Here is a 144,179-nt window from a genome sequence, read left to right as displayed (position 1 = left end):
AATATTTATTATATGGTCTTTTAATTTTTTACCTCTTGTAGCCATGTTAGACTTTCATGGATGTCTCAGAACAGACTACTCACTGAGCAAGGATTGCAGAGGTCATCTCACCTCATGTTTCTAAAAGCTGGTTTTGTAGTCATTCTAGTCCACCTCTGAAGGACTTTCTACAAATAAAATCAAAAATGGCCCACAGTTCTTCAGACAGCTAAAATTTACATGTACATGATTCTTGTCTGTCAAAGAGAAGAGTAGAAAACCTGTCCTGTTTTGTTTGTAGCAGTATCTCACTGCCCAACATTTCACAGAATCATGGAAGGGCTGAGGTTGGAAGGCACCTCTGGAGACCACCTAGTCCAACCCCCCTGCTCAAGTAGGGCCCCCTGGAGCGCATCACTCCAGGTTGTACCCAGATGTTTTTTGAATATCTCCAGGGAAGGAGGCTCCATAACCCCTCTGGGCAAGCATTCCCTCTTCCAGTGCTCAGTTACACCATAATTTGTCTGCTACCATGTGGGGAATACGCAATTCAGAACATTAATCACAATTTATGTATGCTCTGAGGTATATAAACCAGTCTCTATGAAGGATGCACCTAAAGACAAGGATCTGGGCATAACTTGGCCAAAATCATAGCAGACTTCCTAGGCAGTAGTGCAATTCAAGAAAAGCATTTTCAAGCATTGTTCTTAAATAACGCTTACGATAAAGAATCTTTTACCAATGAGATTTTAACTTGATCCTTGATATGACGACCATGTCAACCTTATTTAGTCTCATACTAAGAGGGTGTTATTTCTAACAATAACACTTGGTTAACTACTACATAAATCTTGTGACTGTAATCTCACATATCAGTTTAATATCTAATAGGAACAAACTGTGTTATCATCTAAAATCATTTAATTCAAGTTTGTACATGGACTACATGATTTGGATCTCTGGTTCATGGTGAGCCTACTGAAGCTAATGGGCTCACAGCAATGCAAAAGTAGCACTAAGCACACCCAAGGAGGAAAGCCAAACCAATTATTGCATTATGGAGCCAGGTGGGGAAATATGCTTTATAATGGACTGTAAGGGGGAAGTATAGAGACTTTCACCACTGTACAGCAGTAATGTTACTTAATCTGGGGTACAAGAACATGCTATGTGTTTATGCTGATGACTGAGTTTCTAAGAAATAAAATGCTAAAACGCAATTGCTTCATTTCTCATGGCTGATAGCTACTCACATCTTAGGTATACGTGATTCTCCACTTACAGTGTGTCAGACCCACAGGGGTGCGGAGCCTATGCTGCACAATAACCTACAGTTACAGTTGGATGCTTCAGTGATTTCCTGCCTATTGACCGCAGCACTAAAAATATGAGGAGTGGCTTAGTGCTATGAAGCTTGACTGTAGTTTATTCTATTTTTTTCCACTAGTAATAACACTGTACACAATAATAAAATAAAAGGATAAAATAATAATGGAAGGCTTATACTGAGTCCCACTTTCTGGCAAATGGCAGCAAAATATCCTAACCAAATATACAGTTTCAGTGGAAATACTAATCTTTGCAAACTGTTGCTCAATTCCTCTTAAGGATAGGACAAAGAGAGATGTGAAGACAGAAAGTATGAACAGATGTGCTAGACTGGCAATCAAACAAGAATTAAGCAGAGAGCTAAAGGTCTTCCTCTGTGTCATTCTGAAAACTTATACAAGATGATAGCCTAAAGCCTCTAAGCTTTAACTTTTTCCATGTTATACACAGGCCCTTAAAAACAGCAGGATCAGCTGACAAATAAAAATAGAGATCTGAATATGCTACTTGTACTCTATAGGCCAAAGAATTGTTATCTCTGGAAATGCTTTCCTATTTCTCAATGGCTTGAGAATTAGAAAAGAAAGAGAATGGGAGACAGTCTTCCAAAGTTGCACAGTTACAATGACAAACTCTTCGCAACCATATTTAATGAATACAGATTCACCTCTAGTCCTGTAATCCTCCATGACCTGCTAAATACCAGACTGCAGAAACAAAAACTTGCTAGCAAATATCACTAAGATATTACTGGAAAAGAAACAAAAACACATGCAATGGGGTAAAAGAGCTTCTTCAAGTCAGCATGTGACTGCATATGGTCATGTCTCTTGCATCACTTGGTTTCTTAATTATATTGCATGTGAAGGTCTCAGGAAAGGTAACAGTTGTTTTGAAAGTTCATCTATCCCAGTATATCATATGGGATAGCATAATGGAGTCTATTTTCACCATTCCTGTGTCAATTTAATATCTCACTTTCAAGTAGAACTTGAAGCTAAAAGTATCCCTTGTGTGCAGTTTGGCCTGCATATGTTCTGGGAACAGTCGTCCATAGTAGAAATTCAGTTGAATATGTAAAAGAACATGCCTGGGAAAAAAAATGCTACTTCTAGGTCTTCCTGCTGGCAAAGCATTTCATTTCTTTCTGGAGAGCATCTGATCCACGACACCTGCCTCCATTTTCCATGCTGTACAAGCTAGACAATGCTTCAAATGGTGAATACTGGTCATATGTACACGGTATTTAATATATAAATATATATTTTTTGATATGCAGCACTTCTAGTGCATCCTATGATATTGAACAGCAGAATGAGTGTAGTTCAGTCATTAGAACAATGACAGCAAGAGGTTCCCAGCATCATAAAAAAACACAACAGGTCAATTGATTTAACAGTAAATAATACATTAGAAGTACTAGGAAGGCTCAGAGGAGTACTACTTGGTTACTTCTGACCTTCCTCAGGTGAGAAAAAGATCATTTCCTCCCACTTCCATCCTTCCTGCTATAAATTTATATACTGCAAATTAGTACAGCACAGAGCCATGGCTTTCCAACCACCACGCATAAGACTGACTACCTACAAACTCACTTCACACCTGAATATGACACCTACCACACGGCAACTTTTTAGTTTAAAGTAGTCTAATTCTGAATAGATGAAAAAAAAATCCAATGTTTTCTCTAGGAAGATCACATAAGAATCACAAATTTTCTCCGGTGCTTGAAAGAAATCTGTTCCTATAGCCTAAATGTTCAGAAAAGTGTTGTTACTTTTAATGTTGCCAGATCTGAAGTGATGAGATACTATGGGAAAGGTTATTCTTGCAGTATTTACAGATACAAGCAGAAGCAGAAGTGACAGAAATTTCAAAGTAAGACTGCTTGAAATACTTCCAGCTCAATTTTGCAGAACTTCTCCCCACAGAGATTCAGATATTCATCCAAACTTTCCATGCTTACCTGAAGTCGACATGTGGTGATGGTAATTTTGGAACAGCCCAAACTCTCCAGAGAAGTGGAAGAGTTAGCACCACAAGACAAACTGAGGTATTAGAAAAAAATATTTTTAAAACGCCTGAAAGCCTGCCATGAATAGCCAAAGAAACAAACTTCCTATAAGTTCACAGCTCTGCCAACAGAAATTTCACTTTCAATTTGACGGCGGCTATATAAACAAGCTATCACAAGAACAGCTTGAGCAGGACCTTACAGCACATTTGTGACCTGAGTCACGTTAACATCCATGTGTGTGGCTCCATATCAGATAGGGCTCGTTGGTCCACAGTGTGGTAAGCACCTCATGTTCACCAGGGAGTAAGACTACATGCAGTTTGTCACACTTTAAAGTATTTGGGTGCTACCAAACACTCGGAGAGTTGTAAGTTGTGCCTCAGTTTGCTGCCTGGTCCGTAAGTTCCTGCAGCTGCAGCATCACCTTCACTAGACAAAAAAGTCTCCTTGAGCTCTGGTAAGCCCTCAGTGAAGCAGTGACAGTTGTTTCCAGCTCTACCCCTGTTGCTGAGGGGCATTTAAACTATCCCTCAACTTAATACTTTTAATGAACACTTGCCCTACCTTAATCCATTCTGCAGTTCCATATGCCCATCACTGCAGAAAACGAGTCTGTCAGAGATACAGAGATTATTGAATAGGACAGGCTTTAAAGCTTCTCAGACTTTAAAAACAATTTTAAAAGTAAATTTAAAAAAGTAACTTCTTTCTAGCACAGCCTATCTCAGTAGAGTTTAATACAAGAGGCCTTTCCCTTATTCAGACAGCAAGATCCCTTCCCTCCCACTCCCTGCTATCATGTTCAATCCCTCGTGCTGAGCACATGAAAGTGCCTCCTACCCTCCCTCCAGCCTTCTCCATACATATCTGCAGCAGTTTTTGTGCTGTGATCCTACAGCTGCTCCCTTACTTCTTCTCACTGCTCCCACTTCCCATCTGAGGGGGGAAAAAAAAAGCTCCAGACACTTCTAATCTGTTCCCACACTCCATCTCCACTTTCCTTTACAGAGCTCCTGGTGCTGCTCTTGCAAGAGATGGCTCTGTGAAACACAGCACAACCTGCACTTACAATTTTAGGAGAAAACTTTTAAGCTACAGCAGGAACTAGAAGGGGAAATTCTTTGCGGCTTGCATTGAGTGAGCCCCCTTTCTGCATTTTTGTGAGGCCCACAGTTTGCTTTCTTCACCAGATGCTTCTGACGTGCCCCAGAGTGGAGCAGAAGGCATCAGGCGTGCCTGCCCCACCACACTGCTCCCCTGCACCATGTGGCACAGGGGGGGTAAGACAAAGAGGTTTGTTTGATGTGATAGTATCTCATATCACAATGTATACCTACTAAGATGTCTGCTTTCAGCAAAGGGGAAATACCAAGGGTGTCAAAATATCATTTGATTATGCAAGAAGTTTGAACATAGGCTCCATTAAATGCACCTAAAATTATTATTACAAACTTGTTTTGTTTAGTGTAGGACCAAGCATCAAAGCATTATTTCACAAAGGTGATTCAAGACAATGCCAGATACCTTGAATGCCTGCTCCCTGCAGGACGGGAGCCAGAGCCCACCTGCACCTCCAGTTGCACCCCAGATGTGCTGCACTTGGTAGGAGCAGCCAGTTTGCAGCAGTGACAGCAGGAGTGCAACTGTGCCAGATCTGGCATGCAAACCCCAACAGTCATAGTGAGAAGAGTGGCAGCCATTCACCTGCCCCCGACATCGTTAAGAGCAGAAATTAAAAAGCCATGTATTTAAATAGCAAAATTAAGTAGTGATGTAAATGGAGTTGATGGCCCTGCATTTAATTTGCATGTTCCAACTGATGGCTTTCAAAGTGCTGTTCATTTTAAAATGGGTGGGTGTTTGAAAACTACATTTTTTTTTTTTTTTGAATAATAGACTGACTTCAGTTGAAGGAGACCTTAAAGCCCATCCAGTTCCAACCCCCTGCCATGAGCAGGGGCACCTCTCACCACACCAGGTTGCCCAAAGCCCCATCCAGCCTGGCCTTGAACACTTCCAGGGATGGGGCAGCCACAGCTTCTCTGGGCAGTCTGTTTCAGGGCCTCACCACTGTCACAGTAAATAATTTTGTCCTTATATCTAATCTATATCTACCCTCATTTAGTTTAAAACCACTACCCCTTGCCCTATCACTACACTCCCTGATAAACAGTCTCTCCCCAAGTCTCCTTCCTTCCTTAGTGCATAATGTGGTGTCTGAAGGCCATTTTCCTCATGAGAGATGACTACACCTTGGCCGTAGCAGCAGTGGCTGTGAAGGATCAGGCTGGCATGTCACACTCCTCCATGCACTGAGCAAACTATCTGCACACCTGAGGTCAGGTGGAGACCCCCCAGCTCAGCACCACAGCAAGGCTCTTCTCACCACCCTTTGTAGGATACCATTGGTTTGGTTCTTTTGAGGCACATTACAGCTGTGGCTTATTTTACCAAGGTAACTTGCAGAGCTCATGGAGCTCATGTTCCTTACTGGTTGAATTTGTGTGCAAAGTGAGCCCTTGCAGTCCTACATACCTGAGTTAAAATGTCTACATCGTACATCAGCTTAACTCCCTAAACAGTTGTATCTTGATGCAAGAAACAAGTCTGGTAAGAAATCTCTGCATTGAACATTTTTCATTCTGATAATTTATACATTTTTTGCTCCACATTGAAATAGATTCCCTTTCTTCACTCTCTTGCTTTCTTGAAAAGATATGATAGAAAGCTTCAAACTTTAGATGAAAAGTAAAACTAGAAAAGAAGTTTTATAATTCAAGTCTCTGAAACTCTCAGGTCTATGCAGCTATGCACTACTCAATCCAGAGCCAGTGCTAAATTCTCCAAGGGAAGTTCAAGCATGAATTGAAGGGACCAGTTTCTCTAAGCCTGTGCTGACTGGGGACACTCCTTGCCTCCTTTACCAAGGGCAATTGTTGAAGAGTGGCTAAGATATTTTTACTTAGGCTGGTTCCACTTCTTTTGATTAATGATTACTAATTGTTATTTATATTTATTTATTTATTTATTTATTTATTCCCTCTTGATACCAGAACCAAGCATACAACATTCTGGTGATACTAGAGATCTTTCCAATTTGAGCCTCAGATCTGCTCAGCCCAAAGCAAAAAGGCATCACATGTGAGAGCAGCTTGGACAATTGGAACATACTCCTGGAAAAAGTTGATTCATCTGTAGTAAAGCCATTCACTAGAAAAGCATTTTGAAGGGGAGAACCCCGGCCTGGGAGACTTTTGTCCTTGTTTGCTGTGGATACCCACAATGTTACCATCCGACTGTCCTATGGCATGTGTTGGGGTTTGGCTCTGGCCAGCTTCACCACACGGGCTGGGGATCCCCACATGGATGCCAACGCTGAGTCCATCTCCTTCTGTAGACTGCCTGGTTCCTCCAAATCCACCATCCCAAGCAGACATACAGCCAGCCAAGCAGCAGATGCCTCCCGAGCCACAGCTCCAGAGACACCAGAAATGCCAAGAGCATCCAGAAATCCATCAGGCCATGACCAACCAACCATGAAGGTTACTGTTGGAGCCAGAACTCCAGCACTTCAATGTCTTCACAGACTTTTCATGTCATTTCCCTCCTTGCCCACAAAGGAAGAAAGTTTAGTAACATCCTGAGCAGCAAACAAGTACAGGCTCTAAGCACTATGCCAGGTCTAGGAGGAGCTTCAGTATCTGGTTCATATAGGTACCTTGGTATCTGATTCAGCAACAAATACAGTGGTAGCTTTGCTCAGGGTGGGGCAGGAAAAGAAGAAACAAAAAGCAAACATAGTTAAAGCACATCTCCTCTGCTCTCAGCCTTATTTACTTCTGGTTTTTCTTCTTCCTTTTCTTCCCCTCCCCTCTTATCACACTGCAGTTGTGCTGAAAGTCTGGTGCATGTCTTGGAGATGGAATCAGAAGTTACTTAAAGTTCATTTGTTCAAGGATTGTGCCTGTTCAGTATATCAGACATAGGCTTTGGAAGAAATATTTATGAAAAACCACAGCACAAACCCACAATACCCAGCTTAACTACAAGTGAATGATTTAATACTTGTCAATCTGGAATGGCAGGAAGTGCTATATTGTGTCTTAAACCGCTGTTGCCCACTAACTATGGCAATGTCAAACTTGCTTAGTTAATTTATCAAAGAAATTCTTTGGTAAGGAACCATGCACTGTCTGAATTAGTATTTTACTCTATGATTTGCACATTCCCCCAGAAGTTTAGAAGTTAATTTGGAGAATTCCAATATTTGTTAAGTAACCTTACAATACATTTCTGTTTAATTCCCAAAGTAGTTTTTTCTCATGCTGAGTAGGGTGAACGTATATACAGAAAAATGAACAGAAAAAGGCCAAAATTTTCAAGCATGCATGAATCTTAGGTTCATTGTTTCTGGCAAACAGAACTCACTTTTACATGTGCCAGGCATCAGCACTTCCAGGTTATTTCAGCATGAGCCAAGTAATGCACTGAAAATCTCTTCCAGCATGACCTGACTGGGTCCGTAGACTGAGCTGTAGCAGGGGTTACTGCTGTCAGTTTGCAAAAGCTAAATACCTGTGCCCAGAAAATTAATGCCTGCTTTTCCCATTCTGATTGCTTTCATAAAAAAATAAATAAATAAATAAATAAATGCAATAACATTTTCTCTGCTCCTATTTCAGCCAGCTGGGAAGTTGTAACCTCACTGTCCTTCAATTTGTAATAATGTCCACAGACTCCACAAAAACGGTCTCACTCTAGAAATGAAAATAGATGTGTACTGAGGAAGTACCAGTGCAAACGAGAAGCTAGCTGTGTTTGTTTTGTAGTTGGGCTTCAAAACGTCCTTTTTATAGCATTTCTCAAGGCAGGGAAGCTAACCAAAGATACAGCGAGTGCATGAATGCACAACCTTAACATTCAGAACAGCCAAAGAGCCAACACTTTTGTCTTTCAAATGCTGATAAAGGAGTTATCAGTGAAACTAAGATTCATCGAGACCACCTCCAGAAGCAGATCAACTTTGTGAAACAGTTCCAGAAGGATATAACATCAGCGTGTCCCCACCTAGACCAAGCTCACACATTTCCAAAAACACACCTAGCAGGGGATTGTGGTGTTGTGAATGAGCTGAAGGAAATGGAGGCTGTCACCCTGCTCTGAGACAAAGTCAACAGTACAGAAATTAGTTTCATTGTGACAGAAGCTGCTGGAAACCACCACAGGATGGAAAAAAAGGGGGACAGTTTTGTACAGGGTGTGCAATCAGCCAAAGAAGACTTCAGTTGTGCTATGAATGGCTCTTGAATTATCATGGAAGATACACAAAGGCCAAAATATTATCCCATCTCAATACTTCAGGACTAATGCTGTTAGCAAATGAAACCATGAAAGCTATCAAAGCACCTTCATATAGATGGCATTCCCCAGTGCCAGCTTCTGTTTTTGTAGCACTGAGAACTAGTTTTGTTGCATCCATGTAGAAGTCTTAAGTAGGACAGGAGGGAAACACAGAAACTACCTGGAGCTCCACCGATGCTTTATTTTGTCTGTAAAAGAGATCAGCCCACTTAGACACACAGGATTAGGAAGAATCAGTACAATTGCTGTGTTTCAGGTCTCTGGTTAATAACACACCTAACAGAGAGACTTCTCCAACATCGAGGGACAATCTTTAGGAGTATGCAGGCTTTAACTCATACAATAGTTAGCAACTCAAACTGATTGAGCTGACACTGCACAGCAGTATCTCCAAAAAAGACAAACTGACGAGTATCAGAATTACACATTGTGGTCTTCAAAGAATTTGGAAGACACTGCATATACTCACTGAGCCCTACGTGACTCAATAGAAATAGGCCAGGAGAAAAGAGCAGCTCCCACTGCTAAAAGTCTGCGGGACTCCATAGCACAGAAATGAGCTGAAGTCTCTGGGCAGCATGGCAAAAGCCATCCTCTGCATGAGGCATTGCTGATCACGATGGACCTGAAACTTTAGAACCAGTCCTGAAGCTTGCCTCATTAATATCTGTCACTGCAAAGAAGTAGTAAAGTCATGGACCAGAAACAGATAGAGAAATCCAAATCAGAGCTGTGTACAATGGCTTCAGTTAAGTTAGCCCCCCACCAGAGGTTGTGGTGCTATGCCACCCAAACATCTGGAGAAGAATAAAAAAGAGCCTCTGTCACCATTTTGGTTACTGGCTCCTGCCTCACTCCAGGTGGAGAGGAACATGATCGAGCCCGTGGCCTGAGACACACATCTCCTTTGCTGCCCTGGCAATCCCAGCCCCACAGGACAGGACCCACTGAGGGGGACAGGCATCCACATTTGGTTGGAAGAAGATGATCATCTCTTCTATCAATGTAAAAGGCAATTTATACAACAAATACTGCTACCAAAGGCAAAGGATTTTTTGTTTTGTTTTGTAATTCAATTGTAGTATACAGTAGAAGCTTTAAAATACAGAAAACAATTCAGCTATTCACTCTATTTGGAAAAGAACATGAACAAATATATGTGGCACTTGTAATTGGATTGAGAGGTAAAGTGAACAAGAGGTGCTTCTTTTAAATGAATTTCCTTTGGACACAAAGAGGTAAGTTGCAGGGATGTGAGAAAATATAGAAAAATAACTCTGAGAATCCAAACTACTTTACCAAATCACACAGCTCTTTGGGAAAATGCATTTTAAATGACTCTAAGACATTGCAGCAGTACAGACATAGCCCAGGAAGAGAATGTGTTCTTTTTATACATTTTCCCTGTCTGTGCTGCTTTGTGTATGAAGTCAGGACAGCTTTTTTTCTCCAAAAAAAAAAAAAAAAAAGTACAGAAAATCTGAAATGTAGTCTTACAACACTGCTCTAAAATCTGTCTCCAATTAGTATGCACAATTTCAAAATGAGCTTCAAGCCACGTGTGATTTCTTTCAACTCTGACCTGTATTTCCAAATGAAAAACAAGTTGCTTCTTATGATAAGGCTATCAGTTACAAACATGAGTATGTGTCACAAACTTTGCAGGAAAACAAATCTTTGTCTCTAATTCTGACTCTCCTTTGTGTGACCCATAATCAAAATGTGATATTGTGTTACTTGAACATCTTTGTGGGTTCTTATTTCCTTGTAAGACTATAAAGGCCTGAAAGTAGTGTGCCCACAGACAGAAATGCAAAGCTACCTTTCTGATAAAAAGCTCTGAGTGAAATGTGCCTCAGGACACAAAAAGCATCTTTTGGCTAGCTGCAGAGCAGAGAACTAATTAGGCTTGATCTAAACAGCTTTATGCAGGAAACATGCTATCATGGCATTTCCACTGACCAGCTCCATGAGGAACGTTGAGAGTCCCCTCGGATAAACCAAGGACATCTGTTGTACAATTCCTTTACACCTCACCATGCCCTATTCAGCACTACTATCAGCACTACTGATGAATAATAGAGTGGTACAAAGCTTGTTGATAACAAACAGGGCAAGAGATTCTATCAGTGTCTTCAGCCTCTAGCAATATTGAATACCAACTAGATAGGCTGCATATTAGGAAAAGGTTCTTCACCAAGAGGGTGGTAGGGCACTGGGACAGGCTCCCCAGGGCAATGGTCAGAGCTCCGAGCCTGCTGAAGTTCAAGAAGCATTTGGGCAATGCTCTCAGACACATAGTCTGTTTTTTGGGTGATCCTGTGTGGAGCCAGGAATTGGACTGGATGATCCTTGTGGGTCCCTTCCAACTCAGGATATTCTACAATTCTAGATATCAGCCTTCACCACTCACCAATTCTTACAGTACCTACTGTTACTAATCACCTCCCTCGTGGTCACCAGCAAGGAAGTGAGTTAATCAAACGCTGCTAAATTGCAGCCAGCAAAGGCAAATGCTGGGAAACATGGCCTAACTTGCTTTCCCAGCCAGTGCTGCTGGCCTTCTCCACTTTTGGGAACAATTACTTAGTAAAGGCAGGGATATGAGAAGTGATTAGTAGCTTGGGATATTACAGAGGATCAGATACAGTTGCCTCTTCCGTAGGACATGAGAGATTTTTTAGATTCTGAACACTAATTTTGCCTTTAAAGCATCATTTCACATGTACCCTCTACATTATTATTATTATTTCCAAATTTTCAAACAATAGAAATAAAATAATCATGTAACACAACCTGTATTTAACACATGCACAATATAGATAGATATAGTTATTCTAAAAATCATTAGCAACAAGTTTTCTGAACTTCAAAAAGATGAATTTAAGACTCCTTACCTACAGCCTCACAGAAGTCCTTGTCTCATCTCAAACTGTCATCAACCGGCAGCAGTTTAACTATTTCAAAAAACGGAAAACATCTAGGTCACATGTCTATAGACAGCATTCGGGTTAATCTCCCTCAGCTCATAAAGATAGAAAGAAAGCAGGAAAAAAAAGTAGAGTAAAACCACTTCCTGCAAGAGCAGTAGCTAAACCATTGCACCAGTGAGTAACTTACACCCAAGTCTTGGGCAAAACTCTTCTGGTTTGGATAAAAAGACAAATTTTAAAGTATGCAAATATCTCCGCTGTTGAACTTGCAACAAACAGGGAGCATTAGATTTTGCAGAAGGTAAACATGACGTTTAAAAGGAAATGCTAAAAGGAATTACAATTCTAAGCCTCAAGACAACTTCCCTTTTCTTACCTTCAATGAAACCCTTTGAGTGCTGAAATAGCTTACAACAAATCTGCTTTGCTGATTTGAAACAAAGCTTAAGTAAATGTGATGCTTACTGTACCGTTACTTTAGATTTCTAAAATAGTAAATTCTGGACAATCAGAGTTTGCAACTAAAAAAAAAAAAAGGACTTGAACTATTGCCTCTCTGATTAACACTTCTGCTTCTTTGATTTTCTGTTTTAGCACTTCTTCATTAAGCAGCCTTTGGAGAAGCACAGCCACACACATCTGCTGCCCAGCAGCTCACAACATTGTGGTCCCTCAGTCCCTCCTTGTCAGGCAGGAGGAACCTAGAGGGAGGGACGTCACACGGCTCCTTGTCTTTGGCCCAGCAGAAAAACCCCTTCACACCTTCACTGATGTCTTCCCCCATGACCTTTCAGCAAGGAACGATAACATCTTTCTGATATTTCTAGCTTGACTTTCAGAGCGTGCATTCATCTTTCTGGAGGAGTTGGGGTTCCCTTGTGGGGCACAGTGGTTGTGGTGCACACACAAGGACTGCTGTCGTGTTGATCAGGATGCAGAGCCTTCTGTTCGTGCTTTGGCAGATTAGGGGGATTTTTTCGTTATTTCCCACAATGAAACAAAGAACTGCAATACAGCCTGAGAAAAAAAAGTTCATCCCCAAGTTTAGGATTCATAATTGATGAGTAGTGCCAGTGGAACTCCTCAGGAACATGTGCTCCACCAATGCAGAAATCCAACAATGAATTCAGTGGGCTCCCTGAAGAAGGATCCTGCAGAACATACCAATATTTGGGGAAAGTTATCTGCCAGTTGGATTTGGGTAGAATATTAGCCAGCTTGGTGTCAGTGGGGAGAGAATAAGAAGGTAATCTAGATGGATTAGCAGTACAAGCTTCAGGATGCAGCCCACAAATATCTATTTTCCTTTGAGTTTTACCATTCCCATTACCTCCTCCTCCTACAGGCTTCATCCAGCATCCTTTGTCACCATCACTGTCCCCATTTTCTTCCCTGGTGTCTCTGGTTCTTTGTCTCCTTCTTTCCTCAAGGAAAACTGGGACAATGTCCCTCTTACAGAGAATCAAAACAGAAAAACACAATGCACCCAGGTAACCAAGGACAACTACAAGTTGTCCACCTTCTATCAGCTCACTGGCAAATGTCCTATGTCAAGATGACTTTTCTGAAATGTAAAGAAAACAGCTTAAAGTGAAGAGCTAAGTGCTTTTCAACACTGAAGGAAGTCTTGTTGACGCAAAAATTAGTGTTCAATTGAATTGACAGAAACCGCAGAGATGGTTAGGAAACAGGAGCTAGGACTGAGGCTCAAGTGGAGCTGAGAAAGACCTTGAAGGAGAACATGAGAAATTTTGCAAAGATGCAAAGATAAAAGAAAAAAGAACAGAAGAAAAAAGAAGAAAGAAAAAATAAAATAAAATAAAATAAAATAAAATAAAATAAAATAAAATAAAATTAAATTAAATTAAATTAAATTAAATTAAATTAAATTAAAAAAAAAAAAAAAAAAAAAAGAAAAGATTTGCAGGCAAGTAATTTCCTATTGCAGCAAAACAAGATGCAAGACAGTTTATGTAGCAAACACCTTTATCATCTCCTGAAGCACATAGGAAACAAGAGGTTCAAGGACCCACGAAGAATCTGAAAGAACAAGGGGAAACATAACACTGCTGAAGGAGTAACAGAACTATCAGGCAATAGAACGATGCTTACATCATCATTGCTGACTTTATGCTAACTTCTACAACCTTCATTTCACAGCTAGAGATCCAAAACCAGACTCAAGACCATCCTTGTTCCCAAATGCTCACCACTTCAAGAGGTAACACATGCATGTGGACAGGAGAGGGAGTTGAACAGCATGAGAGCTGGCTGTTACAGCTCTAAACTAAAATATTTTTATTTGTAGGCACTGCTTTTCAGGGATGTGCTTTAAAGACGGACTTTTGGAACAGCAAAGTAGATGCTATGCCTGAAAGGTGATGAGGAGAGAAGGCAACACAGCACTTTCTCCATAAGCTAACAGCCAGTGCTTAAAGAACCTGCATTGGTATTACTTCATTGCTTGCTCTTTTATAAACATTACATGGCTCAATAGATTATGTAGTATGGAACAAATTTTAGAGCACCTCTAATTGAAAAATCTATTGTAGCTAGATATCTCATTTTTTTTTTCCTCAAATAAAAGCAAAGGCATTTTTACCATTACTAAATATTTGTGGGCAGTGCGGACAACAGGACTTAATCTCTAAAATGTGAAGTGACCATCAGTAAATGTAAAAAATACCACAGAAGAACTTGTCTGTTACCTTGTCGAAAGCCTAGATTACCAAGGACATGACATTTTTCATGAAAATGTCTTTCACTGTACACCTAACATTTCAAGTCAAGTTGCATACTCTGTCTGATTTCCTTCACATCCATTTGACAGTATGTCAGTAGTGACAAAATTCTATAAAAAGATGGCAGCTTTGCATACTGCCTAAACTTATGCAGCACAAGCTTCCTGTGTGATCTCTGGAAGACTGAAAATACTTTAGATGTGCAAAAACCCATTTAGCAAAATCTAAGAGCTCATTTAATCCAAGTAAAATTAAACAGGACACGGAAATTACAGAGGCATTACCTGGAGCAGATTGCTGCTTTGTAGGTTGGCCTTTGTGTGTTTACTGTGCAAGTTAGAGACAGAGCATCATTTCTGAAGCTCAGATTTCTTGTCCCTATTTCAGTGACTCATGGCGTCATTGCTTATGAGACATGTCATCAAGCTGGTGAACATCCAGATTTCCATATCTCATAACAGAGAGCACAGAGCACTAAAGCTAAAACAACAGTTTTAATACCCACTGTTGACTGAAGATGCTGGATGCCCAGAAGCTGTTACAAACTCAGGTCTGATAAGTTCAAATGGTATCATAAGTTTAATCGGGTTCTTGAACAGGGCATCCAAGACTTGTTCTGGACCAGCTGCCTACTTGGGAGAAAAGAAAACTTGATTTTTTTTTCTCATTTTGTTCAGTCTTTACTCTGTTGGGATGACTGACAGGCAGCCCATAGTCTGGCTAGTATAGCAGACACCTTCCTCTAGCAACAAATCTAATTTCAGGGAGTAAGTCAAGCCATGATAACACCAAGTGTGGGCAGCAGTCAAGCACAAGCCTGGAAGAACTGTGTGTTGTGTACAATTGCTGGCTCCAGATGAAAATTTTTGTTAATGAAAACGGATGAAGTTCCAAAACTTTGTAATTCATTGGAAAAACAAACCACCACCACTAGCAAACTAGCAGGCTATGTGATAATGAAGAAATAGTGTATTAATTCCATATTCTTCACCAGAAGGATGATATTTTTTGCATTCGTAGTGGATTTTAAAATATTTAAATTAAAAAGGAGAACAAGGAGTTATATCTGCATGGGCCCTAATTCATTTCCTTGTTCACAGCACTTGCTCTCTCAGAGTGCTGATATTCATTCAGTAGACATTATTTTTTGCTGTAAGGGCTCAGAATACTTAAACACCAAAAAAAAGGTTCCTAGGAACTCATGCATCAACAAGGCCATTCAACAATTCCACAAGCTTATAGCCCAAGATAACAACAGTCCCCAATATTACCTGCTTGAGCAATAAATGTTTATAATGTAGGAGCTTATGTGTAAATGTCAGTGTAAACATACATTAATGGTTAAATTCACACAACCCTCTAAACCGTAATATGCATTATAAATATTCTGGTATCATCTTCCAAAATCTTTTACTCTGAGCTGATTTTTCTCCTAAACAATCAATTTTACTTACTGCAGTGTTAAAAGTGCAAAAGATATTTTTAAAAAATTGTCACAGGTGGTAGAAAATAGATCCTAAGAACTGCTCCAACAGTTTAATGCTGGCTATATAGAAGGAACATATGCACTGTGACTTAAGGTCTAAAACCCAAAACACTCAAATTTTAGGAGACAAATAATCTTGCATTAAAACATCTCTTAATAGCAGAGCTGCTAAAGTTTCGATAACACATAATTTACAAAACAGCACAGAAGTTTAGGATAGAATTCGCTGAATCTTTACTTATTTTGCCTTCACTTTGGATTTAGAAAAATTCAAAATTAAGAACATATTTCTTTATTTTCACACTTTAAAAAAAAAAAAAATCAAACACTACACAGCCAAACACTACACAGCCTTACTTTTAACTGTTAAATATATTAAAAAAAAAAAAAAAAAAAAAAAAAAAAAAAAGTTAATGGAAACTACTAGATATGAAATATGAAAGTTCTAAATAAATCCAAGCCCTGTCTTCCAGGTGTTTTATGGCACTGAATATTTATTTTAAAGGCCAGCCTAGCCTAGAGATATTTTAATAACTGAAAAAAGCCACTCCAACCCATTGTATAGCTATACTGTACTAAAAAGAGACCAAAAAAAACAACAAGCATATGTTGATGCATTATGTAAAGACTTTCTTTGACAGGATTTAGTTACATGCAAGTTTTAAATGCAGTGTAAATGCATTTTCAGGAGCGTTAGTCCTCCAAATGCTAGAAGTGCTACAACACCAAACTGCCAAAATGGTACTTTTACATCACACCATAACGGACCTTAAAAGGGCAAATGAGTCATGTACTTTGTATGGCAAAATCTTAATCCATTGACTCGTGATCAAGTCAGAGTTGCAAGCTGGTGCTGGCAAAATCCTCTCTAAAACCTTTCCCTTCTCATTGCTGCTACCAGTGGCTTTAAGTGTGATCCAAACTCTCCACATCAATGACTTTTTGACTGGAGATGTTTCAAAAACTGTCAATGTTTTCACAGCAAAATATGAAGTGCCTTTCATTTCTATGAACCTGATACTCCAGGTACTGTTGTTTCTACCTTCATTATAAAAGCATCAGCTATATGGTGAATAACGCTAGGAAAAATACCAAATCCTGTAAACTCCCATGTTACAGATGAATGCAGAAGAAAGCTGAGACGTTCTGGCATATTCCTTTCTATTTCTTCAGGCTTTGAGGAAGAAGAGGCTTATTTCTACAGTATCAAGTTCCACTTTTGGAAAAAAGATAAAAGTAAGCATACAACAATGCAAGACATTCAGAAAAATAATGCAGTCTCCATCAAATCTAGTGGAAAATAATAAGTGCTCAGCTCTTCCTAATGCATCTTTTATCTGTACTTTAGGTTTGTCTCTCGCTCTGCTCCCTCCCATGCTACTCTTGAGAGTGAGTCAGAAATGCCTAGGCAGTTGTGCAAGAAGAAAAGAAGTCAATAAAAACAAGAGAAAGTCAGACACAGGAAGTAAAAGTCCTCTGCAGACACATGATTGTCTTCTCTCATGTCCAGAGCAGCTTTCAGGGGAGACTATACTGCCTGAAACAAAATAAGAAAAAAAAAAAAAAAAGTTTATTAAAGGCTTGAAGACTAAAACAGGTAGTTGCATTAAACAATTCAGTACGTCAGTTCCAATCCCTTCACATGATTTTATCTGCCCATGTAATTCAAGGATACCTCTAGATTTGTACACAGCTATACTCCATTGTCCTTTTCCCCAGTCCCTCAGGCAGGCAATTACTGTTGCCCATGCTCATAAGATATGGGAGATGTCATAGGAAATCATATTGGCTATTGGTAAACAGAGTTATCCAGATTTAAGGGAGGGAGGAAAAAAAGACAAAAAAAAAAAAAAAAAAAAAAAAAGAATTGTACAACTTCGGGTTGAATATTAGAGATGTTGGCTATTTAAACATTAGGGAAAACTTTTTTAGAGCTGGCACCTACAGAAAATAAGAAGGTGGTCTTTACTTAGACCACTACAACCTGTCCCCACAAATGCATTTAACTTCATCTCACTTTAAGCAGGCAAAAAAAGAAAACACATAGCCCTCATTCTACAGCTTTTTGAGATTGTTCCAGTTTTTCAGTTCCTTCTAATCTCTATAGTCTGTGGTCTTTGAAGACATATACTTCCTTTTCCCTTATTTCTCAAGACCACCCTGTCCTCCTCTTCTGTTTCATGCTTGTAATCTTGAATTTATGAGCCCTTTTTTATGCTATATCTGCCAAATTTAGCAGGGACTGTCCTAAAGCAAGTATGCAGCACTGCTATATTCTGATCCTTTAGATACCCTAGATACAGGTTAGCACAGGAAGATCAGTTTCAAGCAATGACAGCAGGTGCCTGGTATAAAGACTTACATCTCCACTCCTCCCTGATTTTGGGGAGGGATTGGGAAGTATATTAAAATGATGATATATCAGACAGTTTTATACAGTCTGAAGTGTGAAAACCATTCATCGTTCTTCCACTTCAATTATTTCTATTGCTCCAAATACTGCAAAAGGAGGATAAAGTGAACCAGCACTTCAGAGGGCAAGTGGTTTTTAGGGTTAGGAAGCATTTTTTTCAGCTTTTAGGAGTGTTTTGGATTTACGAAAGAGAGAGTTTAAGGCATGAGACATGACACAACAGTCAGCAGTCCCCATTCCTTGGTTGTGGACATGGACACAGCACTTTTGCGCTGCAGCCTCTGTGTGTTTGTGAAGACTTGATTAATTACAGTCCCTTTAGCCTACATCCCCACTCACGTTTCCAATCCACCTTTATTTCAAGATGCAGTTCTCTTGCGTCTTCCATTTTTCTGAGCAAAACAGCGCTGAAAGTTAGGTCTGTTTGGAAAAATATTCCCTGCAAGGCTTTTTAAGCCTGGCTTATTCTTCCCTTGGAGTGAGGTCTCCAAATCCAACTGGCACTTGTTACTCATTTCTCTACAGAGCCAAGAGCTCTCTTAGTTGACCTTCAGCAGCATCTGCATGGTGGAGGCACCAGCCCTTCTTCACTCGTGCACAATCTTGCATATCTAAAAGAGGACCTTAATACAAAAAAAATTAAAGCTCTGCAGTGTATGTCATTATGATATACTAGATGCAAAGCAGCTGTTTTGAACAGATTTGGCATATAACAGGGGTAACGTAATTTTACACAAATCATTATGTTTGTTATATTAAATTAAATAGATTAAAATTAATCAGCAATGTTTCTTAAGATCATCTTACGCATATATCGCTTTATCCTTATATTCTAAAGTGTTATTTTTCTCCTTAACTTTCTGTGCAGTAAGCACATAAATGCCCAGATAATTAGAAGTATAAGCTCCTAAAATTCATGACTGTTGAGTCTTTTCCAATATAAGCAACTGAATAAAAGGTACGTAAGGGAAATAGAAAATTACTTTTTTTATTTTGGTTTGGTTTGTCTTTTTCCTGATCTTTTGAAGAGTGAATGATTTTTTTCCCATCCTACAGGAACAGATTCTGGACTAATTTTTCCAGCTAGAGGCTTTAAAGTCTAAAACTCAAACATCTTGTCCTCAGAGACAATGTCATCCAAGTTCAAAGGATGTATAGCCCTGAAAAACTGATGTCTTATTTCAGAGCTAATGTCTTTGCTTTCATTGGAAGTTTGATTTCATCAAATTAAACTACTCCTCATATACTCCATAAATTGGAAAAAAAATAGAAGACAACACTGAACTTTGTGATTCTCTGAGAAAGAGCACACATACATACACACATATAGATGTATGTGTATACCATATGCATAACTGGCACATTTTTCAGTCATTTTCTAATATTTTGCCATGGTAGATGTTATTGTAGATTACTTTTTTTTTTTTTTTTTTTTTTTTTTTCAGATGTTTTTGAAGAGCCTCTGAACTGCAAACAGTAGCCTTGCAAAGCATTGGTCTTAATGAACATCATTATAATTAAGAGCATGCTTTTCATAACTAAATATAAAAAGATATTTTTTTCAAGTAAGTCTGGGTCTGATTACTGATGGAGGAACTTCAAGATCTGTTTTGCTAGGCATTTCAATATTCATTCAGAAAAATGTCAAGATAACAGACTTTAGAATGTAATTTTGGTGATTCATTCTTTTTTTTTTTTTTTTTTTTTTTTTTTTTTTTTTTCTGGTATTTTATCACTTCAGTTTTAATATCCAGTTAAAGCAAGAAAGTTTGAATAACATAAGAATACTAATGAAAATAAAGCAGTCAAATGCTACTTCCATACTTCTACAGAATTTAAAATCTTCTAAAAATTGACCCTTTGCATTATCCTTCATCCATATCTGATACAAAGTAATAGTCTTTGATGTATTAGTGAAATTTGAGAAGTTTCTTTCCCAAATTTAGTGTGCTTGTCACTACTGCTTTGGTCCAGAAGGAATTTACCCTGTCTAACTCAAGTTCCTTCAACAACAGATGAAACTTAGACAACATAAATAAGTTTATAAAGTCATTAATTTGCCACTGAACTACGTTCAAACTAGGAGTCATAAGTAATGGTAGTGAATGGGATTCTCATATCAATCAGTCAAGTACCAGTGCTTTTTGTATACCCCTATAGGTGACATATACCATCCTCTTAATAAGCCACTTCTGCACAACTGTATGTTAAGCAGGATATGAAGTAAGAAAGCAGAAAGTACAATCAACCATTAGCTCTGAAGTCTCAAACTGATCTTTAACACATCTCCACAATGTGTAGAACTGAAACATCCAACAACAGGATGGTGAAGTGTAGAAATCAAATTGTGAACTGAGGTTCTCCACCGTGTGGAAAGGAAGTGAGGTGCCCTGGAGGCAGGCTGCATCACCAGCTGAGGGAATTGCTTTTCAGCTGGGTTATCTACAACCCCTGCACTGAGCAGAGTTACCCTAAATTTAACAGTGAAAAATAGGTCTAAACTTTTGCTCTGATCTGATCATTATAGTTGAACCAGAAGTTCCCACATGTGCCTCTGCTCACCCTAGCCCTACCAGACTTGTCTCATGTTTAACTAATTGGACAGGGCTCTTTTTTGTTAATAAATGGCTTGTACATCCTGGAAGGTGTCTCACAGCTCAGCAATAGCACTTTTGTTCCATTTTGTCAGTTCCTTCTGGGTTCAATGGTTCTGGCATGTTTGCCCATCTCTCCAGGCTACAGCTCATGGGTTTCCTGCCTGCCCTCACCAACCACAGCTCTACACAATTGAAGCTGTTTGACAACATCTAATTACAAAAATGGAAAGAAAAAAAAAAAGGTGGACAAAGGTGGAACATACAGGGCCCCCTTCCTGGGGTAATGCTCCCACCACTTATCTCTTCTCAGTAAGAGGTGGCTCCACCACACACTTCTCTACTAGAATAACTGTCATCACTCCAGTGGCCACTGATTTTTATTTATTTATTTATTTATTTTCTGACAGGGTGCACTGGCCATGTTTTCTCATTATTTGCCTTCACTGGGCTGCTCTGGAGACATATATACTGCCTTGGTCCTGGATCAGAAGGTTCATCCTTCAATTTTGTCCCATTCTAACAGATAAAACCTCTTTCCAAGCTGATGTACTGAAGAACTTTTATGATAGTCTCTTATAAAGAAATGAATGTTATCAATCATTTACCCTTAATTCATCTGAAACTCAAAGTCAAGAAACAAAGAAGCTTATTGGCACATTTGTACCCTGCAGGAAAAGAAGAAAAAAAAAATAAAAAGTCTGAAAAGGTATTAAAGGTTGTGTTTTTAAAATTATACAACCTAATATTAATGGTATCTATAGCAGAGGCTGGAATACCACTGCTGTTGATGTACCTGACAAATAGCTTATAGAGGCCTTCCATATCTTAAGCTGGAGTTTTCCTTTCTCTTTCTCCACACAAAACCAAACTGCTCTCATAGCTTCTACATCTTATAGCTGCCACATCAAAGTCATTTTTCCAGTCTCAGTGATATAAAAACTCAGCTGTGAAATAGGGAAAAATAACCATTTTAGATGCAACTGAGACAACTCAGAGGTAGCTGAATATAGACTTCCACGCACACCCTATTTTTCTCTAAGGAGACCTTCAACTATTTTTCTCTGTAGAAGACAGAAGTACAAGAAAGTGTAGGAGCATCCTTGCAGTCATTTCTTTTTAAGTTAGATGCAAAAAATTGCTCTAAAAAGATGAACATAGTCAGAATTACTGACCTCTCTTGACCACACTGGTTAAAACCAGGTATTGCACACAACAGCATCTGAGCATTTTGCATAAAATTTCAGGTAAGACATTAAAACTGCTTCTACACCTTACTTGAAAAATGAGTATTTCTTAAAATTTCCTTGCACCTCCCAAGTGGAACTTCAAATAAAACACTCATTAAAAAAGAAGCATGGTGTCAGTGTTCTAAGTGTACCTAGCTACTAAAATAAGTATGTTACAGGCATGTTTCTACTGAGATTCATTAATGACATCTTAATAGGTCCCAATTCTTAACATCTTGTGCTCAAGAAGCAGTGTAAATTTTGCAGATGTCTTCTGCCAGTTCTCCTTACAAGAACCACCACCACATCATGCTTCCTCCTAGATAGTAAACCAAGGCACCAGGCAAATTTGCAAAGCAGCAAAGGTGCAAGTTGGTCTCAGGAAGCCTGATTCATACTCTATTACCACAAATGTACAGGAACACTTGTCCCACTCAAGACAATCTCTTCAGGATCAGGGCACTTACTCTATGTTGCAAAAAGGGAACCCATGAGTTAGGCTGCAGCCTGTACGAATATCTACACAATCTATAATCTACCAGGCAAGTAGAGTCCCAGAAGACATAATTCCTTTCAATCTGCAGTGTCATCTCTAGTGTGTGCTCTGTTACAAAGAAAGAGTTGGAAAAGTTTTCCTATAGATTTTTATATTTGCACCTGATACTGTGATGGTAAGACTGCTATTTGTTTTTATTTCAAATGAAAGGTTTTCAGAGCTGTGTGGCCCCATGCTTATTTCAGAAGTCTATATAAATCTTACCCCACATGGGAGTAATTTTAAACATATTAAAAAAATTTCAAAAAATTTGTGTATGTCTTCCACTTTGATGTAGCCTCCTAGGAGAAATAACTATATTGGATATAAAACTTGGTCATGTTTTAACAACTTGATCATCTCTTTAAAATCTTTCAATAAAAAGTTTTTTTTTTTAAAAAAAGAACTGCACTTAGCTCAGATGATAAGAGGCCCTGTCCCCCACAAATTATAATATAGCAACTTTTTTGAACATATACTTTAAATTCATGATTCGTTTCATATTTTTAAAGCTATTTTTTATCACTTGATTAATTGCTTAAAACTGTACACAAAGATAAAGGGAACTTTGAAATTCATACCTTGGAGTATTAACATGTACGCAGGACTCGATGTAAATGTCAGAGAGAAAAAAGATCTAATGAACTCTTTATTGGTGAAATACAGTATTGCAGCTGCCTAGAATTTTAAATGATTTGTAGCTAGCTCCATAACAAAATGACTACAGAAGTTTACTTATAGTGTGGATTCTCATTCAGCTTTTCTAATGTCATCTTCCAGAGTGGATAGAAACCATTTGTTTTGCTAGAACTTGTGGCCACTTCATTTTGTTGAAGTTTAGTGGATCCTCTTAACAACAGCAAAATGTCCAGATGAAGATGGAGAAAAAGAAAGAAAGAAAGAAAGGATAAAAGAAAAAAAAAAGTGCAACTGCAGAAGCATTTTTCTGTCTAGAAAATTACACCACCATAAGTTTTTCTTTTCCCTGATGTCTTCTCTGACTTAATAATGGCTTCAGGATTTAAATCCTTTGCTGCTATTGTGACTTCAAAGCCTTAAAACGGCAATTGAATGAAGTAGTTCATCTGTCATTATTCAAATATGAAGCAATTATGATGAAATAAAGATAGAATTCCATTGAGAAATGCTCCAATCAATTCTCACTTATATTTAACTAGAAACATAAAATGTTGCTTAGAAGAGTAAGTTTAGGTAATAAAACTTGGAATATAAAAAAGTATAAATTACTGATCTATAACTTACTCATTTCTGAATAAGCTTTCTAAATATATTTCACAAATATTGACAAAAGTTTAGGTTTATGATGCAAAACTATCTCTCAGCTAGTCATAAAGTGTGAGTAGCTTTTCAGAAACATGGTTTCATCGGCTCACATGCTCAGAGGTTCAGATGGGAACCTACTGAGATTTTTAAGGGACTCTGAGCAGGTCAGCTCACCCTTAAACAAGTCAGATCATGACATGTTGATTGGATCTGGAATTAAAAGTGGGGTTTATAAGTGAATATATGTAATAACTTACCTACTTTGGCCATGTCTTCATTATATTGCTGCCATCGCTTTGATGTCTGCAAATCCTGCAGAGTCCCTTTGGGGATTTAGCAATAGATGTCTCTTTTCAGCTTTATGGACACAACCAAGACCTATCCCTACCTCTTATACTAGCATTTCATGGGTAATTCCCACCTATGTCCTGCTGTATTTGGGAACAAAACTGTAACAACATAACATAGCGTAAAAAGTTAATTATTTCTTTCATTATTTTCCTTTTTTTTTTTTTTCCCTCTAGACAACACATTTAGGGCAAAGGTAGTTTATATATATACCTTTCTTTCTCTTTTCATTTTTATTTATCTATCATCTTCTTCTTGCTAATACTGTGCTGATAAAATGAAAGCAGAGTGGATTCTGAAGTAGTCAGACTGACTCCCACTATTTTACATCTTCACTTCTTCAAAGGATCCCATCTCATTCTCTATCATGCAACAAACCTTGAATAAAAATAAATAAATAAATAAATAAATAACTTCTATACCTTTTTCTTCACTCAAAGTATATTGTTCTTTTGGAAAACAAAACCATCATTTTCTCCTTAGGAAAGAGGACTGTCTTTTTTTCTAGTCTTCCTTTGCCAAAACAGAGTAAAAAAATGCAAAAATAGTATTCCTTCCCCCCAACTCCCTTTCCCCTCCTTTTGTTTTTTTTTTAATGGTTACAATGAATTTAAGAGATCTGTACAGTATTGTATTGAGCAGTGTTGAAAAAGATCACATAAAACCAGGGATCTATATAGTCATGTTTATCTGTATTTTTCAGACTTTTTCTCATTCTACCTAGGTATCAATTTTCTGTCATCTACAGACACTCATGTGTTGCAGTTTAATTTGAAAAATGTAATTTCTTCAGACAATCCAAGAACTCAATGTTAGCACAATTAGAAAGCGGTAGTACTTAATGCTGAATTTTAAATCAGAGATGTAACTACCAGGAAACATTTAGGGTATATACAATTAATTATTTCACACATAATTATTCCTGATATTACTCTAACTGTGATAACTTAGAGCATTAGAAAAAGCAGGCTATTTTCTTTTTGTACTGAATCTCTTTCACTTGATATTCTCTCACTAAATAATATGTAAAATACTGACACCTAATGTTAACTTTCAGTATTATTCATTTTGCAAAACTTTACGAGAACTAATGAAAGAACATGTAAAACTAGTGCTTATGCTGTCATTTTGTTTCATTCTCCACACTTCAAGGAAAACATTTTCTGAATTTATGTATAATGCATATAAAAGCAAGGAGTCTTATGTTTATTTTCACAGCTCGTAGGTAAAAGAAAAAGTAACTCAGCAAAGTTGAAATTTGTGAATTTTGACTGACTCGTTTTTATGAAATCCCTCAAACAAAACACTTTTTTATATATATATAAATATATTTAAAGCCTCTCTGCCTGTAACCTAAAGTGTTGCTGAAGGACAAAATAGTAATGATTGTTTATTAATAATATACCTCTCGAGAACCAGACTGTCTAGATTCAGGAAGTATTTTACCTACCCTACATTGTTCACTTTCCACAATCAGAGATACAAGGATTTTTCAGTTAGTGAATTTAATGCAGATACCAAACTGCTTTGCCAGGCTGAAACCTGTAAATTCACCATTTATCTCCCCATGACATCCAATAAAGCTTGTCCAAACTTGATGTCTAGGTGCTATTTAGAAAGGGATTTGGATGTGCTTACTCTTCTTGGGTTTGCTTCACAACAAAAGTGCAGCTGAAATCTAAATAAGGTATTTTATAATATGACTAGTGTAACATCTGGATTTATATAAAGCTTGCTTAATTTTACAGTAAAGACCTATGTGAGTGTTAGCCAGAGCTGAGTAGAAGCACAAGTGCTTGAAAGATACTGGCAGTGAAATAAACTACTTTTCACTACTATGGACTGTCACAGTTTCATATTCGGTGCTTTTCTCAACAAAAGTCACGCTATGGAAAATTGGCCTTTTCTAAAATTGTGTCACTTAGCAGATGAAAGTAGCTGTGCTGCAGATGTACATACAAAAATAAAACCCCAGCTACTGAAACACAGATACCTGGTTTGCAACACAATGGCACAGTCTCAGCTGAATCAAGGACAGATGACGTCAATGCAATCAAAACCTCTTGAGTGAGCCAGAGCTTTCCCAGTGATTAAGACTCCTGTGCTATTCTTTATAACAATATTCTTGTGTAAGAAGCTCTTCTAACTTTTCATAGTTGCTAAAAATACCAACTAATGCTTTATTTGTGGTCCTTTCAGCTTTCCTCTACATGTTACAACTGATGAAATAGGTATTATTGTGGCAGGTCTTTTAAAACTACCCTTCTTTAGGGAATTTTAGAGGGCAGGCAGACACTGCAAATGTTTCCCCCCTGCAGGAGCCCCAACACACACTGGGAGACGCTCAAAAAGTGCAAGAATCTCAAACTGCAAAAATGCCGCTGAGACAAAACATTTTGGAGTAGCCCAAATTTCTTCCTTTTTCCTTAGAGTGGAATAAAAAGTACTACCAACAGTAATTTTCTAAGTGTATCAAACCAATAATCATCATCAGAAAGGCTTACAGATAGCTGATTCTTGAAGAAAAAAGTACATGCTGAATAGCGAGAAATTTAGGTGTTCAGTAGCCAAGTACACTGAGGTTTTATTTATGTCTTAAAACTACTCTGGGTAAAGCGTTGGTTAAATGTAAGCAGTTTTTCTTCACTGCTCCTAGCCGTTTAGTGCAAATCTCTGTAAAAATTTGGGCCACACTAAGTTAACAGTGGGATATTTTGCTGCTGCTGAAACAATCCAGAGTTCATTTTGCCTAATCCGAAATAAGCCTTGTTAAAACCTTGGTAAGTGCTCATGCAGCACACTGGGTCACATGAATTTAAAATCGTTCTCGGCTTTCTCAAGACTATCATCTTCAAAATGACTACCTAGAAATATAAAGAGAAGATGTATTGGTTTAGGCAGCTGTATCACAGGAAAGAAGGTATCTGTAGTGTAAAGTCATTCTTCAATTATATCATTAATTAACCAAATTTGGGGACCCTTTGAAAAAGTCAGTATGCAGCAATTTTTAAACAACTGATTGTTCAACTTCAGTCTTCTAGTAAACCACGTACTTTAAATAGGACTGATAAATTAAAAATGTAAATTGGACTGTATCTTTTAACTGTTAGTGATTTGTCTATTTTCCACTTTTTATTATGCATCATTTTTACAATAAAGAAGGGATTTTTTTTTTTTCATTCTAGTTGATAGCAATTCTTCCACGCTTCTCAAAGCTAATGTAATAAAACTACATAAAATGTTTAAGAAAAACCCCATTAAAATATACAAAGCATACTAATTCATGAAGTCAAAGTCAAAGCAGAGTGGAAATATGAGCTTTAATAAAACTATGTCTGTTGTAAATAACTATTCAAGCACAGTCATTTTTTTGCAAATTGCATGGGATATAGCTTAGTCTACTCGAAGCAAGGAATCGCTCAGCGGGATAAATGCATCTTAGTCAGTAATAGATTAAAAGATACAGCTGAGCCATCAATAAGAACCAGATAGCGCAGTATTGTTTGCTGTTTGTTTTGAAGATGTAATTGCAGATCCCAGGATTTCAATAAATCTGTGCACATCATGGAAAGAATTGTAGAGAGGAACTGGGGCAATGCGAAGGGCATTTGGTTCTCGCATGTCACACTGCAAAATAGAAAGGGAATGATTAGTAAATTCAGGTCACTAATTTACTTGTTAAGCCATATTTTTAAGTGTCATCCTTGTCTTCACAGAGTTACACCAAGGAAGAACAGTATTTATGCAGACGTGAAAACTTTGGGACACCAAAGAAACTACCTTGAGGAGCATTATTGTGAAGAATATAGCAAGGAGAGTGGTGTGCGGTCAATAAAAAAGAATGCAAGGTTTGGGACAGGCAGGACTCTGGTAGCGCCATTCAATGGCTCAGAACTAGCTATCCACCCTTGTAATTTATTTAAGGTGTACCCTGGAACCTACAGCAACCCATGGCTGATGAGGTGTACAGGTGACAGAAACACCATTGCAAAATAGAAACGTCCCTCCCAGTAAGATAGGGTGTCTTATTCTATGGATACAAGTAATGCCACAGGGCTTGCAGTATTTTTCTTTCTCTCCTCTGTGAATTTAAACATTTTGCTGAATAGAATAATGTCTCATATTTGAAGCACACTACTGCATTGTGAAGACAAGCCAACAGCATAAGGCCCTGTGCCCTCTTAAAAGCAGCAGTTCCTGGAATTCCCTGGCAGCACCAAAACAGCAGCATATTTTGCCTATAAGAGCTGCCCTTTGGGAACATGAGTCACCAGCAGAAATAAAACTCATATATCATTTATATGGCATTACGTTATCAGCCTCACCTTCTAAGTCACCAAATGTATAATCTTAAATTTAGCTTTTATAGGTTTTGAGCAGCACTGACACCAGTAACCATGCCGTTATGTGGCACCACCAGTCAGTGGCCTCTTTTACTCAAGCACTAAAACACACCTTTAAGGACATGACACCATTTTAATTCGGCCAGCCTGATGCCTTGTGAAGAGCAGTTCAGGAAAGGGAATGGTGGAGGCTGAGATCTCCTTGCTAGTACTGGGCTGTAGGCATAGGAGCTGTGGGCCCACCTGAGCTCTGCTCACTGCTGGAGGGCAAATAAATGAGGAGCTGCCAAATGGGCCTGGGACCTCACACTTCAGGTGCAAATTTCTGTTTTTCTGACATGCTCATTTTTTGTTTTTCCAGTTTTTCTCCTTTATCCTTCAAACCTGTAATGCTTGCACTATCATGCAACACGAAAGCAGCTTTACCCCTCAGCAGTGACTGCTGGGTGCCACTCACAGAATATCGGAAATTAATCCATAGAGAAAGGACCACCTGAAGACTAACAAATAATTTATAAAATAGCACTACTTGCTTGATCATTTGTGCAGCTAAAGATCGTAGCTGCTACGCAAGCAATTTTCATCATTCCAAGTCTTTTTTGGCCTTATATGAGATTATACATGAATGAAAAGCAAATTATTATTTTGGTATGGCATATGCTCACAAAACAGTGAACAAGATGAAGTTTGATTTACTCACAGCTACTCCTCTCTTCTCCAGCTCTTTAAACACAGACTTGATTGGAAGGGAAAAAGATAATGTGAGTTGGCATCCTCTTTCCTCAACCCGAGGTGGTGTGATTATTTTTACAAAGGGCTTCTCTGGATTTGTTTTATCCTCACTGTAGTAATGTTTTATCAGGTATTCCAAGTACCCAGTAAGCAGAATAGATTTTCTTCTCAATGCTTTCATTGTAGTTTGACCAAAAACCTGTAATGATTTTAAATCGTTATTATGGAATGCATTGCTACAGAAAATATAAAGAGAGCAAAGATGATCAAGGCCATTTCTGACTTTTCAAATAAATTAGATAGTTTTGGTAACTTGGGGGTTGGACTCTGTCATTCCTATTTTGCTAGGTAGCAGATTTCTCCATGCATACTACCTTTGAAACCAAGTGCTAATATCAGATAGATACTGTACATACACATCACAAGATATGGCTTTCGGATACACAGGACAACATTATTACTTTTAGATAATGAAAGACAATTCTGTCTGCTGTTAAGGATTTCTATACACATCTAACATAAATGAATTTGCACAAAAAAAACAGTTTCCTAAGAGAGCATCCATTTGCATATCTGAAGGTGATCCACAAATTTTCTATACATACAATAGGACTGCATCAAACAAAAATCACATACAATTTTTTTGTGACTCAGGTAAAGCCAAAGGCTTTACAAACATGACTAATCTACAAACTTACTTTTGGAGACAGAAAATTTGTTTTTATTTACTGTTTTACCTACTGAACAGGAAGTGTTTTAAATTCTGTCTTTGCTAGTTCATATGAAGAAAAAAATTGATTCAAGCTTAATAGCTCTGTGCTTTTATTTAGCTTCAAGGACTGGTGAGCTCAAAAAAAAAATATGTTAGAACATCATGAAATGTGAAAAAGTGATTGCTTAAGCATGACAGTTGCTTTGTCAGACAAACAAGTACAAACAATGTGGCACAACAGTTTGGGAAGGGGAAAGGGCCAGGAAGCTCCTGCTCCTCTCCTGCCTGTACTTATGGAAAGGTTCAATTACAGAGAAAAATGGAAAATGTGACCCTGGAAACAACTAATCCCTGTCTTCCCCAAGCCCTCCCTTTTCCCTTGCAAGTAGTTGCAGGGAAAAAGCAAGAGAATATAGACATCTAAGTACCTGACCATCTCTACAAATTAGATTGCAGCACGTAGTTGTGATATAGCTTCTAAGACTATTATACCTCTGCTTACTGCAGCTGCAAAATCAAAGGCAAGTCTGAGGTCCTGCACAAAAATTTATGATTGTACCTCTCAGAACATCACTGTTCCTGACCGAAGAAGACACTCTTTTAACATTATTGATATACTCAGAGATAATTATTTCATACACACCTCAAAGAGTGAATAAAGAGGTAACTAAGAAGTTCCACTCCAAATACAACAAAGTTTGGTTTCCAGAAGCATCTGCAATTTATCAAAATCAAAAGCCCCTACATTTCCTTTCTCTATTCTGAGCTAACAAAATATGGCTGCTGTAAGACAGACTTTGCAGCCACAGAAACGAATGTGAAAGGGACCAGAGTTATCACCAGCAGTTATTACTTGCACAGGTCAACAAAAATGCAGAGATGCTTCCCTCACCATGCAGGCTGGCAGAGTGCGCACATGACCATTTAGCTTGTTACCGGAGGTAAAATGGAGACCTGTCTCCTATTCCTCTGGGCTTTGCAGCAGTGTGAGGGATGGAGCTCCTTAGGCTGCACACAAAAATCTGTTTGCTCAGGCTTTGCACAAGGAATATTTGGCCTCCTGGGTGAAATTTGGGAAAAAGATCTTTTAAATGGGGCTGTAGAGCGCTCCCCTTTTTTCCATAAAAGGGAGCAGCTACTGCCATAACAGTCACTTTAAGCATTATTGAGGAATAACATGCATTAACACTTGCAGTTTTCATTGTTTCCATTGGAAACACTGCCTTCTGTTTAATGTGTCCCAGTGAAGGTGGCATGCAATTTCACTAGCCATCTCTTGCCAGACATGAAAACTATTTTGTTTCCCACTGTATTAGAGCAATTAGCACTGGGAAATCCTGGCTGTGCCAAAAGGTAATGCAGGCATGGAAAGGGGAGGCGATGGAAACTGCTCAGCCCTCATTGTTTGAGGCTCCCTGCAGTGGGCTAAATGACATCAACCCGCACAAACTGGAGCACTAACAATCTGGGTCATAGCAGAATAGCTTTCAGCTTATCTCGAAGGTCACATAAAGTTTAAAAATATATTGGATGTTTAAGGACTAACAAAATAAATTGTCAGGCAGAATAAGACACATTGCTGTGCCCTTTGCAGTCCTTCAGCATTGCATGTAAGCTGGTGAGAGCACAATTGGCAATTTTCTAACTTTGTTTGCTTAAAATACTGTTTTTTTCAGTAAATAAAGAAGAGGGATGTACAGTGTACAGACATTGCTCTTTGTACCAGCATCAGCTTTGCTGTTACACTAACATTAATGGAATGCTGGCAGAAATAAATTCCTCTCATTATGCTGCTGCAAAACCACGCTAACCAAGGCTGGCTTGAAAAGCAGCTTAGGAAAAAAATTACTACAGGGAGGTCTGTGTACAACCATCATTTTCATCCCCAAATACCAGAAGTCCAGCATTTCAGGTGTGAACCACCCATAAGAGAAACTCTATGCCTGGATACATGTGAGGCTCTGCGCCTGTGGTCACCAGAAAACTAATGAAGAGATGAAAGGCAAAAGTCCAGATCCACAGCACATTCATGAATTGTCCTTTTAGGAAGCATTAACAGACAGTTTTTTTCTTTTCTGTTTGTGATGGAAGGGACTACAGTGGATGACATTCACATCGGTTCTGTTGGACTCGAGGACACCCAGTAGCCCCATCTGCTTTTTCATAAAAGAGCTCGTCTGTTTGGCACAGGGAAATACAAGTAGAAGCAACTCTCCATGCAGCCTTCCAGAGTTACACAATTCCTTCCTAGGAAAGTCTCTATCAGTGTCCTTCACACAAGTTGCAGAGAGGCAAGCTCTGAATGCCTGTATTGGAAAAGCTGCCCTTTGCATTGAGCCTCTAAAAGCGCAATGCTGAGCTCTGTCCAAAAGCTGAAGATGCACACTTTATGGATCCTAAATATGACAGCAAAATTTGTGAGAACAGTAAAAGAATGAGTTCGATTTTACAAGTCTTGGTTTCTTGTGTTTTTTTTTGTTGTTGTTTTCATTCCTTTGGCTTTTTATCTTTTATGGATTTTATTTATTTTTAAGGGACACAGCAATAAAATCCATAACATTTTTTTTAACTTTTTATACTCTTAAATTCAGGCTCAAAATAAAGCAATTACTTACCTCTAAACTAGCTTGCAGAGCACAGACCAGTAAAATTGGAGGATTTGATAACCGAAATCCATTAATTCCTTCGCTTAGTTGTAATTCTGGAAAATGAATAACTTATATTAGTGTTTTTGATTTCTTCCTTTTAATGGATCAGACCTTATCTTGAAGTCCATCCTCATGCAATAAAATATTTCACTAACATGGCCTGTAGGAATCACTCATTAAAAGGAAATAGTAATCTATTCACAGCTAATACTTTTAACTTTGAGAGAAGCCCAATTTTATCCAGCGAAAGACCTCATTAGTGGCTTCATGGGAACTAGAGAACTGCAATTAATTTGTTTAAATGGTGTGTGTTAAAACCACCTTTACACTTGAATCTCTTTTACCACTGGCATAAACCAGAGAAATTCCAAGTCAGCAGAGGCATGCTCATGAGAAGCCACGGTGCATGATCAGGGAATCACGTTCCTTGACTTTATTAAACTGACGAGACACGTGGGAGACTGCATATGCAGCTAAGTGTAGCTTCAGGCCACGTATCGAAGTTGCATAGACTTTAGGCTGTGAAATTTCACAAAATCCATTTAATAAAGCCATAAAGCTTTGCTGTAAGTTCTGTGTCATCATTTATATTTCATGCTTCAGCACCAGAGCAAGAGGATGCTGTGGAGGAAATGCTCTTCATGCACAGCAGACTGGCTAATTTTATAATGATTATTGCCCAACTTCTGCCTCGCAACTGTCTGTGGAAATGAATAAGCAACATTCTTCTTCTTCAAACAGTATTTCAAGGTAATTTGTGTCCCCTTCTGAGGTTCCATAAAGCCACTCTTACATGTGGTCAGAAAACAAAGACCACACAAACTATTAGAGAGGTGTTCACCAGCCAAAGTCACATCAGTAGGGGCTGCCACAGAAAATTATAAATATACTGAAACCAAAACAACTGATCAAAACAAAAAGATCCTTTCTTCCTCCTGATCCCTCAGGGTTGTCTCTCTGCCATATCTTTAAAAGGAGAGGAAGATTATAGCTGGCAGATTTAGAAAACAGTCCTCATCTCTTATTGTGCTTTGGGACAATAAATACTGAGTTTATTTCAGAGCAGGTTTGGTTTTGTCTTATATTCCCTCCATCATTAGTGCAAAGGATTTAAAGATGCTGAAACACAAGAGCTATTGCACAACTTATGTCAGGCGCTTTTACCATTTCTTATTAATTCCAGTGGAACTAATCCCAAAGTAAGATATCTAAGATTCACGTTTACCCATGTGAATAACAGAATCTCACTCCTCAGAGCTTATGAGTTTAAAAAGATTCAAAACTTCCATCCATAGTCTACAACTGCATCTTGTCAGCAAAATGTCTGGAAACAGACAGTCAGACCCATATGCTCAGAGACCTAATTTATTCAATTTATTTTACTGACGCCACTCTATTACATATTTAGGATGAGTTTAGGTTAATATCTTTAATGTAAGCATGAAAGCACAAAGGTCTATCCTTCCTACTCAAACTTCTGTAAAAACTATGCTGGCTGTATATAAATATGTCAAATCAGGTAAATGAAAGTGTAAAAGTACATACTGTTTTCCATGAGGAATCGTGTTTTGAAGTCATGACCCCACCAGCCAATTAACCTAAAATTTTGCAAAGTAAATGATTAGCAATCTAAGGCTTAAGAAATATATTTCTAATAATACATTATAATTCCAACAACAGCATAAAAACACAATACATTCTATAAATAGGAAAAACTAAAAACATAATTTTATTGTCTAGAAATTTCTCTTTAACAACGAATGATAAAATGTACCACGTCTTTCAAATTAACTATTGATTCCTGACAATACCCTTTTTGTCTGAATTCATTTTACAAAATGAAAAATAGAACAGAAATATTTCCTCTGTTTTGTTCCAAAGCATTAAGCTTAACCTCCTTAAACCTACTTTAATGAACATTGGAACTTAAAAGGTGCTATAAAATCTGACTTCGTCCCACCAAGCGAAGGTGAGTGATGGGCAGCAGACGGCCAACAGGGGCTCAGTAGGAAGTTTGTGCAGGCATTGCTTTTACCTTACAATGTGAGCCCTGGAATAAACTTTTCTTCTCTTGAACTGAGCATATTATTCAAAAAAGATTATTTAAAATGAAAAATGAACCAACTTAATCCAAAAAATAAGACTTTTTAGATCATCTCCAGGAGAGAAAAAAAAAAATTTACTTTGAATATCATTTATCCAAGCTTTTAAATTAAGGTGGCATTAGATTATTAATATTTTAATTTTTTTTTTTTTATTTTTTTTTTTTGAAAAATACATTCAAGGATATCACTACAAATGGTTTTCTGAAGCAGCTGGATGCACTGAAACTCCCGGTGTCCAGGGCACTGAAGCTCCCCATGCTGCAGATTAAGTCAATATTGCAAATCCAAGAATTTTCTCTTCCCATCTCCATTTGATATTGTACTTCTTAGATGGTAATATCAGTGACTAATCACGTCAGTATTACTTGAAATTTCCCATACATCAATACTATTACAATATTAGGAAGCTGCCACCTCTGATGCCTTTCTGACCATCTAAAATTGCCAGGGATGGACATACAGACATTTCTCTCAAAGCTTTTACTCAGTTTTCTCTATGCTGGGTAGCAGAGCTGTTAGGAATGAACCCTGGCAAGTGTTCAAAATTTCTAACAGAAAAAAACTATAAGTAAAACTCATATTAGATCAGCCTTTCTGGAAGTAAACAAGGAAATAGAAAGGCATTGCCTCTCTAAAGCAGTAACATTTCTTTGCAGTGTGCCTAGAAGAGGTTAGCTCTACAGAATGAAGACCACATTTGAGTTAAAGACTTGTTTTATGAATACTGCATAGTGTAAAATAAAGTACTTCATATTTCTGTATTACTTCAGTTTTATGTTTACTTCTATGAACAGCTCTGAGTGCTGCATCCAAACAAAAAAGCATGTTTTTTTTTTTTTATTGTTGTGATGCTTTTACTATTCTAAGACCCATGAAAATCAATAGTGCAATATACATTCATTTCAAATGAGATATTATATTGCCAAAATGAATATGCCCAATATAAAATATATTGCAGCTTCTGCCCAAGTGACTCAGTTACTGATGATGTGAATCATAAAAGATATTCCAGATATTTAATATGCAGTGTATAATATCCATAGGACATTTCACTGTAGACTCTAAATACTATATGTTACTACAACATATTACTAATATCAGTGACACAATACATGAACGCCAAAAGTTTTAAACAGAAGAACATGTGAAATACATTTGGACTATTACTTGGTAACAAGGAGAGAAAAATAATATGTTCTATTTGGACTACATCCTACAGTTAAAGATAAAATTAACATCAACCAGAATATTGCCCCAATAAAACCCAATAAGAAGCACTCTGGTTGTGCTTCTAGAGTTCAAAACATGCTAACTCTGAAGCTGGCTTAAAATCAGACCTCTGCCGCAGCATCATGTTTACAACTTGGAAACTGAAGTTTCAGAACTTTTCCAAACTGACAAAATGAAGGATTTTTTAAAGACAGTTTTAGCTGTCTTGCCCTTTCCTACCATACTTTTTTTTTTTTTTTTTTTTTTTTAAATTTTATTTTAATTTTTGGCTGTTCAAGAACTTCAAAGGTGTCACTACAGGATGTGCACTTTGAGGCAGCTCTGGTCCTACACTATCATTGATCTAATGGTCCATATGGATGTCATATTATTTGACATTTAAGTTGACAGGCTTCAAAGTGTGGAATCTAAAAATCTTTACAAATTAGCAATTTGGTGTTTATAATTTTCTGTGAAAAATTTGAAATGAGGGTTGCCACTGCTATGCCAAATTTCAACCTGTTATGATGGGAAATAGCTAAGGTGTTAAACCCCAAACATAAGGCTTTAAAAATGCTCACTAAAAATAATAGGCAATAAAACTGCACATTAAGATGCTGCAGTAAAATTTCTTATTAAAGAGTTGTTACTCTGCATGCAAAATGAGTTTTTTTGAAATGCAGTCACCATTTTGATTATTCTTGCTTCAAAAAACAAAGACTCCAAGATCTAAATTGATCTGGAATTCCAAACCATAATATTTGCAAAATGGTTTGGAAGGATCTTAAAAGCTTCCTGCAATGCTCTTATATTTAAAACACCTTGGACTTTTTGGTAACTGGACTCCAGAGTTAAAATATTTTCATTGCAAATAAAACCCATTTTGTGAAGTATATTAAAAATTAGTGCATCTGGGGGGAAAAGAGACTCATTTTGCAATCATTCCACTATAATAACGTTTTACCAGCCACTACCCCTTATTTGCAGATGTATCTAAACTTAGCACTTGTCTAGTTTCATCTAGTTTCAATCAAAATGGCTGTCCCAGCAGTGTCTCGCTCACGGTGTGTGCCAGGATGACATCTGGTCACCTGTCCCAGGTACCCAGGTGCTCCTGAAGTGCTTCTGCAGCAAACCTCTCTCCATCTGGCATCAAAAATTGACATGCCACTGTTGGCGTGTCAAAAAGGAGAGTAAGTTAGCACCAGAAGAGCTGAGGGGTTTTTGTGGAGTGAGCATACCTATACAAACCTTATCCTGTAAGAGAGTAACTTTTCAAATAAAGTTAACACATTGCTCTGTTGTATCCCACAAACAAAACCTATGCCTCCATCGTTTGAAAGCACTGAGACTTTCCCAGGGAATTTTGCAGCTTTCCAGTCTATGCACAGAAATAATTTTTGAATGCACAACATACAATTTAAAGAAAGCTGTTACTAGCTAAATTTCATGCAGTAAGTCAGCATAAAACGAAATATTGCTGGAAGATTTTTCAAATTCTTTATTTTACCCCAGAATGTTCTCTTATTTTACAAATCAATGAACAAAGACTTACTGTGTTGGAAAATAACTCCAGAAAGGAGCAGTACCCTCTCATTTAGTCTTACTCCCTTTAAACGCATTTACACCAGGGAACAATCTCTTCAATAAGTATTTTTATTTAGCTCATTTCCCTCCTTCATATCCGTATGCATTAGACTGAAGCACTAGTTGTTCATAACTTGAGCCATCTCGTTTGTAGTTACATTAATGATGCAAGAGTGTGGGATATAATGATCATGATGTATGTGCAGCGTAGACATCAAAGACGATCCAGTTAAAGAACACAGAAAAAATACAAAAAAAAATTCCTTTGACCTTTGTGTCGAAGTTACAGACGATCACGCTACTCATTTATAATTTACTGCCTGAAGCACCATGGGTCTCATTTCCCTTCTCAGCAAGAAGAAATAGAAACTCTTGAGTAGCGACACGGAAAACAGGGAAATACTATTAATGCAGCTCAACTTGCACAATCCAGGGCAATGCACTGGAAGCATCCTGTCATTACATCGTGAGAGAAATCATTTTATGTCCATGAGAAAGCATGCTAAAGTGCTACAACAGGAATACAGTGTGAAATTAGTAGTACTTTGTATCACACTAGCTGGCTTCACTGTGTATGGATCCGTTTGTTTTCTCTCCATAATCAGGTTACAATGCTGTCTAGAAATTGTATTTGCGTTACTTCAATGATGTCTATATTAGGAGCATATACCATCAAACCATTCCATGTTTATGAAACTGTGGATTAAGCTAAATCATAAACAGGCAGTTTGGGGACAGTCTGCAAAGTGTTTGGTGCAGCTGCTGTGCCGCAACTAGGCTCTTCATTCACTCCTCATTTTATTTTGTAAAAGCTTCTGGATACTGGCAAGGATTGTTTGAGCTTTTATGCAACTGTTCTATCTATCAGTAAGAATCAGTGTTAAGGAGTTCATGAGACTTTTCCCTGCTCTCATCGTTAGAAGAAAAGTTCACAAACAACACAGAACTGAGACAGACACACTCTGTCTACAAAGGCAAATTCATGCAGGAAAAGCAATATAAAAGCCAACAATAACTCATTTTCCTGCAGTCCCAAACATCCATGACAACTGGCTGGCTGAAGGGCACATCCCTTCTACATTCACTGCATGTGCTTATGGCTTGTAAGACCATATAAGCACAAGACCAAGAAGCACACTACCGGGATGGATCAAGGCATAGAGAATGGATGGAGGTCACATATCTCCTATACGTTTCCATTAGCAGAAAATGTGCTAAATAAACAACTCATAAAGTCATTAGAATTAGATTGGAAAAGAAAAACAAGAAGTCTGCAGGCTGGGTCTAGCCAGAAGCTGGGAACAAATTACATCTGGCCTTGATCGTGGTGATGACCTAGGAGAAAATTACAATGTACCATGCCACTAGTGCCACATCCAGAGTTTGGCTCTGCCCAGCTTTCATGTTTCAAAAAGCACATGAAAAAAATAAATTCCATGGCCAACTCCCAAAGACCAAAAGTATTCCATAATATGCTATACATCTATATATATGAAACATCTTGAGCTTGACCAAAAATTCAGATCAAGATAGTGAGGTGCATTCCTCCACAGTGCAGTAAGGATAGAAAGAGTAGACAGGCCTCAGGTCCTGAGCAGTAGCATTTCCTACTGCTGCTACGTTCAGACAGAAGTAAATCCCAGAAGCCAAGCTCATATAAACAAACTCTTGTATCACCCTGCAAAGCTACCTCACTCAGATTTACAAAGTGTGAATTCCCAGCATGACTTCCACAACATTTATCATAATTGTTGATTCTGTGTTGATTCTCCTATTGGCTCTTTTCTGTATTTGCAGCTATTAGAGAGCTTTTTCTTTACAAAGGTCTTTTCAAAGGTTACCACTGAAAAGCTTCTTCATTCCCAAAATCTTCCTCCCCTAGGTGGATTGATAAGATCTCTCCTAACTCATCACCAGACTGCTGTTTTTTCTCTGAGTGACAGCATAAAAATCTGATGAGGGTGACATGGGCGAACTGGTGGTAGCTTCCTTTACAAATTTCATGTAGGCTTCCTGGTGGCATCAAGTGAATACCTGTAGATTAACTATGGAAAAAAACACCACCTAATACTTACAACAGGAAGAGAGTAGCAAAATAGGCCACACATTACAGAGTTACAAGTTTTGCCTAATTAGGCCAAATCAGAGCTAGAAAAAAACAGGAGGTTGCAAGTACTATTTGAAAACTAGGAGCAGGCAAGAGAAGCAAAGGCTGCTTTTGCACTCCTACCCTCCCAGACCCACTGCACCTCAATGGGGTACAACCCCACTGCTGTTGCCAGGAGACTGCCTGCCACCTGGATGGGATTCAGGCACTGGATGCCTCGAATGCAAATTTAGCCAGCCTGAAAGTAGCTTGTTTCCTGCAAACTCTGAGCACAGACTTGATCCCCAGGCTCTACAGCTGGGGCACAATCTTTGCATTCTAGTCTGCATTAATTTTATTGCAGTTTTCTAACAGCATTTTTTTTATTATTGTTTTGTTTCAGCTTTATTGCATTAATTTTGTTGGAAGCACACAAGCATCATTGCCCTTCTTTGGATTCAATGCCAAAATTCAGAACAGCAAGAATCCCCCCCCAAAGAAAACAGAAAAAATGCTCATTGCTTCACATAGCATATTCTTGGCTCCCTGACTGGAGTTTGAGAAGGAGTTTCAATTTTCTTTGCTATCACAGACTTGCCTGATCACGGATGAGTCATTTAGTCTTTCCATGCCTCAAGCCCTCATCTCTAGAAATGTTGCTCAGTACTGCCCTAACTCTCTGGTGAGCGGTGAGAATATATTCGTTAACATGTTTTCACATACTTAGTAATGAGGATCGTGTAAGAATGGAGAAATAGATTTCCTTGGAGAATTTTGTACTGGATTTTTTGAAATACAGATGGGAAGAGGGGAGTTGGAGGTAATGGCTGATGCCACCGTTTTCTTTTTCCCCTCCTTCCAGCCTTTCTTCAAATTATCCTCTCAGGCTCAAAAGTTGTTTCCAGTCTTGGGTTTCTGTTGAGTTCAGAATTTAATATTTTTCTTGATCCATGTCATCTAACTGGCACTTATGCCAAGAAAAAAAATAAATCAATATCTCCATTGCTGATTTCTACATGATGTTTTACAAATGTGCTGAAAAACTGAAACTCACGTGGAAGAACAATGTTATTCTACATTTGTACCACCTGAAATGAGGGCTTGCATGCTGTTGAAATGAATTCTTATTAATGAAGCCTGTCCCAAACTGCTTGCTTGCACTCCAATCCCTTAATACTGAGCACCACAGCAAGGTCCTGCTTTGGCCCAGAGCTCTCCTGCTGACAGCTCACTGGAAGGGAGAAAAATACTTATATTTGGTATGGTGTTGAGGGCTATGTTTAATCAAAATGAAGAATAATTGTAAAGTGACTCCCAGTTTCATCACAGAGATGCAGAATTCGGAGGTTTTAACCCTCGTGCGTAGTTGAAATTCTTCATATATTGTGAAACTGTCAGTTAGGGAGAATATTTCACAGTATACACACAGAGGCCAGGATCTGCATGGGGGAATAGGGGAATTAGCAGCTAGCCCCTGTTAGACTGCAGTAATAGTTGGAAACCTAACTCTGTCTCCTTCAGAAAACCTTTCCAGAAGCTATAAAGGTTACCTCCACTCCCCACCCCATTACATCTATTTAGATACTCTATCCCAGCTGATAAGATTGAACTTTTTTCATTATTCTATTCTGCATAATGCTTGTTAATTTTAAGTAGGACTTGTTGTTAGAATTTGAAAAGCTTTTTGAAGCTCAGGTAATTATTAGCCTCAGTCTTCTCTAGTTTCAGACTTTCACATACCCTGATGCTTTCCCTTACCCTTTTCAACTCATTACAAATGTTTCCTAATTATTAAGCATATGTGACTTATGAGCAATGCCATACATTATTAACGGACCAGTCTCTTAGAACTCAGTGGGGAAAAAAAACACTCCTTATGAAAAGTTGTTACTGTGAAAATAGTAACTTCTCATATTTAATATCAATGAGGTTTTTACTTCAACAAAGGACCAAAAATAATGATTGTATTGACCGAAGTAATGATTGTATTAGAGGCTAATAGTGTGACATTTTTCTTCTGTTAAATAGCTTGTATTTTCGGTAACACTGACAGTGGAGACAATTTCTCCTCACTACTTTAAGGCTTGTCTTGTAAAAAACAAGTCTAAGTTCACTTTCTACCTAGCATCTTTTTTTTTTTTTTTTTTTTTTTAAGATCAAAGTCATGGAAAAAAAATCTTAATCTAAACAATCACACTTAAGAGTGCAGGTGCAAAGGCTGAAGTTAAAAATCCTGTAGGTTTTTTGTCATTCTTTTTTTCTGAATTTAACTGGGCAGCACTCAGGGTGGGGAACTCAATGCTACCGTTGCCACAATTAGAGAGACTCTTGGGTGGAAAAACCCAGGCTGTTTGGTCAATCAAACACAAGGTGATTTACAGCTGATAGGTATTTGAAGACAGAAGGTGCACATGCTCTTCTTGAATTGATTTTTTCCTTGTTAGTCGTTTAGACTTGACACAAGTGGGAATACACCAATTTCAACACGTCCCTCTGTATTACCCCTGCAGGTCAAAACAGAAGTAGACAGAGCTCACTTTCACAGCAGAAAACAAGGTGCAGCAACAAGGGTGTGCAGAAGAGAAATGGCTGCACTGCTGTGAATCCGATCAAGGCCCAGCCAGGCCACACGCAGCTCCACACCAAACCTTAGGGCGATCGTGATGAGGGATAGCTTCACTCATCGTGATCAGGCAAAAGGAAGGTATGATCAAGCAGCAGACAAAACTGCAGGCTAAATTAAATCCTGGGAAGAAATCTCACAGAAAAACAACCCCTCTAAGGCTAATGAAGTTGAATTAAGAACTGTTAAATCAGCTTATGAACAACTATTACCACAAAGTGCTCATATATCACTTGCACTAGCGGAATATCAGATATATGAAAAGGGGGAATACAGCCAACAGTGTGTTAGCACATTTAGTAGAGGGAAATCAAATATTCTCCCTAGCACCAGAAATTAAAAATCAAGCAGGGAGCCAATTTACTCATAGAGATTATTAATAAAGTTCTGAGTGATTTTTATAAAGTATTGAATAGTTCCCAATTATATTATGGTGATAAAAAAGCATATTATATTCTTTAAGAATTCAGTAATTTTTTTCTACTCTGTTTCAGATAGATTAAATTAAACAAGAAACAAAAGCAACAGTCCTTCCTAGAAGTACTTTTAAATGTGAATTCTGACTTAAAGGAGACTTTGCTGGTTTTGATTACCATGATGCATTTACTGAGCTATAGTCTCCTCAGTCCCTTGAATGAATCTTTGAGGGGATGGTATCCAGATAGATTTCTGAATAATATATGTGTCTGACTGAACTACAATATAAAAATTTTAAGATTTGAGAAGACATGCTTCCTTGGGTCTTTGTTGCTTTTGAATATAGCAATCGCAATATTAATGCAAGACCTTTGTCATACTAGAATCCACATTAGCTAAAAATGTTAGAATTATCACCTCTGCTCTTTGCCTGAAAGAGAAAAACTGCATTAGATGAGTTTTAATAATAAAAAAAATGTATGTCAGTGGCTGGAACTAATTGAATTCAAAGTTTTAAACATCAGAATTGTCACAGAACCCAGCAGTAGTGTTACTGTGTTACAAAACATTTGCTGACACTAAGCGGTACTGAAGGAGAGAACTCCAACTGATTTTATTGAGCTGAAGCCTAAGACATGAAATTACAGGAGAACAGAAATGGGCAGCTTTCAGAATTTAGAGTCTCCACTCAAAAAGCTGAAATTTCACCCACCAGAAAACATGTGAGAAAAGTGACTTAGGTACTTTTCCTTAAAACTCTGCATTTTCCCTTATTTTAGCAGCACACACAACACTACTATTTCAGGTCCTAAGATACAAGGTCCAACATTGGTCCCAGGAGCCCCAAGCCCTTCCCATGGCAGAGGACAGTGAGATGCCACTGGCATGGTCTTGTTCTCATGTGACAAACCGTATGAAGAACACTGACCACCAACACACACTGACCAAATCTCACAACTGGACTAGGTAAGGGACATATCAAATCTTTGCTCAATAAATTGTACACAAATGAGTAAAAAGTTCTTTGTGTTGAAAAACTTTTTCATGCCATGGGACAGAAAGTAGCTACAAGTTCCTCAAACAGTTGGACCAGTGTGATTAGCTCTCAGGTTTGATGTCACGCAGACTCAAACTACGAGAAAGGGAAGAGGGATGTATATCATCCCTCCCCAGAATCTCACAGGAAACCACCCATCAGGCACCTGAGTGAGTGTAGGTCTCTGTGTGGAGTCTCACAGCCCATACCAAACCTCTGTTGCTGTAGCTGCCCTGGTATTTCCATGCAGACAAGTACTGCCAGCAAGCCCTGCCAACAATTTCAGTGGCAAATGAGGAATAATGAATGTGATAGCCAGAATTTACCAAACGGCTGTGAAAATGTGTTTCACATAAGAGGCATGATGGCTTAAAGCAAGTATGTGTCATGAAGCTCCTTGCTCAGTGGAGGTGTATGGAGATAACAAGAAAAAAAAAAGGACAACAGTCTGTGAACATGCTTTGCTGGACTTAATATGAAAGGTATTGGGGGCGGGTGCAGGCAAAAGAAATGATCTAGCTTGCCTACAGCAATAGTGAAGATAAAATGGAATTGACCAGAAGGAAGGAAAAATGTGAAGACATATGCCCAGGGGAGAACATCATCCTGGGGAGAAGTTTCAGCCAGGAGAAGGAGTATGGGGAGCAGAAGCAGTACAAACAAACAATCACAAATGGTAAAACAAAAACATTTTCACACACAACATCCCCCTCACCCCCAGCAAACACACAGAATACCAACTTCGCAGGAAATAAAGAGGCTGAATTATTTCCTTAACCTCAGCAACGACCTTCCAATTACCTTTAAAAATGCTTATGGTTTGATTCAAGTGCCACCTGTGATATGAATCACAATAGGAGCTGTGCAGATGCACTGAGAGCTGCAGCTAAAGCCAGAGAGGTATTCAGCCAGCAGAGAGACACACGTAGCTCTAGGGGACATGCAGCACAGGAGATCCCATCTGAATCAGTGTCTGAAAACTACAGAAATATATTGCAGGGGACACAAGTGAATAAAAAGGTAACAGTATTAATGGCACAGAAGTGAAGTGCAAGGGCTATTGCTGGTACTTCCAGCTTAGAGCAATTTTGTGGGACACGCCATGATCTTGAAGCATGTTCAGTAAGGAAGATTTAGAAACAAATTCCCTACTGTGGGCTAATGAGATAACACATAGCAAATCTCATGTTTAAGGGCACATCTAGAGTACAGCTTTAAATTAGAATCTTAGGAAGAGAGCTTTATAGCAAGTACCCCAAATGATAATCTGAGGTACAAAAAGTGAAGAACGATCAAATACTGGAAGTGAATCACCATCTAGGGGAATATCCCAAGTGCAAGGTTGCATTAGCAGCACTTTTCTGAACAGAAGAGAGCTTTTACCGGAAGTGACAGAAGATTTACTTGATGTTTTTATTGAAAATAAACTTCTCCTCCCTAAGAGAGAAAGGTTCCATGAGGTGGATATAGAAACGCACAGATTAAGAGTGGCATAAAAGGGGAGATCTAAGGGAAGATCTTTCTGTGATCCAAGGCATGCAAAGGAAGTTTTCTTTCCATTTTGTCAGAGGTGTGTTACACCAACTCAAGCACTGCATCTCTGGAAGCTCATTCAGCAGGAAGGAAGCCAACTCATTGCCTTCCCTTACTGCTAAAATCAAGGCACAGCAGAATGCTTTCAAAACTGCCTGTCTCAAAGTGGAGAACCAAGGCACAAAGAGCAAGCCACTAACAGCACATGTTCTTTGAAGTGGGAGAAAGAAATCACAACAAGCATAGAGACTCCGAGGAGAGCCCCAGGATCCTTTCCTTGCGAGCTAACGGGGATGTAAGAGCTGCCCCTAGGCTACATTCACCTTTCCATCAGCCTAAGCCTGTTGGGTTCCTTTCATGTGTTCAAGCAGTTGTGTCTTACACCATCTGATGAGAAAAGCTTCAGGCTGCAGATGGGAAATAGCATCCATGAGGAACACAGCCACTTCCTGCTCGCTTCCAAGAGCAGGAGTGGGAAGGGGCCATGGCAGAGCAGACTAAGTGGTTTATGTCCTGTCAGCATGGTCCAGAAGGAGAGATGCAAAAGACTGAATTGGCTGAAGTCTACCATATAAAATATTGCTGGAGAATGAATAGCATAAAGACCTGCAAGAATTTGACCAGCCTCAGCCAAAAAAAAGACTGAGAAAAATGCTTGAAAAGACATTTTTTCATATTGTTGTTGGAGTTTTGGACAAACGAAAGAGCAAGTTGTCAGGCAAAGATTTAAATATACATAAAATCCCCAAATCTGCCTGCAAGCTATCTGCAGATGTCTGCAGCCAAAACCACCAATGCTATAAATACTATTTGAGAGAAGATATGACTCACAGAAGCTAAGTGGTTATACATGCCTGTTTGTCTTTGCTTATTTCAGTGTTTGATGTCTGCAGAGTACCAGTCCATCACCATACTTGTTAGAATTACTATAGTTGAGAAATTTAACTGGAACCACATCTGATTTTCCATGTACTCCATTGTAAAGATTAAGTTTTCAAAAACTTATAGTAAATTGTGCAGCATGGGAGGACAAAGGTGATGACAACAGCACATTACTTTCACACACACTCTGGCTGTGCTATAGGAGATGCAGACTTGATATACAGCAAATTTACTTGTACATGGTCCCTTGAATTTACAAGGGGGAGAGCTCCTCTCTCACAGATCTTAAAAACCACCCAAGACAAAGATGACAACATAATGGAACACCTTCAGGGAGGAGAGTGAGAAGATTATGAATAATGAGAAAGGAAGCAAGGCTGCTTGAAGATGCAGCTTAATTACAAGGGAGGATTTGAAGGAAGATAGAGAGAAATGTTTGACAAAGAACAAGGAGACAATCATGAAAACAACATAAAAGGACGTACAGAGCTGGAAAGATGAAAATGGAAATAGATGTGAATGAACATTAACCTCTCTTTTTGTCCCAAAGACTCATTCCAAAGTTAAAAAATGCTCTTGGATATTTGCCATTCAGTTGGTGAATCCAAGAACACACCCCTGCAGGCCCATCATGGGTCTAGATTGGCCTAATAAATCACTTGTCCCAAGACAATGCAATTAAACCTAATTAGCCAATGCCTTTATTCCTAAACAGTCTTTTCCCAAGGGAGATTTTAACTTTTGGTTTCTAAATTAGCTCAAGGAGCTAAATTGCTCTCATCTCCCTGGCAAAGAAACAGTTCATTTCTACCTTAATACGGGATACTTTATGCACTCCAGGGACATGTTACGCTCCACGAATAGCTTGCCTATACATTACTCCACAATTTGAGTGCACTGGGACCAGTGACAAACCTGCACACAGCAGCATATACACTTTCTTCTGTGACCACTGACTTTCCACCTTGCTGCAATCTGTACAGCTTCCTGGAAGTTTCAATATTGCTTCTCCAGATCCTCCTCTTGGCCAGGCCAGGGTGCTCTGTTCAATACTAAAACAGTCAGATCGATAGACTCCAAGGGTCATTGAGAATTGGCCCATCTCAGTCTATTATACCTAGGAACATTTTAACCAAGGGCAGCTTTACTTCTTTTTCCTCACACAAGTGCAAAAGTTCACGTACCAAAGACACATGCAGGTCTCAGTAAAGAAGCCATTTGTGCTCTGGCATTTTCATTGAGACCATGAAGTCCAAAAGAAAAGTGATCTAATAGAAATTGACATCTCACCTCTGTGTATGAAGAATTTGTCTGAAGATACCTTGTCCTCAAAGCCACTATGAAATCGTTACCTTTGTTTCTTCTTTGATAACTTTTTTTTTTTTTTTTTATCCTATAGCAAAAGCTAACATGCTATTTGGACATCAGCTGCTTCCTGCACACGCAGCACTTCTTCACATCAAAACTTCTTATTTTTAAACTCTACCTGCTCTAGTCTGTGTTAAAGTTAAGTCTCGATAAATCCTTTTACTTTAAACACTAGACTGTGTACAACTTTCATTTAATCCTCTGCCAAGGCTTATCTATTATTCTCCTGGCTGCTTTACATACATTTATTTCCCTTTCATCTTTTAAAATTGTGCCTTACTTTTTCTTACAGGGATTCAGCTAGGACTTTTTTCTTCTCCTATCGCAGGACTCAGTGAGTTTGTCCCCTATCATCCCTTATGCCAGCTGACAGCAGGGTTAAACTCACTGTGCATTTACAGCTGCAGATACACTGCTATGAATACCTGACTTCTGCTGTGACATCAATCCCAGATGCTCACAACCTTTCACATTACTGTATACCTTTAATTTTTATTTATTTATTTATTCATAAATGAAGAAATTTAGCAGCAGAAAAAGGGTTGTTCTTGAACCCAAAACTTGAGTCAAGCTGATTTTCACTATTACTCTGTCACCTTAGTGTTGTCTCTTGGAAGTTTCCCCTCTGTAACACAGAGGAATTTACATGGAAATTTGGTGGCACAGGATCAATCTGCAGCCATTGGCCAAAGCATGTCAGTAGTTTTTCACAGCTCTGCTCTGTCCAGGTTTCCACCCTGGGAGAAATTGCTCTAGCACAATTAGCCAAGAATATATTGCACTGTGATATATAGAACAGGTATTAAAAAAAAGCTATTCGAGTATTAAAAGAGACTTCAAAGGAGCTGAGATCATGAGAGAATAGGGATATATGGGACCTCTATATGTCAGATTGATTCAGTTTTACTGCAGTGGAAAGATAGATAGTGGACTAGTGAAGGACTGCTCCACATGTGCAGGTACAGATATTAATTAGGATGGTTACAACATGTAACTTTTAGACCCATGGCCCTTGCAGTGAATTAGAGGACTATACCTAGCTAAGCCAGAGTGGAAGATGATGTTTTCAGTGACACAGAAGAGAGCAGAAGAGCTTGTGCTGTCCATAGCCTCCATCTTCTGGCCATCAGGCCTACGGATCAAAGCTTACTCTTGGGCTCAAATGTTTTTTCCTTACTGGTGATTTTCTGGTTTTAAAAGCTTGTGGGAAGCTTGTGCATAGATAAATTGAAGTGGAATCTGTGCTGATTTTTGTCTGTTGGGAAGTGACACATGGTATGGCTGCATAATGCTGGTTTGGGGTTGCTTGTTTCAGAGCTCCGAAACACAGGGGCTGCCACAATCTCAGTCTATAGAGACTCAGAGCACAGACCAGTTCTGGAATGGCCCTAGTTGCTAGCGATAAGGCTAATAAATTAATATCTCTATGCACAGCTCTAGGTGCATTAGAAAAAAAAGCAGAAAATGAGTGTTTTATAGTCCAAGTAGCCAGCTCTGGATGGAGCAGCACCTGTGGAGAGCAGGTGGAGGGGAACTCTGCTTCTAAAACTGGGCATAGCTACAGCACAAACACCCATTTGCTTACAATATTCACATTAGCAAGACTTGGCATGAGGGAAAAAAGCATATTTATGGACATCAGAGAACTTTAAAAAAAAAAATCCCAAGTGTCTTTGATGAAAGGCAGTAGCTGGGCTTGAGGCTGTTAAATAAAAAATTTGGATTAAGCTGTTTAGTTTTCAATAAGCACCTAAGTCCTTTTTGCCCCAGCAAAGTAATAGGAAAAGGCACTTGGCAGACATTCCAGGTTTGCCTCTCTGAATTATGGTCATAACATACATTTTTATATTAAAATACAATATATTAGTCCAATATAAAAATAACTACCTAGTCAATAACTTGCAGAAAATATGAAGGATGAAACAAATTAAAGAAATCTATACAGGTGGGTAAAGTGACTTGCATAATACTGACCGTGAGTTAAAAACAATATTTCAGGTGGTTTATATGACAAAAGGCTATCAACCAGACTGGAATTTAATTAGCTGCTTATATATGGGCTGGGATGCAAAGACACTGTTTGGTGCTCCTGTTTTTAAATGAAGTTTGGCCACTGGGTGTCATCCTTGATTCAGAAGACAGCCAAAGACGTTTTTTCAGATACAACATAAATGCTGCAACTTCCAGAGCAGTTAAATTCCACTCTATTTGATTGTACAACATATAGCAAATTGTTCTGCATTTAAATCAGCTATAAAATTGAATACTTTGACATAGACAAATTCTCCTTTGTCTCACTGTCTTATCTGGAGACCTGAAATGGCTGGTTGATGTGGAAAAGAAAGAAAAGCCACGCAAACAGGGCATATTAACTATAAACAATTTGATGAGCGATTATCAAACCTCAGGAAATATGAAATAGCTATGATTAAATAATGCAAAGGGTCTATGCAGGAAGTTTGAAAATATATCCTTAATTGGGTCCCTGGCTGAAGAAAAACAAAACTATTTCATAAAGGCATTTGTATTGAAGACATTCAGCATCCAGATTCAATGCACAAGTTAATGACTATGTATGAAGAAGCAAGTTCAGGAAAAACTAATTTAAGCCCTTACCTAAAATACCAAGCTAGTGCCCTCACTGAAGTTTCAAAATTTCATCAAGGGGAAAGAAATACTCAAAGTCCTTGAGTTTCTTTTTCATTCCTCTTATTAATCATTCTGTGATTTCTGGCTGGCCCTCTTTTTTTCCCCACTGCCCAGCATCTTCCCTGTTCCCCACAGCCGTGACCCAGAGGTTTGGCCATAAGACCAACTGCTGCACCTAAGGGGCAAGTGGCAGATACCTTTCCAGAAGAAATATCCTTGTATTTGGAATATTTTGCCAGCATTCACATGTGAGTATTGAATCGGCTCACAGCAGGTCATATGTCATCCTAATGAGTTTTCTGTTATGGGTGACTGAGAAGAACTTATCAGCGTTATTCTGTTATCTCCTGGGAGTCTAGACAGTCTGAAACCAGCAAATAGTGCAGTGAAGCTGCTTATTATAATATTATTTCTCTCTGAAACCTGATTTAGTTTGCCTTCCTCAAGCTAAAATAAAAGCAAGTGCCAGCAATTTCTCCAAAGATTACAGCCAGAATGTGTTTACATTTGTCAATGCATTAAAAGTACTAATCCTACTGTTCTTAATATACATCGAGTACAGACATATAACATTCTAAATAACAGGTAGTTGTTTTTAATGCAGCTAACCTCAGTTCTCAGCACAGCTTTTCATGGATTATGAAGTCTTTGAGAACACAGATCTCCACTTAATGCTTCCTAGCTTTACTGGTAGATATAATTTTAATGAAAACATGCCAGTATTAAAGAGCTATTAGACAGAGTTGAAATTGTCTTTAATTTTGTTCACCAACCAGAGACTTCAATGATTTTAAAAAATCCATTTTTAAAGGAAGTTGTTAAGTATTCTCTTTACATTAAACAGTCTCGCAGACATGATTTGGGTTACTTATTTTTAATATTATAAGCATTCTCTTTTATGATTATACTTAGTTTAGAACAGATAGACTTCAAGGAGGATATTATTTAAGATGAGAGCACATACATTAACAATTTCAAAATATAGCAAAGTTAGCATAAAATAACCCTTCTGAGCTAACAAAAATTAGATAACCAAGTTATTTAAACTTGCACTACTATTTTCACTAAGGCAAACACTCAGCAACAAATATTAGTCTGAGTTTTCTTTGAAGCAAGGAATTTCTTCTGCATCTGTCCATATAAACATATGTATATACATGCATACATATAACTAGTCTGTGACTAGGACTGCTATGTACTTTCACAGCACCTTTTGAATGTGCTTAGAAACAAACTTACACTGGTTTAATACTCTGGGAATGCTTCTCATGAATGTAGGCAGCAGCTAGGCCTCCTGCTCCAGAATTTAAATACTGTAGAGAAAAAAATCATCACATAAGCATTTTTTGTGCTCGTTATCTGTAACAGCTTTTCTTCCCTCACCCTGCTCTATAAAACAGACAAATTTCAATATTTCTCATTGTTTCTAACTGGAGATCTTAGCATCTGTCTCAAAGTGTTAATGTAGGTAGAAGCAGATGGATTTTCACAGAGTAGTTCTGCAAATATTCTTGGTTTACATATGATATTGGAAGTCTAGCAGAAAAAAGGCTAAAGCAATCTTATATCACGATATATATATGCCAAACAATTCACCAAACAGTGCCTATTGTTTCTTAATCTCAAAACAAATTGAAAAAAAAAAAAAAGATATTGTATGATCTAAAATTGTGTTTAGACAAAGATGTTTTCATATTTAGGGGCCATTTATAAAAATGGCATAACTACAAGATTTTCTCCATGTGGTAAGAGGAAAGCCTTTAATGCTGTGACCACAGATCAGTATGATTATCACAGCAGATGTTCAACCACCCACTAATACACACATTACTTTACAGGTCAAACAAAAAATTACCACTATTACCTTTTGTAACTTCTTGTAAGAAAACCACTTCTAAAGCCAGTGCCCATCTCTTTCCTTGAACCAGCAACATTCAGCCCAAGCCTCGATCAACAGCTCAGCTCTTTTCATCTTACCTGTTTGGTGACCCATCACATAAATGAGATCCCAGAGAATCTCAAATAATGAGTTTGTTTTACCTTGTAGGAGCACCAGCAGGCAAAATCTACTCCCCAGTCATGCAAATGAAGATCTACGTTCCCAACAGCATGAGCCAGGTCAAATCCAACAAAGCAACCCTGCAGGAAAGAGATATTTAATATGCTACTTACGAAGATAATCATTACTAAAATTATTTCGAAAAAGTATATTTAGAGCTGTATACATTGTTCTCTAGTCAGGTATGTTATTGACTCCATCTGTTATTAATTATAACTAGAAACAAGGTTTCTAGTCCATAACTAAAGTTTAGAATCATGAATCGTTTCATGGCCTTGTCTTCAAGGACACTTGCATATGATTTAGATTCCCAAGATTTTCTCATGCAGTAAAGTGGAATTACTTGAAATAAGTATTTAGAATGAAGACATTATTTCAATAAATTGTATTACATTATAAGTCCTAGCCAGAAAAAAAAAAAAAAAAAAGTAATATGCATATCAACGCTATTCATATATTAACATTTAATTTTATTCTGTACTTACGCTTAAGGTTCCCCCTGTCCCCAGTTTCCAAACTGTGAGCATCAACATCCTATGCAAAACATGGACTTTTAAAGATTTTTGTATTTGTCCCTAAAATTTTAAGATACATTGCCATTTCTCCATTAAAAGTGATGCATTTTTTAATAGCCACACCTTGTGCAGGGCACTAAAAAAATTAAGCACCACAGAGGCAGAGATCACAAAGTAGCAGTTTTACACACAAGATTGCCACTGGATGGCAGCATTTTTTAAACTAAAAATGTATTCATATCTTTGCTGTTTATTTAAGGCCAGAGAAATGAAACTGCCTTTTGTGCCTGGACTACAAATAAAATGTTATTTTGCATTTTGCTTTAAAAAACACAAACAGTCAGCTTGCAAACAGCATGGTAGGAATAAGAGTGAGAGCCCAGGCTTCAGAAAAAAACAGCATCTGATAATAAAATAATTTTTTTTTGATTTTTTTTTTTTTAAAGAATCTCTTGCTGTTTCTTGCACGAAGGGAGTCTGAGCTAAATTATTTAAACAATACTTCAGTATATTCAATCTTCCATATAAGATAGTTAACGATTTGAATTAAGCAGCATTTTAAGATGTGACACTAATTCTAGTGGAAGCATTAGTGAAGTTTGCTTGAGAATTCACTCCCCAAAGTGATGGGAAGAAAACTCTCTGCTGTAGAAGTTGCACAATATAAACATTTGCTATTAAACAGAACCAAAGTTCAAATAAATATTCCAGCCTTCATACCCTCTATGTTTTTGTCCTCATGGAGACCCTGAGGAACAAGTTAAGACAAATCAACAGAAATGGTGAAGCTGAAGCACAGTGGATGCCCATGGGAATGCTCACATCCAGAGATGAAATGGCTTTGGTTCAGAGAAATAAGCTACTAAAGCCAACCTGGTACTGAATAAAAAGTTTAAGACACTAACTTAGGTTCAACACATCAGTTTTCCAGATTTACCTTCGTACATATGTACCACACAAACTTTTTAGAAAACTGATACAAGAGATTCCCTGGATTCAATGGAAAACAGGAAAACTGTAATGCATTAGGAGTCTTGGAGAACATATGCATCTGGCAGCACATTATCAAAATTAAAACAAACAAAAAACAATGGTTTGTTGTAGCAGTGAAGGACATTGACACTGGCTGGCAAGGGTTGTCTTGCACCAACACCATGCACTTGGAGCCCTCAAACAGGACAGCCACCAACATGCCACCCGGGGGATATATTTGAGACATTTTAGCAGCTCCCCACTGCTTTGAAATTACTTGATAAATCCAACAGAGCACTGTTAAACTTAATGAGCCTGAAAATCTTTGGTGCAGACAGGTTTTCCGCATCACTACAGAAAAGCCCACTCGTGTTTTATTCAAGTCATCATCTGCAAAAGGATGTTAGTGCTTTGCTTTCCCAGGAAGGCGTCTGGCACGAGTTGTCTGAACATCGAATGTTTAGCCACACAGATTGCATGAAAAAAGTAAAACAAACTGAAACGGCTCTCCCTGCACAAGCCACACAGAACAGGGGCTGCGTGGGAACACTGCTTCCCCAAGCTGGGGGAAAACAGAGCTCTCCATCTGCTATGGGCAAAGAAGAGGACATGTGCTCTCTCCTGCCTCTTCTGTTTTATTTTAATATCTAAAAGTCATTTCTGCAAAGAGTCTTGGGTAGCTGCTGATAACCAGCAGGTAACAACTCAGCATGGACAATGACATTTGGAGAGAGGGAGAGAAATGACAGCTTCACACAAGCAAAGCTGGGACATTTAGAGAGAGGCAGGAAAAGAAATGAAGATGAAGGATCTTAAAGCTCTTCCTACTGGGACTCAAGAGATTAAAATACTTTACATACGTACAGAGACAGTGGAAAGTACAATATAACTTATGAAATGAAAATTGTATTTGAGAGTTTGAGTCTCCTAGAAGCCAGCCATTTCTTCACTGACAGAAGAATAAAATGATTCAGCCCCCTCCATCCTCTCCAGCAAGCACAAAAATATGAAACAAGGAAAACTGTTACATCCTCTTGAGCGTGCTGATGAGTCTCTCACACAATACACTGTAATTTTGATTTATCTGAGAGACCTAAGATGGAAAAATAGCCTGAGGTAATTTTTCAAGCTTAATTTAGTTCATTTAATATTTAATGACTTAATGAAGCTGTCTATGTGCAGAGCTTTCACTCTGGAAGGAATCTTAACATACATAGAGAACTTAGGAAATTGGCTTAAAAAATGTAAAAGGAAATCAGTAACTTAATTCATAAATGATTGACCTCAAGAATCCTAGGACATTTTCCAGACCTCCAGAGCTCGCAGCTCGGACTTCTAGCCAAACCCTGACAGGGTACAGCATTGCAGAATTTTATTTCCATTGTAGGTTACAATTAAGACCACCTGTGCAGGACTTTCCTCTCTGCTACACTGGTTGACTAGCAAATTTTTTCCTCCTCAAATGACACTTCTATTTGCACTGTCCCCTTGTCAGCTTCTTGCTTGTCAGCTCTTCCCAGACTAGTTTCTTCTGCTCAGGAGCATGGAGCCATTCACTACCCTTCATCACCAGCCTTGTATTTTTTTTCCTGTGAATATGACTTCTCAGGCATATCCCTCTTGTAATGTAAATTCAAGAACTTCAGCCATTCTGTATTAATAGATTGTGCATAAGAGTCATTTTAACCACTGGTGGTTTCATCACGTCCAGAAGCTCTAGAAGGAGATGTGGTCTTCAAGCTCACACAGTGTCCTGAAAGCTTGTCAGCCTCAAGACAGAAACAGGACTGGATGTCAGACAAATTAAACCCCCATGCAGCTAGCTCTTCTCAGTCTGCTGCATGGCATCTGGATTTCCCCTTCAGCCATCAAGTTAGCTTTTGAAGAGTGAAACATCTGCACAAACTACACTGTCTCCACTGAGGAAGAGCACTGGATCCTAAATGCTCAAAACATTCCCTAATTAGTCCATACTGGGGCAGGGGAGAGGAAAAAAAACAAAGATCTGCTCCAAGCAGACCTTAAAAAATAGCTGCTCACCTGGGATCTGCTCAAGATGTATGAAATCCCAGTATCATTATGCTTACCACCTCACATAGGCAAGATCTGTGCTGATTACCATTGCTAGAAGTAACATAAGTGCCTATATTTACACAGAAGGACTAAGGAACAATCATCAGTAAGGGACCAAGGTACTCCTTGCTTCCAGGACAGCTCACTGACAACTGTAGACTGCGAGGAATTGAGCTGTCCTTGCTCTGGTCTGGTAAGACACAGCTGAAGCGTCAGCATTAAGACAGCCAGAATTTTCCTACCATTGCACTCCAAACACAGGGTTCATTTGGATGTACAGCAAAACTTTTCACAAAATAAAACAAAAAAATCAGGTAATATTTCCTTAGAGATATTAACTATACCTGCTCCCTTTGCACCTCACTTCTCGAAGACTGTACAACAGTTCATCAAAACTTCTCCATAATCAAAAATAGTAATATTTCATAACGGAACAGAAGAGCCAATTGCTTATGAAGACCCAACACTTCGCTCTTTTGTAACCAGAATCCAAGACCAAGAAGCAGCAGGATACAGGAAAACCTCCCACTGCTATTAACACAACAAACTTTTCATGAATTGCTGATTTAATAGCTGCTCAAGTAAATATTTGCAATATGAAGATTGTTTTTAAATGTGATGTAACAGTATGCTATATAGTAGTTCTGTGTAAACAAATATCACTTAACCCAGAAAGCAGAATTCATAAGGATGTCGAGCTAAGTGTATCTGACAGTGGGGTAAAAACAGGGTTGCCTCATGCTTTTAAGGCTCTCTGGGCACTCAAGCACTTCTTCAAAGCTGAATTACTTTTCTTTAAATATACTTCCAACATTTTGGGTCATGAAATTACCTGGATCCTAGTCCTACATGCACTAACCACAAACCAGTTAAATAAAATACTTTATTCCTTTCTCTTCCTTTCTTGAATACTTTCTTAATCTCTGAAAGAGGAGATTTGCTTGCATCCCATGGTGCTTCTAAAAAAGGCACACAGGTGGAGATGGGCATTTGACATCTATCTGGGCCTGCTGGGGGACTGATCTGCTGTCTGAAATGGCTCTCCTCTATGGTATGATACAGTTTCTGTATAGGTGTGCAAAATTTGTGTCTACATCCATGAGAAGGCATTCATGGGGACTCCGCAGCCCACGCTCCCTCCTGCATGAGTTAACATTTTTATTTGCATTGCCCTATGGAAATTTTTAGCTCTAAAACAAGTCTTGGTTATCTTCTCAAATGACAATCAAATACATTTTTGTTCCATATAATGAACTCTTGGTGACTATTTTTTCCCATGGAATACATGATCTTGGCCACTCTGGGTTCATTTATAGACTTCAGTGAAGCTACAGCTCTTGGATCATGTGTCTCACAGTACGGTGAGCGTCTTTAAGAGAGGAGATAAAGTGATAGATTTTTTTCCCAGATTGTTCAAATTTACAGTAGAGGAGAAAGATTTCAGTCACTTTTTAGACCCTTCGCAGTGGGGGGTTGTGGAAGAAGCAGTACACAAACAGATGTTGGTGGATGAACAAAAGTTCTGATGCCACCAGGAGCATGACTGAGCACAGCACTGACTGGCATCATCCTATTAATCACCTATCTTCCTTTTCATCAAATGTACAGCCTAGCATTCTGACTACTTGTTAGCAATAAATGTACTGGAAAGAAAGACACCATGTTGTTGTTTAGAGCTACATGGGGCTAATGAACAGACCCTTTCACCTCTGCAGCAAATTCCTCTCCTTTCTTTCTTCCTTGGCTTTCTTCATCTGTGTCAAGAAGTTGGTATCATTTTGTACTGTTTGGGACCAGTTTTGTCACCTGTGCTGCTCAGTGAGAACTTTTTATATACAGAAAAATTTCCACTACCAAACCTACACCAACAGAAGATGTATACCCTGATATGAGCCAGGAAACTCCCCAAACAGATAAATATCAAATATAAATTGTTAACTGGTTTGCAAAATCCCAGTGATACTATAAGTTTTTCCTTGAGTGGTTTATATTAGATAAGGTACATCCCGTAAGAGGCTGCCCCTACAGAAAGTCTGGTGACCTCCAGTTGATAAGAAGACTTAATTAAAAACTATTTTCTCTTGGATTCCTGAGGCAATTGAGATGGTTAAAGACGTTTTACAGCTATGCCCATAGAGCACACTGTCTGCAAGTTCCTACGGCTGAGTCATCACTTAAACACAGCCATCTTGTGGCATTGACGTGCTTCATGTAGTGCTTGTTTTCTGAAAACTCATCCATTGAATCAGAGCATCACTGGCTGTGTGGGAGCTCACCTCCCTGCTCACTGGGGGCAAACACCACAGGAAAGGAGGAAAACCATGAAAGTTTGCCAAAGAGTGGAAATCTAGCACAAATAAACCTTTAAAGATTGGGTCTCTGATTACCTCCTCCCTCTTCTCCATTGAACTTCTTGAAATTCTATCTTCACATGAAAGCCTGGTAGAAGTCAATAGTCATGAATAATTTCTCCACATACCTTAAGTCCCACCTGTGAGATTGCTCTTGCAGCCCTCTTTCTTCATGCAGTGCACAGTCCCCAGAGGATTTGTGCACAGCATGCTTTTACTTTTTATCACAGCCCCTGAGGTTTCCACCTATGCTGTTTTGTTCCACAAAAAGTGGAAATTTAAAACATTTCACAAGGAAAATTGATCTAATTATTTTTTTTTTTTTTTTTAAAGGATGGGTTTGGAGCAATCCTACCTTTTCTTGGCCAGCCTTTGTAATCCTGGGGATGTCAAACAGCTGGCCCGTGTAGTACTGCACCCCACTGAACAGAACAACAGCAATAGAGTCCCCTTCCTTCTCAATTACAGAAAGGATGTCTTCAATCCTCAAGGTCTCCTCCCCCTAAAACAAAGTTAAAGCTCACATTTTACATCAGCTCTGGCAGTAATGAAACTGTCATTTCTTATTTCATAATCTATATTTTACCATGAGCCATGCTGCTTGCATAAGGAGATCAAAAGCAAATCCTTATCATGGTAATGATATACAAAGGTAGAGCAATGAAGTAGCCTACGAGTAAGTTACTTCAAAAAAAATCATTAGCAAACTTATCTTGAAGGTACCAGTTTTAAAATATCTATTCACTTCATATTCTAGCATGCTTCATACTCTTTAATATTTCAGACAGATTTAATTTACAGTGAAAAACAGCATATATAATGATTTTTATGTGGCATCTGAAATTTGTGACACTCGCGAGGCTTAAAAGTTGTCTATCAGTTTCACTCTGTACTTTTCTGATAAACTTCATATCCCACAGGAAGCTATTATAAACCTGCCATATTTATATTTCAAAAACAATAAGTCTCAAATCATCAAAAGTACAAAAATCCCCAAACCTGGGGTCATTAAATATAGAGGAACTTCAACCAAAAAAAAACTCATTCTTGATTCTTTACAGGAAAGTTACTGCCCCATCCTCCTAGCAAGGGATCATGTAAAACATACCACCACCTAGGGATCAATTAGGCAGTGAAAACCTAGAATTAAATTAGACTTGTTACTGAAAAGTGCTTGGACAAGACTGTTGAATTGCAAGTATTGCAACTGTTATTATCCCAACAATCTTTGCAAATCTATCAAGCATTCAGGAATGGGCTCTTTACTCACAAGATGACTCAGATTTCAGAAGCAAAAGGTCACCATCAGTTTATAGTTAGGTGGCAAAGTTCTTAATACCGCAAAAAGTGAAGCAAGGCAATCTTTCAAATTAATCTGAATTGCATATTACTCAAAGCAGACCTTTTCCTTGTTCTATGCTGATAAAGACACAATGCTGTTCATGTTATGGCAATCTTTTACCTTAGGACACTAAAAGGACATTGGGACTTCTCAATGAACTGCTATACTTTTACAGTTCTCTCAGGATACTGTCAGCTTTTCACAAACAGGAAAAATAGGGAAAGTAACATTTTTTAAGGTAAACATGCTAGTTGAACCAGACAGTTATAAAATGGCCTCTAATGCTAAAAAAACAAACAAACAAACAAACAAACAACAAAAAAAAACAGAAACAGAATATGCTATTCAAATTCTACCTAATTTAAACTTAGGCAAGGCTTGCATAAGTCTGTCTAAATAAGTATTTAAGTGTTGTGAAGAAATAGACTACAGCTTCTGCAATCAGACACTAGAATACTTGGGAATATATGACTACTCTCACATGAAATACACTTCTATTAGTGAGGAGAGCTGACTTATGTCTCACCAACCTCTCGTGGCTGCATCATGAGCATGCATTTCTCCACATCAAGTCCATGAAGTCGAAGCTGGGACTCAACAGCATACTGCAAGAGATTTCCATGCATAGCACGTTAGTGTAATTACATAAGACAACAAAAAGAAAAAACTGCCAAGCACAGCAGAACTTCAGAAAAGGGATTCTGATGCCTGCCTTTCACTAAAATTAATGCTTGAAAGCATAATCTGACTCCTTCAAAAACATTCTAGATTTCCTTTGGTTTGAAAAACATCAGAATGTAATTCACAGCAGACAGCAAGGATAAAGTCAAATCCTAAATCCTATAGGATGAGCTCATGGAGCAGAAAGAGAGTGGAAATGTGGTGGAGGATATGCTTTACCACACACCAGCAAGCAAAGCCTGCACAGATAAAGGCCAAGGTGAGAACACAGCTGTGTTCTTGGTCTGCACATTTCTTGGTAGCACATGCTAAATCCTAGGCTGTTACATATGCACTGCTGTTTGTGCAATTGAGGTTTGGTAGGTACATATATGCTGGCCCACGCTATCCTCACATCTTAGATTTGCTGCAAAGCTGGGAGGAAAGGAGCTCACAACTCTAAGGCTATTTTCAAACTCTTACCCACTGATTTTATCAATAAATAATAGTTTGGGAGATGGCATAAAAATCATTGAGTAATACTATTAGATAGTTCAAAACTACTTGACAGGAACCAAAACATTATTAGTTGCACAGGGTATTACTAAAGTGTCATAGAAATTTTAGATGGAGTCCAAATGTACAAGTGCACCTGGAACAAATGCATGATTAGCATGAGCATTATTTAGAATAAAGGCAATTTTGAGTTCACACATCTGTGCTGCCTCCTTTATTACAAATAAACTTGTTAGTAGTTTGAGTTGTTTCTATTACACCTTAGAGATCAAATTTGTTATCAATTTCTACGAGTTTACGGAGTTGATGATAAAGCAGCAGTGGGCCACAAACCCAAAGATTAATTTGTTCTAAGCTGTGATGCACGGACTATTGTCTCTTATTTTATAGCAGACAAATTATATTTGAACTAGTAATCTAAAGTGCTAAGAACAAACATTTCCATCTCTGTCTGGAGATATATAAGTGTTAATGTTGTGAGTTTGTATTGATTTGGTTTCATAAAGTAAAACAGCAACAAGAATTAATAAAACATTTACAACTTCAGTTGATTTAGGTCAGTAGTTTGCTCAATGTCTTTAAAAAAAGTCTAATAAATCAATGTGCCCATTCAATCTTTTCCTCTTGTAACATTTTTTATTTGAACAAAAGGAGTAAAGCTACGATCTGTAAAATATGCTGAGCTCAAAAGCTTCTGACAGATTTTTTTATTGTAACGTTACTTGGACAAGATGAGCTAATAAATATTCAAATCAAGCTACTGATATTCTTTGGAAAAATATGATTAATAATACAAATATGGTGAAATATTAATTTCTTACATGGTCAGAGGGAAAGGCTCTGGCTTCTAGAAGAATTTTATAGCGTCTTGGAGTAGGTTTAAAGAAAGATAGCTGTTAGAAACAGAAAAAAAGATATGTTGAATGTACGTAAAACAGAGATGAGAGAGATGTTCCCAGTATGTAACTTAATAAAGACTGTTTTACTTTCATGCAGACTACTGAGAGTACCCCAGAAATCACAAATATTTCTTTGTCCATATAACATTCACCAAAGTAGGAAAGTATTATAATACTCTATTTCATAGATTCATAACAAAGGGCTTATAAATCCAACAGTGAAAATTTGCATTTACAAGAATCAGTGTCAAAGCTTCACTGTGGCCATGGAAGTCAGGATTTCACCCTACTCCATCTCTCCCAAGCTGAAGCATGCAAACAGCATGGAAGAACTGAATTTCCACCCCTGCCCTAAAATGTCAGTTATCAAGTCATTCCCTCTGAAATAAGCCAGGCCAAAGGACAAAGCCTTCTGCAAAGACCTTGTTCTCATCCATTTCAACACCTGTAGGTGAATGGCCTTGCCTACTCATCTCCTGGTGTGGAGGCTGTTGGGCTTGTCACCATGCCAAGAAGAGTAGAAGACTATTTAGGAGCCCTCCTATTCACAACATTGGTGTAGAAGAAGTTAGACCAAGCTCAGCATGGGCTGCTGCTCACATGTGGCACAAGTCTGGCTGCATTGCACCTTATTCAGAGCAAAGTAGCCAGGCTAATTAGCTGCATCCTGCCCTGCCTCGTGTCTTAATTTGAGAAAGGTCAGAGACCTGTTACAGAAGACTAGGCCTTCTTAGGATAGGAAATCTATCTTAGGATAGATTTCTTTTTTTTTTTTTTTTTTTTTGCATGAACCATCTCATATTCATTCTGTTGAACCAAGACTTTGGTAGCACTGGAGAACCATGGACAGTTTTATATAACCATCAAGAGACCTGTTCATAGTGAAATCACATCTAAGGCAACTATTTCATAAAACCAAACAGATTTTTGTGACATTTTGTGGTTATATAAACAGAACTCAAATACCTGTTTTAAATTTATAAGAACTAAACTTCTGTTTCTCAAGCTCTGAAATTTGATGTAGAATCCTTAGTTGAGCAACTATTTAGAAAGTAATGTTAAATAAGGTATCCTCTCTGAAGTCTGACACCTTGTATTGTTCAAGATACAAGTCCCAAGGCTTAAGAAAAGATGTGTTTGTTTGTTTTTTAATAGTGCTTTCTTTGTGAAGTCCCTACAAAACATTTTGATTACATTAACAAATAAAGGAAAGGCATATTTGTTAACACCATTCACAAATGAAGGAAAAACTTGTCAACACAGCATCAAATAAACATTGTAAAAGACATACCATCTGGAGGTGCAAATTAACAGTTAGCCCATTCATTAAGGCTACTTCATGTCTTTGGGCTCCTGAAATAAAGAAAAATATATATACTAGCTGGGATTTTCTTTACAATTTCAAATCTAGTAATGCATTTAGAAAACAAAGGTATGTTTTGAGTTGATGTCTCTCTAAAGACTAGAAAGTAAACTTTTGAGGTGTCACAGTGAAGAAAAAAGATTTCTTGTCTGACTCACTACACCACACTGGCGGGAAAATATTTCTCTTCAGGTCAGCCACAGAAAACAAAAAACAATGAAGTATTTTCATTTCCCAGCAAAGCACTAGCAGATTTATTATCATTAATACCACAGACAAAAATCAGGTCATAAGTCTGTACGTAAAGCAAGCCTCGCAGACTTATTTTTGTCATAAGTTTATATGTAAAGCAAGCAAGAAAACATATTGAGACAATCATCTGTTGTAAGCGGTTACAGTGATGTCAAACTTAACCTCTTCCTCAATAAAACAACTAGCAAAAACGTCCTATGAATATATCAGGCCATTATTAATGTGACAGCTTAGCAAGAAGCCATACCCACGTAGCCCCAGGGAGGGTAATAACAGATGCCTTTTGGCTACAGCTAATCACAGGCAGAGCTAATGGAGTAACAACTAATTGTTGTTATTACAAAGCGTTTAGTAACGAATTCTCAAACCCTTATCAACCACTGGTGAAAGGTTTCAGGCAGGATGAGGGACTGCAAGGCAGGGCAGTCTGCACTGAGATATGGAGAAAAATCAATCCTTATTTCTTTCCATTTTGCCTGATGTCTGTTGCTGAAAAGCAGTAATTCACCCCTGACAAATCAGGGCGTTGAGTCCTCTTCAGCTGGAAGATGGGCTTGTGTGCTGTTGCTGCAGTCACCGCCTGTCAGTGGAATCTGCTGTAGGTGGAAAGAGGTTGTAGCCAGGGAGGGATGAAGTGTGTGCAGGCAGGGAGGGCAGCAGCATCCTTGAGATGTGGAAAGAGGAAAAGAAAGCATGCTGTTGGGGCAAAAAGAGGAAGGGGAGGCACACAAAGGGAGAGGTGTATCCCATATTTCTCCTGTCCTGACCTCAGAGGATACACAAGGCCCCATGCCAACACAAGAAACACTTCCACATTATATCCTATGGAGTGTAGCTTCACTGAGTTACAACTTCACCAGAAAGACATAATTATGGGCTGAACACAATACAAGGAAATGTAGCCCAAAAATGTGGCAATCTGTGAACGTGAAGGGTTTCTTCATAAACCCTTGCCAGGCAGGCCTCCGCTTCTGCCACCGCAGGAAAAGCCAAGAACCACTCTGACTGAGGCATCCGGTGGCCCTTCTTTGTATTGCTGAAATCTATTTAGTATTGGACAAAGATTTGTCAATTGCTGTCAGGGACTCTGAAGGACCTGTCCAGGGGATGTGCCACGAGGGATAAAAAGTATCCTGAATAATTTCCCTCCTTCAGACACTCAGAACTTCATCAAGTTTGTGGGAAGAAGTATAAGTGAACTTAGTTCTTCAGCAGGAAAAATAAGCTCTTCTCCTCGCTTAAACTGCTCTCCTTTGCTTTTTCTTCTCTCTGATAGCATTGTATTTGCAGGCTCCATGCTGCTGGAAGGGGTCACCTTGTGGCTGTTCTATTGCAGATACAGAAGACAGCTAGAGAGTGATTGCAGCTCAAAACAGTGTTATTTGCAGTCTTAATATTTCTATGGAACTCTTGAGGCTGAAAAAAAGGATAGCATCAAGAAATGGTATTGTTCTCATTTCTCCCTCTGCTCCTTCCATGAAATCTGTGGCTTTCACAGCAAATTCTGCATGAGCAATCCTTTGCCCACTGTACTGTTACCATATAAAACAAATGGTTAATCTGTAGATCACTTTTGGCTGCATGCTAGCATCCCAAATTAAATATGACACTACATTTGTCATGTAAGTCTTGGTCTTCCGTAAATTATATATTTATTAAAAGCCTTCCATTATTGAATTTCATGCCCACAAAACAAACCTCATCCGTGTCATTGGAAAACTGTTATCCTTTATAACCTGCACTGTGTTTCAGAAAGCAACCTTTCCATGATCCAATTAACCTATTACAATATTCAAAGACCCAGCACACAGGAGACAATTATGTTTGCTTTCTTTATTTCCTAACTTTATACCGTATCTCCAAGACAGGCTAAAACCTGTATGTTCTGCTTGATAAATCTCCTCTTTAATAAAAGGAAGCAGCATTTGCAAAGTACAACTTCAGAGACTATTATGATTGTGTTAGGCAGACACTACCATCCTTCTCCGTTCTGACTGCACTGATCCATACCAGAATAAGTAAAAAGCATTTTGTAAAGTGATTCAAAAGAGGGCTAAGGGTCCCAGTTCAGAAGAGAGTTTGGTTATTTCAAATGATCCTTATCAAAGTCACTGCAAATCTGCTCAGCACTCAGTCTTCCCTCAACAGGGACCTGTGCACACTGTGGAGCAGCACCCATACAGTTAATCTTGTTCCATCAGGAGGTGATCCTGCCAAGGTTGTAATGTTCTAATAAAGTCTGGTAGGAGCAGCTGAGATTACCAGCACCACGTTGTGCTGCTTGGTGTGAGCGTGGAGAAAAGCTTTGGCCTCCACTGACCTTGATTCTGCATTTCACAACATATTTACTACTGTAACTTTCATTGAACAAGAAAATGTGACTGCATTTAATAAGCAAGGTATTATAGCACTATAAATCATTAAATGGACAGAGATATTTTATAGGCTTTAGCAGACTCCCGAATAAATCTCACCAAATAATTTTTGCTTACTGCTACTTTGAGTGAGAAGTGACAATTCTTCTTCTTCCATAACATATTAAATATTGAATAAAAAGAGTGTAAAATTCTGTTTATACTCTTACATTATAATCACCAAAAAGGGCAATTCAGAATTCACTCAAGTCATGCACACTTGGTATCACACCTTGCTGGAAGACAGTACATAATAAATATCATTTTAGCAAAAACATTTTCCTCACATTTATTCTCTTTCTTTTCACTGTTATATAAATATGAATGCCACTTATTATAAGGCATCTATTATTTGGGAAACATTAATTGGTTTCCCTTCTTAAGGATATTGTCTGTAGATCATGAAAAAAGTTATAAGGGTACTATCTAAATAAAAACCTGCTGCTGTGAGTATCTGAAGACCAGATTTCAGCCCAAAACACATTTTATATTTTAACTAGACTAACCTGAGAAAAGCCTGGAGAACAAAACCCAAACTGATAATATTGACATACCCTTTATTGCTGAGGAAAACAGGACCATGAAAAGCTTTCCACTAAAGCATTTTAAAACTAAAATAGGTTAATTGGTAGGGTGACCTCAGTCATCATTTTCATAGAAAACTAAAATACATGTATCACTTTGAAATGAACAGGGTTGTCAGAAGTTCAGAGTAGTCTAACCCATTTGATAAAAAACTGGTGTCATATGGGATTGGGGAAAGAAAAATAGAGAGGCTGACAAGAAATTCAGTGAAATTTAAGCAAAGTTCTCATTTCCCTCTCCTCACATCCAAAATATTTCTGTAAATATAGAAACAAAACACACTGAAATAATACAGCTTCTGCAGGTCAGATGGTAAAGGGGAAAAGCCTGACTCTCTGCTTTCCACAGTGACATTTAACCTAAAATTGTGGCCAAATGGACAGAGACAGTAGGAAGAGGTCAGTGCCCAGCCCACAGCATTACCCTGTGGGGTGGCAGGTATCACAATCAGACCCATGGCAGACATTCGCTGAAATGTTGCAGTGAAAGGTGATAACAAGGGGTTCATAACTGCCCTCCAGTTAATTAAGTTCAAGGTTTCAAATCCAAAAACCCTTACTATTCATCAAGGCAGTTGTGTGACAAGTCACATTTCTCCACCTGTCCGCATCTTCCCAGTTTTACACCACCAGAACAAAAACATCTACTTGCCAGAAAAGACTGACTAGAGGAAAATCAGCTAATCCCTAAATCAGCTGTGCCCACTATTTTGACAGATTACCTTATATTCTTACATTTTTATATTCTGTGATATGTACCAGATACATGCACTGAGTACCCTTGAACAGGGCAAAAAAGAGCAAAAAAAAAAAAAAAAAAAGCACTTTCTTCACCTCCTGAGGAATACGAGGTATTATGGTAACAAGTTTCAAAATTAGAATCCAGGAAGACAGAAGAACAGAGCTGCATTTTAGGCTTTATTTCATACTGCAAATAGGATCGCTCCACCCAACACAGTGATGCTCAGTGTAGCTACGCTATTTATGTTACATTAATATTTATATTTATATCACAGATAGGCCAAGTATATTTTCCTGTATTTGTTCTGGTCCAATAATAATTTTCTATACTCTACTGGTTAGGAAGCTTCATGGAGAAGTCAGAAAGCTTGCACATGTTCCCTTCATTTGCTTTAGTAGTTAAATTTATAAATAAGCCTGCCATTAAACATTCCTTAATGCCTTTCCTGCTGTTCAGAATCTATTAGCTTTTCTTGAAGGAGAAAACACACACCCTTCTCATTGAACACTTGTCTATAGCTGGAGGAAAAATTACACAAGATAATATCTAATATACAATAGGTCAACATAACTAATATTTTTCCTTACAGAAGGCATAAATGAACAAATGATAACATGGTTTATATGGTCAGTATTGACAGTTACCCTCAAGAGATAAATTGAAACATTGGCCATACCGTACTAGAATCTACTAACCTAGCCTTGACAACAGCTGTAATGGTTGGGAAGAAAAAGGGTCTATTGGAGTCTATGCCAGCAACATTTCTCTTCCCCTTTTAATAGGGAGAAGTCTGAAGGAAATCCCAATGAAAGATTATTTTAGCAACTACGTACAGGTCAAAGCAAGAGGTGATGGAGGAAATTTGCATTCAAACTCAAGCAATTGCTTTTGTGGCTGACAAACTCACCAGGAGAAGTCTCCAGGGCTACATTTCAATCTCCAGTATAACCAGCTGCATTTACTGCCCACATCCTGCAGCATGCAGGCTCCTCAAGGAGTACAGGAGGGTAATGGGAACTTACAAATAGCAGGTCCTGCCCCAATTATCTGCTTCATTGACATAAGCAGTTCTCAAATATGAGGCTGGATTTAGTGATGAAGAATGGAAGAAAAGCAGAAAATGTCTAGGTAGAAATCATTTTTCAAAAGGGAAAGTTCATTGGTTCACTTCCAGGAGTGAGGCTGAGAATCTGTAATGCCAAGTGCCCTTTAAAAGGGTTTCACATGTTAGACCAAGTGGTTTACGATGCTCCAAGAAACCCTTTGCTGCAATTAGTTTTTTGATATGCATATGCTCATATATTATTGCCTACATTTATCTCCTAAATCACTTACAGACTTAAAATGTTATGCCACGTACTAGGCAATCAGAAAAATCACCAACACAAAAAAAAAAAAAGGAATTAAGTTCTGCTTGCAAAGTATCAAGACTTTCCATTTTAAAATAAGTTTGTTTCATTTCTAGAGAAAGGTTTTTCTTGTAGTTCACACCTACCAACCAGATCAGCCATCAGGTCCACGATGCACTCATCTGCCAAAGCCCACGGGCGCTGACCATTGAAATGGCCATGAACACCTCTGAAAGAGAAGAGTCAAGAGATGAAAACAGATGTTGCTCGCTTGGGATCAGTCCTAAGAAATGTAAACTGACTTATATAGCCCACATTTGGAGGAGGAAGACTCACCTAAACTGAGCACATGGCTATTATTATAGCAATTAAGGCTTATATCAAATAACAAATTAAAAACATTTATCAATTTCCCACAGGTTTTCAATTACTGGAAAACTTTTTTGACATCAAAATCCCTCTAGAAATCCCTTAAAGCTAGAGGAGATTTTCCCAAGCCCCTGGCAGCGTCTGAATGGTGCAGGAAGCCCTGGGGAAGGGCAAGCAGGGACAAGGCATGGCCTTGCCCCATGCAGGGTAGCACCCATGAACTCAGCTGCAATCACCCTAGAGTTGCACCTCCTGAATTTCTAGTTGAACATCATCACTGCAGAGGATAATAGTCTTCAACACTGCCTTCCTCCCAGACATATGTATTTCTTGTCCAACAGTTTGTCACCCAAATCTCCTGTCTGAGCTCATCCTTCTGCATAAAGCAGCAGGTATTTCATGTGCATTCAGGGAATCACCTGCCCAAGCAGAGGTGTGCACTAATTTTTATTGCTTTCCCTCTTTCCTGCCAAATTATTCTAGATCTAAGTGTTTAAACCTTTTTGTTTTAACAGAGTGCTTCTTAAAACTTTATTTTGCAAACTGTTTCCATCTGTAGTGGATAATATCAACACCTTAGACATGAATGCACCACTACTCTGGAGAGACAAATGTGCACATTCAGTTCTGGATTACTGGATTAAGTGCTCTGATTTATATTTTTGCTTCAAATGTGACAGAAGTAAACTTCTAAAGTAGCCACCACGCATACAAAAATAAGAAGTAGCAAAGTTTCTTAAACATACTGGATGTAGAGTACAGATTTAAATGCAAATGAAGGCAGATTGAGAAAAGTAATAATGGTGCTAATCCAGGGGAACATCGCTCTGGGCTTGCCATCTCACACTGGATGATTTTCATATTTGCTGAGCACCACAGGGTACCTTTAGAGTCAGAAATGCCAGGCTGCATGTGAACCAAATAGAAAGCTGCTTCAAAAAGGGACTAAGCCAGTAGGAAATTGGGCAGAAATTAAAAAGAGCCCTAGAAACTGTGATGAGAGAAAGAAAAAGAACAAGTAATAAGCCTTTTAAAGAGGAACAAGCCCCCATATTCACTCAGAATAAGACTTCTGGCAGATTAAGACAGAAAAAAGGATGGCATACAAGGCTGACATGCTTTAACTCTCCTATGCTTCAGCCTATTTAGAAGATTTTACCTATCCAACTTTCCTGTCTCAGGCAGAATTTTGTTCTATCTCCCACAAATAACCTGGGTGCCTTTATAGTCAGGCTCTGATTAACTTGTGTATAACACACCTCTTAGAGATAACAGAGGAAGAACCACAGCCCTGAAGAAAATACAAACTGCTGCCAAAAGTGCAATTTGTTTTAACCATTTTATGATTAACCTTGTGAAACACTTTGGTTTTGGAATAGCTACTATTTAGTCCAATAGCTGAAGAACACATGTACAGCTGAGCCTCCTATGGATAAAATACTGTCTTGCTATATTCAACAAGTTTAATCCTCCACTGATGAAGAGGACCGCCTCAATCCTTAATTTGGATAAGGTCACAGTACACCAGCTGACTGCTTTTTTTGAGTTTCAGAATTACTCTCCGATGAGATCTTGAGAGCAGAAAGCAGGCAGTATGAAATTGCACTCATTTACAAGAACATTTCATAGATGAGGAGCAAAGGCAGTAGCTGGGTAGGGGGAGAAAATGCTCTTCATAGCTTCTCCAATCAGGACGTGATGCTGCTGCTTTCCCTAAAGACAGTGGTATGTGTTTCACAAACAGCAAGACATTTATTGGTAATTTCCCTTCTTATCCTTAACTGTAACATAGTGATTAGGGGACTTAGGGATAATGCGGACGGTTAAGGAAAAAAAGATTTTTGGTGACTCCCAGCCCAAGGGGATCTGTTTTTTTCTGAAAGAGGATAGTGAACATAATAAGATGGGAAAAAGAAGTCCTAACTACCTATGGAATTCTCTTTCATTAGCTTTCTCTGATTTTATAGCCATTAGTGTCCTCCTAATGGGAATTTACTGATGAAAGCTGTCTCTACCAAAACACAAAACTAACAAAATTTCAGAATAAATTGCCAAGTTCTCATGAAAACAGATATGAGATTTCAGGCATAAGAATATTTTATTTTGAGAAGAAAACATGAAAAATTAAGTATAGTGAAAGAGGGTAGAGACAGCATTAATTATTATTCATATTATTATTATTACGGCACATCTTACAGCTTGCCTCCCTCTTGATGGCCAATATAAATGCCAAGAGACAAAAATTATTGCAGCTAAAATGGTAGTTAAAGGCATATTCTTGGACCCCTTTTTTTATTTTAATCACATGAAACTCTGTAGCCTTTGCTGATGGCACAATACATCCTATTACACTTAGGTTGTAAAATTCTATGCTCTGCCTCAGAGAATTTATATCTCTGTATATTATGCCACCCCTCTCTCAGCTCTGGTAGGCATTAGGGGTAATAATCTTTAAGGACAACTGCAGTGCTTCTGGCATTCCCCTCAGACACAAGGAGCTTACCTTTCATTTTGTTTCCACTGCACCCTAGATATTGAGAGAGATTTAAATCAAGGCCCTCAAATTAATGGATACAAAACATGGCCCATCAAATCATAAAGCATCATACAAACAGAACTATTTCTTGAACTACTGAGAGAATTTCTTATTCTGCAAATTAATTTTTAGTCAGTTACCATTTTATTTTCAATTTGGCAAGGAATCACAATGCCACATTTTATTTGCTGAGGCCTGGTTGATTTAAAGCTCACTAGGGGAGCTAGAAACACATTTTCTGATATGATCCCAGGTTTCAAAGGAGGTAACAAAAGGGATTTAAATTAATTGCCAGCTTCAGGAATCTTCTGTGCTCATCCAAATCTTGTTCAAGTGGAAATTTCCTCCTTGCTCCTTTGCCAAAAGTGATGCAAGATATTTAAGAAGCCAACACAAACCCTTAACCTTCATAATGGTTTTAAGCAAAAAAAAAAAAAAAAGTAAAAGTAAAAGGAAGACACATCCAAGGAACAAGAACTGCATGGAACAGTAGATTCAAGGCAAAAATAAAAAAACAGGGTAAAGCAGACATTTACAGCTATAACATGCAATCTGCTGAAGTATACAAAGCAGAGACAACTGCAGAAAGTCTGCCTGAGCCCCACCAAGATGCATTCCTGTTTGCAGGGCTGTTATGTTACATCCTACAGGATTAGCTGAGCACATAGAACCAAAAGACACCCTTCTGATGCACTGAAAACAGCCTTTTACTACTGCAGGTGCTATATTGCAAAGCTGTCCTTAGAGTTGGATTTTTTTCTACTCATACCAGAAGGTTGCTACCAGATTGCTTCAATGCTTTGAAGTATATATATTTAGGTTCTAGTCTGAATGCCTTAATTCCCAGTTTATATTTACTACACAAGCATATTAAATAACGTGGTTCCTTTTCTCTCTCCTTTGTTTACCTCATGATACATTCACTGAGAGCAGCTATTTTGCTTTTCAGTCTTCATTTTGCTCAACTAAACAAGCCTAATCCTCAGAACTTCCCCATCACAGGTTCTCCCCTCCCCGGTCACCCTTCCAGCCCTTCAGATGCACGTAGCTGTGCTGCAAGCAGACTGCCTTCTGGTTTCTTAGTGCCACTTTAATGAGTTACTGCAGCGGGCAATGTCTCACACTTCCGAGTATGTTTGCATGCAATAATGATTCTATAAAATACATTAATTGTGTAAACAACTCTGACAGAGAAAGGGGAAAACAAGACACTGCAAAGCATCTACTGGCCTTTATCCAACTAGGCAAGTAACCCAAACCTTTGTCTTTTAGATTTAAAAAAAAAAAAAAAGACTGTTACTGACTTTAGGCTAAGCAGAAAGAAGACAAACCATCTTTTTGCCCCTGTTCAAGAAATCTTGGATTTAGCAGAAATCAAAACAGGAAAAAAGGATGAAGCCTCAAAGGCTCTTTTTAAATCTCCGCTAAGAATGCCAGAGGCTTGAATCTGTAGTCTCTATACATTAACATAAAAGAGAAAACCCAAGGAACATGGCAAGAAAGAATCCCAAAACAGAACAGGTACGCGGTAGTCAGATGTATGAGAAGAAAGCTATAACCCTCCATTTGAACTGTGTATGTGAGGAAGACTGTGATGCTGCGAGAGGGAACACAACAAGAGAAAAACACACATGAAAAGGCCTCTTCCCCTGCAGGCCTTGCTCTAATGAGTTACAGCCATCGGCACCCAGAGCTGGAGCTACAAGCTTCCCTGCCCTTGCCGACAGCTCCCAGATAATCTTCCCTTTCACTCCAGCTATCAGCTATAAGTGGTGAAAACAGCTTAAACTGACAATATAGTGGCTGTTTGAGATGAGTCCCATGACACAACAAACAAATTGGTTTATCGCATTTTCTAAGAGACAGAATCTATATCATTGCTGACTTGAAGGATGTGTCTAATTCATATGCCATTTCTTAGATACTTGCTACTTATTTATCCGAGCCACAGCCACTGAATTCCACACTGCCAACATACAAGGCATCGAACAGGCTCCAGCTGGTAACATCTACCTTCTGCCCTTGGCAACCAGAATAAAAGCAATGATTTGTGCTCCAGCTACCTATTCCTCCACAGCCCCTGGTACCTGATCCTCTCTCTCTGCCCCCATCAGCTTCTTTATACATAAATAACTTCTTTAACTTCTTTACTGAAAGGGTTGTGAGGCATTGGAACAGGCTGCCCAGGGAAGTGGTGGAGTCACCATCCCTGGAAGTCTTCAAAAGACGTTTAGATGTAGAGCTTAGGGATATGGTTTAGTGGGGACTGCTAGCGTTAGGTCAGAGGTGGGACTCGATGATCTTGAGGTCTCTTCCAACCTAGAAATTCTGTGTGATCTGTGTGTGAAATAGCTCTGTTCAAGTTTACCTTGACCTTACCCTGACTGTCTTGGTTGCTTTAGGTACACCTGCAGCTAGCAGGATTTTGTAAATTTTATTTTATTTATTTTAAGCTTTGATATATTTTGTGTAATCTGTTGGGATCTGGGCTGTGTTTTTGGCAAACAGCCCTCCTAGGTTCGCTCACTCTCTTCTGATGGCTAGAAATCATGCTCAGCCCTATTTCCCCCTTGGATACAGCTAGTGAAGGCATGTTTGGTCTACTGGAGAAACATGCTGCTTACCCTTTTCTTTCAACCTTTTTTTTTTTTTATTATTATAATCAGGGATTGGGGTTGAATTATGCTTCACTGTAGCAAAGGCAAACATAAGAATGGAAGCAAACCAATAAAAAGGTACAGTGAGGGAGCTGAAATATGTTTGCTCTCCCAGTGCATCACTAACAGATAAGACTTATCTGACTTTTAGCTTTTGAAAGAACTCAGCTGTTTCCCTGATAAAGTACGATAATCATACAGAAGTGGACAGGGTTGCAATTTTTTCAAATGACTAGAGAAACTGCAGTGCCATGCTGAATGAATAACCAGGAGGAAAGTGTACTTCCCAAAGTTCAAATTCACTCCCATTCATTCTCAACCTTCTTCTCACTTATAAGAAAATAAGCAATAAATAAGAAACAGTAAACCACTTTTATTAACACACAGCATCTATATATTAACAAGTAAAACAGCAGCTACAAAATTTTCACATTTACATCAGGCAGCCTCCATCTACAGCATTTCTCCTGGAACACAGCTGCCCAGCGAGCAGGATTAGCTTTTTCCCTTCTGCCTCCCCATATTTCCTCTGCTTTCTCACCATGAAATCACATAGGTTCCACTCACATCCCGTACCCTGTAATGTATTCATCTTTCCCAGCTCACTCACTCATCTGGGTGTTATTTTCCTTTCCTGCCTTCAGCTCCCTGGTTTCTAGTTATCTTTTTTCTTCTCTGTGCTCCAGCTGCTCAGACAGGTGCTGATACCTCAAAGCACAGACTCTCCATTTAAAAAAAAAAAAAAAAAGTAAGAAAATGCAGACATACAGGGGGAAAAAGCTTCTAAAAAGTCTCTCATTTGAAATGACAATGTCCTTTTCCTATAAGGGACACTACTGAAAGGTATCTCATCCTCCTGGCTCTTGTACTTCAGCTCTGCTCAGCAGAGCTTGTTGCAATCCACACTCAGCTCCTTACAGAGATGTTCCTGATGAGACAGGGATGCTTCTTTCTAAATAAAATGAACTTGTCAGGCATAAACTTGGTTGAAGAAGAGCTGGTAATCTGCCAGCAGCACCACTTGTACTCCATGCCATTTCAGGGGAAGCTGGCCCCACCACAACACCCACAAAGCGGTTAAAATATGAATTAGAAAAATCACAGGGCCTGAAGCTGAATCATGTTCAGCAGCAAGCAGCACTAACCAAGTGAGTTTGTGCATCTTGTGTATAAACACACGCAGCAATTGATGGGGATGGTTAAACTGTGCAAGCCCTCCAGAGGAGGGAAAGCAGAGCTGCCTGGTGCAACACAGGTTATCAAAGCTGGAAGTTTCTCTTTGCCTCTTCTACAGCTCATATCTTCAAAGGAGATTTTAATAGTGCTAGGGAAACACTGAACATGTTTTACTCTTGGGTCGGGATGAGTTTTACACTACTTGAACCATTCTGACGCAGACCCCAAAATAAAACCCAGCTCTCCTCTGAAGCATGGGCAGGCATTTCACACACCATAGCACACTCACGTTCGAGCCCACTTGTCCAGCTCCTCATCCAGGTAAGTTTTTACTCGTTTTGGCTGGAGGCCAAGAGAATTGCCAGCGAAGTATATGCAGCTCTCCTCTCCATTCACCAGTGTCAGGTCAGCTGTGGAGGGAAACCACAGAAACATAAGTGGGCATGAGCACAGGAGGGAATGTACCCACCCAGGGCTGCCTGCTCCAGAGCTCCTCAGGGTGCCATGGGCCCCAGAGGTGCCCCATCCTGACCTTCCTCCCAGGACACCACCCAAGTGACCTCATGAAAAGGGTCTAAGAAGGAATACAATTGTGCAAGCATTTATTTCTGCTGCATTTCTGCAATTCTTGGCCAAGTCCATCTATATCTATTTTAGAACTAATGTGAGTTCAGGCAGCATTAAATCCCCAGGTCTCTGGGGCTGCATGGGAAGAAGCCACTGGCACTGATTTTGTCAGGTTCATAACCAGTGGTAAGTGAAGAGAGAGCATTTCCCTGACCAGACCACTTTTCTTCCATCATCAATATATTCCTACTTCAGGTCATGAAACTACTTGAATTGTGCATTTAATAAAAGCTAAGACGAGGTAAATCTGTTTCTTTCATGTAAGATCTACCTGCATGATTAAACTGCTATTTAGAAAAATGTAGTCATTGCACAGAATATTTTAAGACAGTCTCAAAAGTTCTCGTCTCGTCAGCATATATTGTGGGCTGTACTTCATGTCATCATCTGAGGAGGAGGAAATCTATGTTGACAAATCCTTTCAATGATTAGGAGAAAAGCAAGGCACTGGAAATTTATAAATAATAGCTCTAGTGAGGTTCTGAACAATCTAATTACCCCGTGTCATCATCTATCAATCCAAACACTGCCTTTTCCTATTATTTCTCATGTTTGAGAATCTTGGAGGGACAAATGATGGTGACCTTCTAGTCGTAGTAAGTAATTTGCATTCATCTACACATGTACTTACAAAACCCTAAAAGCTAACATTACATGTATTTTTTGTAAACATAACTGATATCTCAGATCAGATGAATGAATATCTTAATATACATGCTAGGATCAAATAAGATTGCATTTCTGTCAGAAAAATGTTATGTTAGAGCTGCAGAAAAATAGATTAGATGCCTGGAAGAGGTGTCTTACTCAAACAATTACCAACATCATTGAACTTCACGAGAAACACATTTTTCAGAAGTATAGACAACTTAGGTAATTTCTTAATTAAAGCTTTAGAAGCTTTTAAAAAGCATAAGTCAGAGAGTAATTTCAGTCTAATCTGTATAACAGATACTATGTCTGTTTTTCATCCAGGTTTTAATATGAATGAAAGCAGAGAGGTATAAATATTATTCATGCTCCTAAATTGGTTCTATTAAGAGTTCTTTCCCTATCAAGAAAGGCAACAATACTGTCTCATTGGGAATACAGAGAAGGATCTTTGCTCAAGAATTCAGAGCTCTAAATCTCACTAACACTCTTTATATTCCAAGCAAGCATTAAATAAAGGTAAGGAATTATAAGTCTTTTCTTGCACCACAGTCCTCTCCAGATAACACCTCTTGGGTCACTGTAGAAGAAGGCCAGCATTATTTAAAAAAAAAAAAAAATGCATTTTCCTACTTTTACATCTGTTAGTTTGGATTTTTATATTTATTTTTTTTTTGACATACTATCAACTCTGTACCAGACTGTACTCTTTTTTTTTTTTCCACAAAAGGATGCTTATTTCCTCCTCTATGACATTCATTAAAAGACTCATTTTGGACCACTGCTGCTTCTCAAGTGCCACACCCCACCCCCTCCAGCACCTTCATAATTTCACTTTCTCTTGACCAGCATTTCAATGGGTTTCAGAACTTCTACTGTCATTATGTTACTTTATTTATTTTTAAGCAATCATGCATTCATATTAAGATTAGTTATCTTCCCTCAATCTACCCTTGTTTCTCAAGAAATTAGCCATTTTTATTTCTGGTGGAGCTATGGTTGACATATGAGATACACAATTTTCAAATAAACACAAGTACGATTGATGAAATAAAGGCTAGCACACAACAAACAGAAGATAATTAGTGAAATGTGTCCTTAAAGTATGTTGTCAGAAATATTCAGTCCAAAAATGGAAAACCATGTTTTCATTAACCAGAAAGTAAGAACTAAATCTGCTTATACATTTTCTGAATCCTATCCTGTAGGGAGGGCTGAAAAATCACCTCTTCCACACCTCCCTATTCCATTCTTACTTCCAAGTCCTCCAAACAAAGAGCCAGATTTACAGGATTTACCCTATCTCTTCAGGGAAGCACAGTTCAACACTTGCACCCTGGGACATCTTTTTAGTCCCAAGAAACCCAAATGATACTCAATTCGTTTACAAGATGACAAAATGCAAGCCACAGCCTTAATGAGATTGGTGATTTGGCACCTGACTGCAATCCAGTCATTCCTACCTCCTTCCCCATGCAAGAAAAAGCATTAAAGAGACTTAGTTATTGGTTCTCTGAGCTGACGTGAATGTTTCCATAGATGTCCTTTTGTCATCTTTCCCTATTTGAGCCTGAGGGACAAGCCAGAGGTGAGCACCCATAAAAACACCAGGATTTGCCAGGGAGTTAGTCTACTGGTTGTTTCTCCCTGATTGATGTAACAAACAGTATGCACAAAGTATGCACAACCTTGACAGTTGATAAAAAATATTTAGAAAGTCATAATAGTTTAATTTTAATGTACATAATCTTGCATGTTCTCCTATGGATGATTCTTGTAAGGCTTCATTTTAAAGACCCATTGTAGCATTCTATGTAAATATATAAAGAATATTTGATGTCTAATCTCTGTAATGACATTTATCTTAAGCATGTTATCTAGGATCTGTTCCTGTGCTAAGATAAATGTGATGAGAGATCTCTCTACTCTATAGACACACAATGTAAATATACATATTTTCACACCCCTGCTGTTTTTCAGCAGGGAAGTTGTTCCTATTGACAACTGAAGTAATGAAAACGGAGACTGGGAAAAAAAAGAAGAAGAAAAACTGTCAATTTGGGAACCCAAGAACGATGGGTTCTCTATGCTGTTCAACTGGAACTACTCAATAGGCTGCTGATCTTCGCTAGAACACATCTGCAGTCTCAGGTCTACGTATTACAGTAACTGGGGTAAGAAATAGTCTTTTGGTCTGAATATTATTGTAATTGAAAAGCAATTATCATGGAGGTTGGAATGGATGCAACAAACACTGTCATAAAGTATCAAAACCTCTATGCACATCTCAGAAGAAAGATCCTTTAATTTGAAGCTGCTGTGACACTACACTGGCGAGTGACTTTCCATAATCTTGAGACTTACAACGTGTTGCAGTCAAGGACATAGCTGCAGTTCAGATGCCTTTGTTGAGCCAGACTGTAACAGAGCAGCCAGAACACGCTTAGTGGCATGAGAACCACTCAAACTGCCTTCTAGCATTTTCCAGGTCAGGAGGGACATAAGATCCTGTGTCTACACTGCACTGGAGATCATGCTCCAGAAGCACAGTGGCAGCTGAAGTGGTATGAGCTTGGGTATGATTATTCTGTACTCATATCAAACTTAGCACAGAGTTTGTGAAACCTTCTTAATCCAGCTGGTAAAAAACCCATCTTGGCAGACAGGCCGAGAGCACCTACTTCATGTAGGGAAAGCATCTAGTTTAAATATTTGTAAAGTGCCCAGCTCTGCTCTGAATAATATAAATAGCAGAACTCAATGATTTAAACATGGAGACAGATAAGCCAATACCACCAGTACATAGAGAGCTATGATTTATCACCCCTCTATCCTAAAGACATGAACAGACTGCATTCCCAGTGTTCATCATTGCCTTCAGCATCTCCATGCAAGACAAAGATACTTTTCTGAAAATGTCCAGGAATTCAGACAATTGACACTGTTTTCTATCACAGATCTTTTTCCAAAATAACTTGGTGAATAGAACTGTAATTTTTCAAGTTCCATAAGTACCATCTTTTTTCAGAAAAAATAAGCTGCTTCTATTAGAAAAAATATTTTGCAAGAAAGTTATATTTTTTCCTTATTTTTGATAGAAGCTTTCTGTCAACATGGAAAAAGAGGAGAGCAATTATGCCTATGGATGTTTACCACATAAGGAAATGTCATTTCTACAGACAGGCATGGTTTTACTCCCCATGCGTTCAACACAGGAGCTAAAAATAAATCCAGATGGTACTTGGGAAGCAGAGCTGAGCCTAGGACCACGTTACCTTTGGAGGTAGATGCTTCCACCAGGTTTCCCTGGTTTGGGCCAGACACAGCAGCAGCGGGTACAAAAGCCAGCAGAAACATCTCCCAGCACAGCACCAGGTCACACAAACGTGGAAATGTTTTGTACTTTCTCTGTGCCAGGACTACTGATGTGAAGCAAAATCTTCCCTCTTGGCTTGCACCTGCTGCTCAGCTCACTGAACACCAGGTCCTCTCAGTTACCTGATCAAAGGTACCCCTGCTCCCACACCCAGGTTCCTCAGAATGACCTACACACCAGGGATGAGTCAAAAAAAACATAGGGGATACTTCACATGGCTACAGTGAAGCAAGTACAGTTATCTTATCTATTTGTAGGCAATTCATGAGGAAAGTCAGAAAGCAATCTTCAAATAAAGGTTTCATTATGAATTATTTACTCAGATCAATTATTTGTTCTAAGGCACAGTCTTCCATTTGGCCTCAGGAAGAAAATCATCTCAACTACCAGCAATAAGGCATAAATGTTAATATAATATATGTACCATCTCTTTCATTAACTAAAATAATTGTAACTAGATAGATAATACCAAACTATATTATAGTTCAGCACAGTTGCTTCCTTGGTATAAGTTGTAAGCGACATTGCCGTTTCAAACCATTAGATAGAAATGCTTCTGCCTATAATTTTCAATCAGTCACTATATTGTTCAAAGCAGCTGACTGACAGCATAAGCACCATGCAAGTACTGTATCCTCACATTTTATTCAGGAAGGGAATGAGAGCATAAAGCTTTTGGTACTAGAATAAGTTGATGGATTGATTTAGTAACACCAGGGACGTACTGTGCTCAGATATGACTGCAATTGCTCAATTATCTCATAAGTGACAATGATTTCCAATGATTTGTGATAAACATATGCAGAAGATGAGAACCTCTCCCCCTCCCCCACACCATTGCACTGTAATTATAATTCTCACTTGGAGGCAGATCCTTGACTTTTGGGATGCAGAAGCATTCACGAAGATGCTTTAACTCATCTTCTTCATCTAAGTGAAAAGCCAGTTTCTTGTCTGCTGGACTGCATCCTAGCTGCGAGGCAGTTTGTTCTAAAATGGTTGCTGGTAGCACAGGGGAAGATGGATCCATTTTCAGGTCATTCAATTTCACCTTAAAATGAGAAGTGCCACAGTTTAACTTCCACAGCATGCATATTCACGAGTGGCTGATAGTCGCTAAAGCTGCTTCACTCAAGACCCCACATTTTCTTCATTTAAAGCTTTTAAGAAGTGAAGTATTTGAACAGAACAGTAAAACTGATCAAGTTAAGTGAATACATAGCAACGTATCACTGTAACCAAAGTGCCCCCCACTCCCCAGTATATTGCTTTTCCCTTTCAGAGCCATATCAGCAGCCTCTCAGTTCTCCCACCAGACCAAACACCAAAGCATCATTCACCATTTCACGTTCTCAAAGGCAGAGGCAGCACTGTTCCTACAGTCTGTGCTCCTGAAGCTAGCAGGTGCACTACTATACTGAAAGTTGCTTCCAACCTCTTGCAGCTTTTCATCCTTACCAAGTAGTACGGGCTATTTGTGCTCACATATGGGGGTAGAGCAGGGAGGATACAGATGGCAAAGGCATCCTTAGAAACGTAGCTTTCAAGAGCAAGATTTTAAAATATTTTAAGTCTAGCCACACCAGGTATCCTGGGCTTTTAGCTCCCTCATTCCCAGAAAGGGGGAAAGCCCAAGTCAAGCTGCAAGCACAAACTATACTTTCTAGAAGAATACCCCCAAAATAACTTCAAAGTTTACAAGCTCATTAATCCTTGTAAAAAAAACTTAGTTCTGTGAGTATAATGCTCAGAGACTGTGTTAAAGATAACATTTGTGCATTGGCTAGACAGATCTATTGGCATAGAAAACAAAGCACGTATCCTGCACTTCAGGGCCTAGCTTTGCCAGCGCTGTCTGCCACATTCTGTTACAGAAGACAGCCAGGAGGCTTGTTGAGGTGCTTGGAGCCTTCCCCAACTTAGAAAACTCTGCATTTAGACCACACAAGAGTCAACAACTTTGCAACATCCCCAAGAGTTTTGGGGGAACAGAAAAACCTTAACGGATAGGCAGAAACAGGGGAGAGAAGTAGACAATATATGACACACGGCCACCAGAAAAACAGAGTGAGGGGGAAAAGCAAAATCCTAAGCAGATCTCTTCTACAAGTACCAGCTCTTTCCTTAAAGCTAATAGTATATTACACAGAGATATCCAGAAACAAGCTGTTGAGAGAACAGATAGTTACATGGGTTGTAGCCAGATGAGTAATTAATTAACACAATTAATTAATTAACACAACATAGCTTTTTTTTTTTGTGAAAAAAAGAGAATGTCATTGGAATGGTACATCCTAAGTTATAGATATCATGAAGAAAACTTATGATCCATTTTTCTATTTTTTTTTCCAGTACAAATACCTAAATGTAAATTAGTTTTTTAATCAAGTTTTTATGCCAGCCCCTGAAGACCATACAGAGGAGCTTCATCGCCACATAGAGGAAGGATAACAGTTGGTATTTCAATATAACCCCCTATATAGAACAGCCTCATTAGTGCCAATTAATCCAAACCTCTTTATACTCTAGCCAAATGGCCAGCATGCTGCTGGTTACCTGGTTTAATTTGCTATCATTTAATTTTTATGCTCAGAACATTTTCCCCCCCTCCTCCAGACTGGGTATCTTAGACAACATCTACTGCACTCCCTCACCCCCAAACCCAGGGAAAAAAAGTGCCAGCAGACCTCTTTCCAGCAGCAGCTTTTATTTTGCTAACATTCAGCTTCTCCTGGGAGGTTTTGTAGATGCATTATTTTTGTACTGTCTCCATGTGGGTTGAAACATTGTATTATCGTGTAAAATTATAAATTTGAAGAAGCTATAGACTGCCAGTAAACTAGGGCTTATTTTCAGGCAATAAAAGAATGAGCACTTGGAAGGTAAAACTCATTTTTGTTTCCAAAAGCTTATTCCTTTTATCTACAACACTATCACAGGTGCCCTAATCCCAGTCATTATCAAAGCCTGTCCAGTACACACTCACATAATCAAGATATAGTTCTCTTTTGTCTAATGAATATTTAATTATGGAGGAAAATCCTTGGAGAAAGGGCTGAAAATCAGGTTTTCCTGACTGTCTCATTCCAGATAAAAGGACCATGCAGTAGGCTGTAGTATTCCCTACAGTCAGGCTCCTTCCCTCTCACATTAGTGCCTGGGTTTAATGTGCCCCAGGGACATAGCTCCTGAACTGAGGGAACAGGTCTTTTAATTTCTCTAAATGGATGACTCAGTTGAGGCTCTCCTCCAAGCACATCAGCATTAGATAACCTCAGCAGGGAGCTGAATATCACCAAGCAGGTCCACATGGCATATCACCATCGCCTATGTCCTCTTGTGGACAAATAAGGCCTAGGAGCTTCCAACAGCGAGACCCTGGGGCCCACACAGGCAATGCCAGCCAATTCCCTCACCATGTATGACCAGCAGATGGATGATAAGGGTGCTTGAAGGACAGTTTGGCTTTACACACCAGTTCCCCCTCATCTGGGCTGCAGGTTCTTTGATTTTACATTATGTTAAGACAGTGCAGCATCCTACCATTTATCTCTCTCATCCCCATTTCTCAGTAAGGACACACAGTTATTACAGTGGATTAATGGCTATCATATTCCAGGTCACCCACTGACCCGAATGGAAAGCATAGATGGGTTGTTTCCATTTGAGGCCTGACCCAAAACTGACTGAAGTCAATAGGCGTCTCTTCATTACAAAGAAATTTCTGCATCAGGCTTCTGGTTGCCTGTCACTGCTGTAGTTCACTGCATCTGATCAATGAGTTTTGTTTATTGTGATTCTTACTTATATTAAATTTTGACAGCAAGTATAATATTAAATACAAAAAACTAGAAACTAAAAATGATTAAGTGCTCAGAGGTACCTGATTTAATACAAACATTATGAAATAAGATAAAACTACTAAAATAAAATCAATCAAAATCCTATTGAGGAATGAAATCCCAGAGATCAAATTCTGAGAACAGAATAAGAAAGCACTTTTGTCCTTCAAATGGGAATTATGCTTCATAGAAAAAAAAACTTTTTTTTTGATAGCTGGCTTTATGACATTTTCTAATTGCCGGAGAATAGAGCCCCATGTAGTTATTTCACAATAATTCTTGAGTTATTTTCTACATTCAGATAACATTTATACAAGTACAATACAGCTTTATTCCATCCAATTATCTTAATTTGACTGAAAACTATATTCTGTATCCTCTTCAAATTAAAATTCAAACCCCTTAATGCAAAGTGATCTTCCTGCTTTGATAAACATGGTTCCGTATGAAGATATTTTCATACAGCTTGCAGTAAAAATAAACAATGCTAGGAGAAACACCTTGCCTCCACCACCTATCTCTAGAGGAAAAAAAAAAAAAAAGCATCTAGGAATTTTCTTCCTTTCCTAGAAATTTCCTGGCACTTTCATCTTAATAGATATAGATGACATGAAGTCAGCTTTTCCCCCCTTTCCATTGACTGTTCTTTTGATATCTCTGTTTTCCCTACCACAGAATTTAAGTCTCCTACAATCTGTTTTTCTTTTTGTTCCCAACAAATTCCTGAAGGTCTCTTCTCTCATTTGTTTCCTATTCCTGCCCCCAAGGGGCTCTATCTTATTCCTTAGCAGTCTCCCCACTTGGTATCTGCAATGATTCAATGTAAAAAGAACTCAGTGACTGTTGGCAATATTTAATTTTCAACAAAGAACATACACAGTGAAAATTAAGAAAACATTATTACATATTGTATCAGCACAGATATCAGCATATTTCATCTATTGTTTAAAGCCACAGAAGGAAACAGATAAACCATAAAAGACAATGGATGGGAAAGTCAGACAAATGAAGTGAATGTCTGGGTGACTACTTCTGTTTTGTCCTTTATGCATAATTTACCAACTAATAGAAAAAAGTGTGAATAGTAACAAGCCATGTTATCAGACTTACACACGAATGTCCATTAGGCTTAAGAATAATCTCTTATTTTTAGATTCATTAAAATATTTTTACTTACTCTCTGCCTATAATTGTATTTTGATGCCTTCACTAAAAGAATATAAAGTCCCCTTGCCCCCTATAAGCTCTTCAAGCATTCCAGGATTTTACTCACAGTCTTCCTACCCAACACAGTGCTGACAGGGGCATACAATGAATCCCTACTTAAAAGCCGTATCAAATTCTCAGAGAAAGTTTATCATGAAAATAGCAGGTCCTGCACTTTCTGTCCTCCAATAGCTGTTCACCAGATTGCTAAACAAGGCTCAGCCCACAGACCTTTGACATTTTCAGGTGACCGTACAGATGAACTCTTTGGAAAATTGGAGTCATGCACATACGTGAGCACACAAGTTTGCAGTATAGGTCCACGTTGTCAAAATACACCCACTGAAAGCACCAATAGCGTTGTGGACAGAAGCTGTTTTAAACACAAAGAAAAATCTACAGCTGTGAGTGGTGCATAAGGGATGATCCTCCCTCTCATCTTCACACAAAGCAAACTGCTTTTGTGAATACAGAATTGCAGAAGGAAGTTCCTGAGAAACACAGCCCAGAGCAACACACATTCTGGATTACTTCAGGTTAAACACACTTCAATAGATTTGTTTAAATTACAGAACTGTAGAGGAAAAAAAAAAAAAAAAAAAACAAAAACAAAAACTAAATGCTCATAGCAACAACAGACACACAGCAGCAAACACAACAGTATAATTAAATAAGTTACACAGAGGAGTGTCACAGCTGCAGCAAGGGAATGCGACAGAGGAATTATAATAAACTCAGTTACTTAGAGCAATTTAGGCACATATTGACCTTAACATCCAGAAGTGATTCAATGTTACAAGCAATTTTACATATAAAACTCATCTTTTCCCCTCCACAGTGAAGTCACATTACCCCGTGTTTGGCAGCCGTTCATGTGAGAGGATGAGGAAACCCTTGCGCAAATGCTGGGCTTTGCATTAAGGAGCAGCCACCATCACGTGCCTGCACTGCCAGACTCTGACCCCAGCATAGACTGAACACATGACCTCAGAGTTAACTGAAAACCAGGTAGGGGTGGGGATTTATAAATTCCCCCCCACCCCCCCTCTTTGTCACCATAGCAAAGTTAAAAAACTGATCTTTATCTTTGTCACATACAGGAACAAGAACGGAGCCACAAACAATTATAGCAAAAGTGGTTTTAAACCAAGCTCTTTTGCTTTATTGAAGGAGCAGATCACAGCATAACAGCCAGAACTCAGCAAAATGAGCAAGCACATGGCAGTGGGAGCAATGGGCATATTTACATGGTGTGGAAAATAGAGGAATTAGAGGTGAAATTATAGATGAGTAGCTTATATCCATCTTTGATCTCCTATAAAAATAATCTCAAACTACCCAGACATTCGTATGTTAGCTCAGCCCCCACTCCTTGCACTTGAGCTATACCCATTCTTACAAATAACAAGAGCATAGTCACCTGGAACTAACAAACTTTCTTCCTTTTTGTCTTATTCAGCCTTTGAAGTTCTCAAAAAAAAAAAAAAAAAAAAAAACAAACAGCAAGGATAGATAAAGGGGGCAAGGAAGTCAGTTGTATCTCAAAATTACATTGTTAATTTCCAACTCCAGTCTCATGTTCTGTGCACATAAGCCTGCACTAACACTGGCTTATTATCTGAATTTCCATTTGCAGTACACACCCCTATATTTGACACCACTGAACAGAAACATATCATCATTTCCAGAAAAAAAAAAAAAGGCACTTTAATATTAGCCCCAGATAAAGCTAGCCTCAATCCATCAGTTCTTACAGTATCATTACTCTGTTTTTCACTGTCACATGAAATTTTGGACTTGCTACTACCTGTAGTGCACCAGAAAGGACTGAAACTGCTGCTCAAGAGGCTTTGTACCACAGGAATTTGGTCGAAGATAGAAATAGGATGTAGGGGCACTTCACCTATTGAGGCAAGAGGAATCCAATATCATACTCACCCGAGAAGCGTATTTGTGTCTTGCTTTGTTGGCCATTTAGGTTAAACCAAGGTAAAACACAACCTAGCTTTTCAGCATGTCCTTGGAAATAGAGTGCAAGCTTTCCCATCGCATTTTCCTTTGAAAAAATATCTTGATTTTTACCCTTGATTGTCAGTAGCAGCAGAAAAACAGCTGTGCTGGCAGAGGCTGACTATGTTTTTGTGGACTTTCATGATGGGAGGAATATTGACCCCTTCTTCCCAGCTGTTCCTCTCTACTCTTCAAACAGGATGAAAGAAAAGCACAGACAAAAACCTTTGCCCTTCAATTCACGACTCAAAAAAAAAAAAAAAAAAAAATCAGTAAATCTGTCACCTTGTGTTTTTTTTGTTTTATGAAGTTTCAGAACTAATGGAATGGTCTGTCCTCCCATACCCCCACTCTCCCAGAGTAGTGACCAGAAGGCAGGCAGAGAAGAAACCACCACAAGCCAGAGCAAGAGCAATGTGCAAAAGAATGAGGCCATGCAAGGTGTCTAAGGTCACAGTGTGCACTAGGAAAGAAGGTGGAAGATGTCAGGGAGAGCAGTCCCACCACCAGCCTCTCAAAGATGCTGTTGGGCAAACAACAGGAAGGCAGTAACATTTGACACCTGCATTAAATTTATCTGTTACCCTGGAAAAACTTAGAGTTTCTTCTCAAAACCATAAATAAGCAAGGGTGCCCTGAAGCTCACCCATCCCACTACAGACTAGCAGCCATTACACTTAGCCCATCAGGTCAGCAAGGCTCATGTTGGTGCTGCTAGGCCACAGCACTCCTGCTGTTAAGAGAATAAAACAACCCAAAAAAGGATCCCTTTTAACAGAAAAAAAGCCGGTCTTACAAGGTTCCTTCAGCAGGAACCACAGTTTCCACAGCGAGAACAGGAACAAGAAGACAAGGAGGTGCCCCAGTAGACCACACTATACTGCTCAGTTTAGCACACAGCTGCTGAGAAAAAACTGTCATCATGAAACCAGCCCCACAACTATTTTTTAAGGCATGCTATCTGCCCCTCTTACTTTAGGTTAGCATGATACATCCCGCCTCAAGTCTAACAGCAACAACCTGTATAACCAACAGCACAAAACCTTCACTCTCCTGCATGCTGAGCTTGGTTCACCAACTCTCTGACCACTTTTGCTTTCTCTCTACCCTCATCAACACTGCTGCTCTGCCTGAAAAGCTGATCTTTTAGGTCAGGCCACATTTATAGCCTGCTTGATCAGGATGGCCTACACCTGCTCTCATTTGCTGTTTTCTCCTCCCTCCTAGGCCCCAAAGTGTTGTGTTTCCCTTCTTTAAGCAATCCACAGTGAATACGTTCATTTGACCTACTGGGAGCAGTTGTGTGACGTTGATTTTGTCTGGTTAAGTCTGAAAAAAGTTCTCCATGTCCATTTAAGTTCAGTTTACAGAGAGCTAACTCTCTGTAACTGTTGTACTGTTTTTTGTTTGTTTGTTTGTTTGTTTTGTTGATGTTGTTGTTTGTTTTTCTTTCTTTTTTTTTTTTCTTTGTGTGTGTTGTTTTTATTTTGTGTTTGTGGTTTTCTTTTATTTCATCTTTTTCAGCATATTTAGTAGTGAAATTCTAAATTGTTTGCTGCGTTTTGGGTGGCCAAAGTGAGCTCCTGAAATCTTCTTGCATGTCTTATGTATATTTCCCATATTTCCTGTCCATTTGGACTGTTAGGCACACCTCCAAAAATACATAAGGATTTTTCCCTGTTAGGTCACCTGCTCCTAATAATGTTTTTCTTCATACTCTGTATCAATTATCATTTTTACTTATTTCTGAGTCTTTGAACATAGTATTTATCATTTAAAATCTATTTTTTAAAGTGGACTCTCTCTGGAGAAAAAAAAAAAAAAAAAAAAAAATTATTTACTTTACTGTGGTAACATCTAGGGAAAAATATTCCACCACTGCACTAGTAATAGTAATACCCAGAGATGGACAATCAGAGTTAAGTGATTTACACATAAAGAAAAACAAGAACAGCAACCCCCCCTGGCTTTGATATCTCCACCGTAGCTGCCACAGTGAGAGAACATACTTTGAATAAATGGAACTTCCACGTATCTTTCTGAGTTAGCCGCTACTAATAAAAGTGTCTGTACTGCTGATGTCTTCACCACATTTCCAAGCAGAACGCACACTCACAGATGTTTTAAAAGCCTGTTGCTGTAAGGAATGGTTTATTACTGTCTATCTTAACGTTTTGTAAGAGATAAGCACTTTTCCCCCCTCTTGTCAAATATTTGGTGTTAATGTTTGCTTTGGGCAGCAGGGGCTGTCCAAGTCATTCCTACCGAAGGCAGGGACAGGAGGGGGGGCTGCTGTCAGCCTTTCCCAAGGGGACAGCAGGTTGGCACCAAAGGGGGCATCTGAGAGACTGAAAGGAGACCAGGGCACCTGGCACCCACTCTTCTCATGGCAGGTGGTTGCTATGTTTTGCATAACCTTCTTAAAAATAAATGTCAGTGCTCCAGGGCTGGATTTATGGTGCTTATCCCAGCCACTCTTTCTCCAAGGCCCTCTCAAAGGCAGGTAAAGGTGTCTGTATCAGATAGGGCCTCTTTCTGCCATTGGCTAACTGCAGCTCCTCGCCCACCAAATGACCAGCTGTGTGTCTGGACACCACAGGACAACTGCCAACTGCATCTACTTGCAGCACATTTCCTGCCTGTGGTCAAAGAGCTTCTCAGAAAAAATCAGGAATCAGTTACAGAGCAGCTGCAAAGGGATAATAACAACAAGAGTTGATTGCGAGGTGGCCCATAATACCAGAGTTTTTATTTTATTTTATTTTATTATTTTTTTTTTCTAATATTTGTGTACCATGTCTTTACGATGCACTTTGTACCACTGCAGGTTGACTAATAGCTGAGGACATTAATTTAACCGAGCTAGACAAACGATACCGGTGCATTTCCCCTCCTCCTCTGCCCCCCCATTTGCAGCTCCATAAAAGCAAATGTACTTCACACTTTCATTTTTATTTTTAAGTTCTTGCAGCAGTTACCATCTGGAATAAGACTTGGGGAGGGGAGCAGGAAGAAAAGACAGGTCAGAAAATAACAAGCAGAGCTGTGCTACACGCATGTTGTCTCAGTTAAAAAACAGAGTGCCACACGCAGTGGGGTGCTGATTAATCAGAAGCACCGAGCAGGCCTGGACCATCCAAGGGCTGAAGCTGCAAAGCTATGCCTGGTATAAATAGAAGGCTGCTCTTCTGAATGGCCATGGAGCAGCAGAGGAAGCAGTAGGACATAAAGGGTTGTGACAGGCAGCAAAGCAGGGTGAGACGCCCTGGGGAGGCCACAATAACGAAGCGGTGGTGGCTTGGGAAGGGGATGTATTCCTGCATATTCTGTAGTAAGGAGCTCATTCTGCAGCTTTCAGTCAAATGGGGTTGAACAGCACACACTGAAACAATACATCATTTCGGCAAAGCTGAAATTCCTGAAAGAGATTTTAATGTCAAATAGTCTGAGAAAAGCAGCAGCTCTGTGGGCTGGTGTCACAACATGCTGCACACCGTCAGAGGGACATGACATTGCTCTGCAAGGGGATGGAGGAGGTAACAAAACTTTGTCCTGTATTAAACAGTCCGGGAGGTGTGATAGGTACAATAAGTGAGTGCCAAAGTCTTGCTAGAAGAATGAACACACATTCTTGTGCCTGTGAGCATCCTTTCCATACCCATACGCTCCTTCTTTCCCTTTCTGTCCCCATATTTGACCTCCTCAGCCCACCCTGACTGAAGATTTAATCTTTCTTTGATTACCTAATAAACTGATTAGGAAGCAAATCAGACCACAGACTGGACAAGGTCTGAATGAATCTGTGCCAATACCTGACTTTCTACCGATATTTATAATCCCCAGATCACCCTTTGCTTGAACTTTAGGATGCAGGCAGTGACTCAGCAGTCGCAGGGCTTGTATTAGTATTCTTAGGGCATTTCCAGAGCATTTTAAACTGACTGCCTCTCCTGTGCTGTGATGAGACCTATCAGCTTGTGGTGAATTGCTCTGAGGAAGGTTACAGGTCTCCGTAGGGACTGCTCATGATCTTTGAAAAGTGCATTTCCCTCTAGCAAGTCATAAATGCTCAGGAGAGTTGCTAAAGATCACTCAAAATATATTATTGAATACTTTGATGCCGTACTATCATTCTGTGTTATCATATACTTAAAGTATATTAAAAGGTTCCCTAAATACCAAGTGCATTTGTGTGGAATAGAATTTATTTTTTCCAAAGCCAGAAGAAAATAGCTTTGGATCATTACAGGATATGTAACACTTTTTCTGCAATTCTGCAGAATGGATTATAAACTTGACAGCATTTTTTTCCCTTCCCCACCTCCAATGACTGTTGTGATAGACTTTAGTTAACTTCTTTGGATTGTTTTTTCCTTGCTAACAGTCCCCAGTCAAAATGAAAAATAAGAACCTTCTGGATCCTGTCTTGATAAGGTCAGATTGTAGAATTTTTCTTTCCAGCAATTTAGCCAAGCTTTCTCCTTCCAGAATACATTTACTCAGTAATAAACATCTCCAGACAGCCGGGCTGTACAGACTGGAAACAATTAAGCCAAAATTGGGGAAAGCAGCACATGAATAAGTATTCTGCTTTAATGAAATTGGACTGAAAAATTCAGGAGCGAAGGAAGTAAAAGCATTCTCAAATTGTATTAATTAGACATATTTGTAAAAATCTGTGCTTATGCAAGTACCATATGCATTTTTTAATATCAAGCTAAGCAGAGAATAGGATGGGTAATTGGAAGCCTTTTGCTGTAATGATGTGGTCAAACACCAGGTACACACCAACATTTGGGGTACATAATTTAGTATCTTGTAGCAGAAAGAAAGAAGTTTAGCCAATTTTCTTTAAGCTATATAACAGGAAACTTGCCAAAAAAGAGGTTAAAAGGCTTTTTCTTTCTTAAGTAGAAATGAGGTTAAAAACCAGCTTATTCCAAAAATAAGGTAACAACTTATGCTATGAAGAAGCCTCATCTCTCAATTAGGCAAGCAATTAAGTAAATATGTTTAGCTCTCCCAGCTTGTTAGTGATCCAAGTAAAATCCCTCTGAAACAAAGCAGGGTTTTTATGTTATCACAAACATTTCAACAGATCCTAAATTCTTTGGGTTTCCAATTTTTGCATAAATGTATCTACCACTTAGGCATAACATACTTAACAGCAAATCCATCATCTGTTTACTTACAGGAAGAGAAAAAAAAATCACCTGCACCATTATTTTTAATTAAGTTATCCTCCTACACTTCCTCTGTCCAACATCCTCAAATAGTTTATACATAATTCTAAAATAATTTAGAATTGAGTAATTTACACATCATGGCTGTGACATCTCTTGGTGTAGTTTTCTCAAGAGACTCACAACTGGTATAAAACTAAACTTGGTTTTATAAAGCACTATTTCAATTTGGAAAGTTCACAGCATTTTCAAGAGGAATTAATGAACGTGGCTAATAGCTGGATTCGAGTTATAAGGCATTAGGAGGACAAAATCATGAGGAAAGGCAATATATAACCTTTACAGGGGACAATTAGAGATCAATTATCAGAGCCAGAGAAGAGCATTCGAAAGCAGCTTCTTCATTAATCAAAGATTATCTCAAATTAGAATGTTTAATTATTTGCCAAGATTCTTTGTATATTCTTCTGCGCACACACAGACACAAACACACACACACAAAAGCCAGGGGCTTTTGGAAAACTGCTAACTTATGGATCGCTTCATCATAACACGCTTTTAAAACTAAAATACCAAATATTTTAAAGAACATGTAACACAGTCAAAGTAGCATAACTCAGAAAATGACATTGAAGGTGCCAGAGCTGCTGGTTTTTAATATACTAAACCTGGTGGGTATTGTTAACTATTTGGATGTACAGCTACACTGAAAAAAAAGTGTTTTAATATCTTTGGCAAGAAAGGAAGAGATGTGGATTTCTGACACACTGTAATGATTTGTGACAGGATGCTAGGATATAATGTAAGATTTAGATCAAACTTGTAGCGCCTGAGTTTTAGGTTCCCTAACAACTGAACATGTCCAAAGCCTAGAGTGGGAGGAGGCATCGGGAATGGGCACAGAAAGGGGGATGAGACCCAGGTGACAGGTTGGAAATGCTGGGCTCCAGTATCTGCTGCCCTGTCACTGCACGGAGAGCATCATCTCCCGTGTCAGAGGCAGTCCTCCAAATGCAAGCTGCAAAACGTGTTCGAGGTTTGTTCTGCCTTACCCTTCCTGGGCGAGTAGCCATCACTGAACAAATGACCATCTATATTGGTATATTCCGACAGTTTAGATGATAGCTGGGAGGAGATGCACCTGGCCTGCACGAAAAGCCTTTGGCAAACAGGAACTTTAGAGAAAAACCAGAGGAGGAGAGCTTTGCTGGGACACCCTTGCAGGTTATGTAGGTACAAAGTATGTGGCTCATGGTCCTTATACTCTCAGGGAAATGCCATCACCCACATAATATAAAGTCAGTTCCACCTGTGCTCGGTACACTCGACATTTATCTCCTACAAGGGAGATAAATACTTTGTGGGCACAGTGCAATCCATCCATGTGTCTGTGGGCACCTTAAGCACCACCAGCTCATGGATCTTCTTAGGAAGTTTGTCCCAGTGCAGTGCCTGGGCTGTTATTCTTTGGTGACAGTCAGAGATGTAGGAGCAGTCTGGGAACCAAGCTGTTCCCATAGTAGGATACTTTTCTCACACCATTATTACTTTTTTTTTTTTTTTTTTTTTTTTTTTTCTCATAGCCAGCCTTATATTCAAGTCACAACAAAACTCTTTTCTCTCTCAGTAAGGGAAATCCTGAAAGCAGATATGAAGACTTTCTCCTTCTCACAGATGGCCTTCTCCCTTGCAAAGCCCTGACCTTTGTGGGCTAGGTCAGGATGACCACAGGAACATTCTGAGTCACTTGACTTCTGCACATATTGCAACCACAGACATTTCAGGTATAACTCCACTTTTAAGAGAAATGACCCCTAAACAAATGCAGTATTCAGTAACCCTGAAATATTCTGATTAAAGCTGTTTGTGAGAAAGTGTATTAGCCACTTGATACAAATGAATGACAATCAGTCTCTGCCTTTCACCAGGTCTTGTCTACCATTTGTTAGCTTGTCTGCTGTTATAATGCAAATTTATCAAACTTGCTCACTTTGACTCAGCAATCTGCTTAGTCACAGCAACAGAGCATGGCAGTGATACCTGTGGCAGACAACAACTCCTGCTGCAGTAGTCTGCCTTGGGGACGTGGAAGATGTCAGGCTAGGCAGAAGGGCTTTCTTCCCACAGAGTGCTGAGCATGAGTTCAGAAAGGAGTTCCTCCACAGATGGCCATAAGAGAAGGCAATATAGAGGATACTGGGGTGATCCTCACTGATAACAGAAGGTGAGATGGTTGCAAAAGAAGATGCAGACAAAGATATTGAAAAACCCATGCAATAGTCTTGGGTGGGTGGTCTAAACTTATCCTCATGGAGACTGGAGTTTAGGGTCCTACAATGTCTGTTGGCAGTGTTACCAGCACAAAGCAAAATGTTTTACCCTTTCCACACCAAACTGTGAAGTGGGTGGGATGCCCTGTTCACCATCACACTTTTATTTAATCATTTCACCTTTTTTATGCTCTGAATTTTTGACATAATGACAAATGTAAGGCATAATGATGGATAGCTCTTTATTCTGTGTGCTGTTTACTGCAATTAAAGTAAATTCTTGAAACAACTTGGTCTGTTGTTTTTTTCTTATACTTGGGGGAAAAATTATTTTCACACTTCCCACGGTTCTGTTAAATGCTTTAATTCTTACTGGTGTAAAAATGTAGCGATATGATGTGCTATTTACAATTACTCAAATGTCCTGCTAATAATAGTGTATGACATAATTATTAAGCAGACCTTATCAAAGACTGTAGTCAAAAGAGCTTTCTATGGCAATATCATGCAAACATATGTGACTATTCAATATCATAAGTAGAATATAATGCAATTGTTCCCACATTGTTAACATTTTATGTAGAAGGAAAAGCATCCAGGTCTGAGGAAACAGAACAGTGGCCATGGCATGTCTCACACCTTATCGATTCCTGGCTACTTCATCTGCCCTTTGAATCGGCCACTAATTGCCTTGGTGAGAGCAGATTTCAGGATGCTCAAGGTCAGTGCCACTCAACCAACCATGCCAAACCCTACTCCATTTGCTAATTATTTATGCCTCTTCGCAGCACAAATCACACATGCTGTGGTGCCCTGCACTTCACTTGCCATTCCATAAAGCTTTATAGGTAAGACGCATCTCTTAGGTTGAAGAAAGGAGCTAAAAGGTTGCAGTTCCCCAATCACTTTAAGTTGGTGCAAGGTTTGGCCGCTACTGACAGGTTTGATCTCTCTCTATCTAAAGTGTGCGTTAATGTTCTCTCCTTTTTTTGCTAGCACTAGCACTTCTATAACCAAATCATGAGCTGGAGCCATATATATTGAATTGCTGGGTTAATTTTCAGCCATATATCTGCAGGGGTGCTAGAACTCACATGGGGAAAATAGTGAGAATAAATAGCTGGTCCAAAGGAGGGTCGTCCAGACTTCAATTTTCTGTGGCACTGCAGCCTAAATCAACCAGTACACCACCTAAGAGGGTGGCTACTGCATTATACATCTCCATTTCTTCAATACACAGAGTTTAACAATGTGCCACCAAGGTGTACATAAATGCCAACAAAGAGCAACAAACCAACAAAGTTAATCATAGTAGGTTGTCTGCACATTTGAAAGCTATTAGACAAACAACTTCATTTTTTCAAGTAGCAAGTTCATGTGTCTGTAGACTAGAAAAGCAAAAACCCAGGCTGCTTCATGGGTCAGCTCAGGGCTGCGGCAACTCACTGCAAGGAGCCACAAGTGAGGAGACAAATTTAAGGTGTTTTCTACTGTCAAGCTCTACGTTGCTTCTTCCTGAGCTTGTGGGGGAGTTTAGATCTTAAACAACCAAAAATAAATAGATAAAAATAAATAAATAAAAACAAAACAAACAAGGAAAATAAATAAATAAATACATACATAAATAAATAATTCTCACATATAACATGAGAAGAGCATGTTAACATTGATTTCTTGGGCAGCTTGGCAAGCTTGACATGTACAAACACCAGGAAATCAACTAAGTATTTACAGATGAAATTCTTGGTGGTTAAATGTGTTTTCTATGGAAAAACAAAACAAAACCAAAAATGTTTGAAAGTCATTATGCACCAGTCTCTCTGAAATCTAAAATACTGTCTGATATTAGATATCACTCAGTCTCCTGATACAGACTTACTAAGTCATGGCAGAAAAGCCACCTCATAGAGATGCCCATTGACTTCAGTGAGAGTTTGAGCAGAGAGTGGGAGATACACTTGCAAGATTTCTGCTATTTTATCAGTGTGGAAAAAAGTGATTTGTCCCACATTTTAAGAAAGTATACAATTTACTTTTAAATTACAAAAAAGTACACCAATTCTACCATCTATTGGCATGAAAATTGCTTATTGATTCAAAGAAAATGCTGGCAATATTTTACATAAATATGCTGTGCTAAAACTAGAGTTTATAGCACTGAGGACTTTTGTGAAGAGCCATTAAAGGGAGGAAATGAGCTTTATGATACAAAAGGATAAAATAGATTTTTAAAATGTTTTGCAAAAGAATTAAATGCAGATGTTGTTGTTGTTTTTTTTTTGTTGTTGTTGTTGTTTTTGTTTGTTTGTTTGTTTTAAAGCTATTCCTCCTTAAGATATACATATATATATTGTTTCTTCTAGCTCATTTTAATTCATTCTAAATCAGTGTTATCTGTGTAGAAATGCAGATTTTTTTTTTTCTTCAGAAAGCAGCACTGTTTATTGCAATGCAATACGTCAAATAAAGTTATTCTAATAAACAATTCAGAGTGAAGTATAAATGCAAGCACCGTGTCTCTGCTGCTGTGCATCAGAGAGAGCTCCAACCCTGTTTAATCGCTTCCCTTCCCTGCACCACAGAAATGTATGAGAGGACAGGAGAACCTGCAGGGAGCTGGTACCCCTGCATGAGCCTCCAGCGCTGCTGAGGACCCTGCCTTAACTTCACAAGTTACTCTTTAGGACTATTCTCACACTTAAAATGAAACACCACTTCAGGTGTGGCTAGATCAAAGCCAGAGGTCCCTCATTATCAGCCTCGCTTCTCCATTCTGCTGGCGGAAAAGTTGTATTTCTGATTCTATGAAACACTTCAGCATGCAGCTTGACTCATGCAAGCCCCAGTAAATCTACATAAATACACATGCTTAGAGTCAAATACATACACAGCTGCTTTGCTGGAACTGGGCACAACATATCAACAAGGGATCTTCTTGCCTCTCTGTTAATCTCAGGTTATCATACAGGAATCCCTCAGTGCCAAAAGTGTGTCCAAGACAGAGTAGAGGTAGGAATTTGCACACATTTGGGCTTCTGAGGCCAACTGGTGTCTTCATGCTGCCTTAGGTCCTTGCGACTTCTCTCCCTGCACATCTAAAGGGGCTGGATCACCTGGATTGTCTTTACTTTTAAAAGGGAATGCAAGAAATAAACATTGTCAAAAGGAATTCTTGTCTCAGGTACCATGCCTAATTAAGACAGGCTCTGCTCTGCATACAGTTCAGTCCTCTTTTGCACAAGAGGTGATGAACAGAGATTGGGGGGTCCTCTGAAAATAAAAAAAAAAAAAAAGGGGGGGGGATTATATGAACCCCTTTCCTTGCTCTGTTTTTTACCTCAGAAAGGCAATCCTGTGATATCATTTCAATGAAGTAAAGGCATAATGTGCTTTCTACCTCCATAAACTGAACGAATTTGCACCAGTCAGAGATTTTGAGAGCTAAATGACAGAGCCCATAAAAATTATGTCAGCTAACAGTAGCACAGGCAGCACGTTTCTGACAGAAAACAAGTTTCACCTGACCTTGGAGGAAAAAGTTCCTGACAACTTTTCAACTGCAGTCTCATCCCTGTGTGTATTTCCCCTGTTTTTTTTGGAATGTTCAGAGTCTAATATAAAAGGATTCCAGTGCCTTCCTGGGTCCACTATGAGACCACTAAACAAAAAAAAAAAAAAAAAAAAATGCAAATTGTGATTGCACTAACACAGGTGCTGAAGCTCTGGTCAGCTTCTCAAATTGCCCCAATCTGTTAGACATATTAACCCACCTTTGAAAATAAAATAACCCCCTGAGACAATTCTCAACTCATTTCCCATTTTGAAAAAAAAATTACAGGTCAGCTACTTGAAAATTGGTTGCACACGTGATGAAGTATTTCTGTAGAATGACAGGCTTAAGCCAAAATGGGCCCCCTTATTCTTCTATGTTTCATTACAAGAACCTGAAACAAGGGTTTATTACAGAAATGCTTGATCACAGCTTTACAAAAGACAACACCATAATTTTGAAGTCTCTGGGGTAGATTGGAAAAGCACCTCACTGCAGGTTATCACAAGTTTTTATTAGTCAATATCTAATTTTGCTCTGCATCCCACATAAAATATTACTATTTTCAAATCTCTCAAAGCAGTGCTAAGATGCAGTGTCTGCTGCTAACAGCCAGTCCTCCCAGCCAAGCTCTCAGATTCACTGCAGGCTTCTTTTACAGTTCCTGTAGTGCAAAATGATGATAAATACCACCAATAAAACCTCTCATATGTTGTCCCACTACAGCGGGAAAACTCTGAGGCATTTTGCTGCTGGAGTAGTACCCTTTCTGCCCCAGAATTTTGTCTTTATGGAAATCTTTACAGAAACAATTAATAAATAAATAAATGTATCACTAAAAGTCCTCGGTGCCATAGCAATCACTACTCATGAAAGCAGTTATTTGAGTCACAGAATCAGAAACTCCTGAGAGCTATGGCACTGCTGTTTGTGGTTGGGTTGGAGTGAGCACACAGCATCACAGAGGTGTGAAGCCAGGTTGACTTTTCCTGCAGAAGATGTTGGCCTCTGGAGGGGTTTCTGTCAGGAACCACCAGTGGCTCCATAAATGAAGCATTGTAACATGGGGTCCATAAAATGAGTCTTGAATAAGAATGCTAGCAATAATTAATGAAATGTAAGAATTCTGGGAGTCATGATGGAAACAGCCACTTGTGTGTGCAGAAAATTAAAAGTTTTTCTTTCAAAATCACTGCTTTATTACCAAGTCTGAGTAAGAAGGGGTGTTCAAATTTAAAAGTCCCTGAAATCAGATGCTGTAGTAATTAACAGTGTGTTGTGAAAAATCGCATCCTCTCCTCCACTTTTTCCTCTGACCTTAGAAGGACAAATGTGATTAGCATAGAACACATCCACCTGCATAAGAACATTTTCTAATTATTCATGTGGCTATAAATGACCCCTGGCAGCTCATAACACAGTAAAAACTGAAGATGAACGGTGCATGCTATTGGGAAAATAGTGCAAATCCTTCCCCATTTCCCTTGAAATGAAGTTTTTGGCCTTGCTGTGAAAAAGAAATAAAATTGAACACACAGTTTTATATCTGGTTTAAGATCCTCTCATGTCTTGGCCACATGCATCCAGCCCCTCTCCTGTGAGCCAGCACTGGTATTCATGTGGTTGAATTTTTGTTTTCTTTTCTCTCTCTCTCTCTTTTTTTTTTTTTTTTTTTTAATCTATTTTCATTTTCAGCCATATCCGCTCCTGCTCCAGCTCACTATAACGTCACTCAAGCAGAACTGTTGGCTTACGTGGGAGAGGAGTAGAGGTTTGACACAGATAGAATTAGGGAAGAAGGGATGATATATGCAATGCTAATTTGTACTTGGACCTGTTCAAACTAGCTGTGAAATTACAGCCTGATTCATCTGCATCTGAAGTAGCATATATGCCCATATTGCATGGACATATGTACAGTGCAATTATTACCTGTGCAATCTTTCATGTGTTTGTAACTATGAACTTCAGCGCAAACAACACACAATATAATTGGTTCTGTCTGAAGACAGGAGAGGCAAACTTGTTAGATAAGATGAAAGTCTCTGCATTTCACTCAGAAACAAGCTTTACAGCTTAGTCATAAATACCTAAAAATCTTGCTTTCTTATAGAAATGTGATACAAGTTAATATATAGCACTTCTGGGTGGTACATACAGCACTAGAAAATCCAATGTGTCCCCATGGCAAACCTGTGACTGGAAGATGCAGTGTTAGTTTTTCGATACAGTTTACCTACAAGATCCAAGTTCAACCTAACCCCAGCCCTGAGTTAACTCAGTCATAGTATTTATTACAGCAGCCCAAAATAAAGTACGACATACGAGTATTGCCATTAAATCATGGTATATGGTTTTGAGGTAACAATGTTAAATATTTATGAATATTCCATTGCTTATTTTGAATATTGGTTATTTTAATTTTCTTTGTTTCTTCATAAGCAGATTAATAGAACATTTATTATTTTTTTCTTTCCTTTATTTTTTTTTTTTTATAGAAGAATATCCATATTTTCCTATTCATTTTCACAGCAATTATGCTACACAGATAGCTTTAACAATTCAGTAACCATTTTGAGAAAGGGGAAGAAAAACACCAAAAATCTATGCAGTTATTAAAGTAACATTAAGTGCTTTAATAATAATTTTTGGTCAGGGCACACATGTTATAAATATAATCAGATGCCAGATTAATTTTAAATTAAAAATAACAAAATTGCAGTCAGCAAGAAAATTAGATGTCTTATCAAACTTTGCTTTGCAACTTTTAAATTCCTCAGGCGGGTTTTACTGGAAGTGATAGTTAACCTTTATATGTCACGTTCTTGGAATGTTGAGGTCTACACTTCGATGGCCAGCCCAATTATCTTCAATTAAGCAATAAATGTTCAAGGCTTGTTTGGCCAGTACAAATTCCTTAGTTTTAACCCTCAGAAATACTCGAAGGGTTAAAAAACAGAATCACCTTCCAGTAACACTGTAATGAAATATACCTTTATGTAACTTCACCATTTAATATCTTTCATTTAGATAAGGTTTTACAGCAGCCTTAAAGAATAAAACTGCCTGGCTACCCTAATTTGAAATAGAAGGCATATTGCCCTGGTGCCGTACAGGGGCGTCTTAACTATCTACCATGTATATTTCTTCTGGACAATGACTGTATAAAAGATTAACATGTTGAGTGTGTTCATTGTAAAACATGAAATTTATTGGTGCAGTTCATTTTTTTAAAATTTACTATAAAAGATTACAATCATCTACCCTACAGGAACAATGGCAATATATCTGAAACATGGCTTGCTCACACGGTTCTTTTGTTTTGCTATCAAAGAGGTGTATTAAATATATCTAACTGGGACACACGCTGAATTTTTTTTAAGGTGCATCAAAAATGTTATTTATTGTTTCTCAGAAGTAACATATTCTACTGAAGTGCTTTTATTAGATAAAAGACCTTGTTCACAAAGGTATAAAATAGAGGCTGTACAAACTATTCTGACATTACCAGGGCACAATAGAAAAGATCCAAGCAGGTAGGAGAAAAGTGAGATACAGTGCTCTCCAGGAGTTTCACCAAGTGTGTGGGGGCCACTTACATCACATTTTGCTTTATAACACAATCCTAACATGTGCAGAAGTTTTAGGATTCACAGAAACACCTTTATGCTTTCCCTGACCCAAAAAACATCAGCAAAATCTTAGTGTATAGGGAGAGAAACCAAGACAGGAAAAAAATATATATATATTTGCAAAATGCAGCATTACATTTATTACTATTTGATGTGCTTTTTAAGCACATTTTTTCACTTATTTATCCAAAATAAAAAGTTGTGTTTCCCAAAGCAAGTCTTGCAAATAATAATGCAGTAAAAGGTCACAGTAACCGTGTCCTTTCCCTACAAACTGGTGAGACCGATCACTTCTATTTCTGCCCTAAGCATATCCACTATTTTACTAATGCATTTATCCACAAAATTCCAGGACCAGATCAGTCCTGCTATATCAACATACATTCACCATGGTTCACCTGGGTGCCCAAAGACACAAAGCAAAATTACAAAGGCTTTGAGGCAGGACAGGGCACAATAGCACGAGAGGACACCAAGGGCTCTTAGAGAAATACAAAGAGGCTATTTGTTAGTAAATGGCTCCAGTTAGAAAAATGAGGATATGCTTGACATAAAAAGAGAAAAAGGAGAAACAAAGCCCTGGGTGACTCCCACCTACAAGAAATATCACCAGCAGTGGACAGGAGGCAGAGAAGAGATGCAAAACCACGATGCAAAGGACAACCCGTGGCTGCAGCTCCCCAGTGGCACTCCCCACAAAGTCATCAGCTTTCTAAATGCATGGGGTCCATGGGTGAGTCTCACCCAAAACATATCAAGTAGTCTAGTGTGCAAAACTGGTGAGAGCCAAGGTTAAAATATCCAAAATATTTAATGATACTTGTGCCTGTAAGTCCTCTGCCATTTCACCCATCATTTTCTGTTTGGCATTTCTAACTGTGCATAAAATAAATATGTGTCGACTGACACCTAGAAATCCAGGTTTAATCACTCAAAACAGACAGAAAGGACTCAAAATTTCCAGACAGCTGGGCAAGGAATAACACAGATTGCTGGTTGAAGCTGCTAGCTACATACCCTGCCCTCCAACTTACTGGCACGAGGGAGCTCACCGGGCTTAGCATTAAACAAAGAAAACACTAGTAACAGCTGCCAGGCCGCCTCTGGGAAAGGACCTACTTGTTATTTACTGCAGAAAAGAAAAAGAAAAAAAAAAGTTTTTCCCCAAATATTTTAAAATATTTTATGTGTCTTTTAAAAATAATTATTAAATAAAGCTACTAGGTTGCAAATCTTCACTATTATGTATTCAAACAATCCCCTTTTGCTGAACTTATGTGTATTTTGTTTCAAGTTTCTGAAGCATGTATACGTGTTTTACATCTAGTATTTTCATACAAACTCATTACAATCATCCCTCAGAAGCATGTTTTAATGTGACTTTAAAAGATCCTATCACTGTTAATTGGAATCTCCAGAGCCTGAAAACTGTAGAAACTCTTGGTTTTCCCCTGAATAAGTCAACAAAGTAATATCCAGAAGATGCTGTTGGATCCCTCCCTTGCAGCACTGTAATTCATACCCAACGAGATGCATGTATTCTGTTGCAGCCTGCACAGCAGACGAGTTTTGTTGTGGCTAATTGAAAAAGGAAGGGCTAACATCCCACCAGGGCTTTCATGCACGTCCTGTAACTCTCCTCCCACCTCCGCTCCTTGCCGGTTCGGATGGTGAACCTGCCAGACTGCTCTCCTTAATGGAAACTTTTCAGAGTTTCAAAAGCAGCTATTGAACACGTCTGATAACCATACTCCTCTCAGTGTCTTTGAATCCTTCTGACAAATTGCTTTGCCTCGCTCTCAATAGAGATAAAAAGGATTCAACTAAAAATCCATGTCTCACGCCTCCTCTTTCCTGTTACCCTCTCTTTCTGTGGACTTAAAAAGTGAAGTAAATGCTGTAGCACAGGTGTGATGCTGTGACAGAAGCGTGGTCTGTACTTCCGAAGGAAGGAACTGGAGGAGCTTCCTTGGCAATGCTTCAGATCAATCACAGTAGCTAAAAAAGGCGTCTGTTTCTCGGATTTGCCCTTTTTTTGTCCCTAGCCCTTGTTAATTAGATCAAATGAGATTCCTGCTGAAACAACAGAATCACCAGTCCAGAGACAGACATTTCTCCTGCCAACACACTCAGTTATTTTGCAAATTTAGTCTTTTTCTCTCATCTTTTGTGGTGAAAAGCGTGTGTAGTGTGTTGTGATCAAAGCCCATCCAGACCCAGCCTGCACTCACCTTGCTTCTTTGTGCAATGTGCACTTAGAGTCAGCTCTTCTGAGAGCTCCAGGGTTCATCTTTGGGACAGCTTTTCCCAATGAATGAATTTGATAGTGATTTTTCTTTATAATGAGACTGAAGAAACAAATACATTTAATCAGAGCCTTATATGTACCTTGACATATCGGTTGGACGTAGGGGATTAGCTATACTTTTAATGCAGCCTTTAATTTGTAGGTGGTATTTCCTGGTCGTGAGTTATTTTATAATGCAGTGCTTTTATTGGTGTGGCACTGGCAATTAGGACAACATTTCTGATTAATTAAAAAAAATAAATAAATCTCTTATTGAAGTCTCTGTTGAAAGATCAGTCAATTTCAGTGAGTCAATCCAGATGGGTTGCTGGCTTCCATAACTCCTCTTTTCTGAAAATGTTTTAGTAGAAAAGTGGGCATTTCTATACAGTATGTGTTAGGTAGAGCACATCTTCCTTTTACCTGTCCAGATATAATACAGTCTACAGCGTATTTGCGTCTACAAGTCACAGCAGCATCAGTGTTCCATCACACCGTCATGATAATTTAAAGTGTTGTAAGCTAACTTCTTACATGCTCATGCTCCCTTCTTAAGGCAGCATTAATGCTCATCTATTGCCAAGATGAGCTGATGTGAGGAGTTATAAAACAACCAAGTGAGAAGAGTGGCTGGCTCAGCTTGTGGCAGTGTGAGGATGAGGGAAAGGCAGCAGCCGCCTGACTGGAGCAAGCAACCTGACTTGAGACTGTACCCTCTTACGTGCCCCTCACACAGACAGCAGCTTTGTTGGGTGCACAACTCTTCAAGAAAACAGTGGTAAAAAAAGATAAAAACCCTGACAATGTTGTCTGACATTGTGTTTCCCAGACCTGAGCCTGAACATTCACTGAAGAGCTACAGATCTCAGCATCACTGCTGGCCAAAGCACAATGCTGTCTTCCTTCCAAGCCTGATACAAAAGCAGGAAGATGAAAAATCAAGCTTAAGAGCGCTTCCAAGGAAATATTATCATCATTGCTTGAGATGTCAGAAATAAAATTAAAAAAAGAAAATAAAAAAATGAGTAAGTTCTGAAACATTAACTGTTTTTCAAATCAGCAGATAAACCTGTGGATGTGCTTCAAAGAATCGTCACAGAAGTGTGAAATCCATTTCTGTGAAGGACGATAAAAAGGGCTGTTGAGAGACTGAGCAGAACCAGTATCAGTGCTCGGTGGTTCCTCATACCAGGAGGAGACCGTCACAAGCCACACAAAGCACCCTGGCCACTTCCACCACCCTCACAGCAGTGCCTAGATGAGATCTGACATACACAGGACAGACATGCGAAAGAAGAGAAATTAAATCGCATCTACAATTACACACTTCCCATTTCTTAATTCTGAAAGGTTTAACTTCACAATTAAAATACTTCTCAGCCAGTAGAGATATTTTGTATGCAATATATGCTTCATGAACATATAGCTGCTGTGTGAAGCCACCCACTGAAATCAATGCAAACACCTCAAAAATCCTTTAACAAGTTTCAGATAAAGTAGAGCCAGTGGATTTGCTAATCTCTATGTGTAAATCTATTCATTTCACTTTAATGTCCCACATTTTATTTCTTTGTCCTGCTTTTCCAGGCTTATGACTGGTTCCAAAATGTGAAAACACTCCTTGTAAAGTGCCTATGATGTGATGTACTGAGCCTATGTGTTTGAGAACATTAACATAAATAAAAACTCAGTTTTCCCACATATCTAAATCAATCAATTTAAGATTATTGTCAGCAATGCAATAACTATTTTTTATTTCTGTGATGAGTATCTATTTCTCTTTCAAGGTGAGATTTCTTATAGAATACCTCCACATGTAACAGGTAGGAATAGGAATTTGCCATTGATAATATTTATAAATTCCAAGGACGTTTTAGAATTGGCAGCATGAGGCCTCCAGTATTATGTCACTCAAACTGAGGTCCTCTTTGACAACACAGCATTTTCCCCCAATATTACTGACAGATGCCTCAAGAGCAAGTCACCTGTTACATTCAGTGGTCTGTAGCTGACAGTCCTCTTATTTTATATGGCAGAACATTAATCCACAATCATTTAAGGCAATTTTTCTCTTCAATGGCTTTGAAGCAGATAAAGCCATTTGTAACACAAGCCAGACAATTTTTACACCGCAGTGACACATCACACATCCCACATTTTTCTCATCTGCAAGGGTTTCACTCACAGTGGGAACAAGACACCTATTTAATATCAGCCAGGGTAAAACTCATGAATTGTTGTGTTCAATTTACAAAGACATGCAATGAGATTCTAAACATTTAAAGTAAAGGCACCCCACGATGATCTGTATCTTAACAGTTTGCCAATTCAAAGGTATGTCAGAAAGAAGCAACATTTAACAGCTGCAATCCGCAATGATTATATGAAAGATTAAATTTTGTGTTAAGAAAAATGCAGGCTTCTGAAATTTGCTTGACATAAGGGAATGAATGGTGGAGGTTCATTAATCAAAGTCTATAAGGACTTTATTAATAACCTTACCTCCTAGTTATAAAAGAAAACAATGATATTTTGCAACATTTAGAACATTTAGGGTACCTGCAGGAATTGTCTTTGTTAGAAACTGTGTTCGTACTTCAGCTCCACTAATAAGATGAAAATTGCTGATATCAGTTTGAGAAAATATAGAACAGTAATTTGGGCGAAGACGTGCTTGCAAGAAAGCATAGCTAATGAAAGCATTTGAGAGTAGTTATCTGAAGCTTTCCCTGAGCTAGATCTATTGACCCAACAGAATCTCAATGTATCAGACCACATTAAAAAGTTGTAAAAGTTACAAAAAGACAAAGAGCTGACGTTCATTTGTTCATTTTCCAACCTTAATGATTCTATGATATTATTTAATGGGTTGATAGGGGGATGGTTGGACCATCTCGGAAGTCTTTTCTTTTTGGAGATCTTGTTTGCTGTCCTCAGTGACTTGACAGACAACTGTTTGGGTTTTAGTCCATGGGGTGCAAACCGGTTCCTTAGATTTTGAATAGCAAACCTGCTAATTTTTGTAATTAGTCAATGAAATGCATAAGCCTGTCTCATCTGAACTAATCTTGACAGTGAATGCAATAGTTTTGGGAGGATGTCAGGTTTTGTGGTTAAAGATTGATTTTACTCTAATTCTTAGTGTACCGAAATATTACTAGAAAAACATTTGTAAAACATCAATCCCACCTATAAAAGGATGCAGGTAGAAGCAAAGACACATTAATAATTAGGTTATCAGAGAGTTGAATTCCACAAAGTTTTTGCAATAGAAACCCTGTCCTGAGCTTTGATGCATACAATCTAACATGATTTTTCATGTTAAATAAGTAAATATATAAACACCTGAGGGACAGACATTTTATGAATGTTCAACAGAATAGAAAATACATGCTTTTCCATTTTACATAATCCTTATTTCTCAGCTGTAGAGTCTACACCCTTTAAAATTTATTTAAAATCTTTCCCTTTCTCTGCCAGATGTTTCTACACAGCATTTGGTGAGGACCTCAACAAAGCATATTATTTAGAAATAAATAATATCCTCTGTTTTGGAGCTTTTGTTCTGGTGAATTTGTGTAGGTGCCATTAACCAAATGATGACTATTTGGAACGAGCTTAATGTACAACCACTAAATGATCTTTACAGTACTGTAACCCATTTCTATAACTATTCAGTAAAAGCAATCAGGCCATATTTTCCACTCATGCTTATGTAAATCAGAAATGAATCATGTGAAGCCAGCATGCATGACCCAGCAAGAACAGGTTCCCAGCTGTTAAGTATGGGTTTAGTCTGAAAAGATTTGTTGGATTCTGTGGTTTACACTAAAAGTAAGTAAAGAGCAGATTTATCTTTTCTCCTGGTTTATATAACATGCCACAGATTTGGTCTTTTGTAACACGCATTATCATTTTGTTCTCCCCTGACTGCATACGTTATGTTAATTCCTGTAAGTAGAAGGAGTCATGATCCCATCCAAACTCTCTGATTCAGACCCTGATACTCACTGGCAGCCTTTACATCCTCCTCTTTACACTTATCACACACAATAGAGGCAATTTACTGACAAACCGCAGAGCCAGGGAGAGGAAATAATGCATTCCCCATCTTTCCATAATTCTGGATTAATTTCTCCACAGATTAAGGTAAAATTCCCAACTCCAAGCAACTACAAATGCCCAATCCTTTTTCCCTCTGCGTGTTTCCTGCCTTCTGTCTCAGAGCTGCCCTTTGCAGGCTGCACCATGAACCAGCAGGAGAGAAGCCACAGGACGTTGTGCCCCAGGGCTGAAGGGCAGCTAGGGAAATGTTTTACATTTCTCAATGGCTTGTTTATCTCTTTGTAAAATGCACTAATCACAGTCTATCTGATATGAACCGGCTCGCCTTGTGGCTACTCTGACCACACCACTTCAATATGTCTGAGAAGAGACAAATCAGACTGTCTGGGCTGGGTAACGGCAGAGTTGGTAAGAGTTTCCCCACAAGAGGACAGATGGATATACGTTCATCCTCGTACAAAGTGCATGCAAACATCCAAATCAAATTGAATTTCTTCTCTATCAAATAAGACAGAGCATAATGTATTCTTCAAGCAATCAGTATTATCTACTGGGGCACAGATATTTCTGATCTCCCAAACTCCGTTAGCTTGGCCTTTCTCTGTGATTAGATAGGGGATGTAATGTGATCAAATGAACGCTTGTATCAGTTTCTGTACAAGACTGCTGATGTCTAGGCATTGATACTAGGAAAAACAGATGCTTTCTGGTCTGCATCCTAAAATTTGGGAAGAGAACAGTGGTTTCTTAGGTCAAGTAATATCAAGGTAGAGAGAGCAGGCATTGTTTTACCAGCTCTAACTTTACTAAAATTACTCAGTACAAAAATACCTGCAATATCAAATCCCACATGTAGAAAATTTTCCCCTGGAATCTGCTGAATCACTGATTAATAAGACTATAGGTTGAAAAAAACTCAGGCTTTTTTTTTTTTTTTTTTTCCTCTAGTATTGAGATTTCTATATCTCCTCAAACTAATATTTCCTTTTAATAAAGCAAATGCATTAAGGAATCTAGGCCTTATTCAATCTAAGCATATAAATTGCTTAATGGAATGTAAAACCAAAGTAAAAAGTTAAAGCAATGGCTGCCAGCAGTGCTGGGCAGCCATGGAATTAATTAGGTACTTTCTCAAGAAGATTCACCAGCCAAGCCCAGCCTCCAGGACTCCACACCTGAAGAGCTGATGGGAAAGTCAATGGCTGGTGCTGTGCTGAGGTTCAGAGCAGCTGACCTAATGGTCCTCAGGCTTGAGAGCCAAGTCCCTTTATATTTAAGCACATTAATAATCTGCCCAGTGCAATTACACCCACCACATCTCTGTCACTGTGCTCCCCATGCTGGATTCTGGCCTCTGAAGATCACTCTTTGGCATTGGGACCCTTTTACCACATCTCATGCAGAGCCAGGGTTCAGCTCATGCTTCCCCTACCCTCCCACCCCTATCTCGTCAGCTTTTTGCAAGCATGCCCTGGTCTAAAAGCCACTTAATTAGGCTCTAATGTCTGCCTTTATGAGCAGATATTAGCATTTGTTTGTTTTGTTTGTTAAAGAGTTATATTTCCCAGTAAAAAAATAACTTTAATAGGTTTCTTTATGTGATTAATTCTATTTTTAAACTGCAATATAAAAACAAGCAATAGTGAGATTTCAGATCTTCCCAAGTCCTGGAATCAGGAATCATTCAAGCAAGTAAACTCAAAACAGCTGCAGTAATTGGCTAAAATTGCCACTTTTAATGACACAAATTATACCAGAGTGATGTTTAATGAAAGCTACAATTCCCAGCTTCTATAAGCAAAATTTAAAACATTCTCCTAAATTGTGTTGACCTCTCTCATTTAATACCCTGCTAATCTTTGAAAATTGGAAACAAATGCTTCAATTAAGAGACAATTAATTGACAATTAATTCAACAATAAGCAGATGGCCAGAAAGAGCATCCTGCTATTAAAAGAATTGAATGTGAGAGGGAGCATTTGACCTTTTGTATGCAAACTGCACCTTCCCTGAGAAAAAAAAAAAAAAAGAAAGAAAGAAAGAAAAAAATAAAAAGAAAAAAACACAACAACACTTCTCTTTTAAAAAGAAAAAAAAGAAAGTTGTGGATTTTTTGTGTCATGCTGTGCAGAGCTATAACTTTGAAAAATGAAAATAAAAAGCTTATTTACATCAGTATTTTGGTCTAGGGGATAGGAAATGTGAATTAGGATAGGAATAAAGAGAAATAGCATGCACAAGCGCAGGAGGATTTACAATAGCTCTTGCACCCCAAGGCCTAATAGAAGAAAATAAAGCCGCCATTATCATCAAAACTGCAGATGATCTCATAAAGGGCTTGTCTACATGGGGAGGTCAGCACAGAACAAGCTATGTTATGAATTTAAAGTGCAATTGCAACTTTGCCTCACTCCCTGTGCAGGCACGGCGACTGCTTTTCCATGGCTACAAAGGGTGAGGTGCGCGAGGGGCTTGGGGTGGAAATGCCCTCTCTGATCCCTCTGCATTAAGCAAAACTGGAGGAAATCACTGTAAGCACAAAGCAAAGGTCAAGAACATACGGGCTGCAGGACGTAGCTGGGGTCGTTGCTGATTTCTGTCATGTCACCAACTTCTCAGGCCTGTTGCTGATAGGAAAGGGCAGTGCTGTACCCCAGGAGGAAACAAACAGCAAAAGCTCTTTACCTTCAGCCTACCACTCAGAAAATCCCCTTGCAGACTAGCCTCAGGGTTTGTTATTCTTATATCACTAAGATCTGATCTGACTCATCTGATCATTTTTGCAGTGAGGAAGAAGAGAATGGCTCAAATCCTGAAATCCAGGAGTCCATGACAAAGCTTCCTCACCTGAGCCAGAATTTTGCTTTACATATCTCAGAAGATCAAAGCAAGATTCTGAGAGAAATTGAAGATATTTTCAGATAACTCCATAAAACGGTCCTTCTTCAGTTCTTTGCTTCTTCGAGAAGATGTTAGGTAAAATTCTAATTTTGCTCAGAGAAACAGCGTATGTATAGACATAAGCTTATGCTGAATTTGTAATGCAGTATATAGAACAGGGAAGACACTCAGCCTGTGCAGAAAAATTATGTTTATGGGACACAAAGAAATTAATTTTATTAACAAAAATAAATTATTTTCTCTCAAATAAATAAGGTACATAAAATAAATCAATGAAGAAAGACAGACTTGGCCAATGTGAGAGTCGCTGGTAAAGAACTTGAACTACAGGTAAAGGTATGTTTCTGTTCTCTGAATTTTGATTTAACCTATATGAAAAAGATTAAGGTAATTAAGGACTGAGATACAAATAAAACATTTCAGTCATCCTGCACATAGCACTGCAGGAGCTTTTACTCCATTTCATTTATTAGTGTATTTTATGCAGTCTAGCTATGACTTCCATGGAAATTTATACTGCATAAACCTTGACATCTTGTGTGGCAGAAGCAGTAAGCCTGGCTTTCTAGGGCTTTGGCGTAGGCAAAGCAGGCAGTGTTGCTTATACCTGGAGCTGTGTGTTTTGTTAATATTTGTTAATATCAGATACTCCTGCCCTTTATTTCAATGTATGTCTCTTAATCCTACCATAAGAACAATCTAATCCAATCGTTTTGGAGCAGCAAGACCATTAAGCAAATTCATGAATACTTTACTCAAATACTCATGTTCCATATGTCAACATAATAGCCATGTGTTTTTTTTTTCCTTTAATATTAATAATATATTTGTACTTAAAAATAAAATAAAATAAAATAAAATAAAATAAAATAAAATAAAATAAAATAAAATAAAAATCTTAGCTATTCTAAAAGTTAAAAAAAAACAGATAGAAGTTGACATGTAAAATCAGATGTTCTGCAATTTATGCTTGGATGCACTGGTGTTTCCAGGAAGTTCACCTACTGAACTTGGCAGACTCTAGAAGAAAAATTTGCATTGTTTAGACAAAAAAAAAAAAAAGGCAAATCATTAAACTGGATTTTCCCAGGTGGTTCTTGAAAGGCTTTGTTGGGAAATATAAGGAAGCAGAAGACATCAGTGGAACTGGAAATAAACAACATCAGAGCGACTATTTCATGTGTGGATCTTTGATTGCTACTCAGTTTTCTCCTCAAGCTTGAGACTGTTAACTGAAACAAATTGTAAATAGACTTCTGATGCACAGTCACAGGGGAAGAGATATTTATAAAGACTTTTTTTTACACCTGAATAGTGAAGATTTGATTATGCACATCATTACCTTAGTTGTTTTAGTTTTCAAGGAGAGAGATCTTGTTACTGATCGATGAAGTCTCTTGCTTTTTGCAAAATCCAGCCAGAAGTGTTCAGTCAAGCTTCCTGTATTAGTTAACTCTACAAGGTTGCTTTAAACTCCGTTAAAATAGCAGTGTTAGTTCCAGTTTCATTCTTGCTTTGACTTTGAGTCCCAACAGTTTTATGTCTGTCTCTTCACTTGGAATATCTTAATCAGTTCCCAGTCAGCATACTTCACAGTGCTGAGTCTGCATACTCATTAGCAGGTAGCAAAAGAAAAAAATATAGAGAACATGGTTCAGGAATATTCATACCCCAAGATGTGCTGAGCTTGTCTTCGCAACTCATTGGAATTTTAAAATATTTTAATTTTTTTCCAGTATGGAAAATATTAAAGGAAAAGTGTTTCTGGAAAGGAATCAATTTTATTTGATTTTTAACATAATTTACTTTTAAACTTGAAGAAAAAAAAATATTTTTAAATTGTTACTTTTTTTTATTATTTTAAAAAGTCTATTCAAACTTTATGTTGGAACGCAGGAGTCTGTAAGTAAACAAACAAACAATCAAGTCTTCAAAAAACACAAATATAAGAAGTCTAGTTTTGTATGAAGCACATGTTCTTGGGAAATTTGTTAATTTTGATTTTCATTCCAATATAAGATTAGAAAAAATGTGTAGATCAAGAAGAAAGCTTCTACGCATAGTCATGCTGCAAAATGTGATTTAGATAAACATTTTTTATTTTCTAAAAAATCATTCCAATTTCTGAAATTCATTAAATGTACATTTTGTTAAGAGTACTATTCTTTTGTCTAATTCTGTTAATATTAAGATATACCTTGATTTTCTGAAAACTAAACATCAGTGGTTTCATTCTTGTAGTAATCAAGATATTTAGAAAAAGAAGGAGTTTTAAACTGTCTGGCAAAGCAGCAATCGGAACCATTAATATAACTTATATGTGTAAATACCCATTATTATAGTGTACTATAGTACACTAATAATAATAATCCAGGGTTATTCCAAATGACAAGAAGATGTATAGGCAAAAACATATTGTCAATATTTTAACAGAATGCACAAGAGCATCTATGTAATTACATTGCTTAGGCTTTGGTTTGAAGCTCAAACTACTTATCTAACAGCACCAAAATTAAGGGTTTACCTAATACAACATCCCATCAGTCTACAGGAACCATCACTGTGAGTAAATTGCTGAATGCTCTTCAACACTACATCAAGATTAGAGAGGTAGATTTTTAAACTGGCAAATTCAAGTTAAGAGTAAGGTTGATTTCATTTGCCAGTGATGGTATTTGAAATAGTAATGTAAATAAATAAGGGCTGTTTACTATTCTATTACTAATAATAGCTAAAGGTGACATCATATTTCACCACAACTAGTTGATCAGGTGTAGGCAGCCATATGAACCCAGTACCATCTAGAGACCCATATCAGGGGTGGGTTGTACTCAGTTTTGCAATAAATAAATAAATATTTATTTATTTATTTAAAGTAGTCTTTTGCCCTCATTTTCATTTTTTGCTGCTGGAGCATAGGTTTAACCATTGTGTGTAGCTTTTCTTCAAGGGCTGGCAGCTTATCTCTGGCTCCAAGGCAGGATACAGGCTAGCAGGGTATTAGCAATGTGTTGTCTTCACTTGAGACCAAAAAAAATAAAATATCCAATCAGCTAATGAAAGATATAGTAGACCTGGCAGTTTATTATAAATCCTGTGCACTCATAAATGGTCCCAACAAGCAGGTACACTCCTGCAGCCTGCTGATCTGCAGTCAGGCATTTAGGGGAGGCACCAAGGATAACATTCCCTTTAGATCCAACTCTGTCCCTTTGCTAATCTCCTGTCAGATGAATTCTCCTCGCTTTTCACTCTTTTGCACCGTGGTTCATTTTAGAAATCCCTAATTAAACACCGAGGCAGGTTACAAAAATTGTGACATCACTGATGAGTCAGCATTTCATCTAACAATTGTCAACTTTTTTTTTTTTTTTTTAGGTAAAAAAAGTCCTAGACCCAAGAAATATGTGGCTCTGAAGATCTCTCAGGGTCTTTGAAATGCAAATACTTAAGTCCAGTAGACTGAAACTCAATCTGAATTACTTAGAAATGTCAGAACAAGCAAAGCTTTGCAAGTGCAATGCCCTATTTAACAAACCTTTTTAAAGGGATCACGGGAAAGCGTGGACTTTGTCACTTGAAAGTCTTTAGAGATTGGTCTGCATAATCACAGTTACCACATGCTTCTGAACAAGATTTTGAACATACAGGTATAAATGTGTCCTTAGCCAAAGTAGAGTCTGCATCCAGTTCACCAAAAACTCTGTTACAGGTTTTACACATAGTGTGGTGGTACAAAGGGTGGTGAACTTGACAGTCGCTCTGGATGCAGTAACCCTGTAGTTGAGTTCACTAAGAGTTTTCCACAAGCGAAGGGTCAAATCATCAAAGACACCTTTATTCATCCATGAGTTCAGCAATGCACACTGAGTTTCACTGGTGCAGATGAAAAGTGAACTTAGTCCCAGTTAAGTCCCACTTCTGTGAGAGAAGGTGAGCAAAAGCATAAGAATCACCTTAACTGGATACTTCTCTGACAGACTGCTTCTTCCCATTGAATAGTTGGTAGGAGTTAATTAAAAATAAGAATTTGCTTCTATAATATTTTTTATCCTTGGCCTTCAGAGCCCACACCAACCAGAAATCCCATGCAACCATTAACTCCATGATTTACCAGATTTAAATACAGAAAGTCTGCATAGACATTCATTTCCAGAGTCACGACAACTGATTTCCTCCTTTCCCAGCATGTTTAAATACAAAAGTGGAATATCATTATTTTCTGCATGGTTGCCTTGCTCCCTTGCAGCTGCAGGACCACCTTCCCTTTTCTCAGCCATCTCCTGCTCATTCTCTCCCCTGACTCTCATATTCAGCACAGTGCCATAAGCCTTCACACAAGATGTCAGCTATATGGATCTACAAATAAAACACATCACAGGACAGGCACCTTTCCTAAAGTGAACAGAATAAATGGGTAGAAATGATGCACAGGCAACTGCTTATAACTTACTTACCTTTTACAGGGCTAATAATCCAGATCATGGTACAGAGGCTTTTCCGAACAGACATTAAGGTTAACCTCAAGGGGAAAGCCTCAAAATATTACCATAAAGGTCTGCTTTGTAGGCCACTGAATTGTTCCAGAGTGTCAGGGCATACAACGTGGTGGTGGCTGCCATCAGGCTTGGAAGCTGCTTGGCAGACAAATGTCTTTGGTGACACTTGCTGGGCAAAGACTGGGCTTTCTCTGTCAAGATCCTTCTGTATTTCTGTGTGGTTTGACTCCAGGGAATGCTCTCTGTAAGAGCTGCCTGACAGAGTATGAATTCAATCACAAGCCCTACAGCAGCTCCTTGCAGACTTGAGGAGGCATTGCCCACCAGGCTTTGCATCCTGCAAACCCAAAGACAGCTGGGTACTACCTAGTTTCCCACCTAATTACAGCCACTTGGGATCCCTAAACACAAGGGTTTTCCTAACAGAGCCAGGAACCCATAATCAGATGACAAGAGGAACACACTGCTTTATGCTGAGGTGAAGTCTTTGCTCAGTGTTTTGCTGCTGCAATACCCAGATGAGCTCAGCAAAGGTCTTTAAGAAACCAGACCTTCTCAGACCTAATTTCAACCACCAGTGAGCAGTTTGTGTCATCATTCTTTCTCACCAGTCAATGCCTGTGAGCTCACCCAGTAAGTTACTTCAGATCAGTGTTGTCAAGAATATAAATAACTTGATTTCACCCCATTGCTGTTCCTCCTCCTCCAACAGCTTTAGAGATTGAGCATCCCTCTGGAATAACAGAGAGAAATTTATCCATTTGTTTGAGTCCAAACACCTGTGCACCATCTCACTTGCACAGTGATTGCCACACTCACATTGCAACTGCTGCATCTTCCACATTATTTGGCAATTTGAAAACAAACCTGACAAATCTGTGCAATCCAGTCTGTGGTTGCCTATCCATCCCCAGATTCTGCTTGTCTTTCCTTGTACATTTCAACAGGAAAATAAATAAATAAAACAAAGCAGATTATAGGAATAATGAAAGACTACACCATGAGATACCTGCCCAGAATAGAGTGATTAATTCAAATTAGCACAGGGACTTTGGTGGGCCACAGAGACACAATGATTAATGTGAAAATTAACTTCATGCTAGAATAACAAAGGAGACTTCCTCAGTTCCATATATTACTGCAATTAGAGAGAGAAAAAAAGACTGTACAGTATTCTCATGGAGGCTTAAACTAAAGGTACACCCTTCATGTGTGTTTCAGCCCCAAACATCAACCTCAACACTTCTCCACTCTTCCCATAGGGCCCACAGCCATGCTGACCCCATGTCTCAACCCCATCCCTGCAGACACCAGTCATGACTCCCCTCCCTCCAGCAGCTTTCATTTGGCTCAGTCACACTTTCGCAAAGGGATGTGAAACAACTGCGAAGAAAGTGCAAACAAACAGGATCTGCCACATACGTGTTTTGGAAGAGCTTATTCCTGCGTGGGACGTGCTACAGTGTGACAGAGAACTTTTTTATCTGTGTAAGCATAACGTGTTGGGTCAGTGCCAGCAGTGCCGATGAGGGAGAAATTCACATCCCTAGTTAATCTGGGTATGAAAACTTTGTGCAGACCAAAATTTGATTATATTAACATTGTTCTTTACTTTGTAAAGCTGAAATGGAATGAAGAATATCCCATTTCCTTTGCTAGAACTGATAAACTACTGAAAATCGTAGTCTTTGTGCATGTGTTTACAGTTATATGTGCTCAGAAGGAGACCCCAATGTGTCTCACAGACCTGAGGCCTGAGGCAGCTCAGTACCTTCTCAAGGAGCAAGCACACCACAAAAAAAAGCCTGCCTGCCCTGTGTCTGAAAAGATGCTGATCTGAAGTGCCATGTGGATTTTTTTTTTTTCTATGCATTTTTAATGAATGGGAAAATGTCCTGATGAAAACCTAGAAATTTATGTTAATCGGGATCTTTCAGTAAACAAAAGTGTTCAAATGCAATGTTGTCCCCTATGGTGAAAGACAATACCTTTTATTTGCCTTAGCATAGTGGAGTCACTGAACTGATAAATAAGTAATAACAGGTAGCACAGAGACTACTGCAATGTTATGTGCCAAAAGAAACAACACAATACATTTGCCGGGAAGAGAGACAAAAAGAATACCTTGCGTAATACAGTTTGCAAAGTAAAATTTAGCTGTGCTCTGAAGTAATTAGCAAGTGCAAGAAACATGTAAACAAAGAAAGATGGATGCATCCCATTTCTGTGTTTCAGTCAACCCTATTCTGGATCGGGAATGTGAACCCACGAGACTGTGATGAGGCAGCAGAAAGCATGACAACACACTGTTGGCAGGATTTCACAGAACCACAGCTCTTTCCTAGGGGTGAATTAGCTGCTCTTGTTCATCTTTCTGCCCCTCCTAAAATATGCTGCCTGCGTCCAAATAGAGACATCGGGACGGAAAGCAGCTGGGCTGTCAGGGATCCTGTTAACCCAGATCTGTCAAGGTGAACATGTGAAAGACTTCAATTTTCCGTAGGCTGGTTGGAGGAGGAAAATGATGTGCTGTCCATACTGAGCTGCTGCCACTGGGGACTCAGTGAGCTCTCGGCAGCATCCATTGGTGTCTGAATATAAAACATCGACTTCTGCAGCGTGCTGTGAGGATGCAGACTGCAGGTACCCACCTGGAGGGGTTGCTGCCATGACAAGATGTGAGAAAAAATAATGACTCCGTTTGTTCTGTGGAGAGAACAGCCATGGTTGTTTCATACTTCAGTGTCTTTGCTACCCAGAGGGCATGCTGTGTGGTCCAGGTACCCATCCTAACAGCATCAGCCTTCGTGAACCAAAAAGTTAGCAAACCCACAGCATTGACTCAGCTTTTCATCTTTCAGTGGCAGGAATGTCTTTAAGGCTGCAACCTATTGCTGCTGGTGTCCTTTAGGGCAAAATGTTAAAGTGTGGAGTCTTGTCTGCTCCATTAGGACATTAAAGAGCCAATGACATTTTGGTTACATGCTGGAGTTCGCTGCAGTCTTGCTGGCTTCTCCCAGAGATACTACTTCAAATTCTGACAATATTTTCTATGAGAAATCATTGAAGTCAAAGTTTTGCACGGTTTTCTAAGATGTGTGCACAGACAGAAGCACAGTGGTACGTGTGCTGCAGTAGAACAGATAAGAATTTTACTAAAATAAGAATTGAGAGAACATCAAATGGAGAAAAAGTTACACTGGTAAGTGGTATCCTGACGGCATGCTCAGCAGATCTTTCACAGATAAACTTAGTCAATACTGGGATGACTTAAGAGAATACTTAGAGAAAGCAATAGGTGTTTTCGGAATGGATGGGCCATTAACAGCAGATAATTGAATCCTTGTGGTTAAGAAGTGCCACTGAATTCAATAGGAGCTGCACATACATCTGAAGCCAACACATGGCTTTGACAGACACCAGATAAGGTGGCGGGGGAGCAGCACCATTCTGAGCAACAAAAGCAGCGTTAGCTTACAATAAAAATTGAAAATACTAACTGAGGCTCTAAGATTTTTTTTTTTTTTCATGGGCAAATTTTCTCCAAAGTAATGAAAAGCTTGAATAGAAGTACAGGACTTGCTCAGCTGGTGCTGTTTCGTAAATAGGTAAAGGCTCCATTCCCTCAGGCCTGATCTGGTGAAAAGCAAAGCACTGGGCTATTTCAGCAGACATCTTAGGAGGACGGTGGTAGTTTTGTGGGTCTTCCATAAATATTCCTTTGCCATCCAGCATCACTGTTGGAGAATATATATACAGCCACGAAGAGTTCTCATTCAAATTCAGCCTCCCTTGGGTAACTTAACTTCACTCCCATACAAGAAGAGAGAAAGAAAGCTGCTCCAACATCACAATATTCCTGATTGTTCAAGAGTTTTGACATCCTCTAGACAAATAAATCAAGTCTGTCAACGGTTTTGGACAGCTTAATATTCTCTCCTAGTGAAATGGGAGAATTCACACAAAAACAGTTATCTTTCACCTGACCAAAGCAGTTACTGGAACATACACCTCAGGCAAACACTGGTAGGTAGAAGTAAAGATTACCTTCCAGCTATATTCAAACACTGTCAGTGTTATAGGTCCATTTCTGCTGCCTTGAGAGCATCTTACTGCATGTAAGCAAAACCCACATAAAGTCTCCAGGGTGTCTTAAGGCAATAATTACTCATCTAGCTGCAATGAACCTGTACAGTGATGCACCACAATCAACACATAGCTTATAGTTGCTCTTCAATGGTTTATAGGAAAACATTCTATCTGGTGGGTGCACATTTGTGTCTGTAAGATCATAGCAGCAGATAAATTTAAAAACAAGCCTTCATGGACTTTCTTCAAGTTGTAAGCCTTGATTTCCCTAATACAGATGTCCCAGAGATGACTTGACCTCTTTGACCCTACCCCATCTTTTAGCTTACTTTCTGCTACATTGCTAAGTGAACATTAGCATCTCCTTATCCTAGATTTTTCCTTTGGCTTCAGCTGCCATATATTTGATTATCTCCCTACTTAACTAAAAATGGCTCTCAAAATATTCATGTTGCCTCTGCTTTCACTTTGGAATTAATTATGCCATTTTCATCTTTAATTTGGATTATGACTGTACATTTGCAAAAATGCTTTGCTGGGAATGCATGCAGCATATATTGCCAGCAACTCTTCTCAAAATATGCCTTCTGATGAAGCTCTTATGACAGGAAAAAATGCAAAACACAGAAGAGTTGTGCAGTACTTACAAGGCTTTCTCATAATTAAAACTTCATTATTTGTAATAAGCATTTGAAATATGAGGTTAATTTATGCAGCTTCAGTATATTTCTGTTAATTTCATCAGTCTGCAAAGGTATTTCTTTGATATTTCCCAATATTTCTCCAGTATTTTTAACTGTCTTTGCAGACATCTGTTAATTGTAGTTATAAAACATAAATTGGCTCACAATTCTCCTGAAGACAGTGTTAGGACTAAATCCATAATATTCTTTCTGATACATTTGAAAAAGTCAGAAGTGAGAAAATGTCAAGAGATCAGTGTCTGTGCTGCATACTTCACATGCATCTTCTCCAAATTAACGATGGTTAATTTAGTCAAACCTGGGATTTTGCATCTATAATCACTGATAGGTGGATGTTTTCCTGATCTGAACTAACAATGTTCTATTGACATTGATGTAGCAACTCAAATGAGCACTAAGGAACAATGAAAAAGCAAAATGCTTGCTACCATTGACCTGTGGTTTTGTTTCAGCCATTTTGGTTTAAATAAATGTTTTTGAGAACTAAAGAAGAGGAGAGGAGAGGAGAGGAGAGGAGAGGAGAGGAGAGGAGAGGAGAGGAGAGGAGAGGAGAGGAGAGGAGAGGAGAGGAGAGGAGAGGAGAGGAGAGGAGAGGAGAGGAGAGGAGAGGAGAGGAGAGGAGAGGAGAGGAGAGGAGAGGAGAGGAGAGGAGAGGAGAGGAGAGGGGAAGAAGGAAGGAAGGAAGGAAGGAAGGAACAGTACATGTTTTCAGTACATGTTTTGGCTGAATCAGAAACCTGGCATTTTCACCAATTCCACTGGCTATGTATTTAAACCAGATGAAGGACAGTCCAGAGCTGGGCTCATTTGCATAAACTATCTCAGAGAATTACAAGTAAATACTTCTAGGCAATGCTAGAATAATGTATTGGTGTCCCAAGGGTGACTTACGGTCATACATTGGTTTACAGGTTATTCCTCTATAATCTCTATATATTGTTTTATCACTGGTATTGTTCTCTGAAATTGAAGGTGTCATTTTTTTGTCACTGCAGTAATACTGAATATAAAATTTTAACCTGCATGATTTTCCTCTATGAGTAGTCTAAGAGTACCAGAAACTCTTTTTAGTCTGAGAAATGTCTATGGAAGTCTCTATTTGTAACTAGAATTAAATAGACAATGAGGAACGTGACCACCTGAAAATAATTTGCATTTCTCTCCAGCTCCCACTTAGTTTTAGTCTTTGTCTTTTCATAAGAAATTTTCAGCTGCTGTGAAAAAAAAGTCTCACAGAAATTCTGCACATTTTACAAAATAAATAAATAAATAAATAAATAAATAAATCACTGCTTTTGTCCTTTACATCTGGTAAGGAAGAAATTTTTGTGAACAATATTTTGAACAATTGGGAACACATTTGTGCAAACATAGTGGTGCCAGTGGTGACACTCATCTTTTAGGGAGCAATGACCTTTATGAAGAGCAGCAACATACAGCACCTTCCCCACGCAAAAGCACTATCCATGAGGACAGAGGAAAGATGCATGGAGTCTATAAGCACCATAGTTATAAAGTTGCTAAGAAGGTATCCGATGAATATGAAACTCCATCGCAGAGTGCTGTGCATTTCTCTGACAGCAATGTCACCAAGAAATATGCCCTTTCAGTACAGAGCATATACATACATATAAATATATATATCAGTGCATCAGAATTTGTGCTTGTGCTCTGAGAATTCATCAGCTAGCTATAAAGGCGTAACAATAGCTGGTCAAGGACAGAGCATACAATGCCTTTTCACACGGGGCAAAGGCAATCAAGAGATTTCACACATATTTGTGCTGCCTGAGAAACATCCTTAATGTGTGGGGACACAGACAAGGGTAAGAGCAAGAAAGATAAATTATCTTGCTCCTAGCTACAGTCAGCCTGTGGATAGAAGCAGATTGACACAGTTGAGTACAAGCACCACGAGCCAGAGCCTGTAAATACCTGTTAGAGCGCAAGCTGGGTTGAGCGAGGAAAAATGCCTCTCTCCTCCTTCCTAACCCTTCCACTCATCTTCATCTGTCTCTCCTGGTAATTTTATCATCCTTCTCAGAGAGCAGAGAGGGGATGGAAAGGGTAAGTGGCATTTCTAACCCCGACCCTGGATATTTAAGGGCGAGGCATCTAAATTTGTAAGATAGATTTGCGAGTCATCAACCCCCGGAGACAAGCTCTTAGATGAGCAGCTCTAAGAACTCCCTGGGAATTACAGCTAAAGAAATTTATACAAAACCTCCCAGTAATCCCATTTTTTGCACATTTGTAAAAATGGATTGAAGAGGCTGAGAGGTATTCAGTCCTCCCTGAAACCTGGTAGCTTAAGTGGCTACCTCTGCAGACTTCAGCTAATTACATTACCAAGTACAGATCTTACAGAGAGATTTAGACCTGAGAAGAAATACATAAGAAAATATTGAAGATTTCTTTGAAATTTTCTACCTGCTCTCTTTGTAAATATTCATGTATTCTGTGTGTGTTCTAAGACTGCTTCTGCTTTGTGATAGCTGAGACTGTTGTAGGGAATAGTATATACTAGGGCAACATTTTCTGGATTCAGGGCTGGCACTGTACCCATCATTCCTGAGAAGATTAATGTATCAGTAAATGGCCAGAAAAAGCCAAGAATATAAGGGCAAACCCTTAGGTTTTGTTTTATTGTAATCATGTTAGGATAGCATGAGTCTCTGTCTTCGCACCGTCAGGTCAGCAGCAATTTTGGATCTGATGTGGACCATGCTGATTTCAGAGGATGGTCCCTGAAGATGCCATACCTTTTCTGAGAGCACAGATAGCTTTAGCACTGCTGTGTGAGAAGCCAGAGCTAATAAAAGGGTATTGCTTTCCTCATGTTTAAACTACAGAGTGGGACACCGTTTTACTCCCTGCCAGACTGTGCTCACAGGTTTCCCTTTCCCAAAACTAGGTTTTGGGAAAAAGCTGCTGAATCTGTACCTCGTCCTGCCATTTGTTCAAAACCACAGCTGGGGCATGGAAAACTGTAAGAATTCCCACTAATTTCTGTGTAACCAGAGGTAGATAGAGCTATACCCAACGTAATTAGGGGATGAACCTGGGAACACCCCAGAGAATCACTCAGAGAACCTCAGCTCCATGAGTAGACATTGTCCAGAGCTTACTATAAATGTGTGTAGTGTGCAGAAAAGTGGGAATCTTGCTGTAAGAGATGCTGGTCACTTTCCTATACTGGAAGAGACAGGAAAGCTCTTACTACTGATATCCTGAAATCCTGATGGTGTCTGAGAACAGCACAGTGATCATCTGGACACAGGACCATATGGCACGTCACTTGTGCCAGGTAAAGGTCCCAGCAGAGGAGTTTCCACCTCCAAAATATTACTGCTAATCACTCTCTTCCAGATTGTGACTGTCAAGATAAGCAGAACTGCAGCAGACTCATAGAGAGGTCCATAAAAGAAGCAACATATTCTGTACAGACAAAAATTAGTACAATGTTGAAATATAAATAGCATATATCATAAAATACTATCAATGTATTTCAAATACTGTAGTAATACTCTTTGATGATCTCCAGATGAATATTCTTTTTTTTTTTTTTTTTTTTTTTTTTTTCTCTTGAACTTTTGCAGGTTTTTTCCACTTTTGATTTGAAACTTATTTAATGTACAAAAAATTTACCATAAAAGAGAAAAAAATGCTCTTCATCAGTCAAAAGCAATCATTTTGCTTTTAGCATGGAAACACACTTCCTTTTAAACACATGAAACCCTGATCAAAAGGGAAACATCATTATTTTTCAAAACCAAATATTAGTGATTACTGTAAGGATCATTGTAAATACCACCTACACAAGTTCTCAAAGAGCCCACTTAACTCAGGATCTATTCACAAAAGCAGCCATACTAATAACCATAAATTAGACCACGGTTTACTGAATGTTAAGATTGCTGAATATTAAACAAGAAACTTTCAAATTCCAACATAGCTGATCATCCTCTAGATGAACCAGTGAATAAAATCATCCCTGAAGTGAACAAATTCATGTACTGTTGAATCACATTTTTCATAACTGATTGAAAAGCAGAATGACTCCATGTTATCTTAGTTTTATCTCCATGGAGAACTAAAGACAGCTACTGTCAGCCTGTATGCCAGGTTTGTCACATTTGGGACATCTTGCATTGGGAGCCAAAAAGTATTGCAAATTTTAAGTACAGTCTTCCTGAAAGCAAGCTTCCTGAAAAATTCTTCCCAAGAGAAGAAATAAGAATCACTCCTTAAGTTACAAGTCAAATGGAAACTTCTTCACTATTTCATTTCCAGAGAGAAGAAAGACAAAACTCACAATCAAATGATTAAAAACACAAATCAAGCAAAACATAGCAAATAATATCTGCTTGCTGAAAATGGAACTTAAGGCACAGAACTGACTGCCTTGCAGACAGTTCTCATTGTCTGCTAGAGTTTATGTCCTTGCTTAAATACAGTGTTGATAACTGCTTAAGAAATACTGATAGATGTACATAAACTTGCCATAGTAGTGGGTTAACTGTAGAATAACAATGAAAACATTTTACTTGTGAAAACATGTAAGTTAATGACATATATATGGATAGTATTCATTATTACAATGAGGTGTGACCAGGAGTCAAGGTGAATAAATGAGAAAAAAAGGAAACTGTGTGGTATCTGAAAACTAGTCATCTGACCCTTACTCTACTTTTGTTGTTATCTGTAAAACGAAGAGCCACAACAATCATGCTGTAAGGCTTTGAGTGTACATCTGCATGAGCTCAGGTGTAACTCCCTAATAACCAGAACCTTCAGGAACTTCCCCAGTCCCCCAGGGCAAACTTTGGGGCAGATGGAGAAGGGCTGAGATGGCTTTTAGCTGTGTGATGCCCTGAAATACCTGTGCATTACTGAAGTAACAACCTATCAGAGAACAGACAGTGCTACTAGATGAGGCTGTGAGCAAAGAGATATTCGGTTTTATGCTGAACTGTTTGTCAGAAACAATGCCTTTCCTATTAAAAATTACCTGTCTTGAGCAGTATATGACACTAAAATGTAAATTTAAAACTCAGTCTTTTAAGGTGCTGAATTGTGTGGCTTTAATCCACAGAGGCACTGATGTATATGCTTAAACTTTGTATGTGTGTAGTCTTATTGATGTAAGCATTTTGCTAAAAGGGGGTAGATTACAAAGGCTCTTTGAGGATCTAGCCCTCAATGGTGAAATGAGGTAGATTAGGCCAAAAACATCAGAGTGGGCTAGAGCCCATGTGTTATTTGCATTTTGAATGAAAGCATTTTAATAGTTTAATCACATTTGAAAACCATTGTACAGAAACGATCCCTAGTCATTTTGGGGAACTAAGTCCTCTTAAATTCTAATTCTCACTCTTCTGCTTATTCACAAAATAGCTTTAAGAAATATCTTTCCATGTCTCAGCTTTTCCCTCTATACAATACTTACCTCAAAGAGCTATTGTGCATGTCATTAAATAATGCTGGTAAAGCACTCTGAATATCTGCACTGGTATATATATATTCTAAAATAGATGATTATTTTAGTGTTAGTACCATACGAAGTCTGATACAAATCCATGAACTATACCATTGGTTACAATTCTTTAAACACAATCTCCAGAATAAAGACATTAAGTGTTAGAAATAGTTGACTACTTTAGAACATAGTTCTGTAAAACCTTTATTCTTATAGCTATATTATATTCAAATGTCAGAATACATCCAAACCCCTATTTTTATTTCAAGCTTGGCTGATTTATTGATGGCTATGCTTAATTTTTAAAACATTTTCCCCTTTAGAAATTAGTCTTCTGTCAACCCTTCTACTGTACACAGTCTGGAGTCACAGCGTTCATCTTAAGCAGCTTAGCATTAATGTTTAATTCCACAGACTTTACCCTGGCTGTGAAGAACAGTTTGATAGTTTATGTACTTGGTAGTTTTTCCATAACAGATAATTTTGAAAGCCAGTGATGTAAATGTTGTAAATTCCCCCTTTGGAAGCTGGAGTTGACAAGGTGGTTTTGAATCAGATTGTGCAAGCTCCTATAGACATGGGCTCCTTATTTGCTGCTGAGGGTCATCTTCTGTCCACCAAGGGCTTTGTGCACACCAGTTCTTAGTATTACAAGTAGCTCCTTTCCCACAGACCAGATCTTCTACCAATATAATAATCATTCTTGTCTTAACAAGCAGAAGCAATATCCTACACTTCCTTACCCTTCATGCACGACAAAAAGTAATGCAGAGTGCTTTATGCACTGACTTGTACTCCCCAAAGGGTTAGCTTAAATGCACTGCTTTTCTTTGTTTTGTTTATTTGTTTGTTTGCTCTGTTGTTGTGTTTAATTATTATTATTTTTTTTTTCTCATTGTCACTGTTAATATTCTCTGGTATACACACACATTTCTCATAACTTCCTCATATACCCCAGGTTTTGCTATCTGTCAGAGTTCACACACCATCAAAACCCTTTATACTCTTGGAGACTTTCAAGTTTGCTGCTGTGAAGTATATGGAGATTGGAGAGGTCCTGATTCAACAAAGTATATGCTTAACATTAGACCATGCTTATCTTCTATTAAGCCTAATAGGACTAGGCACTTGCTTAATGTTAATTATACACTTATGTGTTTTATGGATTGGGGCCTGGATTACTCATTTGATTACAATTAGGCCTGTGATTGCATGTTTGCTGAGCTGAGACTATCCAACAGTGAGCCTGTGTGCCTGCTCCACACCTACCCTCATCTCATGCACCAGGAGCTGCCAGTCTGTGGCACTGAGGGCTTTCTGTTAGCCTTGCCGCAGTGATAAATTCTGCTCTTTTTACACATTCACCTACAAAAATTAAAGTACCATTACTTCTTTTCCCTGGGCCTTATGACCAGATCTAGAGACAAAACTTTTTCAATGAGAAAACAAGCAAACTATTCCCAACACACAAGCCTTTTATATCTTTAGCACATGAATATATACATACATTACTTTTTCCAGAGGAGCTGTAAACAAGATGAACCTTCTAACCTCACTCAAAACTGTCAAACTAAATCCAAGAGAATAAATGCTCTGGGGAAAAAAGAAGAGGTAGAACAGATAGACAAGTAGTCCATCCCTACCACTGTAAAAGCAGAAACTCCATTCCTGCAAAACACTAACAGGCTTAGAGCTTAGTGTGACTGCAGCAAATTGACCTTGTGGAGTCAAAACTGACTGTCAGCTGGAAACAATATTAATTATAGTGGTAAGAGAAAGGCAGATTTTAAAATTATTTTATAGAGGGTAATAGTTACAAAATTTTAAAAATAGTTTCTTCCTTTATGCAAAGTGCCTTCTCTAGACAGATACATTAAGAAAAGCTGATATCCTCACCAGAATGGTCTTGTGGTTAAGGTAACAGATTGGGAGTCATTTCCGAGGTCTATGTCCTTTTCATGTCTTATCTTTGAGAGACAGATTGTGAACCAGTTATTCTCATTGATGAGCAGTACTAGCACTAGTTGTCCCACACAAAATAATGATACACTTCATGCAGGCAGTCATCCATCACTGCAAAAAAGAAATTCTCAATGTAACCTTTAGATTGCATGAGATGTTCGGGGAACTTACTATCTCCTCCTGCATTTACCACAAAGCTTTCCCAGTAGCTGGTGTGTCACAGTATCTGCAATATAGGTAAAGACAGTCTCAAACATAGCCAAACATTGTCTTTCTAGGAGATTTGAGTAAAGGCTATTACAGGCATTATATTAAATTCTCAGTGTTTTCTACTGTAAAGTCTCTACAGTCCACATCCCTCCATTTTAGGCCTAAAAAACTAACTTCAATTTGAAGCTATAAAAGAAAAGTAATAGTTAAATACTGATTCATATGTAATGGCCTTTATTTTTTTGTCTTTTTTTTTTTTTTTTTTCATAAATGACAATCATTCAAACTATCAATCATTTGAAGAGGAAGAATCAGCAGGCAATCTAATTCAAGGAATTAGATTGTAATGCCTGATGTAGATCTAACAGTTAATTTAAATAATGAGTCACCTGGTAGGCAATCAAATCTAGGTCAGGACATTTAGCAGGCTGAAAATAATGAGTCTAACAGCAACAGAGCTAACAAAACAATCCAGATAATAATGACAGCACAGAATGACAGTCCTAACATAATCAGACAGCGTGCACAAACTGTAAATAGACAGAGTAAAGAGAATGAACTTGCGTAGGGAGGCAAAACATATTCTCCAATGAAAGTATTATAGAAGAATTATGTTTGGTTAAAAGGAAGCACAATGACAATCACAGTGAGGACATTCAATATTTATGTGTTCTTACTGCCTCTACGCTATCTGTGAAAGCGCTCTTTTCCAGACTTTTTTTTTTTTTTTTTTTTTCTATTTTGCATGTAAAGCAAATATAGTCAAATGTGATTGCTGTTGGTTTTAGGGAAGCTAGGCAGAAAGGCAAAACTTTTCCTAGTGTCTGTTGCTGACTTTTGTTTGCATTGATTGATGATCTTGATTTTAAATACTGCTTCTTGCTTCAAGAAAATAAGAATAGCAGGGAAGGAATAAAAATAAATGTTCAAAAGCAGCTCCCCCTGCAGTCCTCTTTGCCTCGGTGTGCAAAAGGATAGGTAAACTAAAACATAACTCATATGAACAGGCACCAGAAACAAGGAATTTCAAGCCTGCATCCTCTGCAACCCTAAATTTATGTCTTGGAGCCTTGCACTTTGTGCTCTGTGGGCCTGGGGGCTGCAACCTAGTCTAGACCTTTCCGCTCCTTAAGAGTATAAGCAGAGGATTTGTTTAAGTAGAAAACACTAGATGTCAGCAGTCCTCCTCGTGCCTCAGTACGTGCTCTTGCTCAAGAACACAGCACTCATTTTAAGCTGATCCATCTGTTTCAGGACACAGTTAGCATTTTATGGGGTTTTTATCTTCATATATTCCTACCTGAATCTGTTTACTGCAAGGTGTTTTCTTCTGTTTGTTTGTCTGTTTCAGTCTTATTTGCTTATTTGCACTAGCAGAACACAATTCATGCAGTCAGTGCATTGGGAAGCTGAAAATGCTGTTACCACTTGGTAAATTGCCTCTCCTATATTGAGGAGAGGCCAGCTTTATCTTCCAACCTTGCTTCATGGTGTGGTCCTTCTTTTTTAAATGCATTTTTGTATTAAGAGCAGCTCAGTCTTACCAACGGCATAACTAAGTTATTCAGGCAAAATGTGGAATGAAAACAGATTTACCTGTTGAGAGTTATTTTAAAATCCATTAACCATATAATGCTCCAAGCAATGAGGTTTCTTTTGGCTTGGTACTAATGCTGGTCTGTTAAGTTTATTCAGCTTAAACTAATTGGAAAACATATAGGAGATGTCTACCACATAAATGTTCTTCAACTTTGGCATATCACTATGTCTTAGAATGAATGACAACATTTCTTTTCACAATTCTGGATAGCTAAAGTTGAAGAGCTGATTTAGTTTATAATTGCATATTCAGTTTTAAAAGCATTGTTGAGTTACATTCAGAGACTTAAGAAAAGATAGGGCTTTATAGCTCAGCTTTGTGTTGCCAAAGTTGTCACCCACTTCTTTGCCCCTTCAAGAGAATGTATGGGAGCTCTGTGATGCCACCCATTGTGTTTTTATTTCTTTTCAGCATCAAAAGAGAATGATCAGATTTTATTCTTACTTGCATCAGTTTGACTTATATTTGCCTAAAGGTAGTATCTACTATGGCAATAAAACCATATCTGGTGGCTTCAGTCATGCAAAATGGGCAACAGAGAAACTAAAATGAATTTTATACTGCTGTAAAAATTTCATCTTCTAAGACAATCTTAATAATTGGCTTAGAGTTAGCCATAATATTTAATTTTTTTTGACCTTTTGCTCCATTTTCACATACACACAAAAAGTAATGAAAACACTTTCAGTGCTCTTCTACAGCATTCAGTATCAAAAGAGCAATGGCTCTTCATTCCTGCAGCAGCATGAGCATCAGTCATAACATCTGTGAACCGGGATGGCCTGAGGCAGTGCTCAGTGCAATGGATGCTGAATTAAGAGATCCCAGCTATTCCTTCAGTTCTGCTAATGATCAGCTTTTCCTTGCTTAAATCATTGCATATTTTTGTGAAAAATTATTCTCACACTCACTGTTTATTGTAGATTTCTTTTAGGGCTTGTGAGCTCTACTGCAAGGCAAGTAGTACTAGGAACAAGATGTTGCAGAGACATATTACTCCATATTATTTCTCTACTTTGTGCTAGAGTAGGCTATTCACAGTATTGCAGACTCAGATGTCTTTTTTGCTGTTGTTGTTATTCAGTTAAATTTTATGTTAATCAGTATTTTGTGTTCTCAAAGTTAACAAGAACTTCCTAATAAATCAGAAAAGTAGAATTCATTGTATATGGTGGGTTTGCAGAGTGTTTTGAGATCCATTTTGATGAATAGAGCCTTGTAAATGCAAAACGAGAACTAAAGAACAGACTGAACATTTTAGAATCTACAAGAAATCACCAGTCTGTACAGGCATTACATAAACCATGTCATGATAGCCATTCCCTCTATTTAGTTCGTATGACTGTTTCACCAACATTGGAGCCAATCGCAACTAGAGCATTTTTCAAAACTTGGGAGTAGCACATTTAAGTTGTAAGTAATAAAAACATTTGGTTAACTGGCTTGCTAAAATGTTAATCCTTGATATAGCAATTTTACTCTCCCTAGTTAGATTTTACAGTTTATAGATGCCTGAAATAGTCATTCCATATGCAATTCTCTTCTTAGCCAGGCCTACTTAAAATGCTCATTCAAAAGTAATAAGCACAATATTTTTTCTAATCAGGTCCCCTTGGAATGAAATCATGGAAAAAATGTTCCTGCCAGTTCATGCTGATTACCTGTGTGTCTCATTATTCCAAACCCTATCTGACAGACTCACAGTCATAACTGCCTTTCAACAAGAACCACCACTGAGTCTTTTAAAAATAATTTTATTTCAATTTCTAGCTAGTTCTAGCTTAAACAGCACTATAATTGCCTAATAAGCAGTTCATAAGAAGAACATAATTTCAAAGTGAAATGTTGGACCCATCCAGTCTTTGACAGTAACAGAAATTAGAGATGCTTTTTAAGTTCTCCAGTGCAAGTTATTCTGCAACAGAAGAATCAGCAAATTGGAAACTTGTTAGAATACTGATTAAACTTTCAAAGTCTGCCAAGATAGAAAGAAAGAAAAGAAAGACATTTTCTAAGGACTTATTGCAAGTTGACTTCAGTCACCAGTGTCAGGACATTTCACCTCCATTGTTTTATCCATGCCTGTCCAAGTCCATGTGTATGTAGTGGAGCTCCACGCTCCATTGTGTGTCTAGGTCTGGCCAAAAAAAGCCAGACTGCAAGGGAAACCAGGCAGGGAGTAGGACAAGGTTCTCCAACACAGAGCTGGGATGCAGCTGTGATACGTTTTGGAGTTAATCATATCCAGACTGTGCATGGGTAGAGATATGAAAAGTTACAGGTTACAGATGACAGAGTAAGTCCCTCACTCACCTCCTAGACCTTCGTCATTTATTGATCCCTCAAATAATTAAATGTTAAAATATGAACCTTGAAATAGATATAAGGGCTATATGGCTAACTCCCTGATTTTCTTTTCCAAATGACAGAGAAGTTCAGTAATAAGTTTTCTTCCTACATGTATCATTCTTAGATATTTTTATTTATTTATTTATTTATTTATTTATTTATTTATTTATTGGCAAGTACCAAGAGAATCAAATGAAACTTGCAGATCAGGAAACTACCAGCCTGGGTGGTTTTTTAACATCCAGGACTAATTTAGTTATCTGGAAGATGATAAAGCCAGTTATTACAGTCGATTTGGTTTAGGAAGATAGTAGAGTATGAATTGTTAATAAGAATGTTTTTGTTGAAAAAAAATGTTGATTTCTGAAAATTGATGTATTTTGTAAGAATTCCTTGATTTTGATGAAACTGTACAAACAAAAAGAAATAAAAGAGTTAAAACCTGATGATTTTCATAAGGTCAACTGCACTGGAATATCTCTATACATTATTTAAAATGTTTTCTTCAATTAAAAAATGAATGATGATAAAAAAATTCCAAGATTTTAATATTTTTTCTTATCTGAATAAAATGGAACACTTTTTTCCTTGTTTAAAGAAATTATTGTGATTTTAGGGTGTTGCAAGTGTTGCATGAGATTACTTCTAGTAAAAAAAAAAATAATCAATGAACTATATCTGTATAAAATAAATATTTTATAAAGTGGAATAAAGATGCATAATCAAAAATAGAAGACATAAGTTAATTGAGGAAATACTTCTGAAGAAGAACATTTCTTCTCCCATTATCAGCTCAATAGAATTGCCTCTGATTTTACTCCCAGAAAATGAGAAAATAATTTTGTCTTTGAGCAAGAAGATTTAAAAAATACTATTAAATTAAAAATGCACACTCTAAAGCCATAAATCAAATGTAAGAAGAATTTCAGAAGTGATCAAATAATAATACATTTTCTGCTATATATCTGTCTATTGCTATATCTGTGAAATGCCCCTTTAACCTGTTTTTCCCCATGATTTTGGGAAAGCATTGTATATTCAGTTCCTCAACAAAATTCTTATTAGTTAAAGCATTAATCACTGGTTAATTGTAATTACTTAGCCTGTGGAAAATTTGGGAATGGAATTAGACTGTGACTACAAGTCAAATAAAGTTTGCTTTTACTATTGATTTAAACATTTTTGAGACAGATGTTCAATACAGTTTGCTTAGCAATTCTTTTTTGTAATGTTTGGTCAATGTGCTGAATAATAATTGAACTCAGTCTTTACACAAATTTTTGTATCACATACAAGTTACCTTGTAATCATCAATGTTCTTAACAATAGAGGACAACACATATATGGCTTTCCCAAAATACCTGCACATAATTACAAACCAAGATATGTTTGAGTTCCTATTCTTTTGTTCAATTGCATGTATCTGACTCTTCAAAAATGATTTAAAGCCCACAGTACACATTTTGATGCTTTTTTAAAACACTTTTAATCTTTTTCAGTGCCACAGTCCGATTTCAATTTTCTGAGTCTCTCAAAAGTTTACTTGTGCTCAAAGGGCCACAGTTTACATGCCTTCAGCATTGCAAAGCACTGACTGAGGATGGGGCTGTGTCTGCATTTGGATTTTCTTCAGCCATTCAGGGCAAGACTAAATGTTAAGATCAAGGGATTAATCCTCTCACTGAAGTCAGGGTCTTTTCTTTTTCTTTCTTTCCTTTCCTTCTTTCCTTTTTTTTCTCACTTACTGTAGTGTTGATGACTTCAACTATGTGAAAAAAATACTGAGTTTTTCCCTGACTTGCTTGGAATCTGGATCAAGTTACTTTCAGAGCTAGTCAACCCCCTTTTCCTGGCCTTCTGTCCATAGCAACACTTATGTCTTGGGCTTCTGAAAGTTTCCTCTGCCTCTGGTGGATCATCTGAAATGCAAGAGGTTTGTGAGCACCTGAACAGGCAAAGTCTGGTGGTACCAATAAATTAGTGTCTCTGGTTTTGGCTGCAATAAAGTTTTTTTTTTTTTTTTTCCTTTGTAGAGGCTCATATGAAGCTGTGTTTTGGATTTTTGATGAAAATACTGGTGATAACACAGCAATGTTTCAATTGCTGCAGAGCAGAGCTCACCCAGAGCCAAGGACTGCTCAGCTCCTCATGCTGCCCTGCCGGCCAGGGGCTGAGGGTGCCCCAGGGTCTGGGAGGGGACACAGCCAGGACAGCTGGGTCAGGCTGGCCAAAGGGATGCCCCACAACATGGGGTGTCATGCTCAGCAATAACACCAGGGTAAAGAAGAAGGAAGGGTGGATATTCAGAGTGATGGCATTTGTCTTCCCAAGGAACCATACGACATGATGAGCCCTGCCTTCCTGGAGGAGGCTGAACACCTGCCTGCTGATTGGAAGCAGCAAATGGATTCCTTGGTTTGATTTGCTTGTGTACACAGCTTTTGCTTTACCTAGTAAGTTGTCCTTATCTTACCCCAGAAGTTCTTGCACTTTTACCTTCTGATTCTCTCCCCCTTCCCAGCTGGGAAGAGTGAGCGAGCGGCTGAGTGGTGCTCAGCTGCCTGCTGGGGCTGATCCACAACCATCTCACAACCCATTGTCATTTTAACTGAATTACATCAGTGATGTGAGTTCACCTCTTTCTCTGCATGAGTCTGCAAGGGGGAGAGACATCACAGTGCCCTAGTCACAGACACAAACCAGTGCACGCCATGGGGGAATGCAGGTGGGAAGAAATCTGAACTGAATAATGGAGCCTCTAGTGTCTAATAAGGTACTTCACTGTGTCTTTCTCAGTTACCCACCTGCCAATTTCACAAAACACATTGGAAGTACTCACTACTCTTAAAAATCTTAGAAACTGTCTCTGTTGAAACCGGATGAAATCAGCCCAATGGTCTAACACACCATTCAATCTGAAAATTAAAGCAGCAAATTAAAACTTCAGAATTGCTATTCCTGTAAATGGTATCTCGCCATTTTGAGAGCTTGAGATTGGTGATGCATATGCAGACTTATTAAATGTACTGCAATTTGAGCTGGAAAAAATTATATGCACTTTCCAGGTGAAACCTTAATTCCAAAAAAAAAAAAAAGTTAATTGACTTTTATATTTTAAAGAAAACAGAAATGAACTACTTTCTGAAAGGGAGGATTTGGGGATATTGATTCTTCCTCTCCCTTTCTCCCTCCCTCCCTCCCCCTCTCTCTTTTAAAATTATTTTCCACAGATGTATAAAAGGAGGAAGGATCAAAATCAACTGGGAGAAGGAGAAACTGAAAATGGAGAATCAAATCACTAATCAAAAGACTTTGGTTAAAACAGTAAAATTTTGCAAAAAATAATAATTGGTTGCAAAACAATAAAATGGCAGCAAAGAAAACCATCCCTGTCATATCATGATGTCATGCTATAATAATATTTATCTCCACAGAAAATTAGTAATTCACTGGTACTTAAAGTTATGACAGAAACTTTTAATGGATTTCTGAAGCAACCAGAAATTTCCAGTCCTACTAGTAGATTATTTCACTTTAATAAATTACATTTTGCTAATCTTATGTCTGAATAATAACAGCATTACTTTCTCCTTTCCATTCAGATTTCAAATATAAAATGAATGACATTTTATTATGACATTTTGCTTATTCATCTTGTAAAATAGTTCATTTTCAAGGAATTTCTGAAAATTCCCAAATGGCTAAAAATAGGGGAAGAATTTTCTTAGAGTAATTGGAGTTGTTTTATTTTACATTCAATATTGAATTGATCCTTCTTCTTCAGTTCCCACCAGTAGCAACTGTACCTTGACTCACCTAAGCTAGCTATGTCCATCCTTATGCAGCAAAATGGTGGAGTTATTATTTTTCTCAAACACTGTTAGCTAGCTTCTCTCATTTCCAGAAGGCTAAGGTAACAATTTTTTGCTTAGCAGACAACTACAGGACTTCCACCTCTATGATGGTTGGGTTGTATGTGAAAGCAGACATATCACACATTTTTCCATTCTTTTTAGCGTGTTTTATTCTTAGGTTTAAGATCTGGGCATTTTCTTGGATAACAAGATTTGTAACAAGATGAAAAGATTTTGGCACATTAAAAATAAGTTCTTCAGCTCCAACTTCCTATATCAAGAGAGAGCAGAAAAATGCAGACTGGCTTCTTGGCTTCACCCCGGACCTTGTCTTCTCCAAGAACTTGTGTTTCTCTTCAAGCTCAAGCTATATTTGTATTCCTGACAGAAAAGTAGCGGTATTTACAGTAAACACAAAAATGCTTATGTTTTCTTCTCTTTTATTTATTTATTTATTTATTTATTTATTTTATTTTATTCAGGCAATCCAATAAAACCTATTATCAGGGTTGCTTACATTGTAAAAAGTCCTTCTGATGCGTACAGATTTTCCTGTATTAACTCAACTCATGGGGGCTCCAATGCAAGTAGGGGGCCAAATTTCATCAATCCATGTGTGTCTTTATATATGAAGAAGTACTCTTGCAATGAATAATACATCAACAAGTAAAAATGAGCTGCTCAGAACTCTTTCCTACAAAAGAGGTCATGGTCATGAGTCTGTTCTTACTTACTGACGTTTTTACATACATAAATGAAGACAATGATTCAAAGTAAAAACTTGAGGAGAGAATAAATACAGAGCAGCAGAAGTCGGGAGTTACAATGTAACTATAAAGGACAACATCAGCAAAACATTGCATTGGCCTCTACTGAGTTGGTCGTGATATAATTAATCCAGCCCAAATCCTTTTGTTAAAGAAATAACTAGTCAGATAAATTTAATGAGTTTTAAATTGCATGTTATACTTCACATTTTCTCTAAATTTAAATATTGGCAACAATTCCTTTTCTGAAATATTTTCTTCTATTATAATTTTAACAACTACAGTGCATGTAAGCCAAGATACGCCTTAGCGGAAGAAAAGAAACTTTGGATAATATATCATTAACCTTAGGCCATATTTTAATCTTCATTTCTAAAGGTTTCCCTTTCTGTACAGTTTATTCATTACATGCTGCCCGCTTACAACAAGCAAATTCAGCAAACATTATTTATCAGAGTTTCTTTGTAGGCTAATGGCTGCCTGGGTTTCCTGTTGTGCTGTGGAGGACAAACCAAGGAGGCAGATTCAACTGAAAATAAATGGTCAATGCCCAGGTTTGCAGTCTATTTCTTCAAAAATAGTGGAAATGCCCTTAAGAGCTCCAAGGACACATGGTTAAGTGTCCCAAGAGGAGACTAATTCATGCTCTGACCTTTTATACTGGTTTGGTTATACTGTGTATTCAATTACCCAATTAAAAGAAAAAAAAAAAAAAAAAAAAAAGGGGGAGAGAGATGAAGAAAGCAAGTGTATCTGCAACAACATCATGTCAATGCTTCTGATTCTTGAACTGAGTTTTTGCCTTATAGGCTGCAATAGGCTCTCAGAAACTAATAATCCAACGACAAATGTACATATATACAGAGAGAGAGAGAGAGAATATCTGTACTGAATTAAACTTAAAATCATAACCATTTTTTTATGAAACTATATTTTTAAAATATTTTTTCCCATTATGTACTATCTGAATTTCCTGCTCGCTCCATACTTCTCTGTCTGAATAAACCTGGAAATAAAAAGTATGTCCTCATTTGAAGGAAGGAGGAGATTCTTTACATCAAAGGGTAAACAGTGCATTTCTATCTCAGTAAATGAGGTCTTTTTTTGTTATTACTCTACTGTACTTTTTTCTTTCTTTCCCTGGATACTGAAGTCTGAAACTAAATTATATGCACTTCATATTTTGAAGAATTGAAGAGGCATCTTTTGTGTGTATCATAATGTTTTAATAATCACAAGGGTTTAAATTTTGTAGTTTTGTAGGCAAATGTAGGACTTTCTTTTAACTAAAGGAATATTTTATCCTTTTTTGTTTCAGTGTATTAATTAATTGCATTGCATATTCCTTTTGTTAGATATGTAAATGTTTCAAAGTCACACAAATCATAACAAAATTTAACACATTTCTCAAAAAATGAAAGGCATATTTTCAGAAACTTTAGCTACATACCAAAATTATTTTGAAAATATCTACTTATTTTGAATAATTTGCTCATTCTGTGATTACTAGAGATGCTGGATCTGTGGAGGACCTCCACTGGTCTTGTAGGTGTTTACCAATTTTCAGAATCTGCTTTCCTATAGCAGACTTTTTTCCTTGGTGTCACTGATGTCAAGTTGAGTTTTACAGTTGAGTGAATGGTACCACTTTTATGTCATGTAACTTCATTGGGAAAGTTAAAGTTTCATCAATGCCATCAATCATCAATAAAATATAAAAATGTAAAGAGTTTTCAAGGCATTCTTACCTAACAAGATTTTGTTCCAAAAGAAACACAAAATTATCTTGACTACATCAGACTAATGATAATCCAAATTCAATGACCTATCTTACCTGAGTAAGAATTACTCATGTGACTAATACAAAGCTTGAAAGAATGGTTGTAATATTTCTTACAATTGTGCAACTATTTTCATGACCGAGAAATTATTGATCAGTTTTACTTTTACAAGAATTGATTGCATTTTCTTCCAAAATTCCATCATTAGTCTTTTTAAAGAAGGTCTGAAGACTGAATAGAATTACAAAATTCTTCTGTCAGGAAGAGAAAGATTAGATTACACTTGATATTTTATGTGAATAAAATTGTGGCTATTTTGGTCATAAATATAGCCTATAAGAAAAAAAAAAATACTGAATTTGGATTGCCAGCGCAATGCTATTATGCTAGAGTAATATAATATCCACACTGATATGATAGGTGCTTCCAAGAAAGTACAGATATATAACATGATGCAGTACACTCTGTAGATGAAACACTTTCTCTTAATATATATCCTGCATAACAATTCCAGTATAATAAACGGTGGGTGGATTTCTTATTATTGATTTTGCCATCTCAGACAGTTGGAGGTCAGCGTGCATTTACACAGGACAGACTACAAATCCCAGTAGTTATAAGCACACTGCTTCGGCCCTTTTTTATCATATAGTTGGAACAACAGTAAACACAGAGAATAATAATCCTTAGATCTTAGCAATTTCTTTTATTGTCTTTTTATTATATACAATCTTTTGGTGTGAAAGCCCTTAAGAGAAACAAAATCAATAGGACACTATGAAACTGTAATAGGAGTCTATAGAAATCACTCTAAAAACCATCAGATATAATAGAAAGTGATAATATCTCCATAGGGCTTTTTTTTTTTTTTTTTTTTTTTTTTTCTAGGGCATAGAATATAATAATTATTTAAAAAAGGTAAAAAGCTGGTTTGCTTTTTCCTGGTAAATGGTCTTATATTCTGCAAGGGCTGAGGGAGAAAGCTCTGAACATATCCTCTAAATGTAAATGCAGTGGCAAGGCTCCAACTTGGGCATGGCAGGGAAGTTCAGCCCTAAAAGGGGAAGTTCCTCCTAAAGGACTCACAGATGAAAACCCTTCTAGAGGGTTAGCAGAGCTGCAAAAGGGGAAATGCTAAAAATAAAAAAAAAAAAAAAAAAAAAAAAAAAAAAAAAAGCAGGAGAAACAGGAATGCTTAAGAGTTTATTTCTCCAAGTAATTTGAGATCACTGGGTGCTAAATTTCTAATGCAATTTCTGAGATACCATGCTGCATCTAGCCCTTCTGCAGAATAAATAGATGACACGGCTCCTTGAACCACCAGTGCTTTTCTATTTATCTCTTGGAAAGAAATCAGAACAAAGTGGTTTACTTTTCTGCAGAACATTTTTGTGTGTTTTTGATATGAAACTGCACAATTCTATCACAGTTTGAGAAGTTTAACTGTGTAAGATCCCTTTCCATAATGGCATATCCTGATGAGCTGATTACTCACACAATATAAAATAGTAACAACACTAGGAGCACCAGAAAAAAGTTATATTTATTTATTTTCTATGGTTAGTGATACTCTCAAAGCCTTTCAAGTAGTTTGAGTGTTGATGACAGAACAGCTCTGAACAAAACTTACCTAGAGTCAGTGAGAACCTAGACTTTGATTTGTTTATTTAATCCTGATTTAGCTAGATAATAAAGCCAGTGCTGAATTTTAAGTATATGAATATTTCTGTTAAATCTGATGAGCTTAACATTATGTATACAAATCCATTTCCAGATCAGGATATATGTTAATTATATTAAACAGAGATATAATTTCTCCAATAGACTTCCTTTTCTCAACTAATAAATTCACAATGGGAAGACTCAGAATGACTACTTTAAAATTATATTCAAAGATAAGTAAAAGCTTCAGTGATTTGTTGGGTTAGAGACTGGAATATTCCCTGTCAACTTTAACACTTCTGAAACCTGTAACCATAGGCACTTCGTATGGTTTAGCTTCTGGTATCTCATCAAGGTATTTTGAATCCCTATATGCAGACACCTGTCTTTCCTGTGAAGTCTATTCAGGCTACTAGCTTAGGATAGATAAAACATCTGAGTTAAATTCCTATAGAATCTGAAATATGTGGCGAGCATCTCCTTTGCTAACAACAAAAGATGGTGTCAAACCCTCCCCTCCTCCTAGTAGGTACACATTTATTGAACTGAATGCAACTAAGATCCATTTACACTATACTTGCATTTCGTTATTATTCCTCCTATCATTTATGTAGTTAACAGTGGAACAGTGTTTATAGTTTTGTTTAGCAATTTTTGTAGCAACACTGGAAACAATCTTTTTGGCAGTGCTACCTTTTTTGCTAAATACCTAAAATGGACCAGACTGAGTGCTGAACTGATTCATAGCAAAGGTAATACTGAGCACATTATTGTTCTATTTCCTTGCAATATTTCAGCCATGGAAACACCACTTCAGCCCATATATTCATCAGAATGTTTTAGTGTACCTTTTACATTTTCATTATTCTCTTTGCTCCATTAATAGAACTATTTGCATGAAAGAAAGAACAAATTGTCTTCTAACTGGTCTATTACAAGGTACATTAATGAATATAGGGAACTTTATTAGTACTTTTATGGTGTACCCGTTCACTTCAGATTGTCATTGGTGTTATTGCTATAATAGGTTGCTTCACAGACATCTGAAAGTGCTATTAGGTACTACAAACAATTCATCACAGCACAAAATTTACACCTGTACTGCTCTCTTTCGTTGTAAAATAAGTATTTTCAGAGGAACATTTACCACCAGTCATTTGATGGCAACTGATAGTTAGACATCTTAAATGTATTTGCCAAGCCAGGTGCCTCAAGTTCTGCTAGTCACTGCAGAGTGACAATTTTTTTTTTTCAAAGAAAAAACAGCAGTAAAATGAGTTTTGAAGGGCAGAATATTAACTTAACATTTTATTACATTAAATAAATGATATCCTGTAAAAAAAAAAAAAAAAAAAAAAAAAGCTTTTCTATAAAGTACTGCATTAAAGTTAACACAATATTGAATATTACACCTGGGCATAGTCACTAACATTTTAGATCCTCACAAGGAGGAAGCTTCCAGGGATACTTTTGGGAATTTGGCTTGAACAAACATAGATAAATTAAACCTTACTTTAAAAGGGAAGATGATCTTCCAGCACGACTCATACTTGATGGGTTTTCATTTTTTTTTCAAGGCTGACCATCACCATTGAGTATTAGAAATGAAAAGACAAATTTAAATTCCATGATAATTGTTCACTTTTGTTATCCACAGATCAGTGAAGGTTATGGACAACCTTTGGGTAGGGTGGATGTAAATATCTTATAAAGGAGAGAAAATATGTTAATTCTACAGCAATTTCTCACACTCTCACAAAGCAGCATCATGTTTTCTTGTGTTATATGCTACATACTGGACAGGGTTGCAATCCTTTCATAAATAGTCCAAAGTTATGGGAACTTAAATCAAAACTTTAAAGAAGAATAGTTTAAAGAGATTTTTAATATGTTTTAATATGTAAATTATATGTAAATAAGAGATTAATTTTGTAAATAATAATATGTAATAATATGTATAATATGTAAATTATATGTAAATAAGATATTAAGAAATTAATATGTAAAAATAGATTTTTTAATATTTAATAAAGAGATTTTTAACAATGCATTATTCATATATATGACATTTCCATCAATGGTAATGGCACAATATAACTTTCCTATAATTTAACTTATATTTTTCATTGTCAAAGTTAATTTTTTTAAATTAATATGTATCATCAAAATTCTAAATATTTTGTCCTCTTTTTCATTTCTGGAAGAAATACAGATTCCTCTATTCAAAAGGAAGCTAAAAAGCATTTTGCAAGATTGTGTCTTACTCTTTATCTGGTTTAAGACAAATGATTGCAAGTGGGGCAGGAAGATTTAGTCACCTTGCTCAGTGGGACCTATCAATTACAGTGATGGGACTGTGATAAATATTTACAAATGTGCATGTTACAGATATCTTTGACATGACCTAATTTTACTTCACATTCATAATCAGTCCATTCATAATAATTTATCAATTTTTTTTTTTTTTTTAAAGTACTGTTTGTCAAAAAGATTTGAAGAAAACTTAATCTGGTAAAAGGTTTTAAACATCTCAGAAGTACAATGAGGTTGAAGTTAGCATTAATGTTTATATTCATGAAAATCATTATTGTCTGAGCATTTCATGCTGTTTTTTTTTTTTTTTTTTTTTTTTTTCCAAGTTGATAACATAGGCTGACGTACCACGATGCATTTTTTATTAAGTGTTTGATTATTCAGTTTGATTTTCTGAAGGCTTTAGTGTCTAATTTACTCAGGAGGGAGGGGATCAGCTTAAACTTTATACAGAAAAATTAGAATAACACTTTTTATATAGACCTGTTACAGTATGGCATGATAATACATAGCCAATCTTCAGGACACCATAGTAGTAATCTCAGTTTATGACAAGCATCAGTGTGACAGAGCATATTAGATTGTTAAGAATACCTAAAAAGGAATACAAACTTTATATAAAATCCTCAAAATCTAAGAAGGAGGAAAGGAGATACACTGTCACCAGATGTATCTCCCATTTTGGTGTTAATTCGGCAACATTTATATTACAAAGACTGTCTCACTGCTGTAATTACATAGTTTTTCATTCCAGAGTTCAGCATTATTCTACTGACATTTTCTAATCTACTAGTACAATTTTACATCAGGTGAAAATTAGCTCACCTTTTCTGATGTTGATATATCAGAATGTATATATATATATATATAGCCTATATATATATAAAGTATATATATATATACTTTCCCAACTCTTCAAGGTTTATAAAAAGATCACAGAATCACAGAATGGCCAAAGTTGTAAGGGACCTCTGAAGATTATCTAGTCCCCCTGGCAATAATCTACAATAAACTAGATAATCTAGTTTAAGTGCTATGTCTAATATTTTGCTTTCTATTGCAGTAATACATGGCATGGTAGATTGAATATGAATTACCTGTTGTTTAACATTAGGACAGACTAATAACTACCACTGAAGAATTTCTATGGAAGTAAAGAGAGAAGTTGTATGCAAAGAAACATTACTATCAAACCTTTTAGTTCTTTGACTAAATCTTGAATACTGTTCAGGAATGGGAATATTCACACTATAAAGTGCAGAAATATCTCCCACTCTATTTATTTATATTGTTCACAGCCTGGATAAAATACTGCTTACCAAATTTTTCTTTGAGGATGGTAGCACTTAGACTGGAGGAGATGCAGCTAATTGTAATGTCATTTATTCTTTATGTTATTCTTTATTTTGATATCCTTTATACTTCTGCTTTGTTAGAGATATTTAAAGTACCCAAATGAAAGGTAAGTTTCAATAAGTACGTGTAAGAAAAAAAAATAACAAACGTAAAACTAAAACTAAAACTCTCTCTCTATATTATAGTAGGAAGGAATTATGGGTTTTTGAACTGGAGTAACTTATGTGGAAAGTAGCCAGAAACGGAGGTAAATTACATCAACATGGATTTATCTCTGTATTTAGTTTAAAGTTTTATAATATTGTAACAAATACTTACACAAATTATTTTAAAACTCAGAGCACAGCAACCATGAACAGCAAGATAGAAAGTCTCAAACATTTTTTTTTTCCTGTTATTAAGCCTCTGACATTCATAAATCACCAGGAAGGCTGACCAGATATTCTGAAGCCTGTCTAATTTATCATTGCACTGATAGGTTACACTTTCTAAACTTGCTTGTTCATTCTGATCATTATACTAATTTGAAATGGCAAGATAAATGCTTGTATTGATTTCATTAAGACAGTATTTTTTGCCATTCAAAGGACTGTTTAATTTTTTTCCCCTTGGGTTTAGGCACCAGCTCCAAAAAGCATCTGTGCATAAAGTTTCACATGTGCTTACTTTACCTTAAGTTTAAGCATCTACTGAAAGCATGAAAGCATTTAAATAATGTACTTAAATGCCTTCAGCATGGAAACCTCCTTATCAGCATTTTTTATAGTGAGCTATTGATTGCAGCCAGCCTTGCTGTCACCCATGGCTCCTGGCTCTCCAGAGCAGCACACTCCCTGCTCCCAGCCATGGTCCAGCCATACCAGGGTAGTGTTTCCACCCTGCCAAGAGGAAACCTACATAACTGATCAAAAATACATTTCATTTAGGTTCTGTGTCTGTCTTT

General features: G+C 38.1%; 2 protein-coding genes across 25 annotated transcripts in view; both read right to left on the bottom strand.

The window, feature by feature from the left end:
- Positions 1-11,931, bottom strand: part of ARHGAP15 (Rho GTPase activating protein 15) — a 333,280-nt gene extending 321,349 nt beyond the window's left edge. The window contains exons 1-2 of one of the 3 annotated variants that reach the window (XM_084523843.1): positions 11,587-11,897; positions 3,893-3,940 (exon numbers count right to left, since the gene is read on the bottom strand). The gene's annotated coding sequence lies outside the window, so the exon portion shown is untranslated. Of the gene's footprint in view, positions 1-3,277; positions 3,436-3,892; positions 3,941-11,586 lie in introns of those variants that run through there. The other 2 variants (XM_084523841.1, XM_084523842.1) reach the window with 2 other exon arrangements.
- Positions 11,932-27,553: 15,622 nt separating this feature from the next.
- Positions 27,554-87,860, bottom strand: KYNU (kynureninase). Of its 22 annotated transcripts, none has more exons than XM_084523837.1 (16): positions 87,698-87,844; positions 87,520-87,623; positions 86,652-86,968; positions 80,527-80,716; positions 75,301-75,421; positions 68,420-68,502; positions 62,861-62,922; positions 61,492-61,563; positions 60,025-60,099; positions 58,508-58,654; positions 52,223-52,321; positions 51,422-51,495; positions 34,233-34,285; positions 32,655-32,740; positions 29,296-29,526; positions 27,554-27,879 (listed from the first exon to the last, which is right to left on the bottom strand). In XM_084523837.1, the coding sequence occupies exons 3-16, from the start codon at positions 86,685-86,687 to the stop codon at positions 27,727-27,729; spliced, it is 1,482 nt and encodes a 493-aa protein (XP_084379963.1). In that variant the 5' UTR covers positions 86,688-86,968; positions 87,520-87,623; positions 87,698-87,844; the 3' UTR covers positions 27,554-27,726. The 22 variants fall into 22 exon arrangements, with proteins under 22 accessions (XP_084379963.1, XP_084379946.1, XP_084379961.1 ...); XM_084523820.1 differs by having other exon boundaries at positions 86,652-86,769; XM_084523835.1 differs by lacking the exon at positions 87,520-87,623 and having other exon boundaries at positions 87,698-87,860.
- Positions 87,861-144,179: the final 56,319 nt, after the last annotated feature.

Source organism: Aythya ferina, assembly GCF_964211825.1.
Source record: "Aythya ferina genome assembly, chromosome: 6".
NCBI classification, from domain to species: Eukaryota; Metazoa; Chordata; class Aves; order Anseriformes; family Anatidae; genus Aythya; species Aythya ferina.
This window is presented reverse-complemented; position numbering and strand designations above follow the sequence as displayed.

Bases quoted from the DNA above. Each gene is read 5' to 3' on its own strand.
- KYNU (XM_084523818.1), bottom strand. From the start codon at position 85,004: ATGTGCATGACTCCAATTTTCCAAAGAGTTCATCTGTACGGTCACCTG. The intron at 62,923-68,419 runs GTAGGTGTGAAC...TCTTTATTTCAG, and splicing joins CCTGATGGCTGATCTGGTTG to GAGCCCAAAGACATGAAGTA. The intron at 27,880-29,295 runs GTGAGTAAATCA...TCTATTTTGCAG, and splicing joins TGGAGAAGAGAGGAGTAGCT to TGTGACATGCGAGAACCAAA.